The sequence below is a fragment of the Abramis brama genome, assembly GCF_963993115.1.
Source record: "Abramis brama genome assembly, chromosome: 18".
In the NCBI taxonomy this organism is placed as follows: Eukaryota; Metazoa; Chordata; class Actinopteri; order Cypriniformes; family Leuciscidae; genus Abramis; species Abramis brama.
The window spans coordinates 30,763,996-30,908,174 of NC_139980.1; the positions used below are offsets into that span (position 1 = coordinate 30,763,996).

Sequence of the window (144,179 nt, forward strand, 5' to 3'; positions counted from 1 at the left end):
ACCGTCTCACCCGAGCTCCTTACACAAGTGGACAGAATCCCAGCACATTAAGCAACGTCCCGTGGAAAGGGCTAACCTGTCCATGCCACAGCACCTCATTTTAGATGTGTAAACCCTTCTCATGGGAACACAATCAGTTCCCATGAGGCAGTTGTTGGACCCCTTCAGAGAGAGCGGTCTCTGGAGAGTGCAGAGCCCAGCATGTGTTTTATATGAAGGCATATCCAGAGCGATCAGACCTCAACCAGGGTATTCTTGAGCTCCAGGGCAGAAGGAGGGATAAAGGAGGAGAGAGACTGTATGCTCATAATGGACAGTAGCATGCTGCTTACTGCATACTGGGCACTATATACACTTAACGCTGCCTACATTTTTGTGACATGCACATGTAGGCTATACATACAGTATGTAACAATAGTCATAATTATGACATTAAAAGTTATTGTAAAGTTATGATTTATGTTGTAATTTTGACTTATCTCCTAATTTATAAGTCATCATTTTGACTTTTTGCCATAATTTCGACTGTCATAATTTTGACTTTTCATGTCATAATTATTAATTTATCTCATAATTTAGATTTTTTCTAATAATTTTGACTATATGTCAATTTCGAGAGTGGAATACTAGCATATTGCTTAATGTGTATGCATACTGAATGCTGTCTACTGTAAAAATCATTTAGATTTTTGTCATAATTTGGAATTTTTATTGTCCTAATTATGCTTTTTATGTCATCATTTAGACTTTTCATGTCTTAATTATGACTTTTATGAATTTTGACTTTCTGTCATCATTTTGACTATTTTTCCATAATTTCGAATGTTTGTCATAATTTCGATCGTTTGTCGTAAGTTTGACCTTTTTTGTCATAATTATGTTTTTTTATGTCAAAATTTAAACTTTTAATTTTGTCAATTTCAATCGTTTGTCTTAATTTCAATCTTTTGTCATAATTTAGACTTTTCATGACATAATTATTACTTTTTATATCATAATTTCAACTTTTTATGTAATCATTATGACTTTTTCACAATTTTGACTTTTCATAATTGTTTTTGTGTCATCATTTTGACTTTTTGTAATCATTTTGAGTGTCATAATTTCACATTTTAATGTCATAATCATGTTTTTATGTCATTATTCATAATTCTGACTTCATGTCAATAATTTAGATTTTTTTTTAAATAATTTTGACTATATGTCAATTTCGAGAGGGGAATACTAGCATATTGCTTAATGTGTACGGTGCATACTGAATGCTGTCTACTGTAATTAAAAAATAATATGTGAAACAGCAAGAATTATGCCATGAAAAACTGCAAATGCTACGCTGCATTATTGTCACTATGCACATACTATATACTGCAGACACACTAAAAGTAGTATGCTAGTATGCTATTCCAAAATAGCCATGGTCTAGGAGAACTGTGGGAAAGCATCTGGACAGCCTCCAGAGCCTCCCTTTGCTAACCAGGCATGAAATTCCTGCGGCAGTGAGCAAAATGAAAGAGTGTGTGTGTTTGCATGTGTGTGTGTTTTCAGACAGATATAGAGCAAGAGAGAGAGAGGGTGTCCCGTACACAACAAGCACGGAGGAGGGCAACATGTAATCATAATGACCAAGCCGAGAGGACGTGGGATGATGCAACATAATGAACATAAACGCAGGAATGCAGGGAGAGAGAGACAGAGAGAGAGAGAGAGAGAGAGAGAGAGAGAGGGGTAAAGAGGAGGACAGGATGAAACTTAATGGCTTTTCCATTCGTCAGGAATGTGCTGATGAGCATGTTTCCTCAAATTAAAACACAAAGAGACAAAACGGAGAACATGCACAAACACATGGCCGATAAAATCACCTGATGGCACTGAAAAACACCATCAACAAGCACGGCTGGTGTACGGCACATGTTGCATTTTTAGTTCAGTGGCATTTACTCAAGTACATTTATTACTGTATAAAGGAATTCAGATATTTCACATTTTTTAATAACTTTTTGTGTAGAAAAAAATCTTAACACTTGACAGTTTGAGTCAAAAAAGAGATGTTAAAAATCTCCCTGAAAATGGAAGGTCAGTTTTTTTAATTGCATTGTGGGATACAAGTATGTCAGACAGTGCTTATACACTTAGCATTATGGCAAATGTGATATGACATATGGGTATTCTATACATATAGAAAGTTTTGTGTGTATATATATATATATATATATATATATATATATATATATTACGTTTATTTAATCACACTAAAAAATGAAAGTCAGGTTGAACACATTGCATTGTGGGATACAGTGTGCTTTAGCTTATATACTGCACATTATGGCAAATGTAGTAGTCCATATTCCGCACTACAGAAAATTTGCATTATTGTATATATTTACTGCATACTACTTTTCTTAAATGCAATTCAAAGTATATTTTCTTTAACATATGGAAAATGTTCATTTTGTGCACAGTAGAGCATGATACTTTTTTCTTTTTAAAATGCAATTTAAAGTACATTTTCTTTAATATATAGAACATTTGCATTTCATGCACAATATATATTAACTGCATACTGATTTTTTGCTTTTTTAAATGCAATTTAAAATATATTTTATTTAACAGAAAAATTGCATACTACTTTTTTTTTTAAATGTAATTTTTTTAAATTATATATATTATAAATATATATATTATATTATAAATTATATATAATTATATATATATAATTTATCTAAAAGTGTCTTAACTCCTGGCAGTCAGATGAAATAATGAATAAAAGAGATGTTAAAAACCGTAAGCATTTCTTTTATTTATCACACTAGAGGTTGAACGCATTGCGGGATACAGTGTGTTCGTTTATATACAGCACATTATGGCAAATGTAGTCTCAGTATTCCGTACTACATACAGAGAATTTGCATTTTCTGCACTGTTTGTATACTGCATACTACTTTTTTAAAATGCGCATGCATTGTGCACATGCACTGTGGGATACAGTATAGATATACAGTCCAATGTGATCTTTTGTAAATGCACATTTTAGCAAATGTAGTAAGTCATCCAGGTATTTTAAGCACACAAAAATTAACTTACAGTGTAGAAATATTAAGATTGATATAATAATGTTATTCTGAACATGACCAATGTATTTCAGCTGTGAAGCATGTAAAACTCATTTTGCTCGGTTACCTGCACTGACTTCATGCAATAGCATCTGGCATGACCTTTAATTGAAGGTTATCTGGCAGAGCGATATGCATTAATCACTGCACTTTCGTGAAGCATCAATGGTGTGATCAGATCAGTCTTCCTGATTGGCTGAAGATCAAGCAATCAATGATAATGCAAAAGGAAGACAAGTTATTTAAGGGCAACACATGGAAACCTGAGCCCTCGGGTCAATCAAACAGACAATATTAGACTTGTCTGGCTAACAAGATGACAATATCCATTTCAGGAGAATGACATCATATTTAGTGCCGCAGGTTCATTGATATAACACTCGTTCCATTCACGACTGCAGTATGACTCATGTTATGGCAAAGGTTATTTTCATATCTGTGGCCACCATCCATACTTCACTTGTGTGATTAGATTAACCATATGTTACAGATATCTTTAATAATGTTCTCAAACGTTATTTATACATCATTCATGATGCGTTTGTACCGTTACTACTGTTTCAGAGTGTTCAGAGAACATTCAAAAGTAACATTCCCATAATGTTTGAAGAATGATCAAATGGAATGTTTCCGTAATGTTCACCTAAAAAGAAACATTTTTAAAACATTTAAAAAGCTGGTTGTTTTGAATGTTCACAGAACATTTAGAAATAACACTTTCATAATTACACAATTACTTCTTGCTTTTATTAGTTTTATCTCTGTCTTTAACATGTTTAGCAATTATTTTTGTTATTTTCAAAAGCTTTTTTAAGTATTTTGCCTTACGTTCAATCTTAAAATATGAAAATCAATCATAAAAAATAATTAGGCCTATTAAAACTTTAAAACTATGAAGAAAATCAAGCAATAAAGTATTAAATATTTCATAAATGTCATAAATTGTAAATTATATTATTTATATACAGATATATTTATACAAACAACAATTTTGCAACTAAAAAAGTATTCAAAAGTTAGTGTAGGAGACAACAGTGAAATATGAGACAACTGAAAACAAAGACAAATCAAGGAAAATATCACTTGTCATGGAATTTATTATTGTGCCAATCAAGTTGTGATTTTGTTAAATTATGCAAAAAAATTATTATCCTATTATTTAGGATACAAATATGACAGCTATGCAAATAGCCTCAGCAAAACAAAATTGTTTTGTCTAAAAATTATATTTAAATCCGCTTCCAACCCAGAATGCTGCGAAACATAATACGCCGTTAGAGAAGTGGTAAAAATGACATTATAATGGAAATGTTCATGACATTTCAGGGTGGAAAAAATTAATATGACAGAATTATTCAGTGATGCACCTTCTTATTTTCCACAAGGCAGTTAAAGAAACACTCATTTATCACACTGAAAGAACATAAACTGCTAATACACTGTATGTATCGTGACATCCACTGCATTCATTTTATAACTCTCGGCCCAAAATGTCTTCCTAATTTCACCAATAATAGAGCGAAATCGATGACCAATCATCACCCAAACGCTCTATTCATAGCCTGCGGTTGTCCTTGAGTCCAGGTTGAGAGTGTGTTAAGAGCCGTATAGTGTTACACCCTGATGAAACACAAGGACGGTTGAAGGAGAAACTCAGGAAACAGACAGTGAGTCATGAGCTGAGTTTACAGCCGTAAATCACTCCTCTCAAAGTGTTCAACGGTACACACGTTCATCTGAAATATCTTATATCAATAAGAGCTGTGACAGAATGGAAGGTAAAAGGTAAATGGAAGGTACATTTCTGTTTCTCAGACTAAAAAAAAAAAAAAAAGAAAGAGCCTTGAATACATTGAGGGCAATATTGTGTAAAAAAAAAAATCAGTTTATGCATGACAAAAGCCAAAGATTCTGTGTTCTAAGTGTGTAATTTAATCATTGCATACAAATTAATGCCATTTAAAGGTGTCATGAAATGAGAAATCAAATTTGCCTTGATCTTCTGACATATAAGAGGCTTTTGTACCATTAAAACAATGGTACAATCCTGCCATTTTATAGCTTAAAATGTCCTCCTCATTATAAACAAAGCATTCATTTAATCAAGGTCCAAAAATGGCTCGTTTCGATAAAGATTTAAAGTCATTTACATATGACTGCCAGAGCAAGACATTGACGGATAGTTATACATCATCACACCACAGGGCCCGCCCACTGGCGTTTAGTTGCTTAACGGCTGACACTTGCCTACTCTGGATCAGTGTGTCCGTCAAAAGCAAATTATAATGACTGACGCTGTCTATACTGGATACAGTCTACAGAACCCAGTTCAGTTTCTGACATACTCCACGCTCTTGAGTCTGCCGGCAACAGGACAAGAGTGAAAGAGCGTTCGCCTTTACACGTCCAGTTTAAACAGCTGGTTTGTGTCTCTGTAGAGACTTCAGAAGGATCCCAGCGTCAGAAACAAGTTGATGGTTTATTTTAATGGCGTCCCGGATCGTGTTGGAGGAGCATTTGACCGCAGATGCAAATGAGGCACAGCGTAATGGAGATTTCGCAAAGAAATTTTTGTTGAAATTATGGTTTTAAATGGATAAGGTTTTCAAAACACTTACTCGTGTGCAATAGCGAGTGGGCTTAACAATGACGTTAGCCAATAATAATAGAGCTTGTTTACTGACAAGCCTTAAAAGATGCCCTTAAAAGCAGATAATTTCAAACAGAGGGTCAGAATGAGGGTTAAAAATATATATTTGCCTACATACATATGTTTTGTTTGTTTGTTTGCAACAAACTTTATTAACACATATATATGTGAACATCAAGAAACATTAAAATAATACAAAAACCCCTGACATGATTTCTTTAAAATGATTTCATAGTGAATTTCACCACTGTTACCCAAAGTGCTATAGTTTGGAATATTTGTGATGCTCAATTTAATTTAAGGCTATTAAAAGGGAAAAAAGGGCACATAAGCAATGAAGCCATGACATATTGATTATCATAGGAGCTCCACACATGTTGAGGCAACGGATGTAGGCCAGTAAGAGCTGTGCTCGTAAACCTCACTCCCCTGGCCTCAAGAGGTGCGCTAGCGACTGAGGTTAACGGCTACGGTCATTAGCGTCCTTATTAGTGTACTCGCCTCCGACGCCGGAGACTCAGGTTTGAATCCCACTCTGACAGAGACGAGTAGGAACCAGTTACATTTGATTCCATGACCCGGATGGGAGTGAGGTTTAGGGGGGGTGAGTGTAACAGACGTAGGCCAGTTAGAGCTGTGCTTGTAAACCTCACTCCCCTGGCCTCAAGAGGCATGTTAGCGACTGATGCTAACGGCTACGGCCTTTAGCTACCTTGTTAGCGCGCCCACTACAACAAAAATCTGCATTGACGCCTCAGTCAGCGCTACAATAGTCTTTTCCAATCGTTTTACAAAAGTACACCTTTAAGAAAAGGTTCTATATAGAATGTTAAAGGGTTCTGCAAAGCGCTTCGTATATAGAACCTTTTTAGAGGTTCCCTATGGGATCATTTTATGGATTTAATTTTAAATAATTAATTTTTGTATTCATTTTTTGTTTTATTTTAATTAAATTTTATGAATTAAACTGCTTGTAAACCAAATGAAATAATCCTTTTAACATGCATGTATTATGCAATCATTTAAGACACATTTTTGGCAAGATGAAGAATATAGGGGAATCCCACTGAACCTTTTTTTCTAAGAGTGTACAGCTCCAAAAACAGGTTAAAAGCTTCCAAACCTCCTTCTTTGTTCAAGTGCATTGACATTAAATGCTTTATGATGGTCATGTAAATTCAAATGGAAAGAAACATGCTCAGGAAGTTAAAGAGTTTAAACCCTGTCCTCTTATACAGGACATCATTACACACTCACATTGCAGCTGCTGAGAAATTGCTGGTCATCTTACAGGCGCATATTCAGTTTCAAGCAGTATTGTCCATGATAACATTTATTTTGAATTGAGATGGAAGAAATAGCAACCACAGAGGAACATTGGCCTGGAAGTATGTTTGACTGGAAGACTATTAACAATGTGGTTGAATCTAAAACCAGGCAGAGATTCACGTGGTTATTTTGAATTAAAAGTCACTCCGGTCCAACATGCTGTTGTTTTCCAGAAAAAGGGATAGAATTCAGAGCAACGCCGGGTCAGTCAAGGACAACATTTCCCGATTCCAGCAATACAGGAGGAAAGCTATGACTGCAGCTCATAACCAGAGCATTTAAACACTAACTGGTTGTTTTGGTCACTTTGGTGGCATCAACTAAAACCTCCAATATAAATACAGAAGATATTTTCAGAGGTTGGGTTTGTTTGGGTTCCTTCAGTCCACTATAAAATTTGGAAATATCTGTTGCCATTTTTGCATTTTGTTATAGCATCTGTAATATTTTAATAATTTCCCTTTATATCAACCGAATGAAAACAAATTCCCCAACCCCATAATGGTTAAATATTTGCTCCTTGAGGCTAGATGTTATATTGTCAGCTTTTTACTGCGGCAAATTTTTGTGCAGCTGTTTACTTGGATTCTGACAGCCTATTTCAGTATAGAAACAAACATTAAAGTCCTGACAACAAAAAAGTTAATACTCAGAAGTTAAACAATAACAAAAATATATCAATTAATAAGAATGGATATTAATTGACAACTTGCCCTGAAAAAAAAAAAAACATACGGTGTATATATATATATATATACACAAACATTTATATCAATAAAAATGGAAAAGGAAATATAAAAATATCAAAACAACACTGTAAAAATTATTTTCATGATTTGTTATCGCACCTTTTTCCTGTTGTCAAATCAACTTGATAATTAAAGTGGTTCAGATAACATAATATTTTGAGTTTCTGTTGATTAAACCAATTTCCTTCTTTGTATTAACTCAAATTTTTAATTTCAGTGAACTCACAATTTTAAGGCAACCAGGTTTCTTAATTTTTTTAAGTTAAACCAGCAATTATTTTACTAAAAAAAAAAGCCTTAAGCCTTAATTTTAAGTACAGCCAACTTGGATAATTCAGTTCAACTTGAATTAGCCTACATTTAACTGACTTTAAAAAATGAGTTGAATGTTGTATAACCTATGACAAAAGTTGAAAATTAGCTTATTTTGATGAGTTAAAGCAATGTAAAAACATGTTGTCATAACTTATTGATCGCATAAAAATGTTGCGTTGAATTGTAAAATATTTAAACAGTTGAAAGTACAATAATAGTTGCCTCTACATATATGATGGTAAAAATATATTATAATTTTTGTGTTGAAGACTAGTTACGGAGAGATATAGTCCTTGTGACTAACAGTCCCGGTCTCACTTCTAGGCAGGCCTCAAGGTGAGAGAAATCTACTCAATGCCATTATTGTGTTTGTCAGGCAAGTTACCGTTTAAAAAGTGTTTCACTACACCACTTCTTCCTGATGTCTTGTTAAGAGCATTCTGGGTTTATTGGCGTTAAGTTCAGCGTGAAAGTGTGACCTTAGCATTCCTCTTCACGGTTTCCTGCTTTCTCTCCGACACTCAACAAGATTTCCTGACCAACATGTACCATAATGCACTGAGGCAGATGTGGCTCCATTGTTTTTAGCCGGGGGAGAGGGAGGCTTTCTGTAGCTGTCTGGATTTGAAAGCGTGCCGGGTTACAGCAGCACAGACGCCGTGGCGGAGCTCCAGAGGTAAATGGAAAACCACAGTCTCCGGTCCACACAAGTGCAGCATGAGTCACCGGAAGGAGCCGCGCTCTTGCAGAACTCATTAAGGGAAATGCAAGGCATATGGATTTCCTATGTCAATAAAGCGTGCTTTGGCAGACCACGCAAACCCCCTGGTGAATCCTGGAGGACTAACACACAGAAAATGCCTAAACTTGCATCTGATTAGCATGATAGATCATGACTCGAATGAATAAATAAAGAGTCCAGTTTTCTATCAACAGATCATTAATAACAAAGACGGGGCATTTTATGAAACCTCACGTTGTGCGTGAAATGGGACCGCCGTTGGGAAAACATCTTGGCAGTGGAAGCTTTGGAAATGCCTCTGTCACTTTTAGTCAGTTTAAACTTGACATGTTCTTACTAGTAAGGAGGGGTTCCACATTACTGCACTGTATTTCCATGTCTGTGTTTAGTTTTCAGTGTCTAGCGGGAGGTTTTGTCCAGATCAAATTAATGCAGGGGATCAAATGTAACTGTGCAGCGCCCGGACATGCATACCAAACTCAGGTCCAGTTTTCCATTATCAAGTAATCTGTTTGCAACAGCGCCATCAGGTGGACATGAGCTAGTAGGTTTCTGCAGGTTTTATGAATATAAATTTAAAGTCCCCATGAAATAAAAATTTAATTGTTTTGGCTTTTAGTATGAATATATTAGCCTTACTGTTATCTGTAAGATAGTGTGCTCCAAAACAATGACAAAATTCGCATTTAGAAGATAGCATTTAGACTTACAGTCTCTCACTTCCGCCAATATGGATCAATGATTTTGATGACATCACTATGCACTTCAGCTTCTCATTAGATCTTCTGTCCAATCAAATGCTCTCTAGAATCTGAAGCTCCGCCCCTACACTATAAATAGACACTGAAGCTGCAGCTGAAAAATCGGTCACTTGTTCACACATTTACTCTTTTCTACATGGTGAATGGCACATAGTGCACTATATAGGGGATAGTAAACGATTCAGACAGTGTAAATGTGCTTTCCATTGGGGCGAATGAAGTCTGGTTTCACGTTAGTGTCACGCAAACCACTGTAGCCAGTCTGCTCCGGTCTAGAGACACGATACCCAGAGCGGATCATATGCACAGTCGGCACAGACCACAAAACGTATCCGTTCATTTGAATTCTGCAGAGAATACTATATTTTAAAGCAATATGGAGGAGATTAGGAGGAGAAACAGTTAGAGGAAACTGCAGCTTTACCAAGCTCAAATGCTCATTCCCATTGCACAAAATGTTATTTATACTGGAAAAAGGTTCTTTAGATTATAAAATGTTCTTCTATGGGATTCTATGTTTTTAAGTTCCTTGCATTGTGAGAGTGGGATACATTATTCACATATTGTACATAGTTTATACATGGCATATTGCATACATTTTATTGCAATTCCTAGGCCTAGTTTCAAAGACATAGCTTAAGCCAGGAGTAGGCCTGAGTTAAATTAGGACATTTAAGTAGCTTTTATCAACGTGCTTTAGAAAAAGAAAAGAAAACGTTACTGGTGTGCCTCTTGAGACAAAACAGTGGCACTGATAAGATATATCAGTGCAAGTTGCTTTCAGTTAAAACAGCTCAAACATGCATTTTAGTCTGGGACTAGGCTAATGTAAAAAAAAAAAAAAAAAAATGAAGTAGCTACAGGCTTTAAATAACATCAGAAAATGTCTTGAAGTTGGTGTTTTGGATTGTATTTGAAGGCCACACAAATCCCTATAGACCTGCACTTGTACGGTCTGAGAAACATGGAGAAAAATAACTGCTGACTTGTCTTTATTTTCTCCCCAAAATGCATGCAGATTGTAGCAAATTGCACACCTCCTTGTATGCATGCACAGGCAAGAATAGTAAAGGGTGGTCACAGTAGTTTACCCATGAACTCGGTTGCCCTTTAGTATTTTAAGAGCAATATCGTATTTAGCAAAGGTCACAAGCCACAGGCACAGAGTGGGTGGGTGGTTGTGTTTACAGCATGAGCAATATTTTTCCACCCCTGACATGTCTTTAGAACTCTGACCAAAAAATATAAATAAATAAAACTGTAGGGCAAGTTATGTAGAAAAATCCAATCTGAAAATGTAAAACATTACCTGATTGGAGGAGTTATTCAGCTTTCAATGATGCATGAAGTAGCCTATAAAAGGCTCTGCAGTAATAATAATAATAATACAAAAATTCAAAATCAGACAAAATCATCTATCCATAAGAAACAAAACATAAGTTAATAAAAACTTAAAACAAGAAAAAAAAGGAAAATCTTATCTATTTGCAGAGTTTTACATCATTATTATTATAATAATTTTACATTTTATTTTATTAATATTGCATTATTTACTTAAATAAAGTGTTTTATTATTATTATATGGAGTGATTTAACAGACAGAATGTGATTTTAAAATACACCACACATCCTATCACGAATCAAGAGACTCTCTAAAAGAAAAACTCAATTTCCCATGATGCTCTGCTCTAGTGTGCGCAGAGTGCGCGTTCTACCGGAAATACTCTTGTTGTGCCTGTGGATTTGATTTGTACAGGGCTGTCGTTTTACTGGCCTTACGGTAAGAAATCTCCAGCCTGCAATGCAAACCCTCCTTTCACGGCATGTCACCGATGGACATTAAACATCTGATCTAATCACCTGTATTTCTCTCTTAAGTTTCACTAGCTCAGTTGCTAATACCTGAAGATCAAAGCTAATGATGCTAACTGCTTTAGCGTCCCCTTTTATTTTCTCTTGACGGTTTTTGCTCCAAAGCAGATAAATGAACACGTATACATAATTATGTGAATAAAAGATGTTTAAATTAGACTGAGAGAAATTGGTTTATGTATTTTGGGCCGTTACTATGACCTACAAAGCTATAGTTTTAGCATGTATAGTAACCGGCTTACCATAGCTAAGGCTTCAGTACAGAAATACTAAAGGGTTATATTCATTCTAAGAATAAAATAAAAAAAGAACTCAAAGTGATTTATAGGGTGTTTAATAGTCTGTGTTTGTAAAAAGAAAATACACATATAGAAATGTGTCACAGTAAATGCATATATATATATATATATATATACACACAAGTATGTATGTTTGATAAATGTGTAAATGTGTCTGTTACTGACTTGCCTTGTTTATGTTGTGGCAGCTGCAGAAACCAGAGAAGATGAGTGATGGATTTGTTCAGCTGCAGTCCAGCTGTCACCACAAAAATCTGCTCAGTGCCATGTGGAAGCTGAGGACCATGGGGAACCTGTGTGACATCACGGTGCAGGTGGATTTTCAAGGAGAGCTGGAGGAGTTTGAGGCCCATCAGGTGGTCCTCGCCGCATCCAGTGGTTACTTCAAATCCCATCTCTTATCTAATGACCAAGTGAAAAAGATTTTCCTGTGTGACATTTCACCAAATGCGTTTGCAAAATTCTTGGAGTATGTGTATTCTGGGAAAATGGAGGTGGAGAAAAGTTACATCAGTACAGTATTACAAATGGCAAATCTCTTGAAGTGCCCAGACTTAGTGGATGCTTGTGAGGCTGAAATTCCCAGCGCCGTTTCAGCTGAATCTCTGCAGAAAGATGACGTGGATTCAAATACTACTCAAGTCAAGACGAAACAAGAATGTGTGAAAAGAGCAATAAAGAGAAAAAAGACAGTAAAAGTGTCTGAAACTGTGAAGGAGACGGAACCGGACATGCACGGCAGGAGAAGCAGTAGGTTAGCCGGTCGCAGAGTCTCTGTGGACTTCCCTCTGAAAAAGTCATCAAAAACATTTGATGATTCTGACACAGCAGCAGAAGAAGAACAGACGTCACATGACCCAGAGGCAGAACCATCTCAGGCCGCTTTGGATGAAAAAGACGCTTGCGATGACATTGGGCCCGAGTCACCTCACGATGTGCCTGAGGAAGACCCTCAAGAATCAGACTACCTGCCCAATGAGGAAATGGACGAGGCCGACGAAGCCGAGAAGGAGATCAAGAAAGGAGCATCAAAATACAGGTGTGAAAAATGCAGCCGCTCCTTCTACTACGAGAAGAGCTTCCTGAAACACTTGAAGGTCAGCCACGGGGTTCAAATGGACACCTCGTTCCGCTGCGACATCTGCGAGCAGACGTTCGCCAACCGCTGCAACCTGAAAATCCACCAGCGGCACGTGCACAACGACGAGAGGCTCTTCCCTTGCGACGTCTGCAACAAAACCTTCAAGCGCAAGAAGGACGTGACCCGCCACAGACGGCAGGTGCACGAGGGCGGCACGGACAGGCACTTCTGCCACATCTGCGGCAAATCTCTGAGCTCCAAAACGGCCCTGACTCTGCATGAGAGGACACACTCGGGGGACAAACCCTTCAAGTGCGACGAGTGTGGATCCAGATTCTCCCAGAGTTCAGCCCTCAAGACACATCAAAGGTAGTGGGCAACAAATGGGATGCACTAGTTAATCTGATACAAACCACAAACCCTAAATATTAGGGTGCTGAATACATGAATGCTGCCTAAAATTGGCTCTTTAAGTAAGCAACCATTCTTTCACAATTTGAGCCTGATGAATCTTGACATTGTCATCCTGGAATATGGCCATGATGTGTCTTCCTACATAGTTGTTTAAGAAATGAAAAGCTACACACTCCATCAATTAGGGTTAGAAGAACTGTTGCCAAACATATAACATGCTCGAAACATAATCATCACTGCAATAATGATCCAATCATAGACACTTAAGTATTTGCCAATTTAAATCCAAACAGTGGCTTTTAAAAAAAATGGCCGGGCAGTGTATAATATAATATGTTGGCCAACATTTTGACAAAAAATACGGTTCACACCTGGTGAAAAAACAACAATCAAAATACATTTTAGAATACCAGTGCAGAAAATGCAAATTGGTGCAATCATAATGGTTTAAAAAAGTACTAAATATTGCAAATACTGAAATAGTCCGAGATTTGTAATGCATCCCTAATGAACATCTTGTGTTGCGCATTTACTATTTACACATTCCATCTTATATTTTTCCAGGATCCACACTGGAGAGAAACCTTTCGCCTGTGACCTCTGTGGTGCCAGATTTACCCAGAACCACATGCTGTCCTACCACAGAAGATGTCACACAGGTGAGCCAACTGGTTCTTGTTACTGAAAGACAAATAATATGATGACAAAAGATAATGACTTCCTCTTCTCTAGGGGAAAAGCCGTTCATGTGTGAGAACTGTGGGAAGAGCTTTGCATCCAAAGAATACCTGAAACATCACAACAGAATCCATTCAGGATTCAGACCCTACAAATGTGAAACCTGCGAAAGAGCGTTTGCTCAGAGGAACTCCCTCCACCAGCATATGAAAATACACACAGGTATTCTAATATTGCTGTGCATTTCACTCAAGTAGTGCTCAAATGCTCTCTAATGTGACATAAAGCGTATTGATCATATAAAATAGTTGCAAAAGCAGTTTGATGAAAGACACCAATGTGCAGTAAATAATTGCATTAATTATAATTACATTAAACTGCAAAGTACTATAGTTCATTAGCATGTTCAAAGTATAGTATAGTATGCACAACTGATGTACAGTCACAGGTTTGAGTATATTTTACTATAGGGACGATCATTAAAACCAGAACTACCTGTTTTGGCTCTGCTTTCTTCACAGGTGAGAGGCCGTATCATTGCAAGGACTGTGATAAGCAGTTCACTCAACTCAACGCCCTGCAGAGACATCAGAGAATCCACACCGGAGAGAAGCCGTACATGTGCAGCATGTGTGGAAGAACGTTCACGGACAAATCCACCGTACGCCGGCACACTATGGTAAAGAACCTGCCATTTTACACAGCACGGTTTTATAAGTGGGTTTATAGAGCCTATAAAAAATATTCATGCCCATGGGCTTTCAGTTCATTGCATTACAACATTAAATCATGATGTATTTTACTATAAATGGTGGAAAAAGTCCAGAAAGGACTGTAAGTATTTTTATAGGTGCCAGTATGCCAACTAAACCTGTTACTGATGTTTCCTAACTTTTGAAAGAAATTACTTTTATTCAGCAACGATGCATTAAGTTGATCAGATGTGACAGTTTATACTTATGTAATGTTACAAAAAATTTCCATTTTAAATAAATGTTGTTCTTTTGAACTTTACATTCATCAAAACATTCCACAAAAATATTAAGTAGCACAACTGTTTTTTAACATTATATATTTGTTCTTGAGCATCATATTAGAATGATTTCTGAAGGATCATGTGACACTGAAGACTGGAGTAATAATGCTGAAAATTCAGATTTGCCACCACAGGAATGAATCATATTTTGAAATATATATAAAAATTTAAAAAAATTGTTTTAAATTGTAATAATATTTCTGTTTCACTGCATTTAAAGTAAATGCAGCGTTGGTGAGATTAAGAGACTTCTTTCAAAAATATTAAAGTTGGCATGAAATCAAAATTGACACTATTTACTTTGTTAGCGCACATTACTAGTCTCGTGGTTAACAATTCATCCACAAAAAATATTTAATCAAAATCTGAAAATATACTTCCCCTCTGGAATGGCCTTCCTTAATGGAACGCCCACTTTTCTAGATCCAATCAATTCCTAGCAAGAAAAAAAAAAAACTAGCCACGCCTTTTATTTTTCTCATTCGATATTCAGTTTAATTCTGAAAATACTTCACAATGCTAAAGTAAATTTGGTCGCAACTTCCAGTTCACGCAGACTTTAAAAAAAATCTTACTGACTCCAAACTTTTAACTTTAAACTTTTAGTGTAGTTCATGCCTAAATGTGTCCATGAACACATTAGATCTTTTATTCCACCCTAGAACACAATAAATCTGTTAGCAGTTACAGTTACTCAGAACACACACCAGTTACAGCTATTTATAATCATCAAACTCTCATCACATTAATTAGATATTAATAATGCTGGTTAAGTTAGTAGGGATTTAGTGTTGTGCATTGAATTGGGACTTAATATAATCAAACTTTTTCAATATGCAGACTCATGACAAACAAACTCCATGGAAGAACTTCCTGGTTGTTTTGGAGGGAAATGTTGAAAACAGAGCCAAGAAACCAAAGGGCTCTTCTCAGAAAAAGGACAAGGCAGCGGGTTCTGTTCCCGAAGCACAGGATCATCAGAGCGACACAGGGTTGACTGTATCCGGAGAACCCGTGACCATTTCCGGAGACTGGGCCGGACCTGGAACCATCGCGCTGGTCAGCCACAGCGGCCTGGGCGGCCTCACGGTCATCCAGACCGAAGTGCCCGCGGGAACACAACTGCAGCCGCTGGTCACCACGGACGGCACCAGCGTGATCTCTCTGGATGCTTCTGCGGTCGGGATGCCCATGACCGTTCCCTTTTCCATCCCCATTTCAGTCGCACGTTCCATCAGCGTCTCGCCGGCGATATCCAGTTCTGTGCCAATCACAGTCACCGGTCACGTTTCAAACGCCATATTGGCTCCAGCAACGGCAGCCGCAGCATCAGGAGCCGATAAAACCGAGAACGTTCTGGCTTCGGCTGCGGATGAAGAGTGTGTAGCGGTCCAGTCTGTTGTGCTTGAGACGGACTGTGCAGACATCCAACAGGAAGATGCTTCAAACACCATAGAAGTCTCAGTAGAAGTGGATGCCGAGTAGATTATATCAACTTCAGTTGCAAAAATTCAAAAAAAAAAAAACTATCAAACATTGCTTCAAATTATCAATGTAAATACTTTTTTTGCGTTACGAGTGGAGCAATTATCTATAAATGTAACTCGTACAGTACTTAAATCACAATGTTAAATTCTTCTCTAGTTTGTTTCTGACATCATATACAATTTCCCATTTCACATCATTATTGAACTGTTTTTTTAGTGTTTCCTGTAAAACCAAGTATTAGCTTTTTTTCCCTCAGTAATGATTTTCACTGATATTTATTATGCTCAACACTACAAATACACTTTTCAAATGATGCAAATGCTTTGTTTTTAGTATCCTATTATGTGTATAATGATTTGCAACCATGATAACACTCCCTAAAATCATTCAATAAAGTGTCTATTGAATTCAGCTTCCTTTTTGTCTTTTAGATCAGAGATGCTCAAACCAGGCCAAAGCTGGCCCATGATGACCTTTAAAAAAAAAAAAAAAACATGCCATTGAAACATATAATTATTAAGGTTTAAAACATTTTTTGTTTTAATTTTGGATCGATGTGTTGAGATAAGTGAATAATATACAAGTGAATATAAGTAAAAATTTACATTTTAATATAATAGTTTGATATGTCCTTTCTAGTAAAAATCTGGGCACCTCTGTTTTAGACTGAAAATATATGTTTAATATAAATACACACACACTCACTTATATACACTACCGTTCAAAAGTTTGGGGCCAGTAAAAAAAAAAAAAATTCTGGAAAGAAATTAATACTTTTATTCAGCAAGGAAGCATTACATTGATAGTGTGAAAAAAGTGACAGTTAATACATTTATAATGTTTTAAAAGATTTGTATTTCAATTAAATTAATATTAAAGGTAGGGTATGGGATTTGCAAAACGGCCGGCAGATTTTGAAAATACACAACTCAAATGGTCCTACCTTCTTTCCTCCAACGCTGGCCCTGACTCCACCCTGTCTCTCGCGGTCACGCACGCGAGGGGGATGGGGGGAGGGGGGTATGGTACGACCGTTTGATTGACAAACTCACTGTCCAATGATTCTAGGTGGTCTTGAAAATGATTGGTTGGAATTTTTCGAGGCCTGCCCGTTCCACAGATGAATAAATTGCTTAATTTTCATTTCAGTGCTTCTAACTCAGTGGCTGTAAGTGGGTTAGGAATAGGATTTCAAGTGATTTTGAAAAAATGGACAAAAAAGAGAATCACATACCCCACCTTTAATAATAAGAAGAAATGTTTCTTGAACAGAAAATCAGTGTATTAAAATTATTTCTGAAGGATCATGTGACACTGAATCATGCAATGATGCTGGAAATTCAGCTTTGATCACAGAAATAAATTAGATTCACATAGAAAACAGTTCTTTGAAATTGTAATAATTTTGTATTTTTGATCGAATAAATGCAGCCTTGGTGAGCAGAAGAGACTTCTTTCAAAAACATTAATAAATCTTATCGACCCCAAACTAAAATTATATATATATATAATATGGGCCTATATAAATAAATGAAGAGTTCAGATGCAAAAGCCTCTAAGTGCCATCTGAAATTTTCTTCTAGAATGATCATTTTTATCAAGCTCGTATATTTAAGTTCAATAATTTCACTTAAATGGCCATGCAAATTACCTATTAATTGTCATTTAAGTGAAATCACTTAACCTAAATATACAAGCTTTATAAAAATGATCATTCTAGAAGAAAATTTCAGATGGCACTTAGAGGCTTTTGCATCTGAACTCTTCAAATATTCTTATATTTACTTTCCATAACTAGCCGTGTGATTTGATCATGTCCACAGCACAAGATTTACTCGTCAAAATGTAACACTGAGAATACGTAATAGAGATGCTAGGCTTGGCGAACACCAGTATTTAGGCAGAAACCGATAGAACTGAATCATGCACCCATTTCAGTATTGGTTTTTATTTCTGTACATTCTCACAGACATTCAGTAAAGACATCAGTTGCTCTGTGGGAAAGTACATCGTTTGGTACGTCTTCATGGCTTCTTAAAAACTCTAGAATATGGTAAAGTACAGACGTCACGACACGTGAAACACAGAATGACATGCGCTGCTAAAGACCACAGGAGTGGAGAGTACATGAGCTTTGCATTCACAACACGACACACACACATAGAGCATGGTAATAAAGGTTATACAAGGATTTTACAAACGCATCAATTGCTTTACTGATGGAGACGCTGATTTAACTTAGACGGTGTAAAAATAGATAGTTAAATGGATCTATTATTAGAGTAATAATGTTTATAATATTTCGGACTAATTATAATATTATTACAGTAATAATACTCTGACTAATAATAATAATAATAATAATAATATTTCAGGTAATAATTACATTAAATAAATATATATTTAAGAAAACAATCCAAAAGTAAAATTTCAAAGAGTGGATAGAAAAAGAAATCATTTCCATCAGGTATGACACGATTTTGTAAGAATTTAAATTCCAATTAAAAAAATGGTGGATTATGGGGAACTGAAATTCTCAGTGCTGCATGAATTAAACATGGGCAACAGCTGCATTTTGAGGCCTGCATGCCATAGTGTGAGCAGACTACAAAAACTGCACAAATAAAAACAACATAAAGGTCAACATTAATCAAAATACACAATCCTGCAGCACTGACTCAATAATTATATCTGTACAATTCATGCAGCTCTAGCACGTTACAATTCAGTGACTGTTGCGAAATAACCCGAGGACTATCTCAAATTCCCATTGAATCCTCTGATATCTCATGAACCGGTTCGCTCCGTGTTTCCAGAAATACCCTCGTGACGCAACAGGGAAACCAGAGCACATCTTTCAACTGCTGTGCTAAATTTTGATATGTGCTATACTATATAACTGGATATCAATGTTAACAGTACAGGCTTATAAGTATATTCTCTAGAAATGTTGTAGCAATACATTTTGACATACTGTTTTGGGAAACCTGGACTTTGCCATTGCACAAAACTGATGTAAAATGGAAGTGGGGAAAGAGTGTGCCATGCAGTGGGTGGTCCAGATCATTTTAGGTCGCCCTCCTCGTCGCCCTGAATGGTCTTCTTGATCCGCAGAAGCATGGTGGTGTGCCACTGGTCCAGGCGTGAGATGGAGTCAAACTCCTTCACCTGAAAGATGGAGAGAAAAACTATCGTCATATAGAGGAACTGTGGAAGAATGAACACTATTATCATTAACTAAAACATTTCTGAAATAAAACATAAATATAAGTTGAAAAACAAACTAAACTAAAATGTGAAAGGCAATAAACTGAAATAAGTTTAGGTTGAAGCACTAAAATTACTAAAGCATTACTTCACCGATTAGCATTAAGCTTTGTATCAGTAGAAACCTGGTAGTATTTTCGAATGACCGTGCTTCCCTCCCTCATGTCCCCCTGAGACGAGAGATTTCTGTATTGTGTGTCTGGAAAAAAAACCTCAGATGACGCAAAAATCTTATTTTTTTTTAGCTTTTTTGGCTTTAGGCTCGAGACTACAGCCAGTAGTAGGAGCTCGTTCTGCATGTGTTCAACCCGCCCATAGAGGGTGGGATCTCACGATAAAACGGCGTCTTTTCAGTTGAGTCAACTAGTAGCCTATTGTTTCATTTCTTCCGATACTGCCCTCTGTAACCAGTAGGCGTGGCTTGGGAGTGGCTTCGTAGGGCAGCGAAGCAAGTGCATTCTGGGAGTTGTTGTCTTTCATCCACATGAGCCAAAAATACATTTTCTGGCTTTTCTCAGTCTAAAAGGCACCAACTTCTAAAATAATTTCACATTTCTACTACATTAAATGACCCAATTTAAATACACATTTATCTTTCCAGCGGTGAAATATCCCTTTAACTAGAAACAATAAATTAAACCTAAATAGCAATATTTAGATAAACTAATAATATAAAAATAAAAGCTAATTCAAAATATTAATAAAACTAAAAAGAGATTTCTGTGCCATTAGCGTCGCCAAAACGAATTGCAAAAATGACAACCTAGTAGACAGTCCCGTCCCAGACTTATGTCACTGGTTGAAATATTAAGTATTTTAACATGGCAAAAATTAAATTACATTTATTTTTTACAAATAAAATGGAAAGATGTTAAGGTGGAGTCTTACCGCTTCTGTGAAAGCCTCTGCGTTTTGCTCCTCGTGGGCTTCTAGAAGTTTCTGTACGGACAAAAACTCTTATCATTATTCATTTTTGAAAGTGGTGCAAAGCTCATTGATGGGAAACGTTCTTTTCTCGCTTTCTTTATATAATTTATTCCCAATTTGAATAACCGTTTCTTTTTTGAAAGGTACTAAGATAAAGATAATCAATGTGAACTCTTTGTTTTCTAATACGTAAAAAAAAACAAAAAAAAAACAACCATAAATGGTTTTCAGGTTGCATTGCCTGAGTAGACTAAAAGAATATGCCGTTTCTCCACACATAAAAACATTTGTAATATATTCCGTTAATAGACATCATTATTACAATATCAAGGGCAATAGTCGACAATAATAATAGTGCAAGCCTTAACCTGTTATGAGTTCCTGTTTTTTTTATTTTACAAGGCCAAAGGTGATATCTGGAGGGGATCTTTGTATTTAATGACCCTACAAGGTCAATTAAAACATCAAAATATGAGGGAAATATATATATTATATATCATATTTTAAATATGAGGAAAGATACAACACTAAACCTGGTCATGGTTGGCGCATGTTACATTCCCAAATGCAAATTATAAGCGACTGAATTGAAACTGAAATTGAACACAGTGCTGTGCTCTGAAACATGCAGCATGTCAGACTATTTTTATCATTTTATATCACAAGCGTTGCTTTTTAATGTTCGCACTAAGCCATATCACATTCTCACAGCCATGCTTTTTTAATTCCTAAAAAAAATTACGTGGCACGGAAAATATGGAAATCCGTACATAAAAAAAAAATCCCATCCGTGAAATATTGCACTTTAATGGAAAACTTAATCGAAAGAGTCCTTCAATGCAAGCAGACTTGATTTTTTTCTGCTTTACCCACTAGTCTAATCCACCCTGATTAAAAATTATAAGCACAAACTCTACAATCACAAACCTTCAGAAGTTTGCATTCTCTTGAATCTGAGAAGGCTGGAAACATCTCTTCATACTTTCCAATAGCGAGCTACAACAGAAAAGAAATCATACACATCATCTGTATCAGATCTCCATATCAATCTGCGCATCCTCAACTGAGAACTGACCTTTGCGTTTAGCTCGTCCACGATGAAGTGACACAAAGCAGCTTTGAAGAAGTATTCTTTGGCGCTGTATTTCAGAAGGGGATTGTCCATGGTGTTGGATCCAACCTGTTCACACACACACACACACACACACACACACACACACACACACACACACACACACAGTGATTTAGCAACTGCTGGTGAGTGACTAAGCAATGTTGGAGGAATCTGCAGGAGATGGACAGATGGCATACCTGCTCATAAATCTCTATTGCTTTGGCGTACTGTTCTAACTGAGCGCTGTATGAAGCCACCTTCAGCAGACACTTGTTTGCAGAGCTGTAAATGAAGCAAATGGACCATATCAAATCTTAAACTAATAAATCAAAATGCCTTAATCATAAAACCTCTCTTTAGAAACAAATGGGGAAAACACAAGACCTTGGTTATTTGGCTTCTGCGAAGCAAGCTTACCTGTTTGATTCCTCTCCTTTGTAATAGTCAGCCGCTTGTTCATAATGTGCAATCGCCTTTGGACAACCAGAAACAGAATCATCTTAACCGGTGACAGAATACTGTTCTGTTTAACATCGAGTGTTTACATCCACAACTGATAACTAGAGCAGCGCACTATTAGAAAACAACTTTATTAAAGGTTATAAAATCTGTTTTAAGAGATTGCAATGCATGCTATTTTTAAACATGTATTATGTATTATTTATTAATAATACTTTATTAAGAATAATAAATTATACATTACAATAATTTATAATCAGTCATTATTATTATTATTATTAATGATGGTTGGTTAATGATTTATTATTGATAATTGTCAATAATAATATATTACTTTTTATTTTATTTTTTATTAAAGCAAAATTCATAAAGAATAAAGCATAAAGAGTCAACTGTGTTTTTGCTTAACTGTTTATGAACTTGCTAAGAAAACCCCATTTAATGCATGACTTTAATTAATAATAATACATTATAATAATTGTATTATCAGTAATTATCATCATCATCATCATTAATAATAATAATAATAATAATAATGTATTTTATGATGAGGTAAACTTCAATCAACATTCAAATGCAGCTTATGAATATCTGTTAAATTAGGAATATGTTTCTACTAAATTTAGTTTTAAGAATTCAGTGTCCAACAGAATATAGAAAACCATTTTACATTCTCAGTATATGCTATATAAGTAAGATGCACCGTTGGGTTACACTAAATGACATGTTTGTACCTTCTCAATGTCCACCAGCTCTGACTCATACACCTCAGCGATTGTGATATGATGCTTGGCTGCGATGGTGAATCTTCCCTGAGGACAGAACAGAAGAGATATTATCAAATGAATATCAATTGAATATTTCATTCAGTATCCATCAAGCTTTTCTAATCTACATGCTTTGCAGATTATACATATTATAAGCCTCATCTAAGCCCCTTTCACACAGAGCGTTGATCCCAGAAAATTGCCATAGAATTGCTAGAGTGTCTTCTGTGAGTGTGAACGCAAACACGTCCCAGGATCGATCCCGGGATGGGGACCTAGTAACATTGCTGAGATCAGTCCCGGAACGCGCCCTGTGTGAACAAAAGGCAGGACCAATGGCATAAGGGGTGTGTCGTAGTGATGACGCTGAAGCTGAGATCGTTCGCCAGCTTAGTGGAACGGTATGCGATGCGCTAGTTTACAATAATAGCCAAACGCAGAACCATTTTTTTTCCCAGCAGTCTGAGGACAACAGCGCCAGGTCAGCAGTCTCACACCGCTGTTGGGGTGGAGCTTATAGCGTCATTAAAGGTAGGTTTAGTGGTTGGGTGGGGTTTGCATTCGTTAAAGGGTTAGCTCACACAAAAATGAAGATTCTGTCAGTAATCACTCACCCTCATATTGTTCCAACCCCGTAAGACTTTCGTTCATCTTCGGAACACAAATGAAGATATTTTTGATGAAATCTGAGAGCTGGCTCACTCCTCCATAGGCTTCTATGTTATTGAAACTTGCCGGCCCAGAAAAGTTAGTAAAGACAATGTTTAAAATAGTCCAAGTGACTACAGTAGCTCAACCTTATATAACAGCGCAGCGCTTCTGGGTTGTACGTCAGAACATGGCTCACTATCAAAAATATCTTAATTTGTGTTACGAAGATGAACGAAAGTCTTGGAACAACATGAGGGTGAGTAATTACTGACAGAATTTTCATTTTTGGGTGAACTAACCCTTTAAGGTTGAGTTTATAGTTCAAGTGAAGGATAAGGTTAGTGGTTGGGGTGGGTTACACGATCGTCAGCACCACTAACTTCAGGTCTGACGCTGTTGTCCTCATAGTGTGGTTCTGCACATAGATATATCAATTAGAAAAAAAATGCATGAACATAGTTTCTTGAGAGAGAAATCGCAGATCATAAGCAAACTTAAGACGCTGCGGAGATATCACAAATCACATCCTGATGTCACGTGTCTTTACGGGATGTGTTGCATTGCATGCATAGATTCCAGGAAATCACTGGCAGTGTGAATGAACCAAAATCTGATGATCCCGGGACACATTATCAGTGTATTTTCCGGAATCTCAGTGTGAAAGGGGCTATAGTGATTCTATGAAATTTCTCCCTAGATTTCGGAATGAAGAGGAATGCTTTACGGTCTCATTATTCTGTTCGAATGTTCTGTGGGAGTTTCTCCTATAATAGTTGGTGGGTTGCTGGACAGCTAAAAGTTGAATTGCAGTTTAAAATGCCCCCAGATGACAACAGAACACAACCTGACTGAACATTATATGAAACTGTGATTTTTGACTGCTATAAAAACATCTTACCATGTCTGTGTAAATATCAATGGATGCGTTTAAGCACTTGATAGCCTCTAATTGCAAGCATTAAAGAGAAGGAGGAGGAAGAGTTAGACAGTCAGACTTAGGATCAATGATATGGAAATAAAACAAAATGTATTGAATTCTAAGGGCACTTTTTGTCTACTTGGTGATATATATAAAATGTATAGGCTAATTAGTCACATGTAATTAATTTGATTAACATTTTAATCAAATGACAGCCCATATTAACATAAACATTCTCTATTACATACATGGCTACACTGCTGAATTATTGTGTCTAAGGAACCATTTACATTTTCATAAACTGTATTCAAATGCAAATTTTCTCTGATTTGTTAGTGGTCAGTGGCGTCGTTTACCTACAAACTTCAGTTCCAGTGCTGTTATTGTTAACTAAAATTATTAAAAATATTTTCATTAATTAAAATAAATATTAGATGAGATTTTTTTAACTTAAAACTGAATTCAATAGAAATATTTAAAAAAACGAATACAAATGACAAGAGCACATAAAATTACTAAAATTTAAATACAATTTAAAAATGAAAACTAATATTAAGTATTAATACATACTACGACAGTATATAATATTAAAACAAACAATACAGAAACAATTGTTTTATAAAATCCGAATCATTTAGTTAAAAGGCACACTATGTATCTCTAGCGTTTAAAAAACTAAACTGCATGCATTTTGTGGAAGAACATTTTGTTTGGTTGTGCTTCGGCTCTGTGTGACTGTGGATGAATATGGTTATCCTGCTGCTCATCAAACATTCACTACTACTAGGCTTCAGAGATAGAACCAGTTTAGATAGAAATGATGATGTATTGCCTCATTATTTAAATCTTGTTCATTTTGAACAGAAACACAGTTACATAGTGTACCTTTAATGAATCCATTCAGCAAAAATATGATAGGATGAAATGATTCTTGTTTGAGATTTGCTTTAAGAACAAATTTAGGATTACTTGATGCATCTCAACATTCAGGCCTCATCCAGTATTCTCCTCTTGAGATGCATCAACTAAAATAAATCAACAATCATTCAGAATAAATCAGCTCTGTGATTGTCATGACACTGGGAGTTATGATCTGTGTCCTCACCATGTGGATCGGCCTTCTTGAAGGCGTTTCCCGCATCGACGTAGCTGGTGGCCGAATCGTGCTTATTCTGAAGCTGCATGTGAAGTCTGGCCGCCTGACAGAAAGCATTGCCTGCAGCTGGGTACAAACACACAAACCTCATCAGTGCAATATGAATATATCATACACATATAATACTTCCTGTAAATTACAAACAAAGCCGTTTCAATATTCAAGATTCCACTATAATAACTTGCATTGATGAGATAATCATTCAGAAATATTAGTTGGCTACTAGTGACCATTCAAACTATTTGAATGTGTGTTACATAATGACATTTTAAGCATTATATAACACAATAATGATTGTTAAAGGTGAACGATGTAATTCCTGCACCACTAAAAAGCACATACCACTCCAGTTTTTGGCCATTTTGAACATGTTGGCCGCTCTGGCGTACATCTCACAAGCCTCTTCCACTTTCTGATTTCCCCTGAAAGATGTGAGAAAATTCAGTTATGGCTTTTTGTCTATTTTAACATCTTAATGCTTAAATTATAATGTTTGTCTAATAAATCTACAAGACAGAAGTTATATGCTTTATAAATGTTGGTCAGGATTTACAAGTAAAATTTGGTTGTATATTGGATTAAGTCAGAAAAGTATAGCTGGTAATAAACAGAAATGCCTAGATAACTTGTGTCCTGGTGGGAATATTCAATTGGGTCAGTTTTTGAAATGCCTCATTTAATATTAATCAAACCTATTTTAATTAAATCCATTTCACAACATAGTAGGTCAGAGCTTGTTTACAATAAATAACACTGAATGAATATGTGCTTATATGATTGGGATATCAATAAAACATCAGCTGTTCTTGAGAAATTAAAAACCATAGGTTATAAAAAAAAATTACAATACATTTTTACTTTTAAATTAAGATTTTAAACTTGATTTAATAAAAAAAAAGATATACACTTAAATATTTAATACATCAGCTATGAAAATTTAATTAGCAATACATATCTTGTATATATTAACCATAAGCCATTATTAAACTAAATATTGCATAATGTAGCATTCATATATATATATATATATATATATATATATATATATATATATATATATATTATAGGAACGTCATGCCACATTCTTTTTTTATATATATACTGTATATATACTTTTATTCAATATATGTAAAGTGTCATGACGTTCCTACTCGAATGCATTAACTAATAATATTTTGGCCATTGTGGTCGTACCGTGAAACTGTGTTTCTTAGTATTATTATAGTGAAATAAAAACAAGCAAATGTATGTAACTTAAATACCGCAGCCACTGCGCCACTAATGCGCCAAACACACAACTTCACTTACTGGGACAGTCATGAACCCACATCAATTATTATTATTAATAATATTTGATATTTAATTAAGTCATTATGATCATTGCAAAAAAAATCAGCTATTCTTTATAATAAACAAGTATTTTTTCTATCGATTGATGCGCAAAGCGGCCTGTAACAGCTTGGGTCCCTTTTACAATAAAATTCATGTAACGTTATATTTTTATTTTGCATGACATAAACAGTCTGTGTTCACTGGTAAACCTAAAACCAAAGCTAGACAACATGATCATACTGACTAACGTTATATGCTATTTTTACGGACTAGCAGACTGATCGGATAAATAGGGAAGGAGGCATCAAGCTTACCCAAACATTCCCCCTAAAAAAGAGCCGGAAGACTTCACTTTCTTGTCGGCGTCAGCCATAAGCTGAATTGCCTCCTTTTCTTTCCCGGAATTGTCCATTACTTCTGTGGTTAAATGAACAGATAAACGATAAAATATATTTTTCGCTTATCTGCTAGCTTCTCTCGCGCTGTCACTATAGCAGCGGGGATTAAACTGTCATAGCGTTTCTTAAGCGTGGGCGTACGTCCTCAGTCGGGGCATTATGGGATTTCGAGTTCTGCGAGCGCACTGGAACGAACTTCCTGTAAAGAGAATCGAGTACAAATAAACTACAACTCCCATACACACGCATAAACACGCGTTACGTAATATTGCAATTATCGTACCTTCACTTTTATAAATTTAGGGTTATACTAACAATTTTAACTAAATATCTTAAATAATTTGTAGTGATTTTAATCAATTTACTTTTTACTTCAATAAGATTTGTGGTTTAGTGTAGTTAGTATATGTGAGGATATGCATTGTGGGCTTAATTTTGGTACGGCTTGTAGCCTTATGGGTTTACACAGCTCAAATACAATTTGCATTTATAGAGAACATGCTTCATTGAAGAGTAATAATCAACAAGAAGCTTATTTACACTGCCACTGCAGAATATTATAATGAAAAATATAATGCTCGTTCCATACTGAGCACTAGATGGCATTGTAGATCAGCAGACTATTCAGGGAGTCGATGGCTGAAACATTGAAAGAAGCTATTAGTTTTCTTTTATCACAAAATCAAAATGAACTAATACTATTTTCATCTTTACTAACTGTGAGTTTAGTATTCAACATACTAATACATATTGGGACATAAATATGTGCTGCATAACAGTAATAACCATACAAATGTGAAAATCCAAGATTTTAACAGTAGGCTATACCTGGCATAGTGTGCAAACAGAGAGAGAGAGAAACAGGCTGAGGCAGAACTTTATAGTAGCGTATACACTGTCAAAGCTCAAATAATGTACAGAATACAACAAAATAGCATCTGTAAAACCGCATTCTTCCATCTTAAAATTATATCTAAATTACGACAAATGCATTCATGACATCAAGGCTAGATTATTGTAATGCTTTTATGGGTGGTTGCCCTGCACGCATAATAAACAAACTACAGCTGGTCCAAAACGCAGCAGCTCGAGTTCTTACCAGAACCAGGAAGTATGACCATATTAGCCCGGTTCTGTCAGCACTGCATTGGCTGCCTATTAAACATCATATACATTTTAAAATATTGCTGATTACTTACAAAGTAGGCTACTAAATGGTTTAGCTCCCCAGTACTTGAGCGTGCTCTTCGCGCTTTTTAGTCCTTCATGTCTACTGCGATCTCAAAATTCTGGCCAGTTGATAATATCAAAATCGACTGCTGGCGGTAGATCCTTTTCCTATTTAGCACCAAAACTCTGGAACAGTCTTCCTAACATTGTCCGGGAAGCAGACACACTCTGTCAGTTTAAATCTAGACTAAAAATGCATCTCTTTTACCTGCCATTCATATAGAACATTATGCATTTCTATTATTCAAATAAGTTAAATGATTATTAGGCTGCATAGATTAGGTCAGCCGGAACCGGAACACTTCCTATAACACCCGATGTACTCGTTACATCATAAGAAGAATGGCATCTACGCTAATGTTAGTCTTTCTGTTTATTCTGAGGTACTGAAGTCAGTCGGATGCGGGCCGTATCCAGATCAGATAGTGGACCTGCGCCTGGACACAACCACGACTCATCCCTGAGGTGCCAACCTCATCCGCCCAGTGAAGGCCTCATCGACACGACAGTCATCAGCACTGATCCTCAACAAACTCGTCTCCATCCCGGCGTGATGACTCCGGCTTCCAACCAGATGGAACTGGATAAATATTCTGACCTATAATGCTACCTGAATCATGATCATACACTGTTCGTTAATTGGCCAGAGGAGAACTGGACTGAGCTCAACTGAACTCAGACTGAGCCTTATTTCTCCCAAGGTTTATTTCTGTCACGTTATGGAGTTTTGGTTCCTTGCCACTGTCACCTTGGCTTTTGGGTTGCTTGGGGACATTTAATATTCAACAATATTATTGACCTGCCTTACTTAAGGTGGACGATGACGCAATTTTCTTCTAGAAACAAACTTTGTTGTATTATTTTCATGTTATCACTGTGAAGCTGCTTTGATACAATCTGTATTGTAAAAAGCGCTATATAAATAAAGGTGATTTGACTTGACAAAAGCATCACATGCACCTTTCCTCTGTTTATACAATTATGTCAGGAAAGGGTGGTTAGTTTCCATTCCTCTGATCTCTTGTTCAAAGTGACCAAAGAATGTAGGCCGCTCACTATTGTTTGAGACACAGCCTTTGTCGATAGGAGTCGATAGGAGCAGCTTTGCTGGTGATTTTCCTTTGCTGTTTATATGAATAAGGAGGGAGAACCAATAGAAAGTGCTCACCCGCACAATGTTAAATATGAACGGACACGGCCACAGCTGCAGAATGACATTACGCATCAAAGGCCACCTCACCTGTGCAGGATAAAAGAGTATTTCAACATGAAACATTTAAATGCCACATCCAGTGCCCTTACACGAAGTCAACTTACTCTAACACATATACTCATCCTGTATAAAAGATTTAAAGTTTTTGCATTCTTGCTGAAAACCTTGTATTTACAGGTATTGCTGTTTTATCGTTAATACCTACTTTTTGGTGGTTCAGCGACGTCAAAATCCAAAATTCGCCACTGGTTGCCTCAAGATTTTCCTATGGACAGTGCCCATGAAATCAAAATGGAAGTTAGTATAGGCTTTTAGTATGAATATGCTAGTCTCACTGTTATCAATAAGCTAGTGTGCTCCAAAACAATGACAAAATTCGCATTTAGAAGATATAAGTGTTAAAAACTTCCAGTCTCTTACTTCTGTCAGTGGTAAGTACTGTCAGTGTTGTTCACAGAGCTAGGAATTTATTTTAGAAATCGGGTCACCTTACTTTAACGTACAAATTCCATTCAAACGGTTTCGTTTATTTTTTATTTATTAAAAAAAATGTAATTTTAAGAATTACCTATGATTATTTATGCCATTGCGTATGAATGACTGCTGAGACAAGACCACACTGACACTCAGCAGCACATACATCAGACAGAGGTTTACAGAGGCACATTCATTCAATATATACCCAGTTACAATGAAGAGTTCACGTGAATTACACAGCTGAATAAAAATATAACATTTTCTTCTTATGAATTAATATAATTAAGTATGATCATTTTTGCCATTGTGACCTGGTCCTTGAAAATTAAATAATTATTTTATTTATAATATTTAATGCAAACTATTTTTTTTTATATAGACTTCAAAATCTAACTGACAGACACCATAGCAGGGTGATATTTGCATACTAAATTATGATTGGTCTTTATTAAATTTTCACATCATGTATTTGTTGTTGGTTTTGTTGTCTTGAAAAACAATAATTTATCACATAATTTATCAATGCACAGTCCCTTTTCCTTGTATAGTGCACTATAAGAAGTGTCAGCCATTTTACAGCCTAAAGTTGTAGTGTACAAACTTTATTCCTATCCTCCATAGTGCACTACTTTCTACCCATAATGCATAATCTTATCTTTAGTATGCAACAAACTAACGTTTTACATTACTGGTGATATGAACAAAAGACACAGATTTCATTCATATTAAATAAATTTATTCTGGCTCTCAAAGCATTGTTCTGGTCTACGCTGGCATGGTGGCATCCACTACATTGAGTGTGGATTCATACAGCTCGTTTAGGGAGTCCAGTGTGGAACTGAACAGCAAACATGCAAGATTTCCCTGCCCTGCCATAAAGAGGACACAGTATGAATGCATGCTGAGATAAGACCACACTTCAGTCAGCAGCACATACATCAAATAGGTTTACAGAGGCACATTCATTCCAATATATACCCAGTTACAATGAAGAGTTTGTGTGAATTGCACAACTGAATAAAAAGATTCCATTTTGTTCTGCTGAAACCATCAGCGTTTCATTTATGAATGAATCTATGGATGGATACAGTAGTGATAAAAATAATATACATTTTCATGAGTGTCATTTTAAAGACAAAAGCCCTCAGAATCAGTTTTTTTTAAGAGAGACATGCCTCACTTTTAGCTAGTAAATATTGTTAAATAATAGCTATTAAATAAAATAGCTATTTATAGCTTTTCATGAATTCTGCTTGTTTGTGGTTAATGAAATTCTAATACTAAATTGCATAATGTTCAATACTCATTCCACAGACAGAGAAATCAATAAATACTTGAAGAGAAAAAAAAAATAATCCAACAGCGTCCCCAAGATCCTCTTATATAACAGAGTATTAAGAATGATAAAACAAATATTTGCATTAAGGCAAAATATACATTCTGTACACCATTTTTTTACACCCAAATATACAGCAAATGGGCTAAATACAGCAAACATACAGCCTTAGTGGAAGCTAGCGTTGTCCTTAATATCATTCTTTTGACATGATTATACTCCAAAACATCTCAGACTTAAGTGAACTTTGGCTTAATTACAGAGTGCATTTGTGCGTTATTTCTGGTGCATTGTGGGAAGATTACAGACATTGAGTGAAGGCAGACTGGGTGCGTGGCTCTCAAGAGGAACTGAGTCCGGAGTCCGACTCCCCGTTGTTCTCCTGGGATTTCCCTGCACACGGAATGGAGCTGCAGGGAATACTGTAGGAGGAGCAGGCACACGTTTGGATCATGTCCTTGAGAGCAACCTGTTCCTCTACATTGAAAATGTTTGACTGCTCGAGCTTGTCGTCGCAGATTCTGTAATTAAAAAGAAAGACCAAATCATTATTTTATCTGTAGGTCAATCTGAGGGAGGATCGTCATGAAACAAGGAAAGAGCTAGAACAAGTTTCATTAAAGGATTAGTTCACCCAAAAATGAAAATGATCCCATAATTTACTCGCCCTCAAGTCATCCTAAGTGTATATGACTTTCTTCTTTAAGCCAAATACAATTAGAGTTATATTAAAACATATTCTGGCTGTTCCCAGCTTTATAATGGGAGTGAATAGAGCCTGAGATTTTGAAGCCCGAAAAAGTGAATCCATTCATCATAAAAATGCTAGACACGGCTCCAGGGGGAGAAAAATATCCACAATTATAGCTTTATAAACTGTAATCATTAGCTTCCGGTAACGTCCGTGCGTGCGTTCACGAGAGAGTCGAGTTCCGGCATTTGATGTAGGAGTAGCGCAAGTTTAGGTGAAAGTAGACGACCCCCGTGGTTCAAACAAATAGAGCTGGGCAACAAACTCAAGCTCCTCCCACATTCCTCTTTAAATATTCTCATATCAGAAGAGTGTTTTGTTTTGCTCTATCCACTGCGCTTCCGCGTTCGTCAATACGTCATGCGTCGGGTCAGAGGTCACTCTTCAACCGGAACTCGACTCGCGTAAGGCTGTTACCGGAAGCCAGTGATTATAGTTCATAAAGTTTTAAATATGGATTTTTTTTTTCTCAGAAGGCCTTCACTAACCCACTGGAGCAGTATAGATTACTTTTATGATGGATGGATGCGCTTTTTTGGGCTTTAAAATCTCAGGCTCTACTCAATCCAATAATAAAGTTTTGAAGAGCCAGGATATTTTTTAATATAACGCCAATTGTGTTCGGCTGAAAGAAGAAAGTCATAATCACCTAGGATGGCTCGAGGGTGAGTGAATTAAGGGATCATTTTTGCGGGTGAACTAGCACTTTAAAAAAAAGAATGAGGTGAAGCGGATCATACAAAGGTTCTGACCAAAAGCAAAAACAAAATTATGATAAGCATGTCCACATGTTTGCCACAATCATCACAACACCATGCCTTTAGTTTCTGCTGAAGACCTTAGAGTAGACCGAATATTTAATTAGACGCAAATGAAAACGAAGATGTGAGCGTTACAAGCACAGTCTGTGAAGTTGAATATTACAAATATGTCTTTCAAAACAATTCTGTGGAAAAAACCTTCAGAAAACATGGGAAATTATGATGAGACATGTTAAACAGACTGTGATTGTTGACACATTTTCATCCATATTAAATTCAAGTCAACTTAATAAAATAAAATAATTTCAAATCAGAATTGATTCAGGCCAAATGGATACCTCTATATGTGTGCATTTCTTTTTCATATTGACTTTAAATGTGGTGTCTGCCACAAATAAAACACATTCTCTTTCAGAATAAATAAAAATAACAACAACAGTCAGCCTAAAAATCCAACCAATCCTGCTTGTGTGAAACACGTTCACATTTCATAGTCCAAAAACAAGACATTCAATAAATGTTCCATCACCAACGTAAGAAACTTGGAAAACATGATATCATTTAGGTGATTTTCATGGAAACTGGGACAACTTCTATATTTTATAAGTGAGAGGCATATATGTGTATATTTATGTTTTCTACCATGATGTTTCTACCATCATGATGTCAGATGATCTATGTGTGTTTAAGAACATTATGCATACTGGTGGGCCCATTTCCGTTGTCTCTTGGAAGACACTTATGTTTATGTTTTTCTATCATGCCCTAATCAAGATGCTCAGTCAAGTTTGTTTGAGAACAAAAGCCATCCATCTATTCATTCATACATACATTCATTCATTCTTCAATGATTAAGTCATTGAGGCCCACAGAGGTCCATTCATGCACTGTGGCTAGTACTGAAAAAAATCCACAGTGAAAATAAAACAAATGCACATCTGCACTGTAATTTGGGTTCTGGGAAGAAAACTAGGTCACCCATATAAAGAGGAAGTCTCAAATGCTCAGATTGATATAACAGGCAGCTGAACCTTAACCCAGTGCTGAATAATTTGAAAAAAAGCCACTCAAAAATCACAATTCTACAGTTTTACTGCTTCACATCATTGCTGTAAAACACTACGGTTTCTCTTGGTGCTAGTCTGTGAGCATGATCTGTCAGGCAGCAGCCAATTGCCAATAAAAAACAAGCACAACCGGGAAACAGAAGACATTACGGGTATCAGAGGAAGTTGAGGCATTGGGATTTGGCACCAAGCATTCATGTATTCTGAAAAAAGAGGCAAATGACCATAAAATGATGTGAGAAATATTCAAAAAGGGAAAGGAAAGACATGTAAAGAGTCAATACTGCATATAAATATCTGGTTATAGATCAGCTTATAAATCATACTAAATTAAGTGTTTTGAAAATGTAAAAGTGCAGAAAGTTTTGTGTGATGGGTAGGTTTAGGGGTAGGGTTAGTGTAGGGGGATAGAATATACAGTTTGCACAGTATAAAAATCATAATGTCTATGGGAAGTCCCCATAAAACATGGAAACCAGTGTGTGTGTGTGTGTGTGTGTGTGTGTGTGTGTGTGTGTGTGTGTGTGTATATATATACAGAAAAAAATTAAATGTAATAAAAATAATTAACACTAAATAAATGACAAACTAAAACTAAAGAAAATCATACAGGTTTGGAATGAACAGAGGGAAGTACACAAAGAGAGAATTTTGATTTTTGGGTGAACTATTTCTTAAAAAAAGGATTCAGTTTCTCTGAGCAGCTCTTTAGGGGTTTTACTGCAGTGGAGGAGGAACAAAAATACTGAACAAACATCAGAGAAACTGCAAAAAAACGGCAAGCACAGCATGTTATGTAAAACCTCAACATCTGTAATTGTTCGGTGGAAGTGCTGTAAAACCTAGCTGTTTTTGAAGAATACATTTTAAAACTAAATTTTTTAGTGTGTGTGTGGGTGTAAAGATATATCATCATTGATATATCACCATAGTATATAGATATATCATCATTGATTAGTTTATTAGTTTAACCTTTACCCAGAATAAAACACAGTTGCACTTAGACATGTGCTGACATGCCTGAACTATCAGGGAACAGCCATAAACCACTGTCATTTCCACAGAAATTCACATACAGGCTGACATGGGCATTAATGGTGTTGAAAGAGTAAACATGGAATCAAATTTACTATGACAACATCACCTCTTGTTGGCTGATGCATTATGCATCTAGTTGATGATTACTCTTTCAACATTGTCTCCACAATGTAGTATTTTAATATTTTCCCTATACACGTCAAGATTCCATTTACAAGCCATTTGCCTGTCCATACCTAACCAGATGTTGTGGGCGGAGTCTTTCTGCAAGTGCACTCCACATGCAATGACATGGATAAGAACATAATAAAATTCAGAAATATTATAGCTAGTTAGGACAAAAACTCTGGTTTACCGCTTGTTGCAGCACGTCTGGTTAGGTCATAGTGCTGTAAATGTTAGTTTATGTTTCCTCCACCAAAAATACCATTTTCCACCCTTACGGCCGTTTCACACCGCAAGCTTGAGCTTCGCGTTAGCGTAACTACATCGCCACTGCAGTTGCAGACGCGCGAGAGTATTCACAGTGGAAACATTTGTACAGCCTCACACTCCAAGGCTACATATAAGTGAGCATTTCTTTACAAAGACAACTAGCCTATAAATTTGTTTTTAGAAGTTGGTCATTTATAAACTTGATGGTCTTGAAAGTTCGTTTCAGTCATACTTCGATATGTTTACAATACAGCAAACTCTGCGGATAACTGTCTGTATTACATAAACTATAAGAACGTTTATACATCATATTTTCTGGCTAGTATACTTTAGTTTTTTTATAATACACCATACTTTCACCCAAACTGAATAATTAAAAACAAGTTTAAATGGGTAAATCTTCTATAAATATTTTTGATTCTTCATTTTCTTTTCTGACATAGCCTACTCCAGTTCTTGGTAAAACACACTAGACATGCTTATTCTGTGCATTTTGGGCACTTTTTGTGTGAATTCATATTTATTTTATACATCAAAAGTGTGCTTTCACTTTAATTGAGCATGAGTAGCGCAGCAAAACTAGACTCTGCACCGAAACCCCCACTTCACTGCTACTCATGCTTCCGGTGTGAATGCACTCATTGGTTAACATGCACGCCGAAAAAATACACGCTGCTCATGCTTGTGGTGTGAAACGGGTGTTAGAATTAAACCAGCTGCTATTGCTACTGTACCTTTATGACTTTTATGTGTAAATCATCTGATTTGCTTTTCACATGTGAATGAGTAACAATATGTGATCAATATGACATGCCACATATTTGGACGGGAGAGGGAAAAATGTTAGTGCAAGTAAACATAGTTCATCAATATGCTCAGTCCTGTTTGATTACCATGTAAGGAACCAAAGACAAATCATGGCCCACCTGTCATATATGAGGCCATCAATTCCCTGGTCCCTCAACTTCATCCTGTTCTCATGGTCGTTGTTATAGTCGCCCCAGCAGAAGACCACTAATCCTTTGGACTGAGCCTCTCTGATGAACTCCATGTTCCTCAAGAGCTCATCAGCGTGGGCGCTGATTCCCTGGGAGCACATACAAAAGCTATTTTAGCAAGTTAAGTCTTTGTGATGAAATTTGACATGGCACCAATTTAAAGAAAACAAAATAGCCACATTCCTCTTGCAGTTTAAACAAAACTCACAGAAGCGGAAAAACATGATTAGATCTCTTTTCACTTCAAAGTTCAATACATTTTATTACCCTGCCAAACTGGGCGTCTCACCATGCTATTTCATAACTATGTTCTGAAGTATCAACAGCTGTGCTATTGCACCATTTGGCTGTGTGCGTTCTCTCACCAGTATGTTCTCACTCTGGGCAAAGCTCATGGCGATCTTAGTGCTCTGACAGCGGATGTCCATGAGTTCAGGGTAGAGGTCTGTCACTCCTTGGGTCAGAAATAGGATGGGGTATTTGTTCTGCTTTTTCCTTACCCTGATGAAGAGAACAGAAATTATTGCAACTTAAACACAACATGTAATCAGGATTGACTATTTACTTTCTTAATAAATGTCCCTAAACTTATTGTGCACATATATTTTAAACAAGAAATACATTGTTGGTTTATTTCGTGTTTAAATTGGCTGCCCTACAGTCTTAAAAATAAAGTTTCTTTATGGTTCCATAACATCCATAGAACCTTTTAATTGCACAGAAGATTCATTATAGTTGAAAAGGGTTTTTTGGATTATTAAAATTATGTCTTTACACTAAGAAAAAAATGGTTCTTTTAAGAAAAGTTCACTGAAAGGTTCTTTGCAGAAAATGGTTCTATGGCATCACTATGAAAAAAAAAATCCTTTTGGAACCTTTAATTTTAAGAGTATTAAAAATCTTAACACTTTACAATAAAGTTTCATTTGTTATTATTAGTTAACATGAACTAACAATGAATAATACTTCTAATCTTAGTTCATGTTAATCTCAGCATTTACTAAAAAAAAATTAAAGGGATAGTTCGCCCAAAAATGATATTTAAGCCATGATTTACTCACCCTCAAGCCGTTCGAGATGCATATGTCAATCTTTTTTCAGACAAACACATTTTCAGTTATTTTAGAAAATGTCTGAGATCTTTCAGTGGTTATAATGTGAAGCATTATAAATAAACAGTATACTAAAATAACTGGCTTCCGGTGGCGGTCGGTGCGCGTTCACAGAGATGGATGCTGGCGTATGACGTATGACGTAGTGTAGGAAGCGTCGTGACGTAGAACGAACGTGACAGCGCAGCCAGAGAGCAGAGCAAAACAAAACTCAACGTTCGTTCTACGTCACGACGCTTTCCATCTCTGTGAACGCGCACCGACCGCCACCGGAAGCCAGTTATTTTAGTTTATAAAGTTTTAAATATGTATATTTTTACGACAAAACCGCACGGATTACCCTCAGAAGGCCTTCGTTTATCCCCCTGGAGCCGGATGGATTATTTTTGAGAAGGATGCATGTACATTTTCGAACGTGAATCAGCTGGACCCCATTGCTTCACATTATAACACTGAAAGATCTAAGACATTTTCTAAAATAACTGAAAATGTGTTCGTCTGAAAAAAGATTGACATATGCATCTCGAACGGCTTGAGGGTGAGTAAATCATGGCTTAAATATCATTTTTGGGCGAACTATCCCTTTAAGATCAACCATGGTATCTGGTAACATTAGTTAATGCAGTGTGAACTATGAATGAATATGAAAATTTTTATTAACTAACATTAAAAAGGTTAATAAATGGTGTAAAAATATATTTCTCCTTGTTAGTTTATATTTATCAATGCATTAACTAATGTTAACAAATGAGACTGTAAATGTTTCCGTAAAAATATGTCTATTTTCCTAATCAGTGCATCATCATCAAAATATGCATGTGAACTAAGCCTCTTACATTGTGCAAACATCAGGATCAAAGCATGAGAAGACTATCCTCCTTTTGCCGGCGTTCTGCAGCACGCATGTGAGAATGATGTCCAAGAACTGATTCATGTTGAAGTAGGTGGAGAGTTTTGCATCCCAGGAGCCATCCTGTTTGGAGGAACAGATATGATGAGGGTGTTTTCTTTTTCTGTTAACAAAGAGATCAAACCATCACACATCGCGTGAGGAAACACAAACCTTAAACTGAGAGATCCACTTCAGCTCAATGTTGAATCCCACATGTTCTGGAACAGAATGGAATATCTGGAACATGATGTCAAATGAGAAGAGAAGTTAACCCAGCAGTACGGGTGGGCAATATAAACAAACATTTATCACAATGTTCTAAAATCTTTTGGTCAGTGGTAAAAAAAGTTGCTCAAAAAAATTCTAAATATAATAATTAATAATAATAATAATAATAATAATAATAATAATAATAATTATTATTATTATTATTATTATTATTATATATATATATATATATATTATTCATTATATATACACACACCACAATTATTAAAAAAATTTATATATATATATTTTTTTAATAATTGTGTTTTATATATATATATATTTTGTAGCAACTTTTTTTTATTACTGACCATCATTTGCAATAAAAACACACACATTTACATGAAAAGAAAAGACCAAGCTGTCACACCTGTGAAAGTGAAGGGAAAGGCTGGTGCTCATATATATACTCCTCTTCATCTTGCAAGTCTAGACAAAACAACACCACAAAAGCAATCATTTTTAATTATTCAACAGTTAACTGTTTATTTAGCTCAATACAGCTAAACAGAGGCCTGTGTTTGCCAAGTATTTTTAAAGCTATTAGCATTAAAAATAAAACACTTATTTACAGAAAACTAAGTATTTGAACCTTTTTCTTAAAGTACAATACTGTGTGCTTATTAATGAACTATCCTATGTATTGCCAATTATGCAATAAATCAGCCAGGTTTTTTTTTAAAAATCATTATCAGAAAACACTTCTCTTTTATGGGCTACCACATCCTAAATGAACTAATGATATAGGGATAAAATAGGGATAAAACATCGTTTAACAATCTTAGAGTTCATGATAGATCTGTCTTGAAAGATTTATATGTTATCACTAAAAGTCTTTCACTATGGAAATTTTGAATTTGATTTTTACTTCTGGTACCTGACTGTTATATAATGATCAGTTATCGTTAAATATGATAACTGATCATATTGCACTTTTGTGACTTGAATTAATGGGGCAATTGTACCTTTGTCGTCATCAACTTCCATGGCAGTTGTATGGGCCACCTGAAAAAGACAAACACATTCATATCATACTCATCAATATCAGCATGGAGATAATTGCATTTCATTGTTCAAACAAGGTAAAAGAATCTGAAATGAGTCTTACTTTTAAAAGCTGAAGTTGATCAAACGTAAGATCCTTGACGGGAACTTCGAACAACACCAATGAATTATTGTCATTTTTCTATAAAAGGACACAAAAAATGTAAAAAGTTGAAGAAGAGATCTTTCTTTCTTATGATTTGCAATTTAAATCAGTGTTTACGACTGTTCATGTAAAAAAAATTAAGTAGGAAGTCTTCAGTCAGAGTGAAATCAAAAGCTGTACTGAAGGACACAATGGGAGTCATTCAAATTATATAAGTAATTTCTCACTGCACCAAGTGAGTCAAATTGCCATTGTTACCTTTTTAGTAGAAATACAGCAGGTGAGGTCGTGGTACACGATAGGAACTAAATCTTTAGACAGATGAACATCAAACTCTACATAAGCTGCTCCCTGTGATGAAAACAGAACAGATTTGCTTTAGCCTTTCATATTATTTAACAAAACTTTATGCATTTTGGTACAGTTGCAGACTTTATTTACACTCACATGGTTGGCTGCACTTAGAAATGAGACAATTGTGTTTTCTCTGATCTTGTGATGCCTGAAATACAACAGCAACATATGTACTTTTTCATGGTTTGTTTATGCAGCAAAGTCAGGTAAGCTCAGGACACCTTGTGGGCCTACCCATAAAGACAAACACTAAATCCAAGAGGACAGGCTCAGGACTCTTGTAGCACAACAACCACACTTTTGTTACTCACTTGGCAGCATGTGTGCTCCCTGCTCCTCTGTGTCCAACATGCAAAGCGCTCCTTTTCTTCCAGTATTTGGCAAAAGACTGACTCATGTCACACTGAGGGCCTGGGATAGGACGCGTCACCAGGTAATCCACTGACATTGTATCAAGAACAAAAAGCATTTACCTTACTTAATGTGTTCATTTCAGTAAAGTCAACAATTAATGGTTAAACTTTAGCACATCAATAAATGACAAGCATATAATCACATTATCTAGCTACTAAGCAACAATTCAACCTTGCCAACATGACTATATTTACTGTCTGTGAAATGTTTACAGAGGCAAATGTTGTGTGCAAGCAGCGAAAGAACAGGTCTTATCATGGGCAACAGGAATGTACATTAGTTTTATGGTGTAAAACAAACAAGACCAGACAAAATAACACCAGTGTAGTGTGGTACAGATTATACCTCTGACTTTTCCAATAGTCTGTCTGCCGTTTCGGCTCATGATGGGCAGGGTAACCACACCCAAATCTTTGCCACTCTCCACAAAAGAGGACGACAAGAGGCATGAGGTGCCCACGTAGCCTGGATGGGAATCGCCCTGAACCACAGCCTCACTCAAGTCCTCCTAAACCACAAAGACAGGACAGAATAGTCATGATTCACTAAGAGGATCCATGCAGAATTTATGTCAATCAATTAAAAGAGCATAAAAATGCTTTCTGATATAGTTGTGGTCATAATCTTTATATGAAGCAACACCAAAGACCATCGTTCACGCACCTCAAAGAACTCAAAGGTGAGCTCTAGGTTGTCAGGGTCCATGGTGTGAATGCTGTATTCTGTCCACTTGGAAGGTACCAGGGAGTATCCGCATTCTGGCTGGGAATGACGAGACTTACATTCAACATCACTGATCATACTGGTCTCCAGTGTGGTGATCATCTCATGCCATGATGAAGGGCTTTCCTCTGCTTCTTCCTCAATACCTTCCAGCATCAGCTTCAATCTAAAACAGCCATTAATTGGGTAAATTATATTTTAGCATTTTCTCGAAAAGTGAAATCATGCATCAAAACAGTATAATGTGAAGTCAAAAAGACAAATAAATGTTTAGTACTTGTTCTAGAAGAAAGTATACTGTCTGAATTGTAAAAATAAGCTCTACTAACATGCTTGTAATATTGTGCATCCCTACATTAATTATCTGATATAAAAAGAAATCTATTTGTCAATTGAAATCTATTTGTCAACAGTCAATTGTTTCTCATGTAATTCTAACAGACTTTACAAGACCTTTATAAATAAATGTAACTTTTTCCGTAATATCTGCATTTTCTTTCGATGACAATGATGTTGCGTTGGTATAGGGCTGCACAATATATCGAAATCATCGAAATATCGCAAATGTATATATCGCGAAATGCATATCGCAACGGCTTGCGATGACTGGGGTCATGGACAGAAGACAAAGAGAAAATCACTCACTGCTCTTGGCTGAATAACTTTGGTAGCTTTAATAAAGAATCAGTATATCTTTAATTCATACAGTGAAAACTAAGCAGTGTTTTATTTTTACATTTGATTATTCAGTTTCTGTTGTTAAGTAAGGGATAATCCACGGCTAGCCATGCATTAAAGGATTTTAATGCACGACGTAGAGGCGAAGAACCACCCGACGCGAAGCGGAGGGTGGTTGCCTCTACGAAGTGCATTAAAATTATTTAATGCATGGCTAGCCGTGGATTATCCCGCTTATACCTTGGTTATTTGCCAAGTTTAAAATAAGTTAAAGCTGTAACTGATGTTTACAGTGTCATTTTTTAACAGACGTGTAAAAATGACGGTTATTTCTTAAGTTAAGGCTCGTCAGTTCTTGCACTCCGTCCGCTTTAAATAAAGTAGAGCCATCGGATTGCTTTTATTTGAATGAGTTCACATTTATTTAAATTCATTATTAAAAGAGAGAGACAGAGAACTGAAGGAGAAGGAACAGAGAGAGAGAGAGAGAGAGAGAGAGAGAGAGAGATGCGTGCGCGAGTTACCTGTGTGCGTCTCTTCTTAAAGTCTAGCAGCTAACGTCCCCTCGTTGCTTAAGCATATAGCTAACTTAATGATTCTTTAATGGATTTATTACAATTATTTATGAATGACAGGCAACACTGACAGTGACAAGGCAATCTTTATTTGAACTAATCATGTCATTTATTTATTGTTAATTCTTTGTGCCGCTTTTTGTCATTTAACGTCTTCTCCAAGTCTTCTATTTCGTCTTGTGCCTGGGCCCATTTCTCAGAGTTGCCATATTCACCATACAAATTAAACGATATGCAAAAATCATCCATTTAGCCTACCTAAATAAACGTTTTCATATGTGTCTCTCACTCTGCTTGCAAGTGTATCTGTGTTACTATGGTTACCAATGTAGCGGATTAATTTCGAACTGTAATCAAACTGACTGGAACTACCTGTGCATTAAACGGTTTTACTGCACACCTTCCAGCCAATCAGAATCGAGTATTTAAACAGCCCATGGTATAAATAAACCTAATGTAGGATAACCTGAAACCCTGAACCCCGTGGTTTACACTGATGTTAAAATAACACTGTTTTCTTATGCTACAGTAAAACACTTCTGTTCACTTTCAGAAGTTTAGGGATGTTTTCTTGTCACAAAAAGAATGTGAAACTTTTTAAATAATTTTAAATATATTTTAAAGATAATATACACGTTTATTTTACACACTTTAAGCATTATCGTATCGCATATAGAATATCGCATTTTTAATGAGTTATCGCATATCGATATTTTCTTCAATATCGTGCAGCCCTACGTTGGTATAGCAAAAACAACATAGAGGAGTTTGCAATGTTGTCTTAGAAGAACATGACAATGTGTAGCAGCAGCGCTGGACTACTAATGAATCAACGACAGAAACGGAGGCTGGCATGAGCAGTTTACTTCTGTGGTGCCGTCTCTGCCGCACAGTGAAAGAAGTGAAGACACCTCATCACTGGACCGCAGAGATGCTCCAATGTATTATAATTTTCTGCATGACCTGCGCATTAACAACAACACAACGCAATGTTTTCTGCAACGATGTTGCAGTCGTGGTGTGAGAAAGTGACATATAAGTTAAAAAAAAGCTATGTGAAATCGGTTCAGACTGAACGGATTTCCAGAAATTAGATTTGAATAGGATTTCAAACCACATATGAATGTATGTGATTTGTAAACATTTTTTGCCGTTCACACATGCTAAATAGGATCGGAATCCAATCAGATATGCACAAAAATCAGATTTGGACTGACAGTCTGAACAAGGCTTAAATGTTCCTGAGCTAATTCGTAGGGTTAAATATGTGTTCTGTCTTCTGTGAAGAATGTTACCTGAAGCGTGACTTCTTAAATTTATTCTTAGTAATAGATACTGGAGGTTTCACGGAGTAATGAAGCCTGAGACGAATTTCTGTCTGGCACGTCAACCAGCCAGAGTCAACACATTCAACGCCATCTGCACATAAAACAAATTTTAACAAATGTTAAAATAAGATATAAAAATTTGGTTTGAATTTGAGTGTGGGTGCATTCAAACTGTTTAAGTAATTTAAATGGTACAACTTACTATGGACTCCAAAGTGGCCATCGTCAATCATGAGCTCTGGTTCTGCGAGACAAGAATACGAAATTTATATGGGAGGTCAAACACTCATGCTACAAAAGATAGTCACCAGTACAGAGTAAACAGACACCAACACACTTTCTAGTGCCGACATGAGACATTCATTTCCTGGTTTAATTCTTAAACAATCAATAAAATAAGTCTTTAGTTTGCTCTGTACTGGATGGAACTCTACACACTTGTAGCCTATATTCTATACAAGCAAAACTGGGCATGTTAGAATTTAAGAAGAACACTAGAGATTATTAACTGGTTAAATGTATCTTAATTAAATTATATAAAAAGTTAAATAATAATAATAAAAAATGCAGAATTTAACAAGTATTACTATGCAAGCAAATTGTTTTTGTGGCAACACAAGCACAAAGAAATGCTGACATCTGGAACAGTTACATGATTAAAATTATAGATCCTGCCTAGCAAAAACAAAAAAATATAAATAAAAATAGTATAGATGCCCTTAAAATGTATTGTTTTGAATAGTTTGTTAAATGCATGTGTTAAATGTGTGTTGTGCACACAAATAAAGGAACACTAAATGTGTGCGTGTATTAAAATAGTTTTTTAATCATTTTAAGTGTAAAAACTAACACAAAATTATTAATGCAATTGCTTAAACTAAGAATAGATTAGGTGCACGCAACAAAAGCAAAAAAAAAAAACCATTGCTAAAAAACCCAGGAATGCGGCAGCGGAAACAACTTTGCTCTGTTTGTCTAAGACGGGTAATAACCCACTAGATATTATGGTTGCTAAAAATTGATCCATTAGGTTCCCTTAAGTGGCTTTTATTGACATTACATCTGTCCATGACAAATAACACTGAAATCAACATTTAAGACAACATGAAATAAAATAAATGCATTATTTTCTTTAGAACATGCAACATGCATGATTCATGCACAACAAGATTGTAATTTTGTGTTTAAATGACATCTAATAGCCGTCCAAACACAGCCCTGACATCTAGGCTAAAACAAGGCAAAATTTGGGCTGTCAGTGAAAATTTACCAGACGTCTAACTATAGCCCAAAAATAGACTAGTCATCAATTAGATAACATGTCAAAGAAATGAAACCAAACACCTTGTAATCACTGTTGACTTTAAGTAAAGTTATTCGGTAAAAACGACATGTAACCAAATTCAAGGTTATTTTGGCTAGAAGTGGGTTACTCCTCGCTGGACTACATCGGGTCTATAGTTAACCTAGGGGGTGAAATGATGGCTATTGCTTGCTGTGCAGGGAATTAGAGGGTTATTTACTTTCTAAATAAATGTCGCTGGTTTTATTGTGCATGATTCATTGATGCATTGTCTAAAGAAAATAATGCAGGCCGGGAAAAATTATTTTAACTAACAACAATCAGATCACTTTAAGTTCCAGTAATGTTCTGAGAGATCCAAGTCCCAAATCACATTACTTCCCACAAGATTAATTCACTTGGAAAGTCATCATATTACAAATATGAAATGTGTTGGTAATATTTCTTGTTGTCTTTAAAAAGTTGAAGTCAACATGTATTGATAATGTACGCTTACAGTTAAAGGGGACAAACTGATCTGAATGTGATAAGCATGAAGGATGGAGTCTAGGGGTTCATTAGACACGTGCACTATTCTGGGATCAGATACCTGAGGGACTCAATGAGCGTGGCATCTGATGGGTCTCCCATCTATTGACTATGACTTGACATGGACCACCATCGTTCTGTAATTCCAAATGGGGGTTAAGATTATGGACAGATTTTGGAAAAACAAAGCCCACTTTGGCCATTCAAACCAAAGTTTCACTCCTGAAAAAAGAACGTGAGGCATATTCACCACTTTCTTGCCAGCCAGCCAGTTGGTTGACATCTGAAAAGTGGACCAATTAGTCAGAAGAAACAAATTGGCATTTTTCAGTGTTTAACTAGAGATATCCAGGTTATTTATATGTTAAAAAATGCTTTGAAAATCCCTGTACTTATCATTTAGCTTAAAATGTTATTTAACAAGATTAGTTTTCCTCTAATAGTTTGCTGATACGCTTAACTATGAGAAAATGGTTCTAAATTCTTAAATCTTGTTCTTGTTAATTCTGCTTCTAAATTTTAAAAGAATATTTCTGGCTGTGAGATAGTTGATGTGTAAATATTATGTATGAGAGACACAGCATGTTAGGAGAAGCTCGCAGGAAATCTGCAGCCACTGTTCCAGAAACTTCATTCTCCAGGAAAAAAAAAAAAACCTAAACTACCAAGAACTGAGTCAAGGTCAGCTAAAAGAGATTAACAGCTGTGATGAGAAAATCTTGGAAACCTCCCCCCCACACACAGAAGAATTTCAAACTCTTAAAACTACGTAAACTCTTAAAGTACCCTAAGAATTAATGATGAATAAAAGAAAGCCCTTATTCCACATGTGTAATAACTCTCTAAAGAGAATCTGCAGTCATACATGCATAGTAAAACAGTTGGATATAGTCATCATGAATATCACAAAAGTTTAAACAACATCAGTAGATAGTGCACAGATTATGATGAGTCTTTAAGAAAGATAAAAAAAGATGTTCTAAACAACATCTATAAATACATAAAGCTGAGACTGGTCTTTAAAGGTGTTGGGAAATCAATTCACCATCGGGCCTTTAAAGATTATTGATGCCTTATATCATGTTTGTTTACTAGTAAAAGCAGATCTCACCTTAGATTCAAAAAAGAATCCCTTGAAATAGCGATATTTGGTTTCATGCCCTCTAGGAACCTGAACGGTAGTTCTCCACAGGATGCTGGGGTGAGACGAGACGAGCAAAACACAGAAGATAAATATGTGTGTCAAGGGTAACTGTGATTGTTCTGAAAGACAAACGTAAGATGGCATTGAATGTACCCATCCTCCTCCGCTGGCTGTAGGGGCACGGCGTTTTGATGAAACCAGCTGCCCAGGGTTTCACAACTGCCAACCACTGCTATCACCTCACCTGATACAGAAAAAAGACAAAATACTTTATTATTTCTCTCCTGTGTGGTAAGCAAAGTAATGTGTCTCCAGGCGATATAATGGTATTTTCTGAGAGGCGTGCTATAGCATGGTAGCTTTGAAAGCATAAGGTCCCACCCTCCCTTTAGAGCGTCTACAAATCCGCAACTCCTTCAAAACACATGAACGAGTACAGCAGGGAGCAAGAGCGCCAGCATGAACTCGTTGTTTTGGTTCAGGAGGACCTGTAAAAGGCAGCTGCTGTTTGTGGTGCTCTGTGACTGATTTCTGTCTATCTCTTTATAGCTTGAAACGCGCTGATGACGTGTAATATCTGTGTGAGCAGGTGTGCGGAGGTATGAAAATACATATGTTGACAGGCATGTTGGACCGAATGCAACTGGATGAACGTTTTATGGTCCTACGCCTTCCACAGACAATATACAAGAAGAGAAGAGACTCAACCAGCATTAAAAAAATAATATTTCTGGAACAAATCACCTACCCTGGCTTTAAGTATCATATGTCAACACTTGCAAAATTTCACAACAAAAGACAATAAATAAATACAAATACATGTGGATGTGGTCAATATTAACTTAATAACAACACTTATTATTAACAAAACATTTCTGTATTACTATTATACCAAATGATTACATTATGCACTAATGTAAATGTAGTAAAAATATTACTAATCCATCTCAAAGTTAATATTGATTGAAGACCACTTAATATTAACTAAACATTACTTTATTATTCTCACATATAATTGGTAATGCTTTATGCTTTATAATAACATTTTATTTAAAAAAAAAAAAAACATGGGCAGCTTGTTGTACTTCTCATTTGAAAGTCATTTTGGATAAATGAAAATGAATACATATGCAGTAAATGTAAAATATTATACATTTCATTATTACCATTGACACATTATTAAATGATTTAATGCTTTACATAATTACAACCATAAAACACTGTAAAACTGGTTGGATTAAAATCTTAAGTAAGAGACAATGTACAATGGACTAGGGACAGCATGTCTTCCTTTGTGGAAATACTTGTGTCATCAAGTTCAAACTCAAAAATCTATGATTAAAGTATCATGTTGTAACTTATGTTTGCCTTTAATCTAAATTATCTCCAAAAAAAAACAAAAAACATTATAACATTTGCTTTAGACGGGATATTAGACTCGTGTTCAGCAATGAACAAACTCCAAACGATTCCAAAGTCAAACGTACAGGATTTTAATTAGACCACATTGATTTTTTAGAGATTGCAGTGCAGCTTTAACTTGATCATATCATGTAAGTGGCCAAAAGGAAACCTTATTCCACAGTTGAACTTCAGACTGACAAAATAATTATTGTTACTTTTACTTTTGATTAAAAGTTGTGATAACACTTTATTTTACAGTGTCCTTAAAATAAAGTGTAACCAAAGTTGTACACTGTGTTATACTCTTTTATTGAATTATTTCTCTTACCTTGTCGTGCTGTGGTCCCTCTCACAGTCAGAGTCACACTAGTGCTGTCCATGACTGACACACAGGCAAATGGAGATGAAAATGAAGAGACCTAAAACACAGAGGGAAAGAAAAAACACATGTTTCCCAATGCAAAACAAATCTAAGCTGTGTTAACAGCATCAGTTGATCTGGATTTCCTCTGTGTTGTAATACCTGACTGCAGAACTGCAGTGCACAATCTGCTCCTCCTGGTTCTTTAAGATCCCATTACATTATACGTTGCATCAACGGAAATATAAATATAACTGCCCCTGATCACAATAGAAAATGAATTCTATGTCAGATTCTTGAATGTAAAAAACGGTCTTAAGAGAGTTGAACAACCGGTTTAAACACATGCGATGAAGCTCAACTGGTTTTGTAGAGGAAGCACACGGTCACAATCACACACAAATCATGTAACGTTAGAGGAAACAGACGATCTGAACCGGCTGAAGCCGGTTACTGTCGGTGACAACAACACCCGGTCTCCGATCCGAGGGTGTTGCTCAAACACAGTAAGCTGCTTACATAGACAACATTGTTACGTTCTAACCGGTTCTAACCACGCGCCTAAAATGCTATCTAGATAGGGAGCCCAGTGAGGTTTTGAGACGCTCACTGTTTACTGCGCGAAAACGTGCAAGTTTTGCGTAAAACGAAATGTATACCGTGCATTCGGTGTCGAGTCCGGCAATTATAAAGTAATTCAAAACATAATAAAGTAACAAGTTACCTGAGTTTAAAGATAAAAATTCATCCTTTTGTACGGCTGTACTGAGAAACGTCAATCCCGCGCTGACGTGCCCATGTTATGTTTAGCGTTACATGCACGCGGATCTGAGAGCCCGGGTAATGCGACACTGTTGACTGTGTAGTAGACCATTTCTTAAAATAACTTTATCGAGGTGTCAGGGTTAAAACTATCACGTCGCTCAATTATGAGCATGTGTACTTGTTTAAACAAAAACAAAAAGATTTACACGTTAAAATAGCGTTGAGAAGGTGACTTTGTTATAGGAAATAAGAATGACGGAGGGGCTTGACGTGGACAACTGACCCCTCCTCTTTGCGTTTTCTGAACGCATATGATTGGTGGAAGAAGTGACTGACGTTTGATAGGCGAGTTTAACTCACTGACCCTTGTTGGGTGGAGTTCATCGACACAAACTGATGTTTACGATGCAGTATACAGTAAATTAATAAATTGACTTTTTTTTTATTTTTACCCTTTAGCTGAGCAGAAGTTTATTTTTTTTTATTTTTTTTTTAAATACATAATGTATAGAGTCATTACTCATTACACTGTTGTGTGTTACTGTTTTAGTATTTGTTTATATTGAGAGTAAACTCTCTGTACATTTTGTGCATTATCAAGTATGTTTATTTATACCTTGTTCAAAAAGTTTATTGTCTATTTTATAATTGTATTGCTGTTTTGCACTACTTCTGTTTCATCCAATTGGTTGCATGATCATTAAACTTGGAAACTTCGATACTTCTATCAGTCTGAACAGAAGTCAAAGGTCTTCTTAACAGGAAAGAATTTCCATATTGAGGCTAATAGATTAATTTCATGGCTGGTGAGCCGATAAATGAATGAAGCAGATAAACTTAACGACCTACTCGAATAAACAAGCCAAGTAATGTTTTTAATGACAATTTAATAGTATATGCAAGCTAAATTTAAAAGGTTAGAAAGGACAGATGAACCGTTGCTATAAAATGAGAATAACAGACACATTGATTTATCTCATGGCCTGTCTTTCAATGGTTGCATAATGAGGTTCCTCAGCAAGACAGAACATGTTGCATAACAGAGGTCAGACAGGCACACACATGTTTAAAAAAAAAAAAAAGTTTAGGGGGAAATAGTGATAGAGAGAGTAGGAAAGTTCAGAACAGCATGACCCGGATTCATGCAATGCAGAGATAAACCATATCTTCAGTCATAAATTACTTTAGCTTAGTCCTTGATTTCTTTATGACGGATGTTTGCTGCCCCCGGTAGCTCTTCCTGTTGCCTGTATGAGCCATTGAGAGGTAAAATACAATTGTTCTTTTGAAATGAAGGCTATTGCTCCCAGAATGGTGAATGCTGCATTTGTATTTGACAGTGCTTAGCACAACTGAATGGATGAGACTGCAGGATTATAAATATTTAATGAGTCAGTCTTTCTCTCTATTTACCCCGTATTCACCCACCATTTGCTGTTGTGTTGTCTGTGGATAAGATAATAGAGAGATCATGAATAAGGTGTGTGTCTCTAGAACTCCTTTTAGATGGTGAATAAAAGTACAGTGATGAAAAGTACAGTGTACAGTGAAGAAAAGTAAAGTACAGTGAAGAAAAGTAAAGTACAGTGTTAATTCCACAACCCTCCTTGTATGCTCACTATTTTTGTAAATAATAATGTTGTAAGTCACTATATTTCTTGCTTGTATTTTCAAGGAAGAAGAGGAAGCGAGAACACTGCTGATTTGTGTGCTGGTGGGTTTGTGTAATAATGAATGCTGAGTTTTGCACATAACATTTCAGGAATGCCCTGAAAAATGCTGGGAAATGTGATTAAGGGTTTTTCTAAATCTAAATCTACGTCTTTTCACACAAAACAAAGAAACGTTCATAAAACTTTGGTCATTAAGTGGTGAGACATATTTTTGGCGTCTATTCAAATAGTTGTAAAGAAATATATCTAAATGTATAATTAATTCCCTCTTTAAATTAATGCCCTCTTAATGTATTGAATTATGTTTTTATATTATTTTTTCCTATTTTAAATATGCAGTGCATGATCTGTTTCTTATTTTAGTAATTATAGGAAATTATAGGAGATTTTTCAAGGAAATAGAAATGATTTGTGTTATGTACACAGTTCAAAAGTTTGGGGTCAATAAATTGATCAACATTGACACAGTAAAGAAATCATTTATAATATTACAGGAGATTTCTATTTCACATAAATGTTTCTTTTGAACTTTCTATTCACAAAAGAAACCTGGAAAAGAAATGTTCACGCTTTCTGCAAAAATGTTAAGCAACTGTTTTCAACATTGATAATATTAAGAAAGCAGCAAATCAGAATGATTGTGACACTGAAGACTGGAGAAATGTTGCTGAAAATTCAGCTTTACATCACAGGAATAAATTACAGTATAAAAAATATATTCAAACAGAAAACAATTATTTTAAATTGTAATAATATTTGAGAATATTACTGTTTTTACTGTATTTTTAGCAAATAAATGCAGCTTTGGTGAGCAGAGGAGACTTTCGAAAATAAATCTTTCTGAACTCAAACTTTTGATAGTGTAAACCTAAGCATCTATGCATAAACATTCTTTAATCACACACATTTAATCACACAAGTGGTGGAGGTTGTGGTTTTTGTACTATGAAAAACTTTAAATCAGAGACATTTAAAAGATGTCAGATTAGCTTCCAAAGTGGGAAAAGCAGCTCCACTTAGTGGCACACACTTGTACTACACTGCAGTTAGCCTATACATCCATGCTAATGTTTACAAGATCTTTTTTCTTAGAAATGACCAGTGCCATGATTAAGGGTCATGGTTTGATGCCTTTAAACAAAAGCATGACTAATTTATTCAGTGTTCAGTGGAGTTTTATAGCTATTTGAGCTTCAGCCATCATTTGAAGCCATCCCACAAAGTAGGGGAAAACTGTTTCATCATCTACATAAGTCCTGTTAGCAGACTATTAGTTTAAAAAGTTGCTGATTCTTGACAAGGGTCTGTTGGACATGCAGACTGAGTAGTACAAAACAGGAACAAAAACCATTTTGAGTCATTCTATAAAGCTTATTTGCTCTTTTGAATATAGAGAAGATCCTCTTGAATCATCAGATTTGGATTTTCAATTCTGCAAAACTTAGTAGAAGCTGACGCAGTTAAAAGTCTTCTGGATGTTGTGACGTTATATGTGATGTAGTCCATCTCTCCATAGATGAACCAATAAAGGATCTTGCTATAGACCTCAGGTCAGGTTAGATGCCATATCGAATTTAATGCAGATGAAACCGAGACTGCATCCGAAAATCGCATACTTCCCTTCTATACACTAGGCAAAAAACAGTATGTGACGGAAGAATTATGCCTGAATTCACAGTACTCGCAAAAGAGTAGGCAAACAGTACTGGATGACCTGAGATTCTGAAGTGTGCATGGACACTTTACTATCCCATGAGGCCACGGGAGAGGATTTGTGAATGGCAGTGAAGCGACGCAACTGACGCTGGTAGGTCACATGCTATTGACAACATGGCGAATATAGTACGTCCAAATTACATTCATACTACACACACTCATACCGTTTAGAGTGTACTTTTTAGCGTTCGTGGAGTAATTACTTATCCAAAATAATTACTCAATACAGAGTATGCGATTTTGGATGCAGTCTGAGGCTGTGAGGGATGGAAGTAAATCAAGTCATTTTTACAACTCACAACTTTCAAAACTGTTTTATGGAGTTTTTGTCTACTGAAAGTTTTTTCGGAAAGACATTTCGTCAGCTGAATTTTGTACATTGTTAAACAACAGTATAATCCATTGAACGTGCTGTACTTTTATCCATCACAACCTCATTTTCATTCCTGTTAAAAATTAAATATGGCGCTACAGTTAGCTACTAAGGTCTATTAAAGCACTTCTCCAAGTGCACTACTCTCCAAAGAACTCATAATGAAATACCCAATGGGTCAAAGAGTTTGACTGTGTTTCTCTGTTTCTCTCTGTGTTTTAGGACCCTTAATCAAACTCTTATTTGTATAGATCCAGTAGATGGGCTGCCACGAATAATGTCATCGTCAATCAAAGACAGAGGCGCTGCCAGTGTGAACAACAGCATAAGGGTTTTAATGTAGATCAGATGCCATTATAATGGATCTGACATCATTCAGAGGCCATTTGCACTTCAGGGCCGCATGCGGGTTGCTTCATTTGCAAATCAGACGCTAGACATTGATGACAAGCCTTTATATGTGACCTTCACATTTCAATTATTTTGAGTGGGGCAAAGAGAGGAGGCTTCAAACAAACACGACTGCAGGTCCTCACATAGCCCCGAATAACAGAAACAAAAGCATGTCCGCCCATGCACTTTTTGTCATTGGTGAAACGCACAAATAAACATCAGGCAAATAATGATACGCAAAAAAGGCCTGATATCAGAAAATGAGATCTTATTAAATACAGTTCACGTTCATTTACATGAACGAGTGGTGTGATTAACTCTGATGCTGCCATTTGTATATTTAAGACTAACCGATGTAGATTGTTCACTGAATTAGAATTAGACTGGTATTCATGTAATTGAATAAAAAGGACAAGCTAGAGGGCTCCTTTCAATCTTAATTTTGTTCTAGAGAATAAGTTGAATGGCCAATTTATTTTTCTTAAGTTTCTTCTGTTATAAAGCACTTTTTGTTTCACCAACAGGCCAGGATTAGTCCTTAGTTCAAATAGGACATTTAAGTGTCTTTTATAAACGTGCCTTAGACAAAAAGCATTACTGGTGTGCATCTTGAGACAAAACAATGGCACTGACTAGATATATCAGTGCAAGTTGCTATCAGTTAAAACAGCTCAAACATGCATTTTAGTCTGGGACTAGCTTAAGTTTTATTCTACATTAGCAGGGCCGGCCCTGACCAGTTTGCTGCCCTGTGTAAGATTTTACCTGGTGCCCCTTGTATCGCAGCAAATGTTGTTGTATTTCAACCCTCTCGGATGAAATTGCGTTCTGGGGAAGGGGGGGTTCAAATCTCAGTACTATCGGAAGGGCACTTTATAAGCTATTAAAGGGGAAGGGTAGCCTGGCAACTCACCATTGTCAGGGCTCAATCCGAGGGCCGGGATAAACGGCTGTCTTTCAAATTCGCTCTGCATGCAATAGGACAGTTGCTAGTTGATAGATTCAACTTTTGCCGTATCTGGCCGGCAAAACTACGAACACATCTTCCTGTTTTAAGAATGACTTAAGTGCCGTTCTTTGTTCTTTTCTCAAAGAAAAGCTTAACTCCAAGTCCTCCAGAGTCACGGACAAAGCCGATTCGAAAGACCGCCGTTCGCCAGCAGCAGCTCTTCTTTGTTTTCAAGTAGCAGGGAATTCACGCGGAACCGTCGACTCACAACTCTGTCGTCATTATGTTAAGCCCGCCCACCGACTCTATACACGATGTGATTGGCCTGACTAGAGTTTGGTTTTTCCAGCTCGAAAGTCAACGGAAAGTTGCTAGACTACACTGGCTGCAAAATAAATTTTGCTGCCGCTAGTGTGCGTCTAGATTTCTAGGCTAGGGGCAGGGGCCCGAGTCCCCCGATCACCCCCCGAACCCCACTCACTACATTAAAAACAGTAAATGTGTGAACAAGTATCTGATTTCAGCGACTGCTTCAGCTACTATTTATGGAGTAGGGGCGGAGCTTCAGATTCTAGAGAGCATTTGATTGGACAGAAAATCTGATAAGAAGCTTAAGTGCAGAGTGATGTCATCAAAACCTTTGATCCATATTGGCGGAAGTGAGAGACTGTAAGTTTTGAATGCTTATACCTTCTAAATGCGAATTGTGTCATTGTTTTAGAGCACAGCTTATAGATAACCTTAAGGCTAACATATTAACATATACTAAAAGCCAAAAAACTTTTGAAAACTTGAAATTTTGATTTCATGGGGACTTTAATTTATTCCTGTGATTCAAAGCTGAATTTTCAGCATCATTACTCCAGTCGTCAGTGTCACATGATCCTTCAGAAATCATTCTAACATGATGATTTGCTGTTCAAGAAACATTTCTGATTATTATCAATGTTGAAAATAGTTGTGCTGCCACAACAGAGCAGCATTTTTTGAAATAGAAATCTTTTGTAACATTATAATTAAATGTCTTCTTTTTTAGCTGAATAATGACATTATTGTCTTTTTTAGAGCTGCTTTGCTACAGAATTGAATTCTGTCTTCATCATTGATTCTGCTGTAAAGCTGCTTTGAAACAATCTGTATTGTATAAAGCGCTATAGAAATAAAGATGACTTGACTTTTTTTAAACTTGCAAAGTTATGATGCTTACCTGATGAAAACAGTCCATCACATTGCGGTGTCAGTCTGGATTCTCGTCCCTTGTCTCTTTGAGTTGTTATGAAAAGAGCCACAGGGCTGCGTTTGGTCAGCCTCGTTGACATTCATCTTTGAAAGATCTTTGCCCAGAACTGAGCAGTGCAGTCTAACATTTACCTCTCTATGGTTTAGTTTCACACCGCAATGAATGCCGCCGGTCAAGCTGGAACACCAGGCTGATGTTTATACCTCCTCAGATCATATTATCCAAATGAGAGATCACGTCAGCCCGAGGCCTCAGGGATCAGTCTGGTGCACAGTGTTCAAATGTCAGATCTCAGTTAAACAGTTCTCATCTGGATCATCATGTGTGACGTCTGATCGATTTCAGATAGGGCACCGGGGGTGCGATCAGCTGACAAGTGTGACCTCGCAGGGTAATTGATGAATTAAAGTTGATCAGCAGGTCATCTTTGATGTGGAAACTTTTGGAAGGATTGGATTAAGTCACTGAATTGGCTGGGATTGTCTTTTAAGGCAGTCTGCGCTTATCAGCATCTCTCATTTCATCACTCTCTCATTTGATTATCTGAAAGACTGGAGGCTGAGATCATCACAACTGACGATCTGTATGTCTGTCAGTCTGTCTGTGAAACACAGAGACAGTTTAGTTATCCATTCTCACATGCAGAATGTCACTCTTCTAACTTATTATTTTATGCGAAAAATAAAAATAAAGGTTATTTATTGACATTGATGGTTCCATAAAGGACCTTTAACATCCATGCAACTTTTCCATTTCACAAAAGGTTATTTATAGTGGAAAAAGGTTCTTTAGATTTTAAAAATGTTTCTTCACACTAAGAAAAAAACTGGTTCTTTTAAGAATGTTCACTGAAAGGAGCCAAAATGGTTCTTCCATGGCATCACATGTTTTGGAACCTTCATTTTTAAGAGTGTATAAGGAGAAATATTTTAAATGATGAATGCATAATATGTTTAACAGGTTATTAAAAAAAATTCTAGGGATAAAGTATGTTTGCGATCTGTTTAAAATTAAGCTCATAGATCATAAGATCATAAAATTAAATATAAATTAAAAAAAATATATTTAAACTATTTGAACTAAATCCTAAAACCCATGACAGAACCCTTTAAGCTTCTATATGCCTTTTATTCTTGCAACTATTTGTGCATGTTGAGTAGATATACAGTGAGACCAGATGGGTTACTGAAAAAAACAGTTTTTTTGCGTGAATGAAAAAACTGTCCATATCGTGATGTTCCCAGTATGGAGCTGTTTGTTCCCAAGTGTCAAACTTTCTATTCAATAAACCCTCCATGCCCCATTACAGTCAGCTTGAGTGTTTCTCTCTGGATGCTGCACTTTATGTTTGCTGTGTTGTCCTGAAACTGAACTGCTGCCTGTGTCCTGGATGAATTATAAAGCGATTTCAGTGGGTAAAGGGAGAATAACTCCTCTACTGAGCACTTCTGCTGTCTCCTTTAGTTTCAACATTATCTAGACTGTCTGAACGCTTCAGGTCTCACACATATTCCTCTCAGAGGATTTCATAATGAGAACAGGACTCAAAGCTGGAAAAGCGCAGATGTTCGCACTCTTTCTCAGCTTTGTCATTGTGTGTCTGATCACTTTCTAACCTCAGATTTCAGAACTTTTTGTTTTAAATTAGCCTAATACTATTATTCAGCAAGAACGCATTAAATTTAAAGACTTCTATTTCAAATAAATGCTGCTCTTTTGAATTTTCTATTCATCAAAGAAAAAATGCATCACAGTTTCCAGGAAAAATATTAAGCAGCTGTTTAATTAACTGTTTTACAACATTGATAATAATAATAAATGTTTCTTGAGCAATGTAATATCAAAACATAAATGATGATGAAAATTCAGCTTTGCATCACAGGGATAAATTACATTTTAAAATATATTTAAATAGAAAACAGTTATTTTAAATTGTAATAATATTTCACAATATTACTGTTTTTACTGTATATCAAATAAATGCAGTCTGTGTGAGCATTAGAGACTTTAGACGAAAACATTAAAATCGTACCAACAGAAATATCAACATAAGTATCAGTGTAGTGATTGATTGCTGTTTGCATATGTGCTGAACAAAATATATTAGGGTTTAATTTAAATTATGGATCTGGCTGGGGATACTTATGATGAGGTCCTGCTGATTTATGCTAAATAGGATGCTGTATTTGTGTTTTATGGGACAAGAGAGCTGATGCAGTTCCAGGTCAACACAGGTTCGGTAGCAGTGAATACATAAAAGAGCAGCGCGCTTTCACTGCACACCTGCAGGAGTGCTTTGACTATAATAGACTGCCCGTCTATTTTTATTTTTAAATATACACCCTTTCAAAAGACCTAAACTCCCCCAAACTGTGCGGTCACTGTTTCCGTTATGCCTATTTTTTCATTTATAAGATACTTGTTTGATGTAGATTGAATGCTCACAACAAGAATATGATCTAGCTATGTGTCTAATAGGCCTTTTATACAAAGCCTGAAGGTGCATTTTCCTGTTTTGTGCCATGCTCGCATATGAAGTACTCTGTTTGATATCGCAAACATCCTAAGTGGAGTTAAAAACTAAGCATGATTTAAATAATATTATTTTGCATATGTTCAGGGCTGTTATGGCAACTGTCCTGAGGTGCTTGTGATTTTTAAAGGTACACTATGTAACTTTTGGCCCTCTAGTGGCTAGAAAACAAAAACAAAACTGCATGCATTTTGCGGAAGAACATTGTTTTGGTTGTTCTATGGCTCTGTGTGGAATATATCACCCCTCACAACTGTTAGAGAGCTACATATGGCAGTTTATCTGTCCAATAAAGTATATTACCCACCTGTTGAATAATGAAAATGCAATCTCTGCATCGCTTTTACAACATTTCACCTTAGTTCTCACCATCTCAGAAAAGCCAAGCCAATGCAACCAGAGCAACTTTTCTGTATGTGTGACTAGCCACACACAGGCGAGTGAGGCATTTACACAATTTCCCGCGAAAACCACAATATGCCGACAGGTCTAAAAAAATAAAATAGGCTTAAAACAGGCTTACAACAGTGAATCAGGGTCATTTTGAGCAAAAAAACTAAAAAAACAAAACTAAATAGTGTACCTTTAAGGCAGTTTGTTCTTAATAGGCTATCTAATCTTTCATTAAAACTTACAGAAATTATCTTTCATTGAATGTTTTTTAACACATATGAGTAGGTGTGCAATTTTGTATTCCACAATCATTTAACTCGTAATTTCTGTGCCAGGAGTGTTATATTGTTTCATTGACTGTGACATATCTGCTGTGCTGTGTGTATGCTGACAGCGCTTTGGGGAAGCTGTCACGCGACATATTTACAATGCAACCTCCCACCCTCGGAACACCGGCAATATTGGATACAAATTCAGAAATATATCTCATTTTATGATGCGTGGGTTCAAAAAAGATCAGAGAAACTAACCCTCAAAGTCTTCGCGTGCGCCGTTGCTGGCCTCCGCGTCCTTTGTTTCTGAATGCAAATGCCTTTGATTAAAGCCAGACAACCCATACGAGCTCTACTCAATTAGTACATCAGCTAATATGTACAAGGTACTTTGCACCCTGCATCTAATTCTCCCTGTTTATCGTGTCTACATATGCGCAGCTATGACTCGAAAATCTTCACTTTTGACTGAATAAATTATAAACAGGGGTTTTGGCTTTAGAGTCAAGATGTCTCTATAATTCATTGCATTCGAGCTTCACAGCTGAATAGATACAAGCATGATAGATAGGGATGTGGAATTTTTCCTAAGCGTGCCAAAGGTCTGGATTTCCCAGGGGAGGGGGAGAGATGATAATAAATATGATAAATTCTGGGATATTACTTGGTTCGTGTTGCAGTTTGGAACATTAAACAACAGTGCATGTTTGTATCCATTAGTATATGCTGACAAATATTCAGACAGGGCTATGCAATTATCACTTATTTATTCATGAGACTCATTATGCTATATTTAATTAAAAGACATGTATCAATGCTTTTCAGAGCCAGTCTGACAGTATCATATAGCTCAGTCAGATATCTCATAATATGTCAAGTGCAAAGCAGGAAGTTAAAAGTGGTAAACTGAATTCAAATACAATTCAACCAGACATTTACAAAGGCCATGTTACATAACACCCACACCTTTTAATTGCAGATCTAGGCTACTGTATGTGATAAACGCAACAAACTAATTTGATTCAATACAAATCATCTTGAAACACTGGAAACGTGAGAAAATGAAAGACAGACTTTAATAGTGATGCATGCCTATATGAACACAAAAAGATAGTTAATGATAATAAAGCAGATGTTTTGTTACTACTAAATCAAGCCCAAAACAACAATGCAACTTTTAAAGTACAGATAAATGCCTAAAACAATGTATGATTTAAGTTATTATAGGTATAAAAATTATGACTCTAAAACCAATAATACCTGTAGCTTAAAAAAAAAAAAAAAAAAGGGTTTTATTTTTTTTAAACCAATGTCAATCATTACTGAAATTCTATTATTTTGGCAGATATAGAGGACTGAAATGTACATTTTTGAGCGTTACACTTCTACCTGTACACTAAAAATTTAAAGCCACATTACTGATCCTTCTCCAGCCACTGCTTCCTCTGCCTGGTTTTGACAGGCTAAAATGTGGCCCATTCCTTGTTCTGCTTGAGTGGATGATAAATCAAAGCCTCTTTTAACATTCTGCAGCTCCGAAAAAACTCCAACCGCCCCATGATGATCCCGTTACCACAGCAACTACAGCATCCCAGGTGCATCCTTCTGCTGAAACTCAGAGCACCTGTACCAAACATTAGTTTGCAGTTTCACAGTTCCCTCATGACACATACGATCCATGAATGAAGTGGGTTGTCTGAGAGTTGCACAACATTCTGTCTGATTTCAAGTGAAAGGAGACTTTTATTCAAATATTGTATGATAATAGGCATTATTCAGATATAATTAACAATAAATTAAATGAATAATATTGCAAGATCTTGCAGGGATTTAACTAGATTTGGCATTATACCGTTTCTTGTTGCTATATTGGACTGACAGATTTCATATGACTGGAAGGCAACACACGCACAGACATTGCGTTTTCCTGTTTTATGTGGACTTTCCAAAGACACAATGATTTTTATATTGTACAAACTGTATATTATATCCCCTACTAACCCTACCCATCACAGAAAACATTCTGCAATTTTACATTTTTAAAAAACATAACTTAGTATTATTTATAAGCTGTTTTCCTCATGGGGACCAAAAAATTTCTCCACAAGGACAGATTTCAGATATTGCCATCTTTGTGGGGACATTTTGTCTCCATAACGTTTAGGGTTTACCATAGGGTTAATATTTAAAGTTTATATTAAAAAAAAGTACATTTTATCTCTTTATTTGAATGTGTTTGATTTTAACACAAAACGCTGCTAGAGAAAACAAGCATTTGAAGTTGGACTTTTGACTCAAAATTTGAAAGCCCATGTGACAACTTGCCCCGATATCCTGCTTAATGTAACGCAAGTTACGCAACACATTTAACTCCTGGATTGGAAAGTGATAAATTATATATAAATAAGTATATATATATATGCACCGATATAAATGCACCTTTAATACTATACACAGGCTGGAGTGGAAGATTAGATTATTTAATTTAAGTGGGGGTGGTGGGGGTCTCATTATGGTTTCACATTAGGCGTGACGTAAGCAACCACGAACTCACGAGCTCAGACCCTGTGTGTCCCGCGCGCTCAAAACAGACGCAGCGCGCACTCCGAGCTGCAGCACGCGGAACGGAGCTTGTCTCTGCCTCTCGAGTCTGCAAAACAAGACAAAGACCTTTCCGGATAAGATTAACAGCAGACAACATCTGTGTGCATCATGAAGTTTGCGGCTTTGGTCTGCTTGGTTGTTTTCCTCGCTGCGGGTAAGTGAAATTCTCATAAAGAATCATTGCATAAATCATTTCAGCACCATGGTCAGCGACACGACAGTTATGCTGCAGAAACAAATAGTACAACACAATGGGAATTTTCGTTTTTTTGCACAAGTAAAACGTATGGATAATTGGTGATATCGAGATGAATAAGCTTAAAAACATTTTGCATTACGATTTGCACAAATATGATACAAGGCTTTTACTATCCCAGATGGAGATTCCATACCAGTTGAGCAGGACAGCCGAAGAGAGGATCTGGTATGCTGTAGCTTCTGTTTATGAGAATAAAAACAATTAAAAAAAAACCTAAAGCATTTATTTCTCTACTCGTTTTATTTATGTACACACTTTCATTTCAGCTTACCCGGTGTTTAGTTCAGATCCTTTCAAAGGTGCTCTACAAGACTGATGATAATCCAGTGCATCCAGAATGCAAAAACATCCTTACACCAGGTACGTTGTTACTTTGCACTGTTCGTATTGTGTTGCTTCAATGTGTTTTTGAGGTAAAAGAACATTGATTTATTATTGGATTAACTCAAAGGTGACTTCTTATGAAAGGTTATTCTAGCATTGCACTATTTGCAGAGTGAACTTACATATACATTCATTTAAAATGACATATAACGTGAAAACAGTCAGACTACATTATCGTCATAAATTCTAATCTCAGTACATTGTGTTTGGTGGAGGAGACAGTTATGGGTCAGTGGTTTCATTCTAAGACTGGAATAATAATTGGACGTATTCATGCAGTGCATAAGCAATGGTGTGGAAATGAGTTACGAGTCATTTGCATTTGTGTTTTGTGCCCATTTTTATGTCTCCCTGAATTCAGGATCAGGTCATTCCACAGTTGTGAAAAATCAGAAAGATGTTTTACACCTGGCTCAAGAGGAGCTGAAAAAACCAAGAGGAGAGTCTAAAGTCAAGGAGGAGGAACTCATTGAGGATCTTCTCAAAGCTGACAAACGCGAAGAGCTGGATGACGAACGGAGCCAGGAAGAGTTTCCAAATTTTATGAAAAGAAGATTAAAAGACAGGCGTGAGGAAATGGATGATGAACGGAGTCAGGAAGAATTTCCAAGTTTTATTAAAAGAAAAATCAAAGAAAAACGTGAGGAACTAGATGGGGAACGGAGCCAGGAAGAGTTCCCTAGTTTTATGAAGAGAAGAATCAAAGAAAAACGTGAGGAACAGGATGATGAACGGAGCCAGGAAGAGTTCCCCAGTTTTATGAAGAGAAGAATCAAAGAAAAACGTGAGGAACAGGATGATGAACGGAGCCAGGAAGAGTTCCCCAGTTTTATGAAGAGAAGAACCAAAGAAAAACGTGAGGAACAGGATGATGAACGGAGCCAGGAAGAGTTTCCTAGTTTTATGAAGAGAAGAATCAAAGAAAAACGTGAGGAACAGGATGATGAACGGAGCCAGGAAGATTTCCCAAGTTTCTATAAAAGAGGCTACAAGCATAAAAGAGAAGATTATGATGATGAGAGAAGCCAAGAGGAATTTCCTCAGAAAAGACATTTTTCCATCCTTTACAAGCGTGATAACCCCGATGAGGAGCGCAGCCAGGAGGAATTCCCTCCATACGAGTATAAAAGGAGTCATCTTCTGGCCAGCAGAGAAAAACGTGAAGAACCAGACTATGATAGAAGCCAAGAAGACTTTCCAAGTTACACCCACAAAAGAAACTACGGGGATGGAGAAGAAGAGGACGAGGAGAGTGAGGAGAGAGAAAAGCGGATCTGGAAGCCATCACATAGATACCACCACAAGAAAAAGCACCACAAACGCAGTGAGAATGAGGGTTTTGAAGAACCAGACTATGACAGAAGTCAAGAAGACTTCCCAAGCTACACCCACAAAAGAAACTACGGGGATGGAGAAGAAGAGGACGAGGAGAGTGAGGAGAGAGAAAAGCGGATCTGGAAGCCATCACATAGATACCACCACAAGAAAAAGCACCACAAACGCAGTGAGAATGAGGGTTTTGAAGAACCAGACTATGACAGAAGTCAAGAAGAATTCCCAAGCTACACCCACAAAAGGAGCTATGGAAATGGCAGGCACCAAAAACAAATTGAGGATTTGCTGAATGAGCAATCTGAGGACATGAACTCTCAGGAAAAGAGGTCTGAGGAATCCGAAGAGGTATACGAGGATATTGCAAAACGATACTGGAAACCCACTCATAGATACCACCATAAGAAGCATAACCACAAGCGTGGCGACTCCATAGAGCTCGAGAATGAAGATGAACCCATCTCAGAGAAGACTCACAGTCTCCATGAGTCAATAGACAAGGCCATCAAGCTCCGTTCACCTGAAGAGGAGGAAAAGGAAATTGTCCATGAGCTTAACGAAAATGAGCTGAAGAAAGGACACAAGAGTTCGGCAGAGGAGAAGCAGGACAGGGAGGCTGCGTTGAGGTACCTAACAAAGAAAAAGAATGAGTTAGAGGAACGTCTACTTAACAAAGGCGATGTCTATGAGAAACGCTCCCCATGGATTTACAGAGGATACTACCATCCAGCCTGGTATAAAAGAAGCCACAAGGTGGGTGAAAGCACTGAACACCCCAACCTCAAACTAGAAGAGGTCGCCGAGACCCTCCGGTACAAAAGGGGCCTGCCTTCTCAGGAGTCGTTACCTGGGGAAGAAAAGGATGTCTCCCAACAGAAGCTTTTCACACCAAAGGAGGTATGGTATTTTCATCCAACAGACAGTGCATGTATTACCAGGATTGCCCACCGAGAGTTACCAAAGGTTACTTGTCTTGTCAAGGTTGATAGTTGACCCTTAACAGTACGCTCTTAGAAAAAAGGTGCATACATTTTATCTTTAGGGGTACAACAGCATGTCACTAGGGGGCAGTACCCTCAAAGGGACATCTTCATACCTTATTTATCCCAGAAAAGGTTCACAGTACACTAAAAGGAGAATAAGGGGGTTTATAAGGAACCTTAAAGGATTGTGTAAAGTGCTTCATATATAGAACTTTTAGGGGTTCCCATCATGGGATCATTTTATGAATTTAGTTCTAATTCATTTTTAAGATTGATTCATTTTTTTGGATTAAACAGCTGGTAAACATACTTTATCACTAGAAAATTTTAAATAACCCATTAAATATGAAAGTATTATGCAACAGACATTTATCCTGCTTTAGATACTTTTTGACATAAAGGGATCTTCAAAACTGAGTCAAGAACCCTAGGGTTCTATATAGAAAAACATTGAACTTCTCTCTAAGAGTGTAGTACCTTAACTCTAATATGCACCTTTTAGGAATAGATACAAGTAAAAAGTTGTCCCTTTATGGTTACTGCCCCATTGACAAGCTGTTCTACCCCTAAAGATACATTTTTGCACTTTTTTTTTCCTGACAATGGACACATTTTGGGTGTCTTCCTACTAAGAAAGATATCCAAAATGTGTACTGCTGGTGAACCTTTGGGAAATGGTTTGGGAAGTTTAACAAATGGCTCCACTGAGCCCTAAATCCTACATTCCAAGTACAAACGGGAATAGAAACCATGGACTGACCTGAGATGTTTATGAATAGACAGGGATGCATTGCAAGCAAACAATGACATTAATGCAATCAAACGTTGCTCCATGGAAAAACAAGCTCTTGAAAAACAAGGCCAGTTTTTCTGCTTGAAGTAGCTTATCTGTATCTCTGCTTGCTGGACTTGGGCAAGTTGAGTTACTAAGAAAGGACGTGGGTAGACTGTAACCCTTTCTCAGTTTTTATTACATGCAACTCCAACTGCACCAAAAAGTGGTAATTACCTCCCAGCAAAAATGCATCTCTGGTGACTACTTGTGTCAAATGTTCTCCTATTACAAGGACATTTGAGTTATCTGATATGACTCCAAGCTATGCAGTAACATTACTTTTAGTTGAGGGTGTAGAGGGATAGCTAGACTCTGTATGCTCAGAGAGAGAGCATGCTAAGAGCATCATTCCTCATCATGACAGGGGTATTACATAACTAAAGGTACTTTCTTTTAACTTTTCTACTGAGACTGTGGAAATAGGATACTTCATTGACTAGAGCAGGGGTGTCCAATCCTGCTGGAGGGCCAATGTCCTGCAGAGTTTAGCTACCCCATTTAAACACACCTGAGCCAGTTATTTAAGGTCTTACTAGAAACTTCCAGGCAGGTGTGTTGAGGCAAGTTGTAGCTATACTTTGCAGGACAGTGATAGCAGAGTTTGAGAACAACCCTGGACTAGAGCAACGAATTGTCTTTCGTTCATAAAAAAATATAGCCTGGCTATCACCAGACCAAGCTCAATCTTTTAAGACTGAACATTGTTCTGGAGAGTCTGCTATGTATTTTCTACTGCACAAGAGGCGTAATCAACGGGCATAGTTCAAATGACTCTGTACGCAATTGGATAGTCCTTCAACCAATCAGACCAACGATCTGGGTGACGTACTTTGCAGAGCAACGCGAAAACTCCAGGCAGGAAATGTGTAACCAAACGTGTTGATCAGCGGTTTGCAGAAGCAGCAATGGAATCGAGCGATTTTTGCATGTTATGCAAAAAAAACAACATTAAAGTTAGTGGTATTTACACCCACTAGAGCGATTTGTTTGCTAAAAAGAAGCCATTGAGCATCATCGAGAGGTTAAAAGGAATTGGACAGAGCTGTAACGGCTCTGGAATTGGATTGGATTAAACCCGCCAATAGCGCGCCAAGTGGATAAGCCAGTTTGTGATTGGTTCCTGCAAATTTGTAAAGGAAGCAGCAGAGATAAATGTACAGGTTTCCAGCCTGAGCTGCAGGACGAAATCAAATCGCGGCAGATCAGGCTGGGTTTACCCAGTCTAAAAAAAACAACAACCTTTGCAAATACAAAATGATTATAAACAGATTGCAAACACACACAAAAAAAAACATGGGGACTGATTAAGGCAATGGTTTTTAAGCATCAATTAAGAGTCAGAAGTATTACATTTAATTCCTGCTCTTTTCTTTCATCAGTTAACCGAACTTGAGAAACTGGCCTCTGTGGATCAACAGATGAAAGAGACAACTTAACCATTCCAAGAACCAGCTGAAACATCATCTTCCTCTGCTGCCTGATTTGACTTTCCATCAGCTTTATGTGTGCTCACTTGGGCTGCTTTAGATGAATGCATTATATGTTGTACCCATTTACAACTGCATAAGACTTTTGTTATTGGTGTAAGTCGGTGTATATTTAATGTGAGAGTCTGAGAAACATTAGTCTATAAAAAGCAAAACTAGCTCGAAAATGTCATGTGAATTATTTTTCTCTTTATTACATAATCTAAAATAACAAAGACAAATGCCCATGTACTATTGGACTGCATTTAAGAGCATGCTACGTGAAAGATGCTGTACGTGTTTAAAAATTCCTGTTGTTCTTTATGGCCTTCAATAGAACCCCTGCATTGTTTGCATTTAATAAAATGTGTAATTATGGGACCAAAGCTGATGGATGCAGTTATCATTTGTGTTTTGATGCTGAAAGCCTTTTGAACATTATTAAAAACCGATAAATATACAGTTTCCCTTAGCGATGAACGATTGACTAAGCTTTATTTTGTGAGCAAAACTTGGTTATTCGCCAAGTGCAGAGGATGGCGTCTTTTACAAAAGTAAATGCATCTTTTACATCCCCCACATCTTGCTAAAAAAAATAATAAATAACGATGAAGGGAACATTCTGAAGCTCTTAAATGCAAATCTTGTCAAAAAAAGAAAGAAAAGAAAAGTAGACTTTGAATAATAAAGTCATGCAACCATACAGAGAATAAAGCACTGCCTGAATGTGTGAGTCAACACTTATTTGGTTTCTTCTCACTTAAGCAAGTTAAACTAAACTAATTGCCTTGGCAGAGCCGTCACAAGATGAACTAATCTCATCCAGCTTCAGCCTCTTGGCGGCAGGCTCCTCTGATTTGTGCTGATTCCTAGCTTTGGCAGCGTCTGTAGCGACCGTGGTTCCAGACAGCAGATACCCTCCACCTCCACTCATGAGCAGCATTGGATGAGTCCGGTTGGGCAACACCTGGAACAATGATACAGAAGTGAAGAAGTCATCAAAGTCTTTCTAGGGGTGGGCGGTATGACCACAATCTTATTTCACAGTCTTCTTATATAATAGTAATTGTATAACAATGTAGCTATTTTTGCTGGAAATGCAACACATTTTTTTTTTACATAAACCATGGTAATGGCAATTTTGGGAAAATCCAGAGATTTAAATGCATCACAAATGTTGATTTTTTTTTTTTTATATATACATGGAATTTGATAGATGTACACTACCATTCAAAAGTTTGGGGTTTGTAAGACTTGTTATTGTCAAATACAGTAATATTGTGATATATTGTTACAATTTAAAGTAAGTCTTCTATTTGAATATATTTTAAGATGTAATTTATTACTGTGGTCAAAGCTGAATTTTCAGCATCATTACTGCAGTCTTCAGTGTCACATGATCCTTCAGAAATCATTCTAAAATGATTATTTGATGCTCAAGAAAGATTTCTGTTTATTATCAATTTTGAAAACAAGCTGCTTTTTTTAAAAAAATTGTGGAAAATGTAATGCATTGCATTCAGGATTAATAAGTTGAAATATTTATTTGAAATAGAAACTTTGAAACAGTGTAAATGTCTTTAATGTCACTTTTGATCAATTTAAATGCATCCTTGATGAATAAAAGTAATAATTTCTTTTTTTTAAAAACTGAACAAAATCGGTAACACTTGGTCTCAGTCTCATTTGTTAACATTAGTTAATGTATTAACTAACATGAACTAACAATAAGCAACAGTATTTATTAATCTTTGTTAATGTTAGTTAATAAAAATCCAGCTGTTCATTGTTTGTTCATGTTAGTTCACAGTGTAAAAAATCAAACTGACCCCAAACTTTTGAACAGTAGTGTATAAATCAAAGCCTGGCATTAGAGCAAAATCAACTGTGTAAAATAAATATTCTTCATTGAGATGAAGAATTACCTGGTAATGCCTGAGCCAGGAATCTGTTAATCTGAGACTGATTGCTCCTCCTTGTTCCCTGAGCTTTGTGTAGCACTCAATCAGCGGCTGTCCGGAAGAGATCAAAGAGTAAATATTACTGGAAGCAGTTATCAAAACACTCCACTCAAATTGAATATGCAAATCTTTTTAAAGCAATGTTATACCCTGATTTACAACGGAACTGAATCAACACTGAACTGACTTCAGCTAAACAAGAGCCGAAATGCACTGTTAAAGCTGCTTTGAAACATCTGTATTATATAAAGCACTATATAAAAAATGGGACTTGACTTGATTACATGGTATTTTTTAGGCCTTTGGAGAGCCAGGCAATAATCGGAAATAAAAGTTGACATTTTAGTGCCATGTCAGCATTCAAAGCTATTTTCATGGCAAAAATTCTATTACAAAAATACAAATATCATATAAATACAATAAAAACCAAACAAACAAAACAGCAAATCATATTATACAAGATTTTTAAAATTAACATATTATTAAAAAATCTAAAATCTTTTCAGGCATAATCTTACTAAATAAGTCCTTAAGTGAGGTAACTTCATAAAAGAGCATTCTGCTTGTATTAAAGGATTAGTTCACCTCAAAATGAAAGTTCCTGATAATGTACTCACCCCAATGCCATCCAAGATGTTCATGTCTTTCTTTCTTCAGTGGAAAAGAAATTACGTTTTTTGAGGAAAACATTTCAGGATTTTTCTCCACACAATTGGCTTCAACGCCAACCAGAATTTTGAAGTTCAAATCAATGCCGTTTCAAAGGGCTCTGCACGATCCCAGCTGAAGAATGGGGTCTTATCTGGCGAAACGATTGGTCATTTTCTAAAAATAAAAATGTATATACTTTTTAACCACAATTGTTCGTCTTGTGCTGGCCACGCATTGCGTCATCACGTTGGAAAGGTTACGCGTCACGTCATCTATCCAAGTTATTTGTCTGTGTACTCTGGTTCAAAAAGGTAGGGAAAGGTGAAAAATTCAACATTTAAGTATATATATATTAAAAAAAAGTATATAAATGTTTCTTCTTTTTTTTTAGAAAATGACCGATCGTTTCGCCAGATAAGACCCTTTTCATTTTGAGGTGAACTAATCCTTTAAGTCCAGGACAATCTACATGACGATTAGTAGGCGATTATAAAATCTTCATTTTTGGGGGAACTGCCTCTTTAAAACTCGTCAAATCAATCGCTTTACCTCTCTGTACTGGCAGTACACTACGAACGGCCGTGATGGTGCTAGGAACTTCAGCAGACCCATTAACACGGGACAGGGGTGGAACCGACAAGCAATCACCAACCTGAAACAAACATTCAAATCAGCTTCACCCAGTATCAAGAAGGCGAATCACTGGAAGACTGCATACAAATCAGCTTAAGATCAATAAAAAATATGACATGACAAGACCCATCAATATTACAATACATCAAATGCACAGTCAACTACCAGGACATATAAAATGTTAGTTGGTTTTAAATGCATTTAGGGCTGGACAATAAAGTTAAAACACACACCCATCTGCATTTCTCCCCTCTAACAGAGCAGCAGCGGAGGCCAACTTCTTCCTCTTCTCCTCCATCTTCACCTTTTTCTCTTGAGCCTGTAAGGTTAGAACGGTGAATTCAATTAAGTATTTGACTTATACTGAGATTTTAGGAAAACTCTTAAAGGACACTTCTACCAGCCTGACTAGTTAAAGAACATTGTTCAACTCTTTTTTTTTTTTTGGTGCTTTTTTTCTGTTTTCTTCACACATTTCATTTCACACATTTCACCTCAAGCTGCTCTTCATTTAAACTTTTGTCTCCTTGGTAACCAAGTAGACCTTTGAAAACACTTCACTGAGGGCAAAACAATACACTTTTAAACAGTTTGATTAGCTTTTGTTTAATTTTTATAATTATTTACATTTTATTCATATTTTAAAATGGACTAAATACAGCACATTTTTAAATAGTTTGTGGATATTTTGCTTTTTTTTTAAATGATCAGATACATAGATTAGATAGATTAGATAGATAGATAGATAGATAGATAGATAGATAGATAGATAGATTATATTCATATTTTAAAATGGAAAAGTTTGGTTGTGGACAAAGTATAAATAGTTTTAAATAGTTTGTGTTTATTGATATTTTTGTTTAAATTACTTTTTGAACAAAATAATAATTGATATTCGATTATTCAATACATATAATATTTAAAAATGGCGAGGTTTGGTCTTGGACTTTTTTGTGTTTTTAGCTTTTTGTTTAAATGATCTCCAAGTAATAATTAATATGTATAATAATTTAAATGATATTCATAATTTAGAATTGAAAGTTATATATAGAAGCGATATATGAATGTTAAACTCTCTTACCCTCTGTTCTCGCAGTCTTTCTCTCTCCGCTCTCCTCACTTCTTCTTGCGGGTCGACGCTGACCTCCATACTCTTAGGTTCTGATTTCTTCTCCTCAGACACACCTGAGGTTTCCTGAGAAGAGTCAGATCCACCGATCCTGCTGCCATTGGCCTGAGAATCTGCGTCCTTCTCCGTCAAATCCAGGGTTCCCGCCAGCAGAGCGTTGACTTTGCATAAAGGGAAATCATGCAGCGTCTCGTGGAAGTGTGACGGGAAGCCGAAGCTCTCCATGCCGGCTCTCGTTGGCCCTCCACCGGGATACATCTGAATGACTGAGCCAAAACCTGAGGAAGAAAACATTTATATCATCAGCATAGTGTAACAGTGCTCAGCTGATATAGGTTTTTCAATAGATCTATTGTATGAAAATAAAACAGTGAAAAGTAAAGTGTGATTACCTCCCATTCTCTCCATCACTGAGCCCAACACAAGACCAGCACAGGTCTCAAACACGATGATTTTACTGCCAGCGTGGATGTTACCCAGAGTCAATATCTGAGCCAATGTGTCATACCGCAGGTGACTAAAAGAGTGGAAAAAATACTATAAATGCTTATGAAACATTCAAATCCTAATATGTACTAGTGCAGGGTTTCTCAAACTGGGGTTCAAGCTATTAATTAAATCATAAAAATGTAAAATAAGCAATCAAAATAAAACACTCACACATATTTTACCCGTTTACTTGAAATGAAACAAGGCATTTATTCACAAACAAACTTTTATGTTAGATGCAATTAATCACGATTAATCGATTTGACAGCACTAAAAAAAAAACTAATGAAAATGAAAAAAGCATATAATAAAATTGAAAATAAAGAATAAAAGCCAATTCAAAATATTACTATTTAAAGGTGCTCTTAGCGATGTCACACGTTTTTTTAGGCCGAAACATTTTTCACAATCACAAGTGATTTATTTGACATTTTCAGGTACAGCGGTTAGTTCGAAATAAAAGTTAGTTTAACAGTGGAAATTGAGTCTCACATTATTTAATTTTATTCACACACAAAACATTAATGGTGAACATTTTTGACTTTATAAAATGATTCTCAAGTCTTGGCGATCGGCCCCTATTAAACAATAAAGAAAGTAAGACATCTTTTTCATATACATAGTTAGGTAGCCTACTATTCTTTTAGCAGAAATTATCATTATAATCAACTTAATTATTTCCTTGATTTTGTATCACGATAGTCCCTAAATGCATGTAAATGCAGGATATGGGATTCACTTTGAAAAAGTGTGAGTAAATGATGACTGTTTTCATTTTTGAGTGAACTAGTCTTCCTAGATCCCATACCATATTTTTCCTGGTTCTCTGCCGTGGTACATCATGGCGAGGAGTCGAGCGGAGGGTTTCAGGACTGTTATGTCACTCTCGTACCTGTGAGCAGAAAGGCAAAGTACATGTTAATAGTTAGATTTTTCGAGTGATTGATACAATAGGAATTAAAAATGTTTATCAACTGTTTGAACTCACTTTTTCTTTTTCTTCTTGATGTATTTCGCTTGAGCAAATTCAGTTTTGTCCTTGAATGTTGTACTGTTGTCTATGAGCTGCTGAACAATCTCCTTAAATGCCCATGAAAGGACATGTGAGAAAAATGTCTTTGTTACCAAATATGAAAACCTAAATACCTTCTATACAGGTATGAATAACACCATTCTGCATTCACACTGCAAACATCCATGAAAGCTTTTATCTTATCCATGCTAGCAAATAATCACGGCCACCCAACGTAAATTAGAAAATAATTTTAGTACAGCCATTCAAAACCCGAGGGTCAACCATAGTAAAGCAATCACCAACAGAATCATTTTGGCCGGGGATTCATGTAAACACAGATATCGGATACCAGTCATGTCTAATGTGAATGTAAACAGGTGGGGGGGGGGGGGGGGGAATCTGATAAGTGATAAGATAAGACTTTTCAGTTTTATCGACATTGCCATCTTGGATATTATATTAGTCACTGTCGCTATGATTACTGGTGAGAGAATACAGGTTTGATTCCCCATACAGACAGTATTTAAGACGTCACTATAAGTTGCTGTTTGAATGGAACATTTCAAGACTCACACCGAAGTAAATGCGGTTGTAAAATTAGCCTTTACTCGGGTACATACCTGTCCCTTTAACCCCTGCTCTTTCAGTGTTTCAATATCATCCCTGGTCAGTTTTTGAGATCTGCCATCATCCACTATATGTCTGTTATCCTGGCCTGCTTCTTTAGAATCTATGACAGCGGAAAAGAGAAACAAATTCACCTCGTCCAGGAGAAAATAAACGAATACACAAATAACAACACAAATCTGTAATATCATTACCTAAAGAGTCTCCTGCACGTTTTAATGCCTTGGGTTTGAGCGTACCGCCGGCTTCGATTTCAAACATGGTCCCGTACAGCTGCCCAACCACATTGTCCAAGAAGAACCACTGCTTCTCAAAGATCAGTTTCCTAAAACACACAATACACAGAATGTCAAATCAAAACAAGTGAGGCAAGCAACAAGCCATTAAAGAGAGGGTAGGCGATTTGTTCCAGTAACATTTTTGTTATGCTGGTTGAAAGTCTCTTCTATCTTGATAGCGATCACTAAGTTAAGTGGTCTAAATGTATATAGTCTGTGGAAGGCGTAGGACCATAAAATACAACCTGCCTGTCAACGTATGTTTTTTCATTCCTCCACGCAACTGTTCGCGCAGACATCGCATGTCATCAGCGCGCTTCATGCTATGCAGTTGTCAGTCACCGAGAACATAAACAAAAACCTTTTACAGTTCCTCCTGAACCAAACAACAAGCATATGCTGCGTTCACGTTATAACTATTGTGATTTGGAAGATATGGAAACCCGTGACATTATACTCGAAGCGCTTTGTGACTCTATGCCTTTCAATGGCAACACTATCAATGCCGAAATGAATCTGCAGCAGTCAGGTGATACAGGTCAGAGCTCTTTAAGTTGATTATTACTGTAATGGTATGTGCTTTGAAACATGAGGTAGTTTAGTTTGCTCCCCGATGTATGCGTTTGTATGTGTTTTGAAGGAGGCATGACTTTGTAGATGCTCTGAAGGGATGGTGGGATCTCATGGTTTCAAAGCTAGCATGCTATTGCTAGCCGCTCCGAAAATTGCCTACCCTACCTTTAAAATCTACATGAGACGGAAGTTGTGATAGTACTTCCTTCCTTATTGTGATGAGTGAAAGCTTTCCTGGACAAGAAAAAATGTAGGGCAGGACTTGAGATTTGCTATTTGAGGATCTCATGTGAGTGACAGGTTGCCATAATATTCCATAAAAATTATACTTTATACTATCAATTGTCAGATTTACAACAGATAAGATTATTAGCTCATTTTTTATATGATATGGCTTTAAAGATAAGCAGTGGTCTTCACAAGTCTAAGACCACTAACGTTAATGAAAAACGCAACAACAACAAAATCTTTTACAATAATTTAAGTGCAAAGATGAATTTAAAAACTGACATGAAGTCTAAGTTTATGTCATGTTTACCTTTTGCAGATTATTACACCGAAATAGCGCAGAAAGCAATACATGTCTGATAACTGTAATATTTTAACTTTTCTTTGGTGTGCACTGCAGGTTTAATTCGTTTTTTAATCCCATCGATTTTCAATGTGGTTTCAAGGTGGTGTATACAAAACCTCAAGCCATTGAACCTGCAAGACTTATAACTTATAAGAAAGATGACATTTAATAAAAAGTTGTTAAACTCACTTTTTATTTTCGACCTGCACTGACTTGAAGACATCTCCTCTTTTCAGCACTACATAATCTCCGTAGTTTATAGTGCTCTCAGCATCACTGTCATTTACACACTCCGCCATTTACTGTGATCAGCGTGGACAAAGATCGCCGGGAGAATGTTTAAAAACTAGTTTACACTTCAACAAACTCGACGCAAAAGTGGCAGCTTCTGTCTGAAAACAACAGTAATTACACACAAGCTTTGCTCCCTAGTTTCCCCACGTGTGTTGTGTTCTGTCACTTCCTGTTCTGAGAGGCCAGTTAATCGAGTGCTGATTTCGAGAGCCGCAGTCTGTCAGGAACACTACTAAGTCACAGATCAGAACGATTTAGTCACTTAAAAATAAACGTGTACATTTAATATATATCCTAATTTTTAAGTGACCAAACCTCACATTAGGTTTATACTAATAAAAACTACATAAAAAAATATATTTGTGTGTATTATTATCTTAAGTGTGTATATTTAGGATTTGTGTTTAGATGTTTTGTACAGCACTTTGGTCAGACTTGTGGCTGTTTTTAAATGTGTATTATAAATTAATTAATCTTGAAACTTGAAAAACTGCCTAAACATAATTAAGCTACCATGGTTGTCTGACACGTACAATGACTATATCATTGTACTTTATAAGTTTGTTTTATGCGCTATTATGGTTATCATTACTAAAATACCAATATTTCTAACATAATAGTGCATGTACTGTATATAAACTAAAGGCTAATTTTACATCTAATTTATAAAAAATACCCCATATTCAGCAGGTTAGTTTTTACAAACATTCGTAAAACAGCTGTTAAGTACATTCCATTTCAAGTATGATAAATGATCAGTGCTTGATTATGAAATCCAGACAACATGGATTTCATAATGGAAGTGAATATTTAATTTTCCAGCCAACATAATGAAAACAAATTAACTTTTTTTTCAGAAAACAAGCCAAAAGCACTGAGACATTTTGGTGATGCGCAGTGCTGGGGGTAACTCATTACAAGTAACTTGAGTAATGTAATCAGATTACTTTTTTCAAGTAACTAGTAAAGTAACGCATTACATTTTCAATTTACAACAAAATATCTAAGTTACCTTTTCAAATAAGTAACGCTAGTTACTTTTTCACATTTATTGACCGACAGATCTCCTGTCCCCATGTTGAGAGAAATAAAGTGAGGTGTTCTGTGCGCTGTGTAAACATGATGGTTATTGTAGTTGTAGACTAAATCTCACTTGCACGCAAACATTCAGTATTCCTCAAAATGAATAAAAACAGTCAAATGCAATCTCATAATTTTACGCAAAACTTTTATAATTAATTACACACATATACTTCATGTATTTAATCTCACTTTATTAACCAATGTCTTTGCTGCTGAGCTTCAGTGATATAATTCAACCATACTAATAAACAAAAATTACTTTAGATTAGATTTAGAAATAATAGTGTTGAACTTCCTTCTGTATAATCCAGAATGGCTGAAAGGTTTCTTTGAGCGGTGCCCTCTACTGTACAGGTGTAAATATGTATTTCCTTCATGCTTACTCATTTCACTTTTGTTGTGAAAGGGCCTTAACATTTGCCAAAAATATAACTTTTTTTGTTGTTATTAAAAAACAAACAAGCAAGCCCAGCCCAGGTGAGAAAAAGTATAGCAAAAGTAATGCAATATTGTAATCCATTAGCTTTCCTGTAGCTCAGACAGTAGACTGTTGGTGCTTGCAACGCTAAGGTAATGGGTTTGATTCCCAGGGAAAGCAAGAACTGTTAAGAATGTAAATGTGTATCTTGCAATGTAAGTCGCTTTGGCTAAAAGTGTCTGCCAAATGCATAAATGTAAATTACTTTTAAAAGTAACTTTCCCCAACATCCGTTTAATGTAAACTCATTTAACATTCAAAAACTGAACTGTCAAAAGCTCTTTATTAGAACACAACTTCAAAGAAACCTACAATGGTAAACTAGCAACTCATTTAAATCCAAACCCCACCGTAACCATACTGTATCACGTCTATAACACAAATTCACGTATGGAAATGTGCACAGTAAATGATGTATATTGTTCAGATGCAAAAATAAAGACGTCAAGAGTCAGCAAATGTATTCAGATTAAAAATATAGATTGAATAATCCAATTTATTTTCTCTTTTGAGCACAAGGCTTGTGTCTTAATACAAATATAAAATGACTTTGGCAGATTTAAAAAAACAACAACAAAAAAAAACACTATACAAATTGCTTTCCTGCAACACTAAGGGCCATGTCAGAGTCCCGACGTGTTGATGTGAGGTCAGTCTTGTCCTCCTGTGAGTTTGTGGAAGAGTTCTTCATCTAATGTTTCATTCTGGTCTTTTGAGCGCGTTGAAAGGAAAATGTATCCTCCGATATACTCGTGAACCACTTTGCAGTCGCAGCTCTGGCAGGAGAACGCAATGGACACGCTCTGGTCAAACTCAATGGCAACCTGTAACACAAATAAACACACTCAAAAAAAGTCATCTTTGCACCAGCCACACGGGTCACTAAGGTTGTTTTATTCACCTGTTTAATCTCCCAGTTGACGTTCCATTGTTTCATGTTGGAGAACCTCCAGGTAGTCACAGGCAAACCGGTTGACATGTCGATGCGGATCAGCCTGTTGTAGGAAATCCCCAGGAGCTCATCTTTCTTGCTCCCTCTGAATCTGTGGCATGCAAAAGACAAAGTGAAATGATTTTGATCTTATTTCATGGTTGAAGGGTCCAAAAACCATATTCAGACTTGAGTAATGCCAGGCACAAATCAATCTGAAGTTCAGCAAAATTACCTGAAGATACTATTATGTCTAATTTATGAAACAAATCTTATTCAGCATGCGTTTGAATGATTCATTGACTATGGTTTGTTCAAACAGACTTTCACAGCTGCATGTGAAGTATCTGTATATTGCATTTCAAGCACCAAAAATGATCAGTGCTTGATTATGAAATTGACAAAAAGTTAAAATTGGACCTTATAATGACGGTTGACATTTCATCTCAGTGAGAACAAAGTTACAATTGCAATCGAACCTTTAAATGGAGCGACAACACTATTAAATCCCAATTAAATTTTTGTTTTTGTTAGAAAAATATGCAAACGCACTTGTACATTTTGATGATGTGTTAATGTAAACTAATGTAAAAATTGAACTGAAAAAAGCACTTAGTTAGGAGTACACAACGTCAAAGAAACCTAAAATTTGTTTAAAGGCTCAAAAACCCTAGAAATGTCCCTGAGAAATAACAGCCACAAATCAACCTGTTGTTCAGCAAAAGTACTTGACACCGGAAATTGTATGACTAATTTTTGTTAGTAAAAAAAAAATCATATTCAGCATGTGTTTGAATGATTCTGTGACTATATAATTTGTATAAACCGCTGTGAAGTATCTGTATATTTGAATAATGAAATTAACAGAAAGTCAAAAGTGGACTATACTAAATGAATACTTGAATAGTCCTATGCATTTAGTATTATTGAAATACTAAATGAAAAAAAAATAAAAAAAAAATTTAACCTTGAAATTGAAAGACAACTCTCATTAAATGGCCATTTTCATTTTTCAGAAAACAAGACTAGACATTTCGATGTAAACTCAAAAAACTGAACTCTAAAAAGCACTTATAGTCCACAACTTCAAAGAAAACTACAATCTTAATCATAATTCATGGTTGAAGGGTTCAAAACCAAACTCAGCCTTAGTATGTCCCTAAAAATGCATTGCACAAATCAATCTGTTGTTCAGCAAAATTACCTGACGATATAGTACTTGATGCCAAACTCTGGCAGGGACTGCCAAGCTTGGATAAAACGCATTTTAGCCTCCATGAGGGAAAGCTGGGATATATTGTGATGGGCCTCCAAGATTCGTGTGGTCAGCTAAAATAAGAAGAATACATATAAATGTTGCTATTATTGTAACAGATCTCAGATAGCCAATGATGTTATGTCATAGTGAAAATGAGCCATATCCTGCCATTCTGTGTCGAGATGTAATTTCACCTGTTTGGTCTTGTACTTCTTTGCATATCGAGGAGAAACGAAGCACTCGGCATTCATCTCCATGGACTCTACGTCAGGCGCTGCCTGGCCAGGAGGGGGCGCTAGACTCTTCATCTGCAGGAACGACTGGATGTTCTTCACCTCGGTGCGGTACGAGCTGTAAGCCATCGTCTTTCCTTTAGAGGCCAGAATACAGGCAGCTTTCCACTTGGCGTACTGCGTTTCCTGTTTTCATTTAGTTTTAGCAGAAGAAACAAATAAATGCAAACGCTCATAAACCTTCTGATTGTAATTTAACCCTGTAAAGCCTGACATATGACATAATAGTCAGAAAAATCTATTTTTTTAAGTAGTTTATTGAAACTTTTTATGCATATATATTATGAAATATTATTACAATGTAAAATAACTTTTTTCTATTTGAATATATTTTGAAATGTAATTTATTCATGCGATGCAAAGCTGAATTTTCAGCATCATTACTCCAGTCTTCAGTGTCACGTGATCTTTCAGAAATCATTCTAATATGATGATTTGCTGTTCAGAAACATGTATTGTTATTATAGTCCCGAGGTAAATACAGATCGTCAGCTCCAGTTTGTATCCAGCCTCCCATGGAAACTACAGATGCCCCAACACCCGTGCAGAGACGACTCGAAGCCTGTGAAGAGACGACTCGACGCCTGTGAAGAGACGACTCGACGCTGGCGATATGTTTATGCCCTAAATTAATACATGATTAACTAACTGTATTTTTCTATGTACATTTCTGAAATGCACTTTCTGTAAAGCTGCTTTGAAACAATATGTATTGTGAAAAGCGCTATACAAATAAATTTGAATTGAATTGAATTATCAATGCTAATATTTTTGTGGAAGGTGTGAATTTTTTTTTTCAGGATTCTTTAATGAATAGAAAGTTCTAGAAAACAGCATTTATTTGATATCAAAACCTTTTGTACCTTAAATGTCTTTACTGTTTCACTTTTGACCAATTTAATGCATTATATTTTTTTAAAAATCAACAACAAAAAAAGTTTGCATGTTTTATGTTTTGTATCATATCTGATACTTTTATAGTGACATGTAGCTCACATTTGAGGAGGATTTTTTTTTTACCTCAGAGACCCAAACTGAACAGAAATATGCAATTTGGTGTTGTTGTTATTTTATGGCCAAAAAGTAAGATGAAATTCAGTTTTTCAACATCAGTGTAACAGACTACTTACAAAAAATGCATTTAAAATTCAGTTGTCGCTCTGTTTCCCCCCATAAAACGTCTTAATAATATGAAGCTTAGTTTTATGATAAAAAGTTTTAATCGTAGGGAGCAAAACATATAATGTAATGAATTAAAATGATGATTGAGAAATTAACCAATAAACGTTCCTCGAAAGCCTAATGTGTTATATTTGACAATTTAACATTATTTTTCAAAAAAATTATAATCAAGTAACGTACGTTTCTTCAGGTCAGTAAATGTTTACTGTGAAATATTAATAACAATACGTAATGTTCACTTTATAAAAAAATCAAAAGGACGTGTGCAAAAATCTACATATAAAACACAAATATAAAACTCACATTGTCACAGCGAATATAAACCTCGTTCATTCCGTCAGCTGCTGGCAGTAACAGCTTAAGGCCAAACTTCCTCTCGGTGACGTTGACATCAGGAATGACCTCACATCCTGTATGATTAATGATATGCATTATCCCGCTGATGCATTGGCTATATTAAAATGAATGATCTTCTCTCTGATTGGCCGCTCACCTCGTAGATGGAGTTGCTCAATGGGCTCCTTATTGGCAGACTCTTTGTTTTTGAAATAAGAAATGGTGGTGTCCCTAAAAACAAACCAGTACTCCTTATACGGCTTTAACGTCAATCGTTTGGGCCTGTAGAGCAAACAAATGAACAGGTAAGTAAATATGCACTGTATAGTTATTGCAGATTGTTGCAGTTCTAGACACAAAAAATGTTTTACTGACAAAAAGTTCTGTTTTGTACATGGAAACATGGTATAGGAATAGGCTATCATTCAGTACCATGATACGCATCTAATTAACATAGTATTATCGTCTGTATCATGTATCGTCTGTTTACGTCAAATAAACTATTTTTCAAAAGATTATTTAATAATTTGCTTTGCTTTCAAAGAGAAATCTGTAACAACCAAGACTTTTATACTGAAATAGTAAGTTGATTTATTTTTCTCTAACAATTTTGATAACTTTAAACTCACCTAAACAGTTTAAGTGTATCTTCCAGCTTTGGAATATCAGTGATATCTTCCTGGAAAGAAAAGCACAAATTAATATTCATAAGATGGTAAGATTTGTAATGTTTTTTTGGAAGAAGTCTTGAAAAGGCTGCATTTATTTGCTCAAAAACAGTTATATTATAAACTATTATTGCAATTTAAAATAACTATTTTCTATTTGAATATATTTTAAAATGTAATTTATTCATGTGATTCAAAGCTGAATTTTCAGCATCATTACTCCAGTCTTCAGTGTCACATGATCCTTCAGAAATCATTGTAATATGATGATTTTCTACTCAAGAAACATTTCTTATTATTATCAATGCTAATATTTTTTTTGGAAGGTGATACATTTTTCTTAGGATTCTTTGATGAATAGAAAGTTTTGAAAACCAGCATTTATTTGATATCAAACACTTTTATACCATAAATGTCTTTACTGTCACTTTTGATCAATTTAATGCATCCTTGCTGAATAAAAGTTATAATTTCTTAAAAAAATCTTACTGACCCCAAAATAATGTATATAAAGTACCTTAAATATCAGCCAGATTCATTCCAGATATAATAAACTGGCTATTATACCAGGCAACCTAATATCAGTCATAAAGCTAACATCCTTATGAAGAAAATCTAATCATAATGTCATGAAAATCACAGATACCAGGATCTTATCAGCGTTCCGTCCTTCCAGGGTAGACTCTAAGTTTGAGAGCGCAGCCTCGACTTCATCAATCTCTGGTTCATTGAAATTAGTCAGTGGCTCCGTTGACAAGGTCAGTTTACAGATGTGATACTAGAAAAGATTCAAGTATTTTACATTTGAAACGCCAATTAAGATGAATTGCAAAAACTAGCACCCAAAACTCATTTTGGTCAGTCAATAACGGAGTTCAAGACTCAGAAGACACTGACAAAATGATACATTTCACCTATGAATGAATATAAATAGAGTTTTAATGGCGAGTTCTCTATAACTAATGAAGTAGATTACAAACTTTACTACATGCTAACATTACAGAAAAAACCTTGTAGTTTCAATGCACATAATTTTAGCAACAAATAATGTGCTAAAAAGGGAGGAAAAGGTGGGAGAATGCTTGTCTGTGCAAGCATTATTCTGTCATCTAATATTCTGTCTTTTTTTGTTGTTCAGGCATGTCTCCCATCATCCTGCATTCAAAACAGATTTTCCTGCCCCAATTACCACCTGACCTGAGCCCACAGTGACACAGTTAGCCAGATTTCCCATCTCACACTGATCATAGATATAGATTACCAGCACAAAACTGCGTAACTGAATGCTGTTTTGTGTTGTGGAATGTCACATCCTTTGTCCTCAAAGTAAGTTATCTCATAGCTTCAGGCGAGAAAGGACGACACTAAAGAATTCACTGTAACTCAAAACCATTTAAGATAAGTCATGACACTAAATACTATATGTTAGAGCATACTTGTCAGATGATGTTTTATTATAGTTAACAAAAACTAAAGCCATAAAAAACCTTGTTACTGGATTTTTTTTTTTACTTTACTTTTACTTTACTTTCCAAAATTTAAAAACAAACTTTTTTTCCCCCAACATTTCTTATTTTCCTTTAGCTTAACTTTTACTAAAATAAAAATTTTTTTTTAAAAAAACTTCAGAGACATTAAAATAAAAATGTCAAAAAAAAAAAAAAATTTACTAAAACTAACTAATATTAAAATGAAAACAGAAATTATAAACAAAAACTACTACAAAATATTAATAAAAACTATAATAGTATCTCAATTATACTAAAATAATACTGGAGCCAACGAATGTCTAAATAACTTTTCTTGCTTTCTGGAACTGGAATAAATATTCTGGAATAAATCTGAAATAAAATAATGAACAGAAACAAAAAAATATGTTCTAAGAACGTTTTGCTAACATCCTCATTTAGTTATGGAAATGTTACATCAGATTTTTTTTTTTCTCAAACATTAAGGGAACATACCATTTTATCATTTTGCAAACATTATGGGAACGTTACTTTTGAATGTTCTCTTAAACATTCAGTAGTAACTAGTAAAACAGTAGTTAAACAGTAGTAACTAAAAATTGTAAAAGTAGTAACTTTTAAAAAATGTAAGATGAACATCCAATTAAAACGGTTTAGAAAAAAAAGTCCCATGAATGATCTATAATACGTTTTTGTGCAAAGATTTTGAGAACATTTTTAAAGACCAGATAACTCTGAATGAATGTTCTATTAAAGTTTGCTCATAACTTTGAGAGAACTTTTCCAGAATGTTAGCCAAAGTTCTGAGGTTGTTCCCTGTTAGCTGGTGAACTGAGAACAGTCGTCCTGTACCTGCAGGGATGCAAACATGAGCATCTCTTCTTCAGTGCAGTCGATCTCCTCCAGCAATATCGCCCAGCGGGCCTGTTCATACAACTGTGTGATTCTCACAGCATCATACTACGAGAAGAAAAAGCTCATTTAGACATATCGGGCCATCTAACGTTATCATCCATAAACATATGAGTCACATCTCAAAGATGCCATATTATGCCTTTTACAAAGTCTTGATTTTGTTTGTGGAGTAGGTTGTTATGCTTGAATTTTCAAAAACATTATTTTTCACATATTTAACATTGTTGCAGCTCCTCTCTTCCCAGTCTGTCAGTAATGCTCTGTTTTAGTTCCAGTCTACATGAAGCCCCTCCTTTTGAATAGTGCAATGTGCTCTGACTGGCTGCTGGACCAGTGTGTTGTGAATGTGATTGGTCAACCGCTTTGAGTGGTTGACCAATCGCAAAGCTCCTTACCATAACCTTGAGTTTCAACACACTACTGACTCTACTCAACCAGGCCTCCCCCTTTTTTTGCATATGCTTTGGACGGATTATTATTTAAAGGAACACGCCGACTTTTTGGGACTTTAGCTTATTCATCCCTCAGAGTTAGATAAGTCCATACATACCCTTCTCATCTCTGTGCGTAACTCTGTCTGACGCACCCACCGCTAGCCTAGCTTAGCACAAAGACAAATAAATGGCTAGGAAAATGTTTGCGTTATTTTGTCACTTATTGGGAGCAGTATGCTAGCTGGAGCCGTTTACCTCCATTCTTTGTGCTAAGCTATGCTAGCGGTGGGTGCGTCAGACAGAGTTACGGCACGCACCGAGATGAGAAGGGTATGTATGGACTTATCTAACTCTGGGGAATACGGTGAATAAGCTAAAGTCCCAAAAAGTCGGTGTGTTCCTTTAAACGAGGAAGTTCCCTTGTTCCCGGAAGAAAACTCAAGACTACAATGGAGGCATTTCAGGGAGTTCAGAAACAGTGCTCACTGATATAGAGAATAACTCCCATCGGAGTGACTTTGTGTTTTGTAACTTTGCAGAACTTTTTCATGCTCAAACAGCAACATTACACATTAAAGAAAGTTGAACATGTAAAAAAGCATAATAGGTCCTCTTTAATATAATGTGGCATAATTTAAAGAATAGTTGGTGTCTCACCTTTGGGTTGAGGTCAAAGAAGCAGTGGTACTTGAATCGCAGCAGGAGTCTGTCATTTTCCTGGATTCCCTGTTCCATCAGCGAGCGAGAGGAATCCAGCCACCTGCAGATCAACGTCTCAGTTAGAATACACAAATTCACAAAAACTGATCAATAAATACAGCAATATATTAGTCAACATGACAATTCTTATTTATTTTTTTATGTTGCCCAAGGGTTTTAATACAGTTTTCAATTGCTAAAACACACTTTCTGAAACCTTGCTCCATTTTCTGAAAACGTTAAACACAACACCTCATCTTCAAGCACTATTCACAAAACCTCTGACTCCTCTTGCAAAATGAAACTTTCGCCTCAAAACAGTTTTACCTGTGTTCAAAATCAAACACTGCTCTCAAATCATAGACAAAGTGATCAAAATGATTTACACTATCAAGCAGTCAGTAAACAATACACCAAAAAATAGAAAACACATTGTTCAAAACATATAGTTCTTGAAAGATATCTATGGACTGCTATTCTGTTTGTAGACTTACCCGTGACACCTTACTGTACCATCAAAAAGTTCAGGGAGAAATACATTTTTAATCTCAAAACAAATTTCGGTTACACTTTATTTTAAGGTGTCATTGTTACAGTGTAATTATACATGTAAGTACTGAGTAATATTAATTAACTACATGTACTTACTATAGGGTTAGGGTAGGATTAGGATTTGGTTGAGGGTTAGTTGCATGAAATTATGCATAATTTACTGTTATTACTATGGTAAGTACATGTAACCTATGTAACAAGGACACTGTAAAATAAAGTGTTACCCAAATTTCATATTTTTCCGTCATTGTCTTTTGATGAACGAAAACATGTTCTATCATAGTAGCTCAAAATTGATCAGAAGTTATTACTCTGCTTTGCTCTTTGCAATTTTTTCTTTCTTCCTCCTCCTTGTACCCCTATTTTTACAGTACTGTACCCTGCATCTCACAAACTTGTCCTTTGTCTCTGTGATACTGTAATTCTTGTTCTTTGTTGATACGAACCTGCAACCAGTCAAAATCTATTGAGCAGTCAGTACTGTTAACAAATGGAAAGCACAATGTTCAGGGACATACAATGTGTTCATTGTACAGTATACAGCATATAATGCACTGTACTACAGTAGACAATACTAAAAGGGACAAAAATCAAAGGAGTAAACGTGATCAGTGTGCTTCTTCTTGTCTTTGGGCATCATTTGAAACAGGTTAAATCAATTTTGAGTGGTTGTGTTCAATCAATGACTCGATTGAATCGTGTGCTCTCTATTTGTATTTGATTGTTGCCACTTGTGTTTACCAGTATGGATGACATGTGCATTAGAGTGCAGAATGTGTTTAGCGTTTTTGCTGAAAAGTCTAAGTGAGATCTGCAAATTGTGTTTTACCATGTGAAATGGTTTAAGGTATTGACAACAGACTGCACAATTAGCTAAATGAGTTCAGGCGACTGAGAACTTTATTCAGCCAATGGGTTTTAGTGTTTTAGCAATTGAGAAAAACTGTAATAGTGCACATTATTTTAAATGCATGTGCCTCGTAAACAGAATAACTTCCCCTCCCTCTTGCAGCAACATCTCTTCTCTTTTCTGATGATGTGTTTACTGGCGTGAGGGCGGGGCAACCTGTCACTCGCATGAGATCCACCAATAGCAAACCACAACCATCCAACAATCCAATCAATTCCCAATAGACAAAAGCAAGTCCTGTCCTTCATTTTTGCTTGGATAAACGTCACAAGAGGGAAGAAACGACTATCACAACTTTAAGGCAATTCATTATTCAAAGCGTGTGCTACTGTGATTTTACCATAGTAAATGATTGTTTTTGGGAATGAGGTGAAATATATCTTGACTAAAACAGTAGAAACAGCAATATGCTAAAATAAATGTTGAATAAAAAAAATAAAAAAATGATGTATACATAGAGTTATAGTTGTAACTATTAAATCACAGGTGTGTGGATATTGTAATGGCACTGAACGCTTTGGAATGAATGTCCAATCAGATTTTAGAAACAAAACTACCTGTGTTATGAACTGAAGTATGAAGATCTATTAATAAAGATATTGAAGGAATCTCTATTCTTGGAGACAAAGGGTCAGGGGTCAAAACCTATCATTCAAAAATCTAATTCAGTAATTTAATGCATCCTTACTAAATTGAATCAAAAGTGACAGTAAAGACATTTAAAATGTTACAAAAGATTTTTATGTCAAATAAATGTTCTTTTGAACCTTCTACTCATCAAAGATTTCTGAAAAAAAATATGTATTGGTTTCGACAAAATATTAAGCAGCACAACAGTTTTAAACATTGAAAATAATCTAAATGTATCTTGAGCAGTAAATCATCATATTAGAATGATTTCTGAAGGATCATGTGACACTGAAGACTGGAGTAATGATGCTGAAAATTCAGCTTTGCATCACAGGAATACATTTTAAATTGTAATAATATTTCACAATATTACTGTTTTACTGTATTTTTGATCAAATAAACGCAGCCTTTGTGAATGTAAGAGACTTTTGAATGGTAATGCAAATGTGCCTGTCTGTGTCTTCCTCTTACCCAGCATTAATGGCTGCTTTATCATCCACAGTGAGAGGCTTGTAGAGTTTGGCCAGTTCCTCCGGTGGAAGGTTGGGCTGGCTGGCCGTCAGGGGACTCTCTCCGAACCACAGACTGGTGGAAGACGCAGGAGAGCCGCTCTCAGGGTCATAGGTCGGAGTCATCGTTTTACTGTACAGACCAAGTCCTCCTGTAGAAAGTATAAATGTAAACTTGTAAATTATTATTTGTTTAAGACTTACATGTTTATCCAAACTGTTGATAACTATCCAGAAGCAATCCACAGTATTTTCTAGAATAAAAAAATGCATTAAAGCATTTCAAACTTGTCCAAAAGGAAATATTCATTTATAAAAATATTTTTTATTTTATAATAAGATTTTTATCTGGAAGCCTAAATGCATAATGCTTACTTAATCACTGTACATTTAGTTAAAATGAACTTTATTTACCTAGTTTTTATTTATTTATTTGAAGAAAAAATAATGTATGGTTAACAGACTAAGAATGTATATTTATCTGAATGAATGTTTTATTGTTTTGTATATTTGTATGTTAATGGTTATGATTAAGTGGTTCTTTTTTTTTTTTTTTTTGATGCTTGTTTTTTCATTGTAATAAAAGAATTACACAAAAAGCAAAATCCTCATGGCCATGTACAGCAAATAAATACCTCCTGCCATTCCGCTGGCGATGTCCATGTTCAATATCTCATCAATGGCTGATTCTGCACCCTTGTCTTTTTTCTTTTTCTTCTTTGGTTCATCTACTGGTTTCAGAAGAGATAGTTCTTCAGATCTTCTAATGTCTGAGAACAAAGAATGAAAACATACACAGTTTAGTAAAGAATCAACTAATGTAGAGAAAGAAATAATGGAAAAATTAATTACTCAGCATTTCTTTCATGTAAAAAAGGTATTTTTAAACAATTTTTTTAGTTTTAAATGTATTAGTGTCTATTTTTAAAAGTTTCAAATTTAGTTGTATAGAGGCATCTTCATTCAGCTGAGTCTCTCGAAATTCTGTGTAAAAGACGCAATGCTGCATTAAAGTCAAACTAAAGTATGCCTGCTCTGACCCACCTCAGCCCCTAGTATAACAATTAAAATTGTTGTGTAAATGCATTTATGCCACCTCTGAGCAGCATTAAACAGTTGCGTAAAAACACCTAATTGCCACTTCAGAAGTGCTTCTGTGCCACATTTGCAGTTCAATTTGGCAATTCCAGTTCTAGTATCAGGTTCAATCAAAAGTGTTAATCATAAATGTTTGTTTTTAATGATTGTCCATATGATATAATGTGGTATCTAAATGACACAAACCTGAATTAGTATTACAGCACATTCATACATTTTACAAAATATTGAAAAATAGGTGAATTAGGGTAAATTTGGACCCTTTTGTCATGGAAATGACTGTAAAATAAAATCCCAATTATCCCAAATTAACCCGATTTCTTTTTCATGTAAGCTTTTGTAAGCAATTGCAATGTAATACTATATTAATAATATTTTATAATATAGCAAATACATTATTTTCCTTTGCACTTGTTCTTACTGAGTGCTTTGCAGATCTCAGCCACGGCTCTGAAGACCACACCAGAGAAGGTAACCGGGAGCTTGATGGTCTTCATGTTGGGCAGCTGGATACACAGGGGTTTGTGTTGTGGAGTGTATCGCAGGTCAGCGTCCGACTGGACTCCATATTTATCCAGAGTCCAGTGTGTCTTCAGCAGCCAGCAGCTCTTCTGCTCCCACCAGATGGCATGATCGGACCAGTCCTGAGGAGCCTCTGACACAGAGAATGTCAAACTGTGAGAACATGAGCCTGAGACAATGCTCTGATGCCATTTATCTCCACACACACATATAGAGCACAACAGTAGGGCTCCAAAAGTTAAAAAAACCCACAAGCAATTCCATAGTAAAACAGATTTTTGTAATAACATAAACCTTTTAAGACCTAGTACACGGAGGTGAAGTCCCTTTAAGGCATTAAAGTCATTTCACTCAATGGCCATTTTTGAAACGCCTCTCTGGCAGCTATTTGAAAGTAGAAAGTACAGCTCCTATCTCTTTGAATGGGGAAACATCAAATTCTCCAAAACTGAATTACAATTACATTTCATATTTGAAATCACCAATGAAATCTGACAACAACTGTCTCATAAATTTTGTTTCTAAACACTCAAATCATGACCAGCCAATGCACATGTGTAGTCATAAGAAGCACAGTCATAATCGGTTTATGTTATCACAAAAATCTCAGAAATCATGACTGTTTATATAGCTGTTTCTAGGCGGGACTTATTTCGCCATATTGTGCATTGCACATTCTCCCATCCATAAGCTGTGTCAAAGGCTGCATCCTTCAAAGCCCACAGCCTCTGAATTGGGACACAACTATAGTAATATGATATTTTGACGAAGCAGACAGTCACTGTCACAAAACATATCTTTTTACTTCATCACAGCACCTATACAAAACATATTTGCTGTTATTACTATAGTAAGAAGTAACAAGTTACACATTACATGTAGTAACGATAGTAATAACTGTAAATTATGCATAATTACATGCAACTAACTCTAAACCAAACCCTAATGGTAACACTTTATTTTACGGTGTCCGTGTTACAGAGTAATTACTTAATTAACTAGAAAAATGCGTTTCCGGGGGAACTGCAAAGTGTGCTTGCTCGGGTGCAGTGCACTAACGTTAGCAGGTAGTGGATAAGGGTGCGTTGAAGTTTGCTTGATCTGAGAATTTCAACAATAGTACTTTTTTCAAGATTGTGCAAAAAGGTGAAAAGTTATGTGCATTAAGAGACATGTCTGCAATGTAGACTAGTGCCAATGGCATTGTTTATGTGGCTTGGTTGTTGGTTTTGAAATAATTGGTTATGAATATACAGCAGAGAGTGGGAGTGTTTTGGGTGATGAAATAGTATTGAAAAGAAGTTGACAGTCTTAATTTACTGTATCCAATAAGCCAATACAAAACTCACCCAGCTGTTCTGTGGTTGAGTGTTCCCTTTGATTAGGAACAAATTTACTATCTCAAATTAAGGTCTACCGTAATTAGCGATGCTTTGATTGCTGCTGTCAAGATGGTTGTCATCACCTACACAGAAACGCTGATTTTTATAGCCTACCGTCAGTCCTCATATTGTAATTAAATGAAAAACGCTATCAGTTTCACTATTAGCTTATTCTAGCGATGCAATCGCAACAACATGGATAACGCTGTTTGGCCTTGCCTAACTTTATATGACATCTGCGCCATATGCTAGAGTTACACATCCTGCTGCCATTTCAGGGCTTGAATTTTGGTGCGGGAATGTGGGGACTGCGCATAATTTAAACCATTCCCGGAAGGTTAGCTTTTATAGTGCGAGAAATTCCCGCACAAATATATTCGCTTCATCTCAGAGCAAATGATTAAAAAATAAATTCACAGATGCGAGAAAAAAGATGTCAAACTGTCTTTTATTTTCGAATTTAATTCCTCAATCAGCGCTGGACCATCATTTTCTGTCTTCCGCTGAGCCCTGGCCGTAGACAGATCATGTTTCACGCTGTCAATGCAGTGGTCTGCGTTGCGCTGATCTTATTCACACTATCGAGTGTAGGTGCAGCATTCTAACATTGAGTCATAATGAGCTGTTTGTGAAGAAATTATCCGCTTCCAAATTATGTCATTTTAATCACTAAATTGAAACATTAAAAAACAAAAACAATTTGCTGTTTATGGTGTGCGAGTGATAGAGCGCGGCAGCAACGAACCAACTGATCAGCTTGCAGCGTAACAACATTGAATGTTCAGCCGAACAGCTGATCATAGCTGTACAGGGCGCCTTATTATTTTTCATCTCCATAAATATATCTAGTAGTAAAACTAATGCAAGGGCTAGAAATCAATTAATCTTTTGCTGATACTTCCTTGTCATCATGGAGAGCGCAGTTCATGGTTGCATAGCAACGACAGACGCCACGGGACAGCAAGCGCTTGTGGAAAGGAGAGAGTGGCGCGCTCGCGCTTTCCACTTGTTTTTACACATCTAAGGTGTGTTCCATTCGACAGGGTCCATACGCAGTGTTCACTGCTCCCCTACTCCCTGAGCACGGTATATAAGTTGAAGTGGACTTCACTGACAATAACCGCTCATTTGAAACGCCCTGCAAACGTCATCAAAGAAAGTCAACGACAGTAGCGCAGATTATGATATAACATAAATATATATAGGACTACATTCATATTTTAATTTTTATTATTATATTATATATTTACAATTATATTGCACTATTTTACAACTACCTAAAATAAAATCACTTTACTTCACAAACTAGCTAAGCTGGCTGCATTCACTGAGGTAAATTATAATCATCAAAAGTAGTATATGTAATATTCACAACAATAACCGTTAAAAATACTGTCATTTGTATAACAATGGCGAAATATGTGAATACTTAAGTTACACACATACGTAAACTCCTCCATCGTTAGTTATGACCGTTCTGACTGGTGATGACGTACGTGGTGCGCGAAATGACAGTTGGGTGATCATCGCTCTCCACTTCCTGTGAAGTGATGTATCGATGTTCCCTTATTCCCTATGCCGTGCGCAGTGCCCTTCGAACTGAACATGTTCGCTCCCTTCGGATTGGAATCTCACTTAAGATGGCGGAAAACCCTGTGAAGTCCACTTCGCAGTCCACAACGCACCTCTAGAGCGACGTTGTTGATTGTTTGAGCATGTGACTGCGCGTTTTTCCTTGTTTTCTATTGTTATGCGCAGCATATTTCCCATGCGCACAAACACAGCCACAGACAAAATTTGGTTTCGATACGTGACAGAGTTCCTGAGATATGGACGACTTCCTGTTTGGCGACTACGCCGCTGATTTCGTTTGGCTGTGACGGGCAAACGCTTCCAAAAATTAAAAATCCTTCTAGTAACTTTTGTGAGGCTTGGTCCAAGGATCATGTACGTCCAGTTTCGTAAAGTTCGGACCAAAGTTCGGACCTGTGAAAATTTAGTTTCGCTTTCTGTTCAATCCACTATGGCGGACGAACGACATGGACTTGTGATGTCATCTTCGCGAGCAACTTACACCGGTACTGACCGGACGTTTTAAAGTTGGAACGGTGTCTCTGTCTCAAAGGGCCTAGGCGTAGGAGCTGGCCAAATAGCTGGGGGGGGGTTTGCCAAATGATGTAAAATTTTGGAATGTTTTTTTTTTTATCTTGTACATCCTCACATTGGAGTCTCGAGTTAATGTACAAAGTTTGGTTTCGATACGTGACAGCGTTCCTGAAATATGAACTACTTCCTGTTTTGGCGACTACGCTGCTGATTTCGTTTGGCTGTGACGGCCAAACGCTTCCGAAAATCAAAAATCCTTCTAGTAACTTTTGTGAGGCTTGGTCCAAGGATCATGGACGTCCAGTTTCGTAAAGTTCGGACCAAATTTGTGACCTGTGAAAATTTTGTTTCGCTTTCTGTTCAATCCACTATGGCGGACGAACGACATGGACTCGTGATGTCATCTTCGCGAGCAACTTACACCGGTACTGACCGTACGTTTTAAAGTTGGAACGGTGTCTCTGTCTCAAAGGGCCTAGGCGCAGGAGCTGGCCAAAATTTATCTCCCGGGAATAATAATAAGAAGAAAAAAACTTAAGAAGAACAATAAGTGTGCTGCTTTCAGCAAGCACACTTAATTACTTAGTAGTAGACGTTGTAATAACATGTAACAAAATGTAATTAACATGTAACTAAGTTATGGAACAGCCTGTACTTACAGATTGTAATTACGCACATGTAATAGGTAGCTACTGTTACACATATGTAACAAGCCGAGATGGATGAGGTTTATAGATACACATGAAGTACACTTAAGTACAATCTTGATACACTTTATTTTACGTAGCTTATCCCTGTGTAATATTATGTAATTGCAATGTAATTAGGAAGCTACTGCATGTATATAAGCTGTGAACTAGTGAGTTTAAATCAAACTAAGGCAGAGATGGACAAGGTATGTATACACAAAGTACACTTAAGTACATTCTAGATACACTTTATTTTACGTAGCTTATCCCTGTGTAATATTATGTCATTTTAATGTAATTAGGAAGCTACTGCATGTATTTAAGCTGTGAACTAGTGAGTTTAAATCAAACTAAGGCACAGATGGATAAGGTATGTATACACAAATGACACTTAAGTACATTCTAGATACACTTTATTTTACGTAGCTTATACCTGTGTAACATTCTGTAATTTTAATGTAATTAAGAAACTACTGCATGTATTTAAGCTGTAAACTAGTGGGCTAATTAAGATGGATAAGGTATGTATATACATGAAGTGCACTTAAGTACAATCTTGATACACTTTATTTTATGTTACATATGTGTAATGCTACAGAACGTACAAAATTACCATGTGTAACTGCAGGCTTTTCCCGACCTTAGTAGCCTAAGTACTTGTGTTACATTGTTTAGTACTAAGTACTTTCTTATATAATTACACTGTACCAAGTCTGTAACACGCATGTAACCAACTCGGCTTATTACATATGTGTAACAGTAGCTGCCTATTACATGTGCGTAATTACAATCTGTAAGTACAGGCTGTTCCATAACTTAGTTACATGTTAATTACATATGTTATTACAATGTCTACTACTAAATAATTAATTAAGTAATTACTCTGTAACAAGGACACTGTAAAATAAAGTGTTACCAAATAGGGTGTAACCAAATAAAGTGTGACTGGAAAACATTGGATTGATTTGAGTACTTATTGGGTTTGTGTGGAAAAGTTGATGTAAAGCCATAAAACACCAATTTCAAATGAACTTTTAGCTTAAACAGGTTAGTATATATAATCGTTTAATTGTGAGTAATGTTATTGCTAACTAAAACTATTAAAAATCATTGACAAAGTTGAAATAAAAAAAATACAAATATAAGATGAAACATTTTACCTTAAAAAATTTAAGTTGAAAAATAAATTAAAGCTATAAATAATTTTAAAAGAAATTAACAAACAGTACACAACAAAATTATTAAAACTTAAATTAAAATGAAAACTGAAAAAAAGGATATACAATAATAGTATATAAATAATACTAAAATAATACTGTTATTTGCTTTTTTTATTTTTATTTTACTTTGCGCACGTTAGTATAGGACTTTGAGGAAATTATTATGAAAGAATTTTATGTGGAGTGGTTTAATGTGTAGTTAAACTACAACCATGACATAAACCAGACCAGTTGCCACAGAGCAATACAAACATGAGGCAATGATGACACGACAAATTCATTTACACTTTGATGATTCTTCTTTTACTCACATTTCCTTCATCCTCCACACTGATCATCATCTGACTCACCTACTAGATGAATTCTGGGGTGCCTGTACTGTAATATACCTATTACGTTGACTATAAACATATTGTGTTCAAATGGATTCAAGAATGACCATTTACAATTAAAGAGCTACATGGCAAAGCATAGTATTATCAACTGGGTCGCCTGATGAGTCTGTAGAGGAAATCAGGATGTTTTGCTAACGTCTCTCTGGCTAACACAGTTACACAGTGAACTTCAGACCCTGCGTCGGCAAACAACGCCTGAGTCAAAGAACAATAGCTCTGAGCATGAGGCTATACAAAGATACGTAAGGCAAACATGGGCGTACCTGCACATTTCAACCAGTGTTTAGGACTCTAGAACTGCACTTGAATGGATCATCCAGAATACTTAGTTTTTCGTTACTTCGTTTCTTTTTTAACAAGGGTTTCACATTAACTCTGACTGCTTTTTTCAACCCATCCTTACAAAACACTATTCTTACTTTGAAGAGCTTTGGACGTGTTCTTAAAAAGCTTTTCAGAATTGCACTCAGAACTTCTTTTAAATCCAAATGAAAATATTGAATTTGCATTAAAGTAGCAAACTCCCTCCCAACCATTCTTTCACAAATTTGAGCCTGATGAATCTTGACATTGTCATCCTGGAATATGGCCATGATGTGTCTTCCTACATGGTTGTTTAAGAAATGAAAAGCTACACCAATTCGTGTTCATACTCATGTGCTGGTTCTCCAACAGAGAAGTCTGTAAATTACTCACTGATCTTCTCTACAAGTTTGAGCATGAGACCCCCGACGTGGAGATCCCCCTTGACCCGCAATTTAAACTTCATGCCCTCATCTCCCTCGCGCTGGTCCACCTGGATGCTGAGCTCCCAGGAGTTGGCTACGGTAGTGGCCATGATTCTGCCTGCAATCCAATCACAGACAAACACAGTTACAAACCACCACAGGCACATGATATAGTCTGATCCAGAAGACTATTCATGTGATTCAGTGTTACAATACTTTTTTCTTCATTCCAAACAGCATATGAATTATTTTATGATTTGAAAACAAACCTTTTTTTATGTTTTGCTTGAAATGTATGTTCTTATACTTTATTGGTGGCACTTTACAATAAGGTCTCATTTGTTAACATTAGAAAACTACATTAGTTAACATGAAGTATCAATGAATAATACTTCTAAAGCATTTAAAAATCGTAGTTAATTTCAACATTTACTGATTTATTATTTAAATCAAAGGTTGTATCTGTTAATATTATTTAATGAAGCGCAGCTAACATGAACAAACAATGAACAGTTGTATTTTTATTAACAATTGTTTAACAAAGACTAATAAATACTGTAACGAATGTATTGCTCATTGTTAGTTATTATGGCATTAACTAACGTTAACTAATGGGACCATATTGTAAAGTGTTACCATAACTAACATTAACAAAGATTAATAAATGCTTTAAAAAAAAACCCATATCGCTAGTGCATTGTCAGTTCATGTTTGCTAATGTATTAACTACAAATCAGACCTTATTGTAAAGTTTTACCACTATTTTTATTATTGATTTGTTAGGTTAAATGTTTTATATAGCATTACAGATATAAAGAATACATAAAACAAGGGTTAAACATTCTGTTTTTGATGTAAGTAAGTACAGGTTTACATAGGCTACACAAAATCAGAGGGAGTGACAGACAGAGAACTAGGGTGGAGGAGGGATGTGTGATTACAGAACAGGGGAGACTTCAGCTTAAAATTCCTGACAAGCTGAGACAAGACCACAGTCAGAAACAACAGAACGACTCACACAGAGCCGTCATCCTGCTGTCTTGTTGGGTTGTACATCAATAAACAACAAAGCCCGGGTCTTACACACAAAAACAGAGTCAAGATCTGCTGTGTAAACTACACAATCCAAGACTTTAAGGATATTTTTGTGTGACTTAAGAGGGGAAAGCACTAATGTTTTTACAAGTTGCATTTGAGTTCTCAATATTGCTATTTAACCAGGTCTGTCCATGTTCACTAAGGAGGGTGGGGGAGGGAGAGATGTTTGGCTAGATTAGAGATAAAACACACTCTCTGAACTAAGACAACTATTTATCTAGCCCAAGGGCCAAGCTGGTAAGCGAGCAGGTTAACATGTCCGCAGGCTAAGAAAGAAAACTACTCTTCCCTATGTAACAGATACTTGAATTCAGATATAAACAAGTAGGACATTTAATTCATTATACAAGATAAATTCATCAGCTCATGTTTGCATTTGAAGATCATGCAAAAATTAAATGAGGGCTGTAAATAAAAGCAGCTGTACAGTTCAGAGGGATTCACTTTTCCTCTGCTACAATATGCTGATCTGAAGGATCCATACTGTGACATCAACAACTTTCTTAATCTACAAAGACCCATAATGTAACTGAATAACCCTATATACAAGATATGCTGTAACTAAGGTTCTGCAAATGTCAATTAAAACCATATATGTAAGAATATACTATTAAAAAAAAAAAAAAAAAATTGTGCTCAATATCTCGAAATACAGTGATAGATAGAAATGAATGAATGTAAGCATGTGTATTTACCTCAGAACAGACCAACATTGCTTACTTTTCCCAAAGGAAAGAGTACAGAATGTATTGTAATGCATAGGCTTACGATCCAACGTTTTTCACAAATAACATGATATAAAACATTTCTTAAATAGGTATCTCATATCTACTTTTAGCCTATATCAAACTCTTAGCATCGTTAAAACTCATTTTAAGCAATTTTCTCCAATAAAATAGCGCAGAGCAAACGAAACAGAAACCCGTTAGGCTATATAATAATCTAAATTGAGTAAAATATTTATATTTTTCCCCTCACCTGAACGTGTTCCCGAGGATTTACCCTTTGGAAAGTGAAACACAGATCTCCTGTCCAGGTGGGCAAGCTGGAGAAAACCCCGCCCAGAATTTGACTACGTCAAAGGCCGGGCTCATGAATATTAATTAAATCGTGCCGCACGTCTCTCAAGCTCTCCAATAAACTCACGTACGTTAATTGCTTGTCGGTGACGTTACGGTGTTCGATTTCAGCAGCCAAGGCTTGATTTATGAATATTGTTAGTCATTGGCTTCTTCACCATAGTAGCATAATAGCGGTGTGCCATAGAAATACAGGAAGGGCCCGTAACGGAAGTGACTAAACAAGCCACAACGCACATACCTGAACACTAACTAGGTTGTAATTGTTGCCCAAACTATGACCACATGACTAACTCGTGCGCTGTGTCTGTGAGATTTTTAAACCAGTTCCAGCCAACAAAACTAAAGATTTAAACCGGATTATACAGCTAGAATGTTAGCTACGGTTAAAATGGTTAGTCACACCTTTTAATTCAATTTTGAACAGAATAGCCTATTTGATAATTTACAAGCTGTCAACCCTGTGTTTTTTGTGTGTTTTTAATATCTGAAAGACAGGGACACGCTCATTGTGTCAGCCCTGTTACCAGAAAAGCATACGTTAAAAAGTTATTTGTACATATTTAAAAAGGGATCTCCATATCTCAGCTCAGGAGAGGTGTAGAGAGCCAGGACTTGCACTCCTCTCTACGCCTCATTATCGCCCTCTATCAGAATCCAAGGTTTCAAGAAGATCCGAGAAACTTTATTTTTCGACCCAAAAAAACTATAAGGTTTTTTTTATTAATATTTATACCCACAAAACATAGCTAGCATTCTGTAATTTATTTAAATGTAATAGTAAAAAATAGTAATATACACAAATAAACATTATTTTATGGCTCTTTTAATAAATAAAAGTGTACTTGTAACATATTGCGCTGATTATTGAGGATACAAAATAATGACATAATTATAATTGCATTACGAATGGCTGTGAATACGGTAAGGCAGTATCAGTGCAGTATAAGCTCAGGAAAAGCTCATAGCACGATCATCGGATAACGTTAGCTGTATGCTATGCTATTATCTAAGCTAACTAAAAAACACACTAACAACGAGAAATGTTTAATTTCACAATCTATAGCTTCGGTTAAATACTAGTATATGAAACGTATAATTTAAAATACATTAAATACATTGATGACTCGTTATAACGTAGTACAAACGTCTTCTATAATAAAATGATTTTGTATGATTTGTAACAGGCACTAAAGCGATTACCCATAAAACGGGCTTTGAGCCAATCGGATTGCTTGGGTCCTACGCCCGGACTCATCACACCGAAGTAACCATAGATATCATATATAAACGTTTATATATGATATCTATGGTATTATCAGAGAATGTATTATTCACCACACCGGCTGCCATTTTTTTTTTTTTTTTTTTTTTTTTTGAGATAACAAAAAAAGGGGAATACAGAGACATTTGAATTCGTAAAACAAAAAGATCAAAATTCTGCATCTTATATCACATATCAATCATGTTTCTAATACATTAAGTATCCTTTTCAACAGTTTAGATGTCTTTAGAGCTTTTCGATTGAGTTCTATTGAAGTTAGAGAGTCATAAAAAATCTTCAGATCAGTGGAAAATAGTCTAACATTTGGTACAGTCGATATACATTTTGCTTTATGTATATGATATTTTCCAAATAGAATAAGAAGTTTAATTATATTATCCATTTCCAATAAACCAGAATCACAATCCACAAACAAGACCATTACATCAGTTATTGTGACAAACTTATAAAATAACTTATAAGAAACCAAGAAACTTGGGACCAAAATAATTTAGTATAATTACAACTGAAAAATAAGTGTACAAATTGTTTCATTTTCTTCTTTACAGAAACTGCATAATGGCGAAAACCCTTCTTTAAACTTACTAATAAACTTACTAATAAAATCATTACATGGATAGTATCTGTTTATTATTTTATAGTGAGTTTCTTTGACTTTATTAGGAATTACATATTTATTTATATCGGACCATAAATTCTTAAAAACAAGGAAGCGGTAATCCTGTTTCCACTTCACCATTGCCTTAGGTGAAGAACTTTTTTCTTTGGTTAAAATTCTTCTGATATATATATTATTAAATGTTTTATCTCTAATGGAAAGGCCCCCAACAGTCAGACTAGGAAGAGAACCAATTGCAGGATTATACATCTTTTCGTTTTTTATAAGATAAAGTAGTTTCGGGGAGATACAATGAATGAGTTTAAAGTATTCTTTAGAAGATACATTTGTCCCAAGATAATTAACAAATTCATTATAATTAAGTAGGTCACCTGATTGATTTATCAATTCTGTAACAAAAATTAAACCTTTGTTAAACCAATTGTTCCAAAAAATGGTTTTGTTTTTGAATAATATATATTGGTTATTCCAAATAACACAGGAATGGGGAGAGAAATTGTGTTTGTAAACTAATTTCCATGCATTCAAAGCTTGTTTATGAAAGTTAGACAACTTAATTGGGAGTTTAGTACATTTAAAATCACAAGCAAGTAGAAAATTAAGACCACCACATTCTTTGAAGATTAAATTGGGAATGAAAAACCATGGAAGGTTATTTTCACAAAGACAATGTTTGATCCAATTAATTTAAAATATATTATTGATAGTGTCAAAGTCTAAAGCATTTAGTCCTCCTTCTGATACACTTCTGATTATGGTTTTCCTTTTAATATATTCTGTTTTACCTCTCCAAATAAATTTAAATAAGATTTTATCAACTGCGGCACACATTTTAGAATCTACATAAAGAGATAACGCTGGATATACAATTCTGGAGATCCCTTCAGCCTTTGAAATCAATACACGACCTTGAATAGATAAATTTCTTTGGAGCCAACAGTTAAAGATATTTCTTGTTTTTTGTAATCTTTGCAAAAAATTCTCTGTTAGTCTCTCAGTGTCTGATTTACTAATTACAATACCCAAGTATCTGACTAATTGTTTAACCTGTATTCCAGATATACTTGAGTCTTCAATTTGGTGTACAGCCATAATCTCACTCTTAGATTGATTCACAGATAGACCTGAGGCATCAGAGAACAATTTAAGTGCCTCCAAAATAACAGGGACCTGGTCTTTGTTTTTCAAAAATAAACAAGTGTCATCAGCAAGTTGACTAATAGTTAAAGTGAATTCACCTATCTCAATACCTTTGACTTGAGAGCAATGCAGAGTGTAAAGATTCAAGGTTTCGGCTACTAATAAAAATAAAAATGGGGAAATAGGGCATCCCTGTCTAATTCCTCTTTGGATACCAAAACGAGAAGACGTACCATTGGATAAAGAAACACTACTTGAGATATTATTATAGAATGTGTGCATCATATTTGTAAAAGTTGGGCCAAAACCAAAATGATTAAGAGCTTGATACATGAAATTGTGCTCTACTGTATCGAAAGCCTTACAAAAGTCTAAAAACAAAATAAGAGCTTCCTCATTTACCAAATCTGAATAATCTAAAAGGTCTAAGACCAGTCTAATATTGTTTGAAATATTTCTTCCCTTCATAAATCCAGACTGTGTGACAGATATGATTTCCTCCAAGCATGGTTTTAACCTATTGGCGTATAGAGATGCTAACAATTTGTAATCAGAGTTAAGCAGTGTGATTGGGCGCCAGTTATCTAAATGCAAAACGTCTTTATTTGGTTTTGGAACTAGTGCTATTACTCCCTGTTTCATAGATTCTGTAAGTTCTCCATCTGCTGCACACTCATTGAACACATTCAAAATAAACTCTCTAATTTCTTCCAAAAAACATCTGTAAAACTCAAACGGTAAACCATCGGGTCCTGGGCTTTTGTTAAAAGGTGTTTTTTTAATTATATCATCTAATTCTTTCAATGATATCTCCTCTTCACAAAGGTTTTTGCTGTTTATGCTTATAGGAATGTAAGGTTGTATCTTGTTAAAAAATAAATCACTTGAATCAGGATTAAAAGATGATGTATATAATTTTTGGTAAAAATCTGAAACAAATTTTGAAATTATTTTGTCATCTGATATAAGAGTGTTGTCAATATACAAAGAGGAATTTTTTTTAGTTCGGCTTGTTGTTTTTTCCAAATTGAAAAAGTATGCAGAGTTTTTTTTATCCGGCTTCTAGCCATTTGGCCCTAGATCTAATGAAGGCCCCTTTATCCGGCTGCCATTTCTTCTTCCTGCCAACCTTTCCACTCTGAACCTGCTAGTGCTACTGTGTGACATGGAGCTCTCTGATTGGACGACTGACGTCATTCTAACCACTGGTCTGGGATCAGTTAAGACGTTAGCCTGGCAAGTGTTAAGGAAAGAAAAGAGGCTTGTTTGAGATGAGCAAAATCTGCGCAGAATCGATCACCGGTGATCAGCGCGAGATGCATGCCGGTTATAAATGTGTCCGAGTGCGGTCCGCCTTGCTCTGATGTCATGCTGACGTATGTCAAAAATCTCTCGCGAGCGCAAGGCGCACGTGTCGGATTCTGCAGTTGAGCGCAGAATTAGATTAACATCTCTGTCTTCTGAGTTCTCTTACGAGAGGTTCTCTCGTATTGCGTAAGTTGCTTACGCTACGGGAAAGTTCTCTTTCTTCGAGATCTGAAGCCAAAAAATTATCCTTAATTTTGTATTCATTGTCAACGCAGTGCGGCAGCCGGCAGACCATGACAGGCTGTATTATAGAAGAAGAAGAAGAAGAACAAGAATTAGAACGCGCTTTCATGCGCTTTCATGCGCGTACCGAGACGAGAGTGAATGGGGAAGTAGCACATCTACTTCGAGCAGAAATAGCGACACTCCTGTGCAAAGGGACTATAGAACCGGTACCCCCTTCTATGAGCGAGTCGGGCTTTTACAGCCGTTATTTCCTCGTTCCCAAGAAGGACGGAGCTCTCAGACCGATTTTGGATCTGAGACATTTGAACAAGGCTCTTATGAGAAGACCGTTCAAAATGGTCACAACCAGGCAGATCCTCGCGCAGATTCGCCCGAGGGACTGGTTTATCTCTCTCGATCTAAAAGATGCGTACTTTCAGATCCAGATAATACCCCGTCACAGGCCATTCTTGAGATTCGCCTTCGACGGTCAGGTATATCATTACACCGTCCTGCCGTTCGGCCTGTCTTTAGCACCCCGCACATTCACGAAGTGCATGGACACGGCTCTCGCTCCCCTGAGAGGTCAGGGAATGCGAATTTTGAACTATTTGGACGATTGGCTAATTCTAGCACAGTCAGAGGCAGAGCTTATCGCCCACAGAACAGTGCTTCTCAGCCACCTGGAAAGCCTGAGGCTCACGGTCAACTGGACCAAGAGCTCATTAGTGCCCAGTCAGTCAACCTCTTTTCTGGGTTTGGATCTGGACTCTGTGGCAATGACGACCTGCCTGTCGACACAGCGCACGTGCTGTATTTGACCCCTGGCCGCGTCTTTCCAGCCGGGCAGCACCGCACCTCTCAAGACTTTTCAGAGGATGCTGGGTTGTATGGCTTCAGCTGCAGCAGTGCTTCAGCTGGGTCTATTGCGTATGCGCCCGCTACAACGCTGGTTGAACGCCCGAGTGCCGCACAGAGCATGGGCTTCCGGCGACATTCGGATCAGAGTGACTCAGAGCTGCGTTTCAGCACTGAAGCCCTGGTTAGCGGCCGACTGGTACCAGCAGGGAGTGACAATGGGAGCCGTCTCGCACCGCAAAGTTATCTCGACGGACGCTTCCACCTTAGGTTGGGGCGCTCTGTTCGAGGGCAAACCTGTCTTTGGCCTGTGGTCAGACCAGGAGAAATCCCTCCACATAAACTGTTTGGAGATGATAGCGGTCGAGAACGCGCTCAAGCGTTTCCTCCCACTCATACGGGATCACCATGTGCTAGTCCGCTCGGACAACATGTCCGTGGTGTCCTATGTGAACTGACAGGGCGGTGTCAGGTCCAGGAACCTGTGCAAACTGACAGAACGCCTTCTCGTGTGGGCTCATCGCTCGTTGCGCTCGCTGAGAGCCGCGCACGTGCCGGGCCACCTGAATGTCGGCCCAGACAGACTGTCCAGTGACATCATTCCCCCGGGAGAATGGTCCCTGCACCCCCAGACAGTCCAGTTGCTCTGGCGCCTATTCGGCAGAGCGGAAGTCGACCTCTTTGCGTCGAAAGACAACGCTCACTACCCGATGTTCTTGTCAAGGAGCGAGGACGCGCTGGCCCAGACCTGGCCCAGCCTCCCGCTGTACGCTTTCCCTCCGATCTCCCTGTTACCACAGGTCATCACGAGGATCAGGGAAACGCACCACCCAGTGCTTCTTATAGCCCCGCGTTGGGAGAACCAAATCTGGTACCCAGAGCTAGTGAGGCTGTCGCACTTATCCCCATGGCCGATCCCGGTGAGAAAGGATCTCCTCTCTCAAGCCGGTGGATCGATCTGGCATCCCCATCCAGAGCGCTGGTCTCTGCATGCGTGGATAATCAACGGATACCCGTTGACCTACCAGAAGGGGTCGTAAACACGATCACGCAGTCTAGAGCTCCCTCTATGAGAAGGCTCTATGCGTCTAAATGGTCTGTGTTCGCTAAATGGTGCGCTACTAAGAGCCTGGATCCACGCACATGTGAGGTCCCGCGGGTGCTCTCCTTCCTACAGGAGCTGTTGGACAAGGGCAGGTCCCCTTCCACGCTCAAAGTGTATGTGGCGGCTATTGCAGCGTTTGCTGAGACGACGCGCAGCCGTGCAATAGGAAGGAACGAGCTTATTATCCGTTTCCTCAGAGGAGCCAGACGGATGAATCCCCGCGGCCCCCCCTCGGTTCTGATTTGGGATCTGTCCTTGGTCCTGGAGGCCCTGAAGGCTTTCCCTTTGAACCGCTTGAACCCGTGGATTTGAAGTACCTTTCGCTCAAAACCGTTTTTCTGATAGCTCTGTCTTCAGTAAAACGCGTGGGGGATCTGCACGCGCTATCCGTTAGCCCTGCATGTCTTGAGTTCGGACCAAATGACTCTAAAGTCATTCTCAGACCGAGACACGGTTACATCCCCAAAGCGATTGGTACCCCCTTTAGGGCGCAAATCATCTCCCTTTCGGCTCTGCCAGCATCCGATAGTGGGGACAGTGATAACCTCCTATGCCCCGTCAGGGCGCTGAGAGTTTACATTACGCGCTCCGCCGCTTTTAGGCGTTCCGAGCAGCGCTTTGTCTCTTTCGGCGGGCGCACCAAAGGTCTCGCCGCCTCGAAACAGAGCCTGTCCAGGTGGATAGTGGACGCGGTTGCAGCAGCTTACGCCTCCAAACACCTGCAGTGCCCTTTGGGTATCAGAGCCCACTCCACTAGAGGCATCACCTCTTCGTGGGCCTGGTCCAGCGGAATTTCTATCCACGATATTTGTATGGCGGCGGGTTGGGCCTCCCCATCGACATTCGTGAGGTTTTATAACCTGGAAGTTCCCTACGCGCTTGTGTACCGGTGCTGGCCCACGCCGCTGGCCGCCTGTCCTACACTCGGTTGCGCTGGGGATTATTCTCTCCACACATAGACCGGTGAGACCGCTCTATTTTTCCCCTAATATGTGCTTATGTACTATGCGGGCCCGTGCTACTGGCCGCATTGTTTACATTGATATATATAGACCGGCTGTGCCGCTCTATTTTATATATGAAGTGAAGTGCTTTGTACATGTGCTGGCCCGTTTCTCCGACCGGCCACCTGTTTCAGCATGTTGTTTTCCCCGGTCTCCCTGGGACTCATGTGCTGGATGCTCGGCGCGCACGGCGTTGACAAGGGGTTCCCGTAGCGTAAGCAACTTACGCAATACGAGAGAACCTCTCGTAAGAGAACGTACTCGGTTACCTAATGTAACCTCGGTTCTCTCTAGAAGAGGGAACGAGTATTGCGTAACCTGCCGTGACGCGCCACGAGCTTTTGCGCTTCAGACTATGAAAACCAGATTCTCAGCCTGCGAGCCCTCCTTATATACACACTGGCCACACCCATCTTGACGGTTAGAAGGGTGTGGAGGGCGTGAAGCAACATGCAGATATACCCTTATGTACCCTACCCTGGGGGTATATAAGGAAGTGCGCTAGCAACATGCAGATATGTCTTCGCTGAGGAGCCGAGAATGAACTCAGGCGTTCCAGCGGTACAGCGGGTGTGCCAGGAGACGTAACGTCTCCGTTCCCTACTCAGGGAACGAGGGTTACATACGTAACCGAGACGTTCCCTTTCGTAGTCACTCCGAGTTACGTCGGATGACGACGAATGGGGTTCCCAGTGTAATCACGCCACCTCTCGACTGTCTTCCAGTGCCCTGCGTAAGTCTGAGCTCCCTGTCGTGAGACTAGCACGGACGAAGGAGTCCTACTTAACACAGGGATACCAAGGTACACTGGGAAGCATATCTCAGTGGAAATATGCAGTTATGCCCAGCCTGAAGGGGGGGACTTGAAATACACATATGACCCCGGGGGGCTGCATATGGAGTATCACTGGGGTGTCCAGCCGCAGGTGGAATATTTCAACCCCAGGGGTGGCAAGGTGGCTTGCCAAGGGAAAGACACATGCTCAGAGAGGCTTACAGTGGAATACACATGTGGGGGTCACCCAGAGGGGGAACCATGCACATGGAAGCACCTAGCCAAGCGCGAAAGCTGCCAGTGGCATAACTCTGGCGTTGACGTCGTCAGTGCTGGAGGAGACTCAGGGCTTATTAGGCTCACCTGAGAAGAATATCGCACGTATCCCATCCGTGGAGAGGAATGGCGAGCAAGCGAAGACACCTGAGCAGAATCTCTTACCGGCTAGTTGAAGCGAGTACATGAGAAGAAACTGGCTCCACTCGGAGATTGTAGAATCTCGCGAATGTGTTAGGTGTCGCCCAGCCTGCAGCTCTGCAGATGTCTGTTAGCGAGGCGCCATGCGCTAGAGCCCAAGAGGATGCCACACTCCGAGTGGAGTGGGCCGTCACACCAAGGGGGCATGGTCGACCTTGCTGCTGGTATGCCAAAGCAATGGCGTCCACTATCCAGTGAGACAACCTTTGCTTGGAGAGAGCCTTTCCCTTCAGCTTCCCACCATGACAGACAAAGAGCTGATCTGAGGTCCTGAAACACTGTGTTCTGTCTACGTAAGTACGGAGTGCACGTACTGGACAGAGCAGTGCCAAGGCTGGGTCTGCCTCCTCCAAGGGCAGCGCTTGCAGGTTCACCACCTGGTCTCGAAAGGGTGTGGTGGGAACCTTGGGCACATATCCAGGCCGGGGTCTCAGGATCACGTGAGAGTTAGCCGGTCCGAATTCCAGGCACGCTTCGTCAACCAAAAAAGGCTTGCAGGTCCCCTACCCTCTTGATGGAGGCCAATGCAACCAGGAGCGCTGTCTTCATTGACAGGAACTTAAGCTCCACTGATTGCAGAGGCTCAAAGGGAGCACTCTGCAGGGCAGTTAGAACCACTGAGAGGTCCCAAGAGGGTACGAGGGGAGGACGAGGAGGATTCAGTCTCCTCGCTCCCCTCAGGAACCTGACGATCAGGTCGTGCTTTCCCAAGGACTTACCATCAACTGCGTCGTGATGTGCGGCAATGGCGGCAACATACACTTTCAGGGTGGAGGGAGACAGCCTTCGCTCCAACCCTTCTTGCAGGAAGGAAAGCACGACACTGATGGGGCATTTCGTGGGTTCTAGATGTTTAGAAGAACACCAGTCGACGAAGAGGTTCCACTTCAACGCATAGGCATGTCTCGTGGACGATGCTCTAGCGGAAGTGATGGTAGCCACCACCGCTGGTGGTAGGGTACTCAAACCTACCTCGTCCCGTCCAGGAGCCACACGTGGAGGTTCCAAAGATCGGGACGAGGGTGCCATAAGGTGCCCCGTCCCTGAGAAAGCAGGTCCTTCCTCAGAGGAATTGGCCAGGGAGGTGCTGTCGCGAGGAGTACTAGTTCTGGGAACCAGGTGCGGTTGTGCCAATACGGGGCAACCAATATTACCTGCTCCTCGTCCTCCCTGATCTTGCGCAAAGTCTGCGCAAGAAGGCTCACTGGGGGAAACGCATACTTGCGGAGGCCCCGCGGCCAGCTGTGCGCCAGTGCATCCGTGCCGAGCGTGCCCTCGGTCAGGGAAAAAAACAGGTCGCAATGGGACGAGTCGTGGGAGGCAAACAGATCTACCTGTGCGTCCCCGAACTGATCCCAAATCAGCTGAACCGTCTGGGGATGGAGTCTCCATTCTCCAGCGAGAGGCCGAAGCCGAGACAGCTCGTCGGCCGCCAGGTTCAGGTCTCCCGGGATATAAATGGCTCGAAGCGACCTCAGATGCTTCTGACTCCATATGAGGAGGTGGCGGGCGAGTTGCGACATACGGCAGGAGCGTAGACCACCTTGACGGTTGATGTACGCTACTGTGGCGGTATTGTCTGATCGGACTAGTACGTGTTGACCCTTGAGCAACGCACGGAAGCGGTGCAGGGCAAGGCGTACAGCCAGCAACTCGAGGCAATTGACATGCCAGAGGCGCTGGGGTCCTGTCCAGGAGCCCGCGGCAGCATGTCCATTGCACATGGCGCCCCAACCCGTGGTGGAGGCATCTGTCGACACAACAACATGCCTGGAAACTCGTTCTAAGGGAACTCTGGCCCGTAGAAAATTGAGGTTTGACCACGGGGAGAAGGTTTGACGGCAGGTCGGAGTCACTGGGACTCGGAGCGTGCCGTGTTGCCATGCCCACCTCGGGACTCGATCGCGAAGCCAAAGCTGAAGCGGTCTCATATGAAGCAATCCGAGCGGCGTTACTGCGGCTGCGGATGCCATATGCCCCAGGAGCCTCTGAAAAAGTTTCAGTGGAACCGCACTCTTGCCCTCGAATTGACGAAGGCAAGTCAGCAGTGACTGCGCGCGCGCTCGCTCGTAAGCTGCGTGCACATGGCGACCGAGTTGATCTCCATACCGAGAAAAGAGATCCTCTGCACGGGGCAGAGTTTGCTCTTCTCCCAGTTGACCCGAAGGCCCAGACGAGCTAGGTGCCGGAGCACAAGGTCCCTGTGTTCGCAAACCTGGTCTCGAGAGTGAGCTAGGATCAGCCAGTCGTCGAGATAGTTCAGGATACGAACCCCGTGTTCTCGTAGGGGAACAAGGGCTGCCTCGACGACCTTCGTGAAGACACGAGGAGACAGGGCTAGCCCGAAAGGGAGCACCGCGTACTGGTATGCCTGCCCCTCGAAAGCAAACCGAAGAAACGGTCTGTGTCGAGGAAGGAAGGAGACATGGAAGTAGGCGTCCTTCAGGTCGATCGCTGCAAACCAATCCTGTGGCCGTACGCATTCGAAAAGGCGTTTGGCCGTGAGCATCTTGAACGGCAGCCTGTAAAGGGAGCGGTTCAAGACGCGCAGGTCCAGGATAGGTCGTAATCCACCGGATTTCTTCGGTACAATGAAGTAAGGGCTGAAGAAGCCGGACTTCATTTCGGCTGGAGGGACAGTCTCGATCGCACCCTTCGCCAGTAGGGTGGAGACCTCCGCTCTCATGACAGGGGCATTGCCACCGACCATAGTGAAGCGGACTCCCCTGAAGCGGGGGGGAGACCGCGCGAACTGAATCGCGTAGCCGAGCCTGATGGTTCTCGCGACCCAGCGGGACATTACGCAACCACCGACGTACTATCGGTGGTGCAGCGAGGCGGAATGACCGGCCCAGGTGAGGGTGGCATAGCTGCCCTGTGCGGGGGCACGGTCATTAGCCGCGTCCTGCCAGAGGAGGCCAGGGGAGGACCAGCGTCCCGCGGGGGTGTGCTCTGGCAGGGGTCTGGCGACAGAGGGGGATGAGAGAAGCGTGGCCCGTGGGCGGCGCGTGCTGTCATCCACAACCTCTTGGGGCTCAGAGAAAGAGCATCAGTTCTTTTGAATGAGATTCTCCCCCAGCCCTCCACCGGGGGAAGGAGTGGTCCTGCTACCAGCTCCTGAAAGAACTGAGCCCTAACTCCAAGCTGCCCGTCTCAGGAGTGCTGCTTAGCCAGGTGTTAGCCGGCTAAGGGGCAGAGACAGGCGGTGCCAGCCTCCAGCGACCTCCTCGTGCTCGGGCCGTTGAAGGCTCGAGGGGAGGAGCCGCATGGAGGCGGCGTCGGCGGGAAGCAGACTAAGGAGACCACACGGAGGGCTAATCGTCAGTGCAGCAGCCTCAGTCCGCTTCTGGAGTGATCGAAGACTGTTGGGCGCAGTCCTCAACCACACCGCAGAGCAAGCCACCCGTCTCGAGAGTGCTGCTTAACCTGGCGTTTGGCCGGCTAAGGGGCGGAGACGGGTGGTGCCGCCCTCCTGCAACCCTCTCCTACTTGGGGCCAGTGAAGGCTTGAGGGGAGGGGCCGCAGGGAGGCGGCCTCGGCGGGAAGCAGACTAAGGAGACCGCACGGACGGATGACCGTTGGTGCAGAAGGCCTCAGTCTGCTTCTGGGGGCGTCGAAGACTGTAGGGTACAGTCCTCAACCCCACCGCCGAGGAGCCCAGCCTGGGACATGGGGGAGCTGAGAAAATGAATTCTCAGACCCCCTCACATCAACCTGGCTGAGCCCATTCCTGGACCACACCTGTGGACATCACCTGGCCCGGGATCACGCAGGTACCAATGTCGCCCGTCGAGCGAGGTCAGTAGTGTGCGTGGCGGATCGACCAGCCCGGACATGGGAGGCATAGCGTCCCTGCGTGGGGGCGTGGTCGAGTTTCCGCGTTCTGTCAGTGTTGGCCAGGGAAGGACCAGCGTTCCACGGGGGCCAGGTCTGACAGAACTCCCGAGTCAGCACTGCCTCGAAGGCGAAGGCGACGCACAGCACTGCATGCCTGTGCCATGATAGTGACAAAGAACATACAGCCCATGATCGCCACGCGATGGAGTGCAGCGAAGGCGGAGGACGCCCGCGGGCCGCGACAAGTCACGGGGACCCTCGCGAGCCGGAAGCGTCCTGATGCACATCCGGGAGAAAGGCACTGGGAGCGAGTGCTGTAGAGCAACACGCGCCCAGAAACCAATCGTAAGCCTACAGCGCTCGGGGGGAGGGCGCCCCTCCAACCGATGCTTTCAGCTGCCCGGGAAAGCATGGCCATCAGCTCTGGATCTGACTCGACTAACACTGACACTCCCGAGGGAGGCAACGCAGTCGAATCCTCATTTCCAGAGGAATCAAGCCCGCCCTGTGATGCTGTGAGTGACATGACACCATCTGCTGGAGTCCCGAATGAAAACACTGGGTCCCCGAGAGGAACCAGGCACACATGGAATCCCCACGGTTTGCGATGTGGAGGGGGGCGTGGCCCGAGGAAAGCTTGTCGGAATTATGCCACACCATAACCCTCAGATCACCCTGGCCACCAGCCAAAGTATCCCCTCTCGAGGAAGAGATAAATTGGGGTGTGGCAGAGGGGACTCTCCCACAGAGATCAATGAGTCTCGATCTATAAACATCGCGATGGTCATGTTCCCGCAATGAAAACATGACTCATCCACGAGCGCTGCCGAGCGTGATTAAGCCCAACAAGGCGAAACAGCGCTCGTGACCGTTAGACAGATGAGTCACGCGCCCACATCCAGAAAATACACGGGCGAGCCGTCTTGAAAAAGACGTGCCACGTGCAGCTCTTTTAGAGAGAGAAAAAAGCTCAGCAGAGTGCTGAAGCGCCCAGGGAGAAACACACACACTGTCGGCAGATCACTGCACAGATCAGCAGCAGGCAATGCGATCTCGCTGGAACACGCCGTCACACCAACACACTGAAGAGCCGCTCGTCTCGTAGAGTGAAGATGATACAGAATGGCTTGTAGGAGTGAAGAAAACTCTTGGCTCCGAAGCGAAAACATATCTGCATGTTGCTAGCGCACTTCCTTATATACCCCCAGGGTAGGGCGGAGTTACGCTATGCAAATTCCGCAGACCCATGGCATTTCATTGCCATTGGCTCGTTTTATATACTCGAAGATGACAGGCTTTCTAAGCGAAACCCCATTCGTCGTCATCCGACGTAACTCGGAGTGACTACGAAAGGGAACCGAGGTTACATTAGGTGACCGAGTACGTTTTCTGTTTCTGTGTCCACAGGTCAGGCTCACGGGACGAGGGCCAAACAGAACCCAGATGATGGACGTCCGTCCACTTCATCTAAACACTCTCGCAGAGGTCAGAATAGGCTTTTACGTAATAAAGAAGTAACGTAATGGCTTAGTTTCTATTTCTATTTTCAATGGCTGATTTGTCAACTAAACCAACTAAAGTAACGGTAACACTTTATTTTGATGGTCCCTTTTGAACATTCTGTCGACTAACTTTGCAACTACATGTCGACTAACTCTCATTAGAGTATCAGTAGACTCTCTCCTTAATATCTGCAAACTCTTTATTGTGATGCTCCACCAACAGACACTCTACTGACAATAAGTAACTTTTCAACTACATGTCAACTTTACAATTCTAACCCTAACGGTCTACTAAGTTAATACTCTACTAATACTCTAATGAGAGTTATAGTCCAGGCAAAGTAACTCATTTTGGAGCCAAAAATAGAACTAATTGTAAAAGAATTTTTTTCAGCATAGATCATTTCTGAGGTGTCCAGAACAACATACTAAAAGTCCTAAGAAATCCTAGTTGAGGAAATATGTTAAATTCTCATCAATCCAAGATGTGTGCCAATAGGCCTTTATCTCATTTCCTGGTTTCGGAACGTTCGAAATCGCCAGGCAGTGTACTCGCACTTCCGGTGGTTACTTAGCTACCTGAAAAGTAGGTCAGTAAACTTAAATAAAATCGCGATATAGACCAGTGTCTGTCAATATTAAACCGCATAAAGACTATTTAAATAGGAATCAAGCAGTTCTGCGTGTCTCTGTGAATGAATGGCACAGACGCGCTGTTTCATTTACCACACACACACACACACACACACTGAGACACGCATGACGCTCGCAATGTTTTCAGCCTAACGTTATATGAGGACATTAATGCACTTCATCAACACAGCCGCTCTGAGAGTCACTTCAGCAGCATTTTAGCTTCATTTGAGAAAAACTATCGTCATATCATAAAACACAGAGAGACGGCACGGCAACCCGTCAAAATAAAAGTTTGGTTTAACCTTTGAAGAAAGTTTTGCTTAAATCATTACATTTTAAATAATTGGTTATAACAATTTAATTAAACCATTAAAATGGAATCAAGAAAACAAACAAAAAAAGAAACTTTTGGGAGATGCGAGAGCGAAGTATTCCAGTAATAATTAACAGGCAGCCATGGTGAACGCTATAACCGGAAGACGCAGTACACTGCTTCAGCAATTTTTCGCGGCTACTTCCGGCGTTCTATTGTGATGCGATAAAGGCCTATAAGGCCAGGCAACAATACACCCCAATGGGGCTATTTTTTTCCTTTACTCCTATCAAAATGAAACTTTACACAATGTTAGTACCCATGAAAAGTAAAAAATTTTGTATTACAAGTTTCTTTGAAAATGAATTTGAATATGCAAATTAGCTATACACTAATCGAATATAGGCTACCCAAAATACACCCGCATAGGCTTAATTTTTTACTTTACTCCTACCACAATAAAACTTTACACAATGAAAGTCTACAAGAAAAGTAAAACATTTTGTATTAGAAGTTTCTTTGAAAATGAATTTGAATATGCAAATGAGCTCAACACTAGGCCTAATTGACTTATGGCCAAGAAACCATAAAGTAGGCTTAACAAGTAGAAAAAACAGGGGCCAAATAACTAACACATTCATGTCCATTCAGTAAGTTAACCTATGCATAAACACGATAAATTTGAAGTCACTTGCCACACTTACCTGGGTCACTTGCCACAAAAAGACTTAAATTGACCTTAAGAATTGATTGCACAATCTTGCCTCCAGGTGCTTTCTAAATTTTTTTTTTTTTTTTTTTTTTTTGCGAACAAGCCTTACCTAATGACATTCCCCCACAGATAACATAAGAAGAAAGTCAGAATAGCCATCTTAGTCATTAGTAACATGGTGAGATTAAATTTTGGGCTGGTAGATTTACAAATGATTGGTATTGTTGGTAAGATTACAGGCAGAAGTCATTCTTACCAACTAAACGATTCACTCTCACACAGAAGACAGATGAAAAACCGGATAGACACACTTTCCAGACATTCCAGCTCTTTAAAATAATTTTGCCAGACACCAAAACTGCTTCTCTTTTTATAGTTACTAGCAAGTATTTCAGACCAGGCGGGCCACACATCATACTTCCACCGTTTGTAAAGTAGCTTTGCAGTGTTATGAGAAGCTAGCAACAGCAATATCTAGGTTAGTTAAAGAAAAACTAAAACAAAAATAAAATAAAATAAAAAAACACCAAAAAGAAACCTCCCCTGTTGTTGCTACCTTGTCGTGGTGGAGAGGCTTGTGTGCCTCCGTGACCCTGAAGACTATACCGGGGTTATATACCCCTGGCAGGTGAGATGGTCCTCACTGCAGAACATGAAATCCACGGGGAGGAGTCGGATCCAGATCCAACTCCTCCCACCTTACATATACCTAAACCTACCCATCTCCACCCCCTGATCCCTAAACCCACCCCTAAACCTACCCATCTCCACCCCTTAATCCCTAAACCCACCCCTAAACCTACCAATTTCCACCCCTTATATCTGGATCCAACTCTGCCCCTCGGATCTCGTGTACTGCATTGAGGTGCTACTGTGGCAGGTACTACCAAGCCAGGCAGTTTTCAGGTTAGAGGCCAGTCTAAATGCAGCATTGCCATCACCCATTGGCAGTAGGATGATTGGATGAAGATTGGGCCGATGTATTTGTCATACATATGAATGGTGTTTCTGCCTATGCAAATTAGGACATATTCAATAAGTGTGGCGCTCATGTGCATATTCAAATTCATTTCAAAAGAAACTTGTAATACAAAAAAAGTTACTTTTCATGTATACTTTTACTATGTAAAGTTTTATTGTGGTAGGAGTAAAGGAAAAAATTAAGCCTATTTGGGTGTATTTTGGGCATATTCGATTAGTGTATAGCTCATTTGCATATTAAAATTCATTTTCAAAGAAACTTGTAATACAAAAATGTTTACTTTTCATGGGTACTTTCATTGTGTAAAGTTTCATTTTGATAGGAGTAAAGGAAAAAAATAGCCCCATTGGGGTGTATTGTTGCCTGGCCTTATTGGCACACATCTCGGATTGATGAGAATTTAACATATTTCCTCAGCTAGGATTTCTTAGGACTTTTAGTATGTTGTTCTGGACACCTCATAGAAAAGATCTAAGCTGCAAAAAATTATTTTACAATTAGTCTGTCGTAAAACGCTACTTTGCCTGGACTAATAAACTCACGTACGTTAATTGCTTGTCGGTGACGTTACGGTGTTCGATTTCAGCAGCCAAGGCTTGATTTATGAATATTGTTAGTCACTGGCTTATAAAGATTAGGAACACAGTCTTCTTCACCATAGTAGCATAATAGCGGTGTGCCATAGAAATACAGGAAGGGCCCGTAACGGAAGTGACTAAACAAGCCACAACGCACATACCTGAACACTAACTAGGTTGTAATTGTTGCCCAAACTATGACCACATAATGACTAACTTGTGCGCTGTGTCTGTGAGATTTTTAAACCAGTTCCAGCCAACAAAACTAAAGATTTAAACCGGATTATACAGCTAGAATGTTAGCTACGGTTAAAATGGTTAGTCGCACCTTTTAATTCAATTTTGAACAGAATAGCCTATTTGATAATTTACAAGCTGTCAACCCTGTGTTTTTTTTTGTGTTTTTTTTTTTAAATGGTTTGCTTGAAAAGTTTATATAGGTTACACTTTTAATATTAAGAAACAGATTTTGTTAGCGTTGTTAAACATACATAATAAACATTAGGTTTAGCACAAGCCACATGTTATTTGGTCCCAATGTTGTATTTGACCATTTTAATTTATTATTTCACAAAAGTAGGCTAAATGTAGGCTAAATATAACTGATGCTTAAAATGCTGATAAAGTATAAGAAAACGAGAACAATTAACTGAATTTAAATGAAAAATTTGTAATTTCAATATAAAAATGTTATATAGGCCTAGCCGAATAAAAATAAATCTTACCATAAAAATGGATTTTTATATCCTAATCTTTCTTCTTTGCTTTCTTATTTGAAGTTAATCTGTCTTCATTCAGTTCATCTGTCCAGCAGAGGTCAGACTTTGCATACTAATATGCTATGATGGAATTGTCCTGATTTAAAAAAAAAAAATAAAAAAAAAATTTGTCTTGCACCATAGCATCCTTTAAAGTACATTGGAGTCCCATGCAAATACCATGGTATATGAATATGGTAATCATGCAATACCATACACTGATGAGAGAGAGACATGTCACATATTGTGGTCATAAAGTGAGAGAACATTATTAGTTTCTGAGAAACAGACAGACTGTTTACAGGATTCACATATAAAAAACTTAACAAACTTAACCATGTGACATTTTAAACTACAGAAATGCCCTAAAATGTTTCCCAACTGCGTTTCTCCAGCACAACACCAGGTGTTGCTGTACAGCTGGTGTGCAGCCAGAGTTTAGCCACAATTTCGGCTAAAGACTCACATAGTTTCTGTCTCCCTATGGACATTATTTTATGGTTTGGTAAACCTTACAGGGAATGTGGACTTGACCAACATATCAAATGTCAAGGCTCAGCCTAAAGACCCTAAATATGCGCCGTTATAGCAAACTCCCATGGGAGAAGTGTCCTCTTACATTTATGCTAATTCAAACCATGTCCACCGCTTATGATCTTTTGTTTTCTAGTTGAAAAGCACAATGTTAACACTTGTGTTCAAATTCCTATAGGAACACCAGCAGGAATATTTCATCATAAAGAAGGGGGCAGTATATCAAACAGACGACCTTTTCTCTGAACTCGACCAATTACTCAGTTTATTATAGTTTGATCAGGCACTCAGCGGCATCAGCGTGTCAAATAGAGAATCTATTGTGCAGATGATTAGATCCTTCCCTAGCCAGTGTTAAAACTCAGGTCGGGTCCGATTGCGATCTAAAACCTAAATCCCTGCTAGGAATCCACACACGGAGGCCAGTGGGATCAAGCTACGCTCGCGGTGCGCTCTTTCCCTAAGTGGATCAGTCCATTAAGAAAAAAGAAAAGAAAACATTGTTGTTTACATCCTCCGTATGACCTCATTTGACCTCTCTGCTCCAGCATTCCTGCCATAGTTTTGACATTTAAGCGCAAGTACACGAGGCGGACAGGGAAAACAAGGCTTAATCACACCCAAAGGGCGAGCGGGAGATAACAAAACAACTTCTTAACCTGAGAGTTCAGAGGGGTGATGGATGCCACTCCATCTGCACATCAGCCTTTTAATTTTCTCTTCTCGCCTTTAAAGACGCTCTTCCTGCGAACCCAGCAGATGATTCTTTGAAAATGTTATTTTAATAATTACGAACGCCAGGAGGGCCTCTCTGCGAGGTCATTCCATATGAACTTGAGTTTTGATGCCCAAGTAAGTTTCCACAGCAGGATGAAGCGTGAGCACAGGGGTTATAACTTTTTAACAACTTCATGTTCCTTTAATTCAAAGAACTTTTGCCTAAAAACAAAGAAATTAACTTTCGGTTACACTTTATTTTACATAGTTACATTACTTACTCAAATAAGTACTGAGTAATATTAATTAACTACATGCACTTACTATAGATTTATAGGGTTTGGTTTAAGTGTAGTTATTTGTAATTATGCATAATTTACAGTTATTACTAGTAAGTACATGTAGTAACATGTAACTACGTCACCTTAAAGTATTACCCAACTTTCATTTCAATATCTTTTTAAAAAAGGTCACCCTGAAATCAAAAAATAGTTTTTGGCATTTGGAACTTTATATTTATTATGCATATAAGTTTTTTAAGTCAGTTTAATGTAATTTAAGTTGAAATGACTTAAACGTCCAAGTTGATTGTACTTAAAAATTTAAGGCAGCAACCTTTTTTTTCCAGTGTTGGTATTTCCACTATTCGCTCCATTCTTCCTTTGAATCCAAGAAACTGGTAGCGTCCAATAATTTGCATTTGGAGTGGCATTCTGCACTTTTCTTCAAGTGAAGATTCTTCTAAAGGTACACTTCCTCAATTCTTCTATGTGATTGCTTAAATCTCACTAGATTATTGGATCAGATAGCCTTGTTCTTCTAGTATCACTTATCTTGTGCGACATTATGTGCTACTGAAACAAATATAAAAAAATATCAAGTTGAGTTGTTTGCTCATAAAGCTCCCTCTCTGCCCCTCTCTCCTATATGCGTTACCAAGATTTGGATCTTTAGAAAAACAGTTCTAGAAAATTCCAGAAAGTTCTCAACAGAACTAGAAAGTTCCAGAAAGTTCTAAACAGTTCTAAAGTGTTTTAGGAAGTGCTACTTATAAGCGGTAACGTTTGTTATTATGATTGTTCCAATTTTTTATCTGGGGTGACTTTTTTAAACTTAGAGGAATTAGGGACTTTTTCATTGTTTTTAAGCTAAAGTTCATCGATTTATGATGCAGGAAATCTTTTATTTGAAAAATAGTCAAAACGTTAACCCTCATGAGCACAGAGTCACAGGAGACAGAGAGAGTAAATAGACAAGCCAAAAAGTGCACTGAACCTGTTGGTTTCCGGAATTCTCATTTAGTGCCATATGGCGACCAGTTTAAATGAGTCTAATTAATTACTTTAAGCTAAAACACATTTACTGTGTAAAGAAGGCATTGTGCAAATGTAGTGCACAGAGGGCTGATGTTGAGAATTACAGGTTACATACTCTAAGCAGTGCAGTCCTTTCTAGTTAAAACTGATTTATGCCATCCCGACATTCCCACACTCATTATTTGTGTCTCACTTGAGTTTTACAATGTGCCTCTGCTCTCGATTAGCGATGAACCCCTCTAGATTTCTTATTTACAGCCACAGATTTAATTCAAGTCAAACATGTCAACATGGCTTAGGAAACAGTTGAGATCACTTGTGTGCATGGATCAGGCTTGGCTAAGTAAATATTACTGGCCTGTAGTGAAAATAAAGCTGGGCTCAGGTTACGATAGAATTAAGCGAGCAAATGTTTGCTGTAGTGACGTTGGCATGTGCGCACACCGTACAATTATTCCACAGACCTCACCGAGTGAGCTAACTGTCTCTATCTCGCACACACAAGCACAAATTACATAGTACAACCACGCGTATGATGATACATGCTCGGTCACTAGACTGAATTTCAGCTAGATGAGTTTAATATTTAGATTACAAAACCCATGAAGCAATCGTTCAAACGCAAAAAGAAAACTTTCTTTCATCTGTGGAATATAAACAAAGATATTTTGCAGCTATTCTTTTTTATATCACAAAAGGGAATGGGGATTCAGGCTGCAAGCTCAAATAAAGGGGGGGGAAGCACCATAAAAGTAGTCAATGCCACTATATTTCTATACATTCTGTCTAGAATATCTGTCTAAGATTGGGGTCGGTAAGATTTTCTTTTTTTTTCTTTTTTTAAATTTAAGAATTCTCTTTTGCTCACCAAGGCCGCATTTATTTGATCCGTATGAATTGAATGCCATAATATTGTGAAATATTTTTTTTTTTTGCAATTTAATCCTGTGATCAAAGCTGAATTTTCAGCATCATTACTCCAGTCTTCAGTGTAACATGATGCTTCAGAAATCATTCTAATATGATGATTTGCTGCTCAAGAAACATTTATTATCAATGTTGAAAACAGCTGTGCTGCTTAATATTTATGTGGAAAATCATAAATTTTTTGCAAGTTTTTTTGATGAGAAGAAATTCATAAATAGTGTTTATTTAAAAAAAGAAATCTTTTGTACTATTATAAATGTATTTGCTGACACTTTTGATTGATTTAATGCATCCTTGACGAGTAAAATTCTTTATCAATTTAAATAAAATTCTTTATCATTTTCTTTAAAAGAATAATACCGATCCCCAAATTTTGGATGGTAGTATACTAGCCTATATATGTATATTATACACACAACTTATTATTCACTAATAAACCTTTCCCTTCACTGCAGCTTGTCTCATCAATGACGAAAAGTTATTATCAATGGCGGAGAAAAAGTTAACTTCTCAAGACAATCTCGAGTTTGTGCCGAGTTCACACTGCACGATTTTCAAAGTAGTCGGGTTACTGTTCATTTCACACTGCATGACTATCTGGGGTAACATTCAGTTGCTGGTGTGTTCACACTGCATGATGGATCAGCGACTTTCACGCATGACTTTACAAAAGAAAGAATCGCCGACAACTTCTGTCTGGTTCGCAAACTACGTTTTACAACCAAACACGCGAGAAATTGTTATTAAAAATGATAGCCAGCAGAAGATTGCGATCCAAATAGCTGATTTGCAGCGAAAAGGAGAAAAATAAATGTTCATCAGTGTTGCATCAGTGAATGTTTTCTTACCTGTGCTTTCAAAAATTAATAATTTCGTTAAATGAAATCGCCAACACCACATCTGCAAGAGAAAAAACAATGAGATGACAGATTATTGCAATATGACTTCATATGTGAAACAAAGTCACATAAGAACTTTTACCCCTGGTTTCACAGACAAGGCTTAGGTCTAGTCCCAGACTAAAATGCATGTTTAAGATGTTTTGACCGAAAGCAACTTGCACTGACATATCTTAAAATTTGTTAGTGCCACTGTTTTGTCTTAAGATGCAGTGATGTTTTTTTTTCTAAGGCACGTTTGTAAAAGCTACTTAAATGTCTTAATTGACTCTTCGCAGGGAGTTTGATTGACAGGCGATCTGACCAATCATAATCCGCCATCCGCCATTTTTGTCTGACAAAGCAGTCAGGAGAGTTTGTAGATTAACGTTGGAGGATTTGAACTTGAAAAACGTAGTGTACTTACGTCTTTCCGCAGTTAAAACAACATTCATTCTTATGTTCTTTCATGTTTATTTGATGCTTTAAATTAACTAGAAGGAAGAGATGATCGGTTCACAAGCAGCTTTAATGCCTGGCTCACACTACAGGAGTTTTAAAATCCTAACCGTTTTTGAAATCTGGTTGCAGCACACACTTAAGGAGAATCTTTGCAGATTTTCTTCCCCCAAATCTTAAACATGCTCACACTGCAAGGTTTGAAAATCGCGGTGCACCACACACTACAAAATGTTAATAAGATTATCGTGCCAGGGGAAGCGCCTCACGTGATCTCACGCAGCAAATCTTAAGTGGAAAAGCATGGAAACGTATGGGATATGCATTGCCATGAGACACACACACACACGCACGCACGCACATACACACGCACAGACTTTGAACCTACCGGTACTTTGAGTTAAGAGCTTAGATCGGGCCCAAAAAATCAAGCCCGACCCTACCCGAGCCCATGCACATTGTGTCCGGGCCCGGCCCGACACAACACATTAACATAACTGTAATTATGAGCCCGAGCCCGATTTAAACCCGACCATTTTTTTAATACGTGGGCCGTTATAACCAGGGGCGGTGCCAGATATTTTTTTAACGCAGGTGCTGAGGGGGTGCTAGATATATAGCAAATAAATACTATTACAAAAATTGGCCACTTAATATTTAATATTCAATCATTTTAATTGTCACAATTAAAGTATTCATTTTATTAAATTGACAAAGCACAACATTCAGCATTCAATTAAATACTGATTAAAGATTTATTATTATTAGGCTAATAATGTTAACATAATATAGGCTACTATCGTTATTTCGACATAATATGTGTGCGTGCAACAATGTGCATTTTTAAATCCGGTGACGCGTGCATTGATTTTGAAATCCATTTCGTTTTAACGCGCTTCGTTTTAACGCGCTTTTTAGTTTCGGGTTCATTACTGAACATGTAACGTTACTTGCCTTTGTGCCTGCTGACCAGAGCGTAATACTTATTTATTTAGCAATAAATAAATGGAGATAAAAACGCATATCGAGTTTGTAGTCATTCAAAATGATCTCAAGGGAAATTCCTTCAGCACGACAGCCCTGCTGTCTTTTTGACAGCACTGACGTAATCACAGACTTGCTCATCCCGATTTAAAATCTTAAATATCAAACATGTTTGATATGATCGGGGCGAGCCCGATTTGTGCAAGAGCAGATCGGGAGGTGCAAGATTCGATCTGTGAACGCCTCACATTACCAGATAATCTGCGCCGAACATCGGAACCGATCAAGGTCCTCGACAAGATTTTTTCTCCGATTCTCTGGAGGGGGAAATCGGGCATAAATCGGCCTAAAACTCCTGTAGTGTGAGCCAGGCATAAGAGGCTCTACAGCGATCTGTCAGACACATCAAAGAGCCACAAAACGGTATTTATTGTTTACATTTCTTTTAAAAATGACCTGAAGTTGAGACTTTGTTTCATATCAAAAGTATCCTGGTCTGTCCTGTCTGTCAGTGTGTTGTCAGTGTCCTCTTTGCTCCGCGATGTATTTTTCACTGTGTGAGAACATGGTGTGTGGCGTGAGAGCGGCGTCACTTGTCGGACATAGCAACAGTAACTAAAGGGGGCGGGTCTTTGCGAACGGTCAATTGAACTAAGGACTAATCCTGGCTTAATCTAAGCCCTGTCTGTGAAACCGGGCCATAAGTAGGCTACACAACTTTCTACACATTCTAATTGTTCTTAAAAGAACATTTTTTTTAAACATTCCTACCAACTAAAAGTTTGGCAGACACAACTGTGATAACATACACACGAACCAGTGGGTTATTATACTTCAATCTATTTGAATAGAAAAACAGGAACTTTTCTCTCCATATCTGCATGCTAGTCTCTAAATGCTTAATGCAATGAAAGCCTGTACGTGTGACGGTCTAATTTAGGAAATGGTCTACCCACGCTGGATCCAGTGCTATACGGGGCTAAAACATTCAATAGTAAAACAATTCTTCACTGCCTCTCTGCAGACCTCTGCCATGTTTCTGAAACCTTACGAAATGAAAGCCAACAGGGGGTAGTGTGCAATCATTCTCCTCCATCTGGCCTGTCCACTTAAATTAGCCGGGCCTTGCATCCAACGGCATCTGTTTCCAATATGGTGCAAGGACGGAAGGGTGGGTGCTTGGCTTTGCAGCGGAAAATACAGCCTACTGTACTTTTAAATAGCCCACGGGAGAAGCGGGACGGATGTGGTCCGTATATCGCCTTATCCCCAGATTCCTTGTTGCTGGACTGCCACTTCTTCGGCTTTGAAAGATGTCAAATGTACAATTAGGAAGGAATTTGTGTAATGCCGTCTGTGCACGTGAGCGCAGCTCTGGTGGCACATGTTTCCCATACTCCATGTTGCACTGCATGTCGGATAGAAACCTGCTTTGCTTTAAACGCTTGCAAATAATACCGCTTCCATTGATTTAAAAGTGCTGCTGCTTCCCCATAATTAAAATCTTCAGTAAAGTGGCTTTTTTCTTTCGCCAATTGCGTGTTTTACACCAAAACTCTTGGTGCAGCAGTGAAACTGTGCTGGAAAAAAAAGACCAGACTAGTGATGTTATCTTGACATGGCTACAGTTGTGAACGAACAAAGCCTTTATATAGCAGTCACACATCACTTCACGGCTATATACGCGAACATAAATATTCCTGTTTTTACACATGTGCACATTCTTACGGTGCTAAATCATAAATCCAGAGCCTTTTTAACTTGTTCCTGAAGTGAGGAAAGGCAGTGAAGACAGTTCATACTTCTGGACTGCTTAGCCCAGCAGGTTCGAACCCTCATCCAGTGATGCTCAGACATTTCCTGTCCCAGAGCAGTCTGGCTCAAACCGCAGCTTTAGCAGAGCTCTGTGGTGACTGCAGCAAACGGTTCAGACTTTACACGGAGACAAAACGTACAAGAGCCACTTGCAAAGATTATATCTGGGCACAAACTTGTGTGATACAAGAAGATGAAGGTTTAGTTTTATTTAAAGAGAATTCTGTCATCATTTACTCACCCTCATGTTGTTCCTAACCCGTATGATGTTAGTCTGTAGAACACAAAAGGAGATCTTTTGAAGAATGGTCATGCAATTACAAAACTGTCCCAATGAATGAGGACTAAAGTTTCTTCAAGTATTCCTGAAGCTCAAATAGTAGAGCATGGAGATAGCAATGCCAAGGGCATTGGTTTTGATTTTACAAGGAACACATGAACTAATAAAATGTATTCTTTCAATGCTTTGGATAAAAACATCTGACAAATGCATACATGTAAATTTGGCAAATACTCTTAAGTAATATGGAAGAGGAACAGACTGAATTTGACAATCTTTCCCTCCAGTGGTTTGTTAACTTGAGAACCATTGCGAATGGATCAATAAATCAGTAAACTGAACTGGAGAACCAGATTCATTCGTGAAGGAATAATTCAATCATCAACTGATTCACTGAAGATCTGATTCAAAATATGGATTTGTTAATGAAAACACAAAGTCATATAAACTACTTTCAGGATAATTTTATGGGGGTTTTGTATTCGTTTAGAAGTTTGCAAACTAATTTCATAGAAAAAAAAGCAAACAGTACATTCCACGGAAGAAAGAAGGGATTTGGAACGACAAACAAACAAACAAACAAACCAAAAATGACATAATGCTAATTTTGTGGTTAACTTCTCATAGTGACAGTAAATAAGCCAACAGATTTGTATAAACACCATGACAAATGAGTTAATGTTCAGATGGTTTGTAATTGTTTGTTGTAGTTCGCATATATCTCAGTAGCAAGTAAACAAAAGATCGTTGTGAAAAATGATTTGTTATTGTACACGTCTCAAGGGACACCACGCACACAGTGCCACACTGAGTCGCGATCTTAGACACAGGGCTGAAACGGCAAGGCGAGGTGTTGTGTGAAACCATCTGGAAGAGATCTGGCATTTTTCAAAATCCATTTCTGTTTATCCAGAGTCAAAGACACACAGAAGCGAAGCGGCCATACAGTTTCCAATGTTGAATGAATGAATTCCATTTTTCCATTCACACTCAGGAAGGAGATGCACTGCAAAATCTGATAAGGCTGATGACAAATCAGAAGAATTGCTGACAAGCTCCTGACATTTTTTGGCATGGCTTTCCAGAGCCCTCCGTGCATGCTGAAATATAGATCACTTTGGAGGGCTCCTCTCAGCACAGAGATAGATCCTCAAGAAATGTGGTAAATAGTTTTTTTTTTTTTTTTTGGTAGAATATCCTGTAGAGCTGCAACATCAACTGTTTAAAAAAACTGGTAACACTTTAGAATAAGGTTTCATTTAATGAAATTTGAACTAACATGAACATGAACATTTTATTAACTAACATTATCAAAGGTAATAAATGCTGTAAAAACAATATTATTATTTTTTGTCTGATTAATTAAAGAAAACTGATTTTCAGAATAGCTATTAGATGCCCCCTTAATATCCTGCTCCAAATGATTTTTGTTCGCATTGCTTAGTAGTTATATTTGGTAACACTTTATTTTGATGGTCCACTTTAGACATTCTACTAACTATAAAATACTCTGTCACTACATGTCAACTAAGTTTCCTTAGAGTATTAGTAGACTGTGTGCTTAATATGTGCTATCACTTTATTGTGATGCTCCCCAAAAGACATTCTACTGACTATAAGTAACTTTGCAACTACATGTTAACTTATTCTACTAACCCCAACCCTAACCTAAAGGCCCGTTCACACCAAGAACGATAACTATAAAGATAACAATATTGATATCGTGTGCTTGTCTGCTGCTTTAGATGCTCGATATCGTTAATTTGTGCTGTTATCGTTATAGCTGTGGTGAGAACTCATTAATATTGAGAAATATATCTTTATCATTATCTTTATAGTTAGCATCCTTGGTGTAAACGGGCCTTAACAGCCTACTACAGTCTACTAATATTTGAATGACTTGCAGTTGACATGTAGTTGCAAAGTTACTTATAGTTGGTAGAATGTCTAAAGTGTAACCGAAAATATTATTGCTTTTACTTTAACATGCAAAACCTGAAGTCACTTGCTTGCCTTGGCAAATGCCACTATTTACGTTTTATTTCGGAGGTGTACATTTCAATTGGGAAGGTGAATAGCTTACTGTTAATTTGTTCTTGATGCTAGAGTTTTGACATTTAGAAACCAACAGTAAACTGTTTAAGTTAGATGCAATGCTTGAGGCAAGAAGTGACAAGAAACAAGATTTATGGGTTGCAATTTACGCTTCTATGGTAAATTTGTTTCCGAGCTAGGAATAAAAGTAAATATTTGAATGTTTCGCACACTTTATCGAGTGTCAGTTGAATGTCCGCCATGCCCGTGTAAGTTTAGACGTTTCTAGTGCTTTTGGAGTTAGTTCCTTCCTGTTCCTATAGCCATGGTTACAGCCTACTAATCCACAGACATTTGTTACCGTTGAGAGTTTTGAACTGCAGGTTGCGGAGGGCAGATTTCTCACACATGGAGAAGGAATTCAGACCATTGAAAGATCCACATCCCACACTGTTTTCTGATTAAATACTCTGATATATATATTCAAGTGTTCTCCACATGCTTCAGGCCGCCCTATAGCAAGACTCCCCACATTTTTCTGTTGGATGGCATGCCGAACTCATCTGCGGTCATCTTCAAAAGAGCTGAACGCCTCCGGCAACACCTCCTTTGTGTTTACGCGCTGCCTGAAACATGTTAAAAGGTTTCATTTCTCATTAAAGGCAAGCATCGTTAACATAAGCTGTTTGTAAAATATTCACTCCACCTTATATTTGGCAGTCAAAGGTCAAGAGGATCCATCAGCAACAACATGAGGATTATCCCGTTGACATTCCAATTTCAGAGTCTTTTCTCTCTGACTCATGGGAGAAAGGTCCTGCTCTGTGCTGGCAAGCCAGGCATCAAGGAGCAATTACTGTCGCATTAGGGATCATCATGACATGCTGCTCAAATACACAGAGAAGCTACTGTTTTCATCTGTTCCTTGAATGCACGTCCATCAGGTAGACACATTTAGCCTGCCTAAAGCCCGCCTGGAGAACTTTGAAGTGCGCTCGCGAGGAACAAAACTCACAGGTGTCCTCTAGTTGAACCTATCACAAACGATTTAGCACCTCTTGGCGCAATTTCACTTTATTATTCACGTACCCCTCTACTGTCCTTTTAAGAAGAAATATGGATACGGTATATTCCGTTGATGTGATGTTATCTTTGGCAGGCGGCGAGGAAATGATTTTATCTTCCCGATTCTTTATATGCTGAAATATTCACTACAAAGCATTTGCTAATGATTACGTCTCTATTACATTCGAAGGCAGTTTGTCAGAAACGTTTACAGACACTTGCAGTTACTGCCACTGGAATCGCAAATGCAAGATTTATCAGCTTTTCACTTAAAATATTTTGAAATAATCACTACAAATCATTTAATAATGATTTCTTATCACTTACACTGAATTAATATGTTGCATTTTGGAGTTGGGGATTTTTTTAAATTAGGAATTATCAGCTTTTTCATTCAAATATATGTTGAATTACTCATTGAAAAGCAAATTGCTAACATTTGTTTCACAATAACCCTAAGTTATGGCTTTCACCCATGCATTTCGTCAGAAACCTGTGTAAAAGCTGCACTTACTGCAAATGAAATATAAAAACGTGCATAATAATATAATTATTACCTTTTTACTTGAAATATATTTAAAGTAAAACCATTTGCTTATGATTGCTTCTCAGTTATGGTGACTTGCTGTGTTGCATCATGGTCTTCGTCGTTACCATTACACGTTAGGAGTTCCTGACAGTTGAAATAAAAAGACAGAACATAAGAAATTATGAGATCATCAGGTTTTTACTTGAAATATTCACTACAGATCATTTGGCAATTATTTCTTCTCAATTTCACTGAATTATCACATCACACTTGAGTTGCATGAAGTTTACAGAAATTTGAGGTTTCCACAACTGAAAGTGCAGAAATTAGGAATTAGTAGCTTTTTCATTAAAATATATGTTGAAATTCTTATTGAAAAGCATCTCAATAATCCTAAACTCTGGCATTGATTATAAAAAGTACATTATAATAGAATTATTAGCTTTATACTTCTCAATTATGGTGACTTAACACATTGCATCATAGTTTTTGTCAGAAATGTTTGTAGATGTTTATAGGTCCTGGCAGTGAACATTAGAAATAAAAATAAATGATCAGGTTTTTACTTGAAATGTGCACAACATTATAAAGTTTGTCAGAAACATTTGTAGACAATCTCGGTAACAGCCACAGGAATATAATAGTTATAATATAATTATTTGCTTTTTATTTGAAATGTGTGGAAATATTCTGCAAAGCATTGCTTTGACCTGACATATCACGTCACTTAATGGAGGTCATCAGAAACGCCTGCAGACATATTCAGTTCCCGCCAGTGGAATTGCAAATAAAACTTAGACAACAATGGACTTATCAGCTTTTCCTTTTTTCTTCAAGTGAAAGAGCATCGGAATTCTTGACATTCCTGTCAGAGCCGGCTCTGGTAATGGATCTCAAGATGGCAGGCCTGTATTGTAGCAGCTCATCTGAGATGTTCTGGGATCGCTCTCGGCTTACAGGAACCTCCCTGAAAATGGCCTCAGGTGCAGGGATTACCGCTCTTCTGTGTTCTGAACAAAACCCAGGCTGAGTTTCCCCTCTCAGTCCAAATCCCACAATGGGAGTTTACATCATAACCACAAGGAAGAAATGATGTCTCACCAAACAATGCGCGACAAAGCGTGTTTATCTGACCCTGGACCTTGCGGGATCGCGCACAAAGTGACTTCTTAGACTTTCATTAGTTGTGGATGCAACAAGAGAGGATTGAGCGATTAGATGATCATCCTCGGGGAGTCAGATGCTTTATTGTTCTGCCATTTTTTTGTTGCATTACCAAAATGAACTGCAAACCTTTTCACAGCATAGTTAATGTTTAAAGTTAAAGTTAACAATTAAACACATCGATCCAAAATTTCACAGATGCTTTTTTTCTTCTGCCACATTCAGCCTGGATGGGTAATGTTACACAGAAACCGGAACCTGATGAAATATTTGCGTAATGGCACTGGAATGGGCTTTTAACCTATACAGCGCTCACCGTTTAGTCAGTGGTCAGTGATTTTACCACAGCAGGCCTTGAAACCATTTCCGCAAACACATGGCATCAAGGCTGTCTATGGTAACAATTAAGCCTTTAAAGATGCCTGGACACCCTGAAAAGACAAATTAAAGCCCATCCTTCCTATACACCAACCAGCCCACAATGTCTGGAGCTGGCGACCCCATCCCAGAGCTTTCATCCCGATCGCTCATCTAGCAGAAATTGATTAAAGGCCCTCTAGATTACTTCCTTTTCACAAAGCTATTATTTTCCAATAACAGGAGTCCAGATTGAAGACTGTTTAACCGTTGTGTCCCTCCGCTCATTCTTATTTGTGTTTTTGTTAGAGGTAAATGAAGCGGCCTCGCTGTTTTTCTCGCTCGTCATCAGGCCCTAATACCGGAGCTGCTCGGGTAACATTAGACGCTTAAACGTCTCTGAGCACCAGACCTGTCACGGCTCTGAGTGAAACCAGTCACCCTCCAGACCTCGGCACAAAGGGCCCGGGTCACAAAAGGTTCTCTGAGAGAGTCTACTGTTGTATTTAAATGCTTTTGAAGTCACAAACAACTGAGTTCATCTGGATAATAGTGGTCCCTCATGACTTTGACCTCTCGGGGATGAGATTCCCCCATGACTGTAAGGCTCCTTTTCTTCCTACCGCTCCACTCATCACCTAAGAGTCATGCTATCCCTTCCGGGGGTCATCGGCAGGGTTAGTGGGGTTAAAGGATCAATGCAATTTCTGCTGCCTTTAACAATGGAAGCAGACTTGCCGTTCGGGGATTAAAAATGTGGAAGTGAAACAGACTAACTAGACTATTAGCACTAGATTAGTCCGGCAACAAAGGGAAAAGTTGGCCACGTAAGAAAGGAAATAAAGAGGATTACGATGGTGAAGCAACATCTCAAGTTGTTGTTATGGTGTTTCAAAACAGGCATGTTAGGAATACGTCATGCTTTCCGCTTAAAGGGATAGTTGGCCTGAAAATTCTGCCATGATTTGTTTCAAACGTGTATTATTTTTTCTTCTGTGGAATACGAAAGATCAGTTTTTGAAGGATATCCTTGTCTCTTTTTTCAATACATTAGAAGTGAATGAGGACCAGTGTGCCAAAATTATGGAAAAATGCACCATAAAAGTGGTCATTATTACTTTTGTGCTATATTCATTCGATAGTAAACTATTTAAAAATCTATTTAAAGTACTTTTGGCATGATTGTTTACAAATCAATGCACTTAAAAAGAGAAGAAAAAAAATTATAATAACAACAAAATTATCTTTACATTTGGTGAGTTCATGATGTAGTCTAAAATTTAGTCAATGGATTGTGACTGAATTGAGTCAGTGAGGTGGAGAATCAAATCCAATTCATGAATAAATCATTCGTTGGAGCACAAATAAGACTGATTCAGTTCTCAAGTTCAACTCACTGATTTAATCTGTTCACAGTGATTAATGACCCCATGGAGGGCAAGATTATGAGTTATGACTCAATTTTGATCTGTTCGTCACACAAAGGCATTGTATGGCTGCAGGAGTCTTGGAAAACAGTGCACAAGTCACTTACGGATTACTTTTACAATTCTTCTATGGTGCTTTTGGATTGTTGAATTTCAAATACGCCAGTTCCCATTCACTATAATTGCATGGAAAAGTGACCAGCATATTATTAAAAACTTGTCCTTTTTACGATACACAGACGAAAGAAGTGCATGAACGCAAAATGTTCATTTTTGGATGAACTAATCTTTAAGAATGGAGTTGAAAAGGTAGAAAAACAGCTGGTTGACATAAAAGATGAAGATAAAGAGGAATGAGACACTTTGATTTTTGAGAGGAACACCAGAAGAACGTTTGGCCTTTCAGAGAGTGCTTGGCAAACAGGATGTTTCACCGCTTTAAATACAGCAGTTATCCAAAACACCTGAAACACCTGCTTTTATCTGGGCTCGGTATCGGAACAGGAACATATTTTCCATTCTTGTTCACTTGTGTATGGCAACTTCAACCCATTCACGTCTCACTTTGGCAACATGAGACTTCTGAAAGAACGACTGCGCATGAAACAACCACCTCAAAAGAGGGGGAAGTCCGCTTGAGGGAAAAAAACAATATGCTTACAAATGGTTTTGCCAAGAAAGCATTACAGTACATACGCACATGCAGGTGGTCCCAGACACGCTACACAAACAGACGCGTTTGATCGGACAGCATCTTCTCTGGTGGCTTTGGTGATTAATCTGATGGTGACTGACTTTTATCTGGAGACACCTCACGTTTGGAGACAAGTAAGAGCAGGTGCTGTTATGTCTCATGTCGTAGGCCTCTATTCTCAGCTCAAGAGCATTGTGGAAAATCGTGAGGGTCAATGAAGATGCTCTGAAAAATAAAAACGCAAAAGAATGAGTAAACACTGCAATAGCACAATTTTGCGCTTGAGCGTTTTTAACACTGCTAATAATCAGAATAATGTTTCTTGAGCAGCAAATCAGCATATTATTTCTGAAGGATCATGTGACGCTGAAGACTGTATTGATGCTGAAAATTCAGCATTGCATCACAGGGGAAAAAAAAAACATTTTTAAACTTTATTCAAATGGAAAACAGATATTTCTAAATTGCAATATTTCTTCATAATATTGCTGTTTTTACTGTATTTTTGATCAAATAAATGCAGCCTTGGTAAGCTTCTTTCAAAAATTCTTATCGACCCCAAACTTTTGTTTTAAAGCAATAAAATGTAGATAAAGTAATGCAATAAAAATGTCTCTGGTTTTAACTTTTAAGGAATATTGTGGGTTATTTCATCTTAATGTACATGGGCCTACTAATCATTTTATTGTAATTTCACCATATTAGTCTTTACACAAGGTGTTCGACATTTCAATTGTACAAATATTTCAAACTTACTTCAAAGCAAAGTTCACTCACATATCTTTTGTTCCTAAACTTTTCGTCTCATACTGGTGGCCAACACAGCAAGCTTTCTGGAGCAGATGATATGACTTGCGTCTCCCGAGCAGACCTTTCATCATCAATTTGAGCGTCAAAAGAACAAGCACGTTTTAACGAGGAACCACAGCATACTTTTTGACGGAGGGAAACAAAGCTAGCTTTTGTGCGCCTGTTCTGGGAGGCCAGTAGCTCTTGTCATGTACATGTGAAATTAATTATGAGGAAATACTAAAACACTTGGGTGGAAATTGCTTTTCACCAGATGTTCCGCATGTGAGGATCAATTTAGTATTCTTAGCAAAGCGAAATGACTCCATAAGTTCGATTCTGGCCCCTTTGATGAAAGCCAATCTGTCACTCAAGGCACGTAAAAAGGGAGCTGAACTTCTATGCTACTGTTTGTTCCACTTTATGGAGCCTGAGGTAATATGATTACTTAACCAGGTTAGGAAAATAGAATGTTTCGTTCTTAGGTAGAATTTGACATAATGACAAGGGGGGCCCAGTCTTTCTCAATGATCCATACACAAACCAAGTGAGAGAGAGCCTTTTTCTCATTCTCAGCGACAGGAACCGAAAAAGCCAAATGAATCAAAGATGAATTACAGTCTCTATATGAGATAACTGTGTGATCTGAGAATTAATTACATGTCTACTTTTAAATAGGACCTCTGTCTCCTCTCATTGAGTTTATCTTCCGTCTTTAAAAACGCTGCATGGCTCACATCCACGTTAGCAGGTCTTCAGGCAATACAGAATATTAGAAAAAGGTTGGGAACACTGACTTTGAGCCAGATTTAGAGTTTGGTAGAGCTTGGTCTGTTGTGCTTCATGGGATTTCTGTTTGATTAATAGTGTTGTGTCACGATGCAGAGAAATGAGGCGCAGATTATGCACTCCATCTTTTAAAATCATGCATGTACTGATCTCACTCTCAATTGTTTATCCTACACAGGACTTTCGCTTAAAAAGTCTCCTCTAGAGTTTCAGAAGATGACTCAATGTTTCAAACTCAAGATAAACTCAAATATTTCTCACCAAATTCATCCAGTATCAAATTATCTGTGCTGAGAACTTCAATTAAAAAAAAAAAAAAAAAAAAAACTTATATTCAAAGATGATGAATTAAATTGATCAAAAGTGTCAGTAACTACTTTTATAATGTAAAAAAACACAAAAAAACATTCTATTCATCTAAAGATGATGATACACAGGGCAACTTTTTGAGCAATGTTGCTGGGCAATCTCGCTGATCGATTGTTGCTTGGGCATTTTCCCATTGAAAATTGGCAGTACATTTCTGTCTGGATAATTTAGATCAGTCATGGACCCTGTGTCTCATCTGGTTGTCCGTTGACGGCAACACTGCCCAGCAAGATTGCTCAAAAAGTTGCCCTGTGTATCATCACCTTAAGAATTCTGAAAAAAAGTATCATGGTTTCCACAAAAATATGAAGCAGCACTGTTTTCAACATTGTTAATAATCAGAAATGTTTCTTGAGCAGCAAATCTGCATATTAGAATGATTTCTTAAGGATCATGTGACACTGAAGACTGGAGTAATGATGCTGAAAATTCAGATTTGAATCACAGGAATAAATTACATTTTGAAAATATATTAAAATAGATAACAGTTATTTTAAACTATATTAATATTTCACAGTATTACTGTTTTTTACAGTATTTTGATCAAATAAATGCAGCCTTGGTGAGCAAAAGAGACTCCTTTCTAAAACATTTTTAAAAATCTTACTAACCCCAAACTTTTGAAAGGTATGTATCTCTAAGCAATAAAATGTTTTTCTGGTTTTAGCTTTTAAGAAATATTGTGGGTTATTTACAACATTACTTCTATGGGCAGCATTCGAGACATGCTGACGATTACCACAGACAAAAACAGTAAAACAGCAGGCAAGAGGGCAGCACCGTGAATAAACATTTCAAGTATGCGACTATCACAGTGTTTTTAAAGTATAACCATAACATGTGTTTGCTTGAGACCAGTGTAACGGAATCATTTCCCAACCTTGTCTGTGCGAAGATATAAACAATCTTTGTTTTAACCCCATGTCATGATCAGCTAAAAACAATAAACCTGGGTACTTGCACTTGGTATCCGGTCAAGGATATCAAGAAGGAACATAAAAGGAGCGTGATGTAGTTTGGAATAGCATAGTATGCAGGAAGTCCAATGCATATCCAATAGAAATTCTCATCAATCTTACATGTCACATTTTTATGCATAGGGTGAGCGTCAATATCATCTAAATCTAAAACACCAATAAAAATAGCACACAGTATACATATTGCATAGTGTGCAATATGCCATATACTAGTATTTATTCAGAAAATAACCAATATTTGTTTTACGTGAAGCAAACTCCAGGCACAGGGATCAAGTCAGTAATGCAAATCCAGACATGAGAGGTGGAGGGTTTCTGACTGCTTACAGCATACACATAAACAAATTTAAAAGTAAAGCAGGAGGCTCATTAGCTGCAGAAATCCAATCAGCTTGAGCCCTGTTAGATGATGTCATTGTTTGCAGATTTAATAATCTAGAGTTTCATGACTGAACTATAAATGAGTGCATGCGGGACTAGTCCACTGAAAAACAGTGACATTTTTTTTTCTTATATATTATAATTGATGGCATGCCACAAATGATAACCATAGACATTAAGTTGTAAATATGTGTGTGTGTGTGTATATATATATATTTTATATCTCTCTCTCTCTGTAAATGAGACGTGAAAGGGGGCGTATTTCAAGATACGCAATGGAGTAGACCAAACTAATTAACAGGGAGGGAGGGCAATACTCTCACATGCACACATGCACACAAAACACACTCCTTGTCGGCCGCGCCCGCGCGATCGACTCACTCATCCATTTGCGTAGAGATGTAATATTATGATTTCCGTCATTTTTAAAAAATATATATTTGTGTACCGGGTGGACCGGCCCACATTGGCCAGCGGCCCCCCGGGAAAAGTCCCGGTGCTCCAGATGGCCAGTCCGCCCCTGGAAATAACATCACAACATTTATTTCCATCAAGAGGTGCATCAAAGAAAGATATTGTATTGACAATGCAAGAGTCTAGCACTCTGTAAAGTCTCCTCCAGCACATCCCAAAGACTTTCAATGAGTTTAAGGTCTGGACTCAGAGGTGACAATTCATGTGTGAAAATGATTATTCATTCTCCCTCCCAACCATTCTTTCACAATTTGAGCCTGATGAATCTTGACATACTAATTCACTGACTATTTTTAAATAGTGTACATTTTATACTGCACAGAATTTAGTTCAAAGTATGTGACTTACTGAAGTATGTTCTAAATATGAGCTCTTCCTGGTTCCTCTGTAAGGTGGTCTCTGAACATCAGGTGGAAGGGGTACCAGCAGATTCAGGGAGGTCTTCGAACCTGGATCAAAGAGGTGTATTCTTGAGCATCTGGGGTTTGTTTACGACAATGTTAGTGGCACATCACTGTAATGGAGTGTGTGACGAGAGAGAGAGAAAGAGAGAGAGAGAGAGAGAGAGAGAGAGAGTTAGGGAGAGAGAAAAGGCGAATTACAGGCACAGTGTTTACCCACGCGGATGAATAGACATCAGCCGCTATTTGATTCTCTGCTGTAATTTAAGGCAGTGTTTGATCCAGCTGATTATTCTCTACACTTTGTGAACCCAGAGCAGTTTTTCACAGAGATAAATAGAGCAAACAGGCAATTAAGTCACATGACCCATGAGGGTTGGTTGTTGCTGCATACTGATTCTTGCTTACTTGCACCAAATGTCTTCATTTACTGTTTTCTTCTGTGAAAATTCAGAATAATGTCCTGGACGTAATATGAATACAATTGAAATAAAAGCTTACTTTATCATTTTAATAGAAGTAATTTATTCCTGTGATGTCAAAGCTGAATTTTCAGCATCATTACTCCAGTCTTTGGTGTCACATAATCTTTCAGAAATCATTCTAATATGCTAATTAGCTGCTCACACTGTAAAAAATGTCTAACCTCTCCAAGTCAAAAATTTCTAGTGACTGGTCACATCTAAATTTTTAAATTGGCCCAAGTGCAATTCTTGTTGCAATAGTCTGTTAACATTGGCTCAATGAGAAATAATACGTCAGACTAATTGAAAAATTTAGATGTTATCAGTCACTAGAAATTTTTGACTTGGGGATGTAATTTTTTTTTACAGTGCAAGAAACATTTATTATTACCAATGTTGAAAACAATTATGCTGCTTAAAGTCCCCATGAAATCAAAATTTAAGTTTTTTGTCTTTTAGTATGAATATGTTAGTCTTACTGTTATCTATAAGCTAGTGTGCTCCAAAACAATGACAAATTTGCATTTAGAAGATAAGCATTCAAAACGTACAGCCTCTCACAGTCTGCCAATATGGATCAATGATTTTGATGACATCACTCTGCACTTCAGTTTCTCTTCAGATTTTCCAATCAAATGCTCTCTAGAATCTGAAGTGTCCTGCTCCGCCCCCTACATTATAAATAACTGCGGCTGAAATCGGTCACTTGTTCACACATTTACTCTTTTCTACATGGTGAATGGTACAAAGTGCACTATATAGGGGATAGGGAACGATTCAGACATTGTAAATGTGCTTTCCATTTGGGCGAATGAAGTCCGGTTTCACGTTAGTGTCACGTGAAACCACCACAGCCAGTCTGCTCAGGTCCAGAGACACGATACACAGAGCGGATCATATGCGCAAGTCGGCGCAGACCAGAAAACACCCATCTGAATTCTGAACAGAATGCTCTATTTTAAAGCGTTATGGAGGAGATTGGGAGGAGAAACGGTTAGAGATTAGGAGGAAACTGCGGCTTTAACGAGCTCAGCGGCTCTGGTCGAGCTGTGATATAAACTAAACACTATTGGCTATTTTTAAAAAGGGGAGGAGCTGTTCAATATGTCCCGCCCTGTCTTCCTGTTTCAGTGGAAATTACGTCAACACATTGAATAATGCTGGGTGTTTCGAGGCACTTAATGTGTTTCTTGGGACTTAATGTTTGTTTTTTCAAGATACTTTGATGAATAGAAATTTTAAAAGAGTATTTATTAAAATAGAAATCTTTTGTAATATTATAAAAGTCTTTAGTGTCACTTTTGCATCATTACTAAAAAATAAAAATAAAAATATTTTTTAACAAATCTGTATGGCTTCAAGTCAAGATGCCAGGTTAAAGAGATGTGTTTTTAGTTCTCTTTAGTTCTGCTTCTCGGACAATGTTAGGAAGACTGTTCCAGAGTTTAGGTGCTAAATAGGAAATGGATCTACCACCAGGAGTCGATTTTGATTATCAACTGGCCAGAGTTTTGAGATAGCAATAGACCTTGAAGGACTATAATGCGTTAAGGGCTCCCTCAAGTACTGGGGAGCTAAACCATTTAGTACTTTGTAAGTAATCAGCAATATTTTAAAATTTATATGATGTTTAATAGGGAGCCAATGCAGTGTTGACAGAACCGGGCTAATATGGTCATACTTCCTGGTTCTGGTAAGAACTCGAGCTGCTGCGTTTTGGACCAGCTGTAGTTTGTTTATTATGCGTGCAGGGCAACCACCCATAAGAGCATTACAATAATCTAGCCTTGAGGTCATGAACACAGGAACTAACTGTTCTGCATTTTTTATTGAAAGCATTTGTCGTAATTTAGATATAATTTTAAGATGGAAGAATCCGGTTTTACAGATGCTCGAAATGTGGCTTTCAAATGAAAGATTGGTATCAAAAAGCACACTCAGGTTCCTAACCGACGACGAAGACTTGACAGAGCAGCCATCAATTGTTAGACAGTATTCTAGGTTAGTACGTGCAGAGGTTTTTGGTCCAATCATTAGAAACTCTGTTTTTTCAGAATTAAGTTTCAGATTCATTGGGGCGCGAAGCAATATATAGCTAAGTATCATCGGCATAACAGTGAAAACTAATCCCATGCTTCCTAATGATATCTCCCAAGGGTAGCATGTACAGAGTGAACATCAACGGTCCTAGTACTGAGCCTTGTGGTACTCCATACTGAACTTGAGATCGATAAGACATTTCTTCATTTACTGCTACAAATTGATAACGAAGACTTCAGAAGACTCATTTTTAGTCCCATCTATATTTTTAATGGTAGGCCATTGATGTTGTTCAACTACATAACATTAGTATGTCTATTATTATACACAATAATATTAGTGTGTGTATTAGTATACACACAGTTTCATAAGTCAGATTAAATGCAAGTGTTAAATTCATACAGCTGGTTGCAATGAAAACATCACTGCCAGGGTTATGTCAATATCAGCTAAGATGCAGAAAAGACAAGCGCAGGCATTTAGATAAGTGTTGATAAGTGCACAATCGCATCTAGCAAAATACACAGTTAAACATGAGGATCCCGTACCGTGCCACAAGAGGCGTGCTCAGTTAAATGTTTACACAGCTGCTCTCAAGATTATTATTATTGTGAAACCACACACTTTTAATGTTGCTGTGTGGATGCCAAGACGTGTCTGCTCTTTACCTCCCTTCTGAGCACTTCCAACTTCTCTCCATACTGAATAGAGCTCAAAGTGACAGATTCATGGGAGATTCGGTGAACGTTCGGCCATTATATCGCACATGTCTCCGGCTGTGTTTTACAAAGATAAATAAAGAAGTTGTTGCTGATTTTACGGAAGAAAAAAGCCTGTCGTCTGCACCTTACTGGGCCCTCTCTTTATTTAACCTTTCTACAAATACTTGGCATGCTCTATCTGTACATAGACACTTGAATAGTGTCTCTGTACAGATACGCTATTCAATAGTAAAAATAGTAAACATTTTTACTATTGAAGTAAAATAGCTTAAATAGGAAAAATTTGTTTGACTCCAAACAAGAATTTTTGAAGAATGTGAATGAATGTGGATTGGGACTATAGGGACTGTCAAGTTCAACAACGAATAAAAAGCATCATAAAAGCAGTTAATTGGACAAAATGACAAATATATTTTTGTGTAATAAAATTTTCAGTGTAAGCTGTAAATGGAATTGTTTGATCTAGCAGGGTCATGTTTTTTTCATGTAAAACTAATTTGAAACAATGTACAATGTGTGAAGTTCAACATAAATAAAACTGACTTTACTTAATAGGACTTATTTGTGTGTTATTTACTGTAAAACTTGCCTTGAAAACCATTCACTTTCATTGAAAAGAACAGCTTGGACGTCTTGAAGAAAGAAAATCACAGATGGGGTGAGTAAAATACTGACAGACCTGTTCGATTTTTGGAGGAACTATCCGTTTAAGATCTCAGAGGAGAATGCCACTCGCTTGATATTTGTGTTTAAGTTATCTAACCCAAAAGCGCTGACATGTTTTTGTACCATAAAGGGTGACTGGAAGGGCAGAAATAGATATGGACAAAACGAAGACTTCTAAACTCAGAAATACTTGACAATCATCCCTTTAACAAGTCCATCTGAGGTATGGGACGTACTTGTAAAGGTTCTATGTAAATTGTGTATCTTTCCATGAAATAACACAAGCCTCTCACATGAACTCTCCCCATTTTGTTTGACGTGTACCCAAATGCAGTGTTTAGGTTTGTCTATCTTTGGTATGTGCACTTAAGGTTGCCTCTCAAGTGTAAACCTGCAGGCCAGGAGACACAACCCACCATCAGATGCCTCCAAATATCCCTCTTTGCAGACGTGGTGTCAGTCAGGCGAGCTCAAGTGCTTGTTGAAGACTTTGTCAAAGTTGAGAGGAAAGATTAATGTCTTGTTTTCTCTACTTGTCAGATGATATATGTGGAATAGGTACGAAGTATGCTACCCATTTCGAGGTCACGTCTAACCGTAAGCAGAAAATTATATTTGTGAGGGTAAAACGGAAAACCTTGGCCTAAAAAACTTGCGCGTGCACCAGCCACATCCTCTACTGCGCAGACTCCATCGCGTTTCCTTTCAACTGCCACTTTTTTGACGTATGTCGAACTTCACTGATCGGTAGCTGCGTTTTCCGTAATTGAAATTTAATTTGCCACTGCATCCATTAACTCAAACGAGCCCCCTCAGGATAGGAGTTTTTAAAAGGTTTCTGCTTCTATGTATAGCCGGAGCTTCTTATGTCTGCGGAGGAGTCTATAAACAGCTGCATGTGCTTAAGCGGAGAAATGTAAATCTTGACACGGGATGTTTATGCAGCCCAAGCTTCTAATCATGCGAACGTATAATTCAGTGACATGTGGTGTCTTTACGAGACCAGTTTGATTCAAAGGGCAGATCCCTGTATTTACCAGTCTCTCTCTGAACCCCGAGCGCGTTATATCTCTCATCTCAACTCTTCAGATCTAGGCCTACAGAAGTTTTCTGTAGTGGTAGAATTTTTTCAAAGCAAGCTATCTTGGAATAGATCACCAAAGATGTAAATACATTATTAATTCAATAAAAAAAAATGATTTACTCATCATGTTGTTGCCACGTTGATCAAGTTGACACGCGCACACACACACCATAAACTATCCACAACATGTGCGCTATATTCCAAGCCTTCCGAATTTATATTATGAGAACAGACTGAAAGTAGTTATTCACGGAAAACAACACATTTATTGATGTCCAACCTGAATCATATAGGCACAGTATTTGAAAGCGACGACAGAGGGGAAGCTTTTAATTAAAAAACGGCTTTACTTTTGGTCTACTCCTCACACAAAGCTACCATATGACTTCAAAAGACTTGAAATGTATCACGTGACTCATATGGACCACTTTTATTATACTTTTATAGTGCTTTTTTTGGCCTTGTTAGATGAAGATGAAATAATGACAGAATTTCATTACTTTAAAGCTTTCAAAGAGCACCGCCTCACACTGTTCAAGCGTGAAGAGAGCTACAAAACCTCTTTTACTCCAATTATGAAATTGCCTTCTCTATAAAACATTTAAACATGATACATTTTCTAGGAAGTGAGTAAAACTGTGATGAAAGCCTGTGTCTAACATGCAGCTGTTTAATAATTTGCTTGAACTTTACTACAACCTGTCTTTTGTCCTTTGACAGACAGTCACTATCCATTTTAATGTTTCTATTATTGCTGTCTTGTCCTAAAAGGATTTCCAGTACTAAATATAGCGCTATATAGACCAATAAACCAATCAATATAACTCTGCAAGTCAAAGAGTTTAGAGAACTTCAACCTGAAAAGTATAGGACATATTTCAACATCCTTTTTATATCCAGAGCAAAATTATAAAACAGTCATTGCTAATATATATATATATATATATATATATATATATATATATCAGCACATTATTTAGAATTTTCACAGAAGAAATCAGTAAATGCAGTCAGAATTCACAGAATTTGAATGTTTAATTTTGTTTGAAAGACTGTTCAAAAGAACAGAAAATGCAGAAAAAAAGTTTGGGGTCCGTAGGATTTTGAAAAAATAAATTAATTAATACTTGCATAAAGATGCATAAAGATTATCAAAAGTGACAGCAAAAACATTTATGTTACAGAAGATTTATATTTTAATTGAATTATGTTCTTTTGAAAGTATCACAGTTTTCTACAGTAATAATCAGAAATGTTTCTTTTTTGCAGGGCAGCAAATCAGCATATTAAAATGATTTCTGAAGGATCATGTGACACTGAGGACTGGATAATGATGCTGAAAATTCAGCTTTGACATCACAGAAATAAATTAGATTTGAAAATACATTAAAAAAAAAAAAAATAGTGTAATAATGTTTCACAATATTACTGTTTTTACTGTATTTTTGTTCAAATACATGATTCAATTGTGGAAAAAATGACTATATGACTGGAGGGATTGGTGATTCCATAGGCAGGATTACAAAGACAAGCATTCATTTTCTTTAGAATAATGTGCATTGATGAACCATTCACAAAATACTGAGAATATGTATTATTAAAGTACACAGAGTCAATTTTGATAAGCTTGAAGCACTAAAAGATAAAAGCAACAATGGCACATTATTACATTTGCTTGAAATGCTTAGTGGGGTTCTAAGCATCATTGCAAAGACTCAGGGGGATGGTCCGGGACAGGGTTTAAGAGAACCCAACTCAAGCACGTCCGATGACCAGTGGAATGTGTAGTGTAGCATTCTGCCAAACAACTGTTAGCACAATGTAAGGGTCTCAATCTGCAGAGTCATCTCCATGCCTTTTCCCAGACAGACCCATGGAATGCAGGTGATGACAGAAGCTCCACTCAGCTCTGTTGGAGGACACAGGAGAGACGCTCTGGCACTTTGATGCTCCTTAATGACGGCTGCTCTTCATCGGTTAGCCGGAGCGCTCAATAACATGCTGCTTGATTCATCCATGCAGACAGATGACTGACAAAACCCCATGTTCTACACTCATGGAGGTTTGGGATGGAGTCAAGAGGATTTGTGGGCAGAATTCTCATATTTCGTTCTGCATGCAGCTTTGTGCATATTGAAATAGCTGTGATGGTTAGGAAACCAAAATTCTTTGACTGTTGTTCAGGGTTTGGGGTTGCCAAGCTTAAGTCGTCTGGGCTTTCTTTAGGGTCAGAACTATGGTGACCAGCAGCCAGTAAATGATGTTCCATAATGCATATTTGTAATGCTAAATAAACCCATACCCCCGGTTTCACCCAAGGCTTAACCTAGACTAAAATGCAAGTTTGAGCTGTTTTAACTGAAAGCACCTTGCACTGACATATCCTTAAATATGTCAGTGCCATTGTTTTGCCTCAAGATGCACACAGTAATGTTTTTGTTCTAAGGCATGTTTATAAAAATGACTTAAATGTCCTAATTGAACTAATCCTGGCTTAATCTGAGACCTATCTGTGAAACCAGGCCGTAGAGTTTAAGTTGATGGTGCATTTTTAATTTAAAATACCTCTAGCATTTATAGGCTGATTGGCTCAACCAATGGTGTGAACATGGGGCGGGGCTATACGTTTTCCGTCTAATGGAAGACAAAGGATGTTAGGGAAACCTGTTTGGAAACCATAATTTGCTGAACCATAAGTGGCTTAAAATTACACAAATCATCTTTAAATGTAGCATTAAATCAACTAAAAACAGTCAATTCAGTAAAGAAACTGTTCTATTATTGTTTAAATACTAATTACTAAGAATATGTAAGAAGTTCTTATAGTGCACAAATGGTCTAATATTATAGCCATTCTTATTTTTCATCAAATACAGTTTTACGGTGGCTTTCAGGGCTGCTTCAACATCAATATGATGAATTGAATCGAACAATTCCTTGTCTGAGCAATGAATGGCTGGCTCTTTGATGAACTGCTTTTGTTGTTCTTTTATAAGTCCCTTTAGCTACTAAATGCATGACTGTAAATGTCAATAAATTGACTTACCAGACAAATGCAACAATTTTCAGCACAAAGCTCCAAACATAGGAATGATCTTTAAAGGTTGTTGCAAGAAAAGTCAGAAGTCGTTGCCCTTCCGTACGGATCAAAGATTCCGCGAGCGGAATAAAGCCCCTGAAAGCAGAATATGTCATACAGGTCAATTCTTCATTTGCCATTTAAATGAGCGCCTCTATGACGTATTCCCAGGAAAGCAAGCATCAGACCGGAATTTTTACCCACAGGCTGCAGCGATCCACCATTTGAGGAACTAAACAGATAACTTTGAGCAAATAATGAGATGGAATTTAAAAGATAACATTTCATCCAATCAGAGAATAATTAGATCAGCCATCAATTCATTAGATAATGACTTTAGGTTTTTTAATGGGGCATTGGGGTAAAATTGAAGCACACAAACACCAGTAGACCTTGTGGACACAATCTGCTCGCCCTCATCGGTAGACAATAAGGCAAAGATAAACATTCTTTTCACTCTCCGCGGTCCTCTTGTTTTGAGTAATTAAGGCTACTTAACATGCATTGTGAAGTGTTATCCCTGAATCTAAAGCACCTTT

General features: G+C 37.7%; 6 protein-coding genes and 1 long non-coding RNA gene across 10 annotated transcripts; 3 read left to right on the forward strand and 4 right to left on the reverse strand.

Annotated features, from left to right (window-relative positions):
• The first annotated feature begins 11,357 nt into the window (after nucleotides 1-11,357).
• On the forward strand, nucleotides 11,358-16,931 carry gzf1 (GDNF-inducible zinc finger protein 1). The gene is made up of 6 exons (XM_084090628.1): nucleotides 11,358-11,436; nucleotides 12,016-13,277; nucleotides 13,887-13,981; nucleotides 14,055-14,222; nucleotides 14,522-14,679; nucleotides 15,877-16,931. Exons 2-6 carry the CDS (start codon nucleotides 12,034-12,036, stop codon nucleotides 16,519-16,521), a joined length of 2,310 nt encoding a protein of 769 aa, XP_083946754.1. The 5' UTR covers nucleotides 11,358-11,436; nucleotides 12,016-12,033; the 3' UTR covers nucleotides 16,522-16,931.
• A 1,525-nt stretch (nucleotides 16,932-18,456) lies between these two features.
• napbb (N-ethylmaleimide-sensitive factor attachment protein, beta b) lies at nucleotides 18,457-27,646 on the reverse strand. Its single transcript, XM_084090629.1, has 11 exons — nucleotides 27,431-27,646; nucleotides 26,127-26,206; nucleotides 25,734-25,850; nucleotides 24,608-24,654; nucleotides 23,026-23,103; nucleotides 22,250-22,305; nucleotides 22,030-22,114; nucleotides 21,794-21,898; nucleotides 21,646-21,714; nucleotides 20,680-20,730; nucleotides 18,457-19,692 (listed from the first exon to the last, which is right to left on the reverse strand). Exons 1-11 carry the CDS (start codon nucleotides 27,526-27,528, stop codon nucleotides 19,588-19,590), a joined length of 891 nt encoding a protein of 296 aa, XP_083946755.1. The 5' UTR covers nucleotides 27,529-27,646; the 3' UTR covers nucleotides 18,457-19,587.
• A 3,502-nt stretch (nucleotides 27,647-31,148) lies between these two features.
• gpcpd1 (glycerophosphocholine phosphodiesterase 1) lies at nucleotides 31,149-50,109 on the reverse strand. 4 transcript variants are annotated; one of them, XM_084091840.1, is made up of 21 exons: nucleotides 49,778-50,081; nucleotides 49,216-49,313; nucleotides 49,021-49,111; nucleotides 47,442-47,532; nucleotides 47,256-47,340; nucleotides 46,206-46,281; nucleotides 44,516-44,557; nucleotides 44,281-44,404; nucleotides 41,673-41,898; nucleotides 41,355-41,517; nucleotides 40,907-41,036; nucleotides 40,689-40,743; nucleotides 40,500-40,592; nucleotides 40,200-40,277; nucleotides 40,057-40,096; nucleotides 39,462-39,520; nucleotides 38,996-39,061; nucleotides 38,769-38,905; nucleotides 37,186-37,321; nucleotides 36,749-36,909; nucleotides 31,149-32,291 (listed from the first exon to the last, which is right to left on the reverse strand). In XM_084091840.1, exons 3-21 carry the CDS (start codon nucleotides 49,070-49,072, stop codon nucleotides 32,111-32,113), a joined length of 1,995 nt encoding a protein of 664 aa, XP_083947966.1. In that variant the 5' UTR covers nucleotides 49,073-49,111; nucleotides 49,216-49,313; nucleotides 49,778-50,081; the 3' UTR covers nucleotides 31,149-32,110. The 4 variants fall into 4 exon arrangements, with proteins under 4 accessions (XP_083947966.1, XP_083947967.1, XP_083947965.1 ...); XM_084091841.1 differs by lacking the exon at nucleotides 49,216-49,313 and having other exon boundaries at nucleotides 49,778-50,109; XM_084091839.1 differs by lacking the exon at nucleotides 49,778-50,081 and having other exon boundaries at nucleotides 49,216-49,561.
• An 842-nt stretch (nucleotides 50,110-50,951) lies between these two features.
• LOC311068952 lies at nucleotides 50,952-56,428 on the forward strand. The gene is made up of 3 exons (XR_014603448.1): nucleotides 50,952-51,084; nucleotides 51,494-51,532; nucleotides 56,309-56,428. It is a non-coding gene; the product is annotated as an uncharacterized lncRNA (long non-coding RNA).
• Nucleotides 56,429-61,922: 5,494 nt separating this feature from the next.
• chgb (chromogranin B) lies at nucleotides 61,923-67,609 on the forward strand. Its single transcript, XM_084091843.1, has 5 exons — nucleotides 61,923-62,118; nucleotides 62,342-62,388; nucleotides 62,490-62,583; nucleotides 62,969-64,836; nucleotides 67,137-67,609. Exons 1-5 carry the CDS (start codon nucleotides 62,073-62,075, stop codon nucleotides 67,191-67,193), a joined length of 2,112 nt encoding a protein of 703 aa, XP_083947969.1. The 5' UTR covers nucleotides 61,923-62,072; the 3' UTR covers nucleotides 67,194-67,609.
• Nucleotides 67,414-75,643, reverse strand: trmt6 (tRNA methyltransferase 6 non-catalytic subunit). Its single transcript, XM_084091844.1, has 11 exons — nucleotides 75,343-75,643; nucleotides 73,923-74,053; nucleotides 73,722-73,831; nucleotides 73,075-73,166; nucleotides 72,895-72,978; nucleotides 71,990-72,114; nucleotides 71,550-71,875; nucleotides 70,702-70,787; nucleotides 70,385-70,487; nucleotides 69,149-69,235; nucleotides 67,414-68,190 (listed from the first exon to the last, which is right to left on the reverse strand). The coding sequence occupies exons 1-11, from the start codon at nucleotides 75,450-75,452 to the stop codon at nucleotides 67,993-67,995; spliced, it is 1,452 nt and encodes a 483-aa protein (XP_083947970.1). The 5' UTR covers nucleotides 75,453-75,643; the 3' UTR covers nucleotides 67,414-67,992.
• Nucleotides 75,644-77,273: 1,630 nt separating this feature from the next.
• Nucleotides 77,274-98,040, reverse strand: fermt1 (FERM domain containing kindlin 1). The gene is made up of 15 exons (XM_084092166.1): nucleotides 98,011-98,040; nucleotides 95,903-96,052; nucleotides 89,314-89,547; nucleotides 88,430-88,564; nucleotides 87,757-87,946; nucleotides 85,152-85,254; nucleotides 83,998-84,105; nucleotides 82,323-82,454; nucleotides 81,638-81,687; nucleotides 81,166-81,290; nucleotides 80,976-81,082; nucleotides 79,392-79,616; nucleotides 79,144-79,268; nucleotides 77,910-78,051; nucleotides 77,274-77,832 (listed from the first exon to the last, which is right to left on the reverse strand). The coding sequence occupies exons 2-15, from the start codon at nucleotides 96,042-96,044 to the stop codon at nucleotides 77,659-77,661; spliced, it is 1,992 nt and encodes a 663-aa protein (XP_083948292.1). The 5' UTR covers nucleotides 96,045-96,052; nucleotides 98,011-98,040; the 3' UTR covers nucleotides 77,274-77,658.
• Nucleotides 98,041-144,179: the final 46,139 nt, after the last annotated feature.

What these genes read in the sequence shown, in the direction of transcription:
- fermt1 (XM_084092166.1), bottom strand. Translation starts at nt 96,044, where the DNA reads ATGGCCACTACCGTAGCCAACTCCTGGGAGCTCAGCATCCAGGTGGAC. An exon ending in CGCCAGCGGAATGGCAGGAG is followed by an intron (nt 87,947 to 88,429) that starts GTATTTATTTGC and finishes TACTTTCTACAG; the next exon opens with GAGGACTTGGTCTGTACAGT. An exon ending in GGAACGCTGATAAGATCCTG is followed by an intron (nt 81,688 to 82,322) that starts GTATCTGTGATT and finishes TTTTCTTTCCAG; the next exon opens with GAAGATATCACTGATATTCC.
- chgb (XM_084091843.1), top strand. Translation starts at nt 62,073, where the DNA reads ATGAAGTTTGCGGCTTTGGTCTGCTTGGTTGTTTTCCTCGCTGCGG. An exon ending in ACAGCCGAAGAGAGGATCTG is followed by an intron (nt 62,389 to 62,489) that starts GTATGCTGTAGC and finishes CTTTCATTTCAG; the next exon opens with CTTACCCGGTGTTTAGTTCA. An exon ending in AGCTTTTCACACCAAAGGAG is followed by an intron (nt 64,837 to 67,136) that starts GTATGGTATTTT and finishes TTCTTTCATCAG; the next exon opens with TTAACCGAACTTGAGAAACT.
- trmt6 (XM_084091844.1), bottom strand. Translation starts at nt 75,452, where the DNA reads ATGGCGGAGTGTGTAAATGACAGTGATGCTGAGAGCACTATAAACTAC. An exon ending in AGCAGGGGTTAAAGGGACAG is followed by an intron (nt 73,167 to 73,721) that starts GTATGTACCCGA and finishes TGGGCATTTAAG; the next exon opens with GAGATTGTTCAGCAGCTCAT. An exon ending in TGTACTGCCAGTACAGAGAG is followed by an intron (nt 69,236 to 70,384) that starts GTAAAGCGATTG and finishes TCTTCCGGACAG; the next exon opens with CCGCTGATTGAGTGCTACAC.
- gzf1 (XM_084090628.1), top strand. Translation starts at nt 12,034, where the DNA reads ATGAGTGATGGATTTGTTCAGCTGCAGTCCAGCTGTCACCACAAAAAT. An exon ending in GCCCTCAAGACACATCAAAG is followed by an intron (nt 13,278 to 13,886) that starts GTAGTGGGCAAC and finishes ATATTTTTCCAG; the next exon opens with GATCCACACTGGAGAGAAAC. An exon ending in CCGTACGCCGGCACACTATG is followed by an intron (nt 14,680 to 15,876) that starts GTAAAGAACCTG and finishes TTCAATATGCAG; the next exon opens with ACTCATGACAAACAAACTCC.
- gpcpd1 (XM_084091841.1), bottom strand. Translation starts at nt 49,072, where the DNA reads ATGGACAGCACTAGTGTGACTCTGACTGTGAGAGGGACCACAGCACGA. An exon ending in ATCAACTTCAGCTTTTAAAA is followed by an intron (nt 40,097 to 40,199) that starts GTAAGACTCATT and finishes TGTCTTTTTCAG; the next exon opens with GTGGCCCATACAACTGCCAT. An exon ending in CCCAGAGTGAGAACATACTG is followed by an intron (nt 36,910 to 37,185) that starts GTGAGAGAACGC and finishes ATGTGCTCCCAG; the next exon opens with GGAATCAGCGCCCACGCTGA.
- napbb (XM_084090629.1), bottom strand. Translation starts at nt 27,528, where the DNA reads ATGGACAATTCCGGGAAAGAAAAGGAGGCAATTCAGCTTATGGCTGAC. An exon ending in AATGGCCAAAAACTGGAGTG is followed by an intron (nt 25,851 to 26,126) that starts GTATGTGCTTTT and finishes GTTTGTACCCAG; the next exon opens with CTGCAGGCAATGCTTTCTGT. An exon ending in CAATAGAGATTTATGAGCAG is followed by an intron (nt 21,899 to 22,029) that starts GTATGCCATCTG and finishes GTGTGTGAACAG; the next exon opens with GTTGGATCCAACACCATGGA.